Source organism: Loxodonta africana, chromosome 14 (assembly GCF_030014295.1).
Source record: "Loxodonta africana isolate mLoxAfr1 chromosome 14, mLoxAfr1.hap2, whole genome shotgun sequence".
NCBI lineage: Eukaryota > Metazoa > Chordata > Mammalia > Proboscidea > Elephantidae > Loxodonta > Loxodonta africana.
In genome coordinates this window covers 33,960,894-34,105,072 of record NC_087355.1, presented here as the reverse complement: position 1 = coordinate 34,105,072, position 144,179 = coordinate 33,960,894, and positions in this window count along the sequence as shown.

The window sequence follows — 144,179 nt, the reverse complement described above, 5'->3', positions numbered from 1 at the left end:
TATAACATTAGACAGAAAGATTAAATAGAGAAAATCAGTAAATGAGGATTTCTTTGAAAATCTTGCTCTAAGAACTTCTCTTTATCCCCATTCTGTGTTAAACTCCATCTAAGTGAGGCCTAGAGAGAACCACTCAATGGGATGAGCATGTGCCCTATTCTATGATATATGAAGTGGAAGATGCCAGATTTGGTGCCTGACACAAGACTGGCAAAAGATGAAAAACAGAAGGCAGATAACACAGCTGGTCATAACAGAGTTAAAGCGTGGAAGAGGCCTAAAAAAAAAAAAAAGATTACCAGAAACTGCATTTTTAGTTTCTGGTAATACAAAGATGCAAATGTATTCCCAAAGGCAGAAGGTACACCAAGTAAGGGTGTCAAGCATGAGGTATTTTCAGAAACTCTCCGCAAGAGACTTGCCTGTCAAAAGGAATGATTCTTATCAGAAAGTCTCTATGTGGTGTCCAGAGGATGCATGTGGAAAATTTAATGTTTGCTGTTAAGTTGCATTACTGGATAATTGATGCAATATTACAACACATTTAATACACAGTGCCACAATACGTAAATCTAACACTGATAGAAATGCAGAGATAGACAATTTAAAAATAATAGTTGAAGATTTCAATACTCCACTCTCCATGTAGACAGATAACTAGACAGAAGATCAGCAAGGCAATAGAAGGCTTGAATAATACTAAAAAACTTCTAGACTAACAGTCATATATAGAATACTCCACCCAACGACAATAGAATACATATTCTTCTCAAGTGCACATGAAACATTCTCCAGGGCAGATCATATGTTAGGTCATAAAACAAGCCTCAATAGATTTAAAAGAATAGAAATAATACAAAGTATGTTCTCTGACTTCATGGAATGAAATTAGGTATCAATACTCAGAAACATGTGTAAATTAAAAAGCGCATTCCAAAATAGCCAATGGGTCAGAGAAAAAAATGAAAAGGAAAATTTAAAAAATACATTAAGATGAAAGAAAATGAAAACACAACATATAAAGACTTATGGAAAGCAGCTAACGGGGCACTCAGTGAAAAATTTATAGTTGTGATTATTTAAATTAAGAAAAAAGAAAGATCTCAAATAAAAGACTTGAACGTCTACCATAAGGCATAAGAGAAAGAAGAGCAGACTAAACCTAAAGCAAGCAGAAGAAAAGAAATCAAGAAGAGTAAAACAGAAATTAACAAAATATAGAATAGAAAAATAATAAAGAAATTAATTAAATCGAAAACTGGTTACTGAGAAAAAACTAACAAAATTGACAAAATTTTAGCTAGATTGACCTGGAGAGGGAGAAAAAAAACTCAAATTATTAGAATCAGAAGTGAAAGAGGGGATATTACTACTGACCTTACAGAAATTTTATATATATATATAAAATAAAGGAACAGAAATAAAAAGGATTATGAAATGAACAATGTGTACATGAAAAAATTAGATGGTTTAAATGAAATGGAGAAGTTCTTAGAAAAATACGAACTACAAAAACTTAAGAACAAAACTGGAACAAACAAAGAGAGATTGAATTAGTAAAAGCCCAGACCCACTGAATTTTATCAAACATTTAAAGAAGAATTAACAAAAATTCTTCACAAACCCTCCAAAAACTACAAGATGGTGGGTATTACCAACTCATTCTGTAAGGCCAATATTATCCTGATATCAAAACCAAACAAAGATATCACAAAAAAGGAAAGAAAACGACAGATCAATATCCCTTATAAACTTGAAAATTCTCAGCAAAATACAAGCAACTCAAATTCACCAGCATATAAAAAGGATTATCCATCTTGATCAAGTAGTATTCATTCCAGAGTTGCAAGTTTGGTTCAACATACAAAAATCAATCAGTGTGACATAAACCTTTGTAATAAGCCAAAAAAAAAAAAAAAAAAACCCACTGCGGTTGAGTAATACACCACATTAATAAAATTAAAAAATAAAAACACATAACCATCTTAGTAGGCACAGAAAATGCATTTGACGAATTCCAACATCTTCTCATGATAAATGCACTCAACAAACTAGGAATAGAAGAGAATTTCCTCACTTAATGTTAAATTGCATTTTAAAAAACACAGCTAATTATTATAGGTAACAGTGAAAGACTCCAAGCTTTCCCTCTAAGATCAAGAATAAGACAAGAATTCCACTGTTGTCACTTCTGTCCAATATTATACTGAGGTTTTAGAAGTGTAACTAGGCAAGAAAAAGAAATAATGGCATCCAGATTAGAAAGGAAGAAATAAAAGTATCTGTATTTGATCTGTGAAACATTTCATAACATGGAAGAATCTGGGAGGCATTATGCTGAGTGAAATCAGACAGTTGCAAAAGGACAAATATTGTACAAGACCACTATTATAAGAACTCGAGAAATAGTTTAAACAGAGAAGAAAATATTCTTTGATGGTTATTAGAGGGGGATGGAGGGAGGGGGAGTGATATTCACTAATTAGATAGTAGATAAGAACTACTTTAGGTGACGGGAAAGACAACACACAATACAGGCGAGCTCAGCACAACTGGAGTAAACCAAAAGCAAAGAAGTCTCCTGAATAAACTGAATGCTTTGAAGGACAGCATAGCAGGGGTGGGAGTTTGGGGACCATGGTTTCAGGGGACATCTAAGTCAATTGGCATAATAAAATCTATCAAGAAAACATTCTGCATCCCACCTTGGAGAGGGGTCTGGGGTCTTAAATGCTAGCAAGCAGCCATCTAAGATGCATCAATTGATCTCAACCTACCTGGATCAAAGGAGAATGAAGAACACCAAGGACACAAGGTAATTATGAGCCCAAGAGACAGAAAGGGCCACATAAACCAGAGACTACATCATCCTGAAACCAGAAGAACTAAATGGTGTCTGGCTACAAGTAATGACTGCCCTGACAGGGAACACAACAGAGAACCCCTGAGGGAGCAGGAGAACAGTGGAATGCAGACCCCAAATTCTCATAAAAAGACCAGACTTAATGGTCTGAGACTAGAAGGACTCCGGTGGTCGTGGCCCCCAGACCTTCTGTTGGCCCAGGACAGGAACCATTCCCAAAGCCAACTCTTCAGACAGGGATTGGACTGGACAATGAGTTGGAGAGGGATGCTGGTGAGGAGTGCGCTTCTTGGATCAGGTGGACGCTTGAGACTATGTTGAAATCTCCTCCCTGGAGGGGAGATGAGAGGGTAGAGGGGGTTAGAAGCTGGGGAAATGGACACAAAAAAATAAAAAGTGGAGGGAGGGAGGGGGCTGTCTCATTCATTAGGGGGAGAGCAATTGGGAGTATGTAGCAAGGTGTATATAAGGTTTTGTGTGAGGGACTGACTTGATTTGTGAACTTTCACTTAAAGCACAACAAAAATTAAAAAATAAAAACTATCTGTATTTGCATATGATGTGTTCTTATACATAGAAAGCCCTAAAGAATGCACACACACACAGCTAAAAACAAGGTTGCAGGTGCAAGATCACCATATATAAATGAGTTGTATTTCTATATACCAGCAAAGAACCATACGAAAATGAAATTAAGAAAAACTATTTACAATAGTACCTAAAATATAAAATACTTATTTTATATGCTAAATGTTATTTTTCTATTTTTTCCATCTAAAGGGGAAGTTTCTTCTATGACTATGTGGAGATGGAAACCCTGGTGGTGCAGTGGTTAAGAGCTACGGCTGCTAACCAAAAGATCAGCAGTTCAAACCCACCAGGTGCTCCTTGAAAACCCTATTGGGTAGTTCTACTCTGTCCTATAGGGTCACTATCAGTTGGAATCAACTCGATGGCAATGGGTTTGGTTTGGTTTTTGTGTGGAGATAGCCTCTTGATCTCCTGACTTTTCTTCTTATTTAAATTGTATGCATTTAATAAGCTCTAAATTTGGAGGAATGGACAATGATTCTTATATTCAATTATCTGCAAGGGATAAGAAAAGAACTAGAAAAGGAATAGGAGTCAGAAAAACCATTATCTTATAGCTGTACACTTCTAGCTTCCTCCGTGAAATATTTGAGTTTCCTGAACCTGACATGAGTCTCACCAGATTGGAAGATTGTCCTGTGCAAAAGGAGGCAGAGTTTGAGTGGCCAATGGACGAAGGAGTGTAATTATCAAAGAGACTTATTAAAACTTCATCTTCCCCACATGGGAAGTTAAGACAAAGATAAATGTGGTTGGGCTGTTTCCTTTTGTCCCTTCCCTCTCCCTCCCCCACTTCCTTGCTGCTCCATATTATTTCCACAGAGTTCTTTTTCTTCATCTGGATCTCAGGGGCATTCTCCAAACTGAGATCACACACCAACATTTTCACTCAATTCTGAGGGCAGAGACTGAGATCTGTGTGTTAAACATAACATTTTCTTTTGAATTTATGAAGCTTGAAATACATCTCTTCAATATTCCATAGGTTGTGGTGTGAGATCTGGTACTTTCCTAAAACTTACACTAAGTCTTAATAATTTTGATTCATTAGATGCATATCACAGAGGAATAGTTTCTTAAATACACACTAATTTATCCATCTTTCCTAAATATATACTCCCCTAGAAATTAAAACATATGTTATCGGTTTAGTCACCATTCATTCACAAAATTGATCACCTTTGTGCCATTTTTAATTTTTTTTTTACAGTTGAAAAATAGAAGGAAAAAAGCAACTTACTTATACATGACTAAATTGAATTGTTTATACTTTGCAAATTCCCATTTCAAGATTTTTAAGACAACATTGGTGGATGGGAAACCCTAGTGGCATAGCAGTTAAGTGTTACAACTGCTAACCAAAGGGTCAGCAGTTCAAATCCACCAAGTGCTCCTTGGAAACCCTATGGGGCAGTTCTACTCTGTCTTATAGGGTTGCTGTGAGTAGGAATCGACTCGATGGCAACAGGTTCTTGGGATTGGTAGACGATCCTAAGAATTTATCTGCAAAATTAGTTGGTAGATAAGCAAATTCTCTGCCCACCCCAATAGTATACTTGGTTAGTAACAAATATAATCATCATATTCATTTATGAAATACATTAGCTATATTTCCAGCTGGATGCTTACAAATTCTTGGTATACTGGTTTCAAAATGATTCAAAATATAACAGATGTAGATGCATAGGTAATGAAGATTTTTACATTCTATTTTTTTTAAAGAGTAATAAAATATCTTCTAGGCTATCTTGGGAATAATTAAAGAAAAAAAAAGATAGCAGTTAATAAGATCTTCTAATTGGTACATGATTTCCTGAAGAAAAGTTAAACAAAACAAACTTTCAAATTTTCTTTCAGTTCTACGATATTTGGGAATTTTCTATTTTTTGCTAGCTATGCTCCAGAAGTCAGTACTGATATCAGATATGTCCAAGTTAGAAACACTGTTTTACTTTCACTTCTATTTAATGAGCTCACTCATAACTTTGCTTAGTCACAGAGTGATGACAGCATCTTGTCTTTCCTTCCCAGGTAGAACTCTCCATATGCCATGTTACTACTTAACACACATTAACACAAGGGGTCTACATGAGTCGGGATCAACTCGATGACAACTAACAACAACATTTAGGAGTTTAGGCCTAAATCAAACACCTAGGATTCACCTTTAAATATTAAGCATACTCACACTTCATTTTGAATAATTTTCTCCAAATCAGCACAATCATAAAATGTCTTTTTTTAGTAAATACATAATTGAATGAGACCAACATCGTTAATCCATATTCTGAAATCATTTACAGATTTTATATTAAAAAAATGATCAACTTGTCACATTGTCCATATATGTATACATATGACCTAGCAATAAAGCCATTCGTTAACAGTTCATACTTTCACACTCAAATTCTGCATATTAGATTACTTCAAGTGCAGTTTCATGTCAATGTGAGTACATGTGCACCAATTTTTTCCTCTGAGATAAGAACTCTGAGGAATATCAGAGCGCAATAAAATAAAGCACCAAATTTAATGTTTTACAATTTACTTAATCAACTTGGAATAATCACACCTTTCTAAATATTTGTCTAACTAATAATATAGATATAAGTGTGTATGTAGGAGTTGCAGGCATAATCATAATTCAGGGGCATAAGTAAGAAATGGAGACCCTCAATAGCACCCAAGCTCTGTTGCACTCTCATCACAAGCATTTTACCTGGCTACTTTTATTATGTATCACTGATATTCTATAAATAACATTTATTGGACATTTTCAACCAAGGTAAACAGAATTTATTCTGCCAAGTGCCTCATTGTTTGAAGGACATTAGCAATGCATAATTTGTCCTGGTCTTCATGATCCTGTTATAGAAGTTACTAGATATCCCATGTTAGTAATTTATAACCCCAAATCATGAACCTCATGCAACTGAGAGAAAAGACACTTATTCCTTTACACATAATATTATGGCAATTTCTGGGGAACTGAAGTGTGAATAAATACAATAACTTAAGTTTATGTACTTCCTATTATGACTTTGGAGAGTTAAAGGTAATGTGAGCTGCATAGCTCCCAGTATGTTTAACAAAGATTGAAGCAGGAGTTTAAATACACACACACACACACACACACACACTCGTACACACACATATAGCACTCAGGGCTAGAAATATGTGAGAAGGCTGAGGAATGTTTATGACTGGTTTTGTATACGAAATTTCCTCAAAAATAAATTCCTGTCTTGCTTCTAATTATTCAGTATCTTAAATTAATTTCTGAGTCTAGAATCTAAACCTAGATGTGAGGTGCAACAAGTCATCTATCACATTGTATATTTGATGTTAGGTCTTTTGGCTCAAAAATGCCTACATGATATGAAAACATTATGTTTATTTAATATTATATGACGTGTGAATTATTTAGAAGCATGATGGAATTACTAAATCATTTCTGACTGTTAGCTTAGCCATTGTAGCTCAAAAAACTCATCATAATTTGTAGTGATTATACAAATATTTTGCATCAGGGCAACGAATTATAGCATCTCTTTGAAATGAAAGAAAATTATTTTTATGATAATGAAAAAGTCTGAGTTTACACAATGACCCAATTTGTAGTATAAAGAATTGTATTGAAATATTGAATCCAGTGGTGAATTTAAAGCATAACCTCAAACTCTACCTGAGTAATATTTATACTTTCCAATGCAGTTAGGTGAATTTTCTGTTGTCCCTAATTAGAAATTATTTAGCGTGACTTTCTAGAAAATTAAAAGCCTAATTAGAGGCAAGGGGGCCTTAGGACATTTTCTATAAATGAGGAAATGGAAACTTGAGGTAATACATGACTTTACCAGAGCCACAAAAGCAGGCTATCATAGAGCTGGAGTTGTAATCTAGTTTTCTGGTAAGCCGATTGACAAAGTACTTATGAAAACAAGACCATGAACTTGACAGTCTTTTTTAAAATCCTAACTCCATATATTGCTGTCTTTTTTTTCTTTGGTTAAGTCACTTAATCACTCTCAGCCTTTGTTTTCCTATTAAAAAAAAGCAAACACAAAACAAAACAACAGTGATGGTAATATTGCATCATGAGGATTTGTAAAAACAATAAAGGATAAACAAGTTTAGGAACTTAATGGGTTAAGAACCTGATGCAGTGCTTTTCACATTATATTAGCTTTATAATAAGAGGGCTGTTTTACATTTATATATTAATTTACATATTAAATTATATTAATTTATATATTAAAGCATTAATGTTAACAAGCTGCCATAAATTTGTCAGTGAGCTTAACAACTGCGATGAAATGTACAAATTCTTTGAAACACAGAAGCAAACCAAAGACAATCCATGAGAATTAGGTAACCTAAATAAGCCTATATTTATTAAGGAAATTGAATTTGTAGTTTAAAACATTCACAGGAAGAAAATTTCAGGCTCAGGATATATACAGAATGCTCAAAATGCAACGATACAAAAACGCACAATCTAATTTTTAAAGAGCTAGAAGGTTTGAACATACACTTCACCAAAAAGCCGTTGAGTCAATTCCAACTCAAAGTGACCCTCCGGGCAGAGTAGAACTACCCCATAGGGTTTTCAAGGAGCAGCTGGTGGATTCAAACTGCCAACTTTTGGGTTTGCAGCCGTAGCTGCACTGAACCAGTGGGCTCCAAAGAAGATGTAAGAAGGTAAATAAGCACATAAAAAGTCATTCATTAGGGATACACAAACTAAATCTACATTGAAATGCTTATAAGAATGATTAAGAAGAGATGGACCATATCAAGTGTTGGCCAGGATCTAGAGGAATTGGAGCTCTTATGACCCAAAACCAAACTAAACCCAGTGCCATGAAGTCGATTCTGACTCATAGTGACCCTGTGGGACAGAGTAGGGCTGCCCCATAGGTTTCCAAGGAGCGCCTGGCAGGTTTGGACTGCTGACCATTTGGTTAGCAGCCACGGCACTTAATCACTATGCCACCAGGGATCTCTTATACACTGATAAAATCACTTTGGAAAATAGTTTGGAAGTTTATTAAAAAGCTAAACATATATCTACAGTATGACCCAATCATTCCATTCCTAGATATTTCCCCAAGAGAAATGAAAGTACATATCCATACAAAGACTTGTACGTAAATGTCTACAGCAGCTTCTTTTTAATACCAGAAACTGGAAATTTCCCAAAGGTTGATACATAAGTCCAAACAATTATGTTCAGAAAAACAGCAAGGTTGAGAATATAAAAAAAGATACACACAGTATGATTCCATTTATATAAAATTTTGACTATTCTATAATTACAGAAAACAATCAGTAGTTAACTGAGTAGTGAAGGGAATTGCAGAGGAATGACAGAGATTTAAAAACGAACCTGAGGAAGCTTCTTGAGGCGAGAGATACGTCCATTATCATGATTGTTGTGATGATTACATGGGTGTATACTTACGTCAAAATTTAGATAATGGTACACTTTAAATACATGCATTTTATTGTCTATGAAACGCACATCAATAATACTATTAAAAATAAGACATAGAAGCAAGATTTGAACCTATAGAACTTAAAAGACCAAATCGATGTCAAAGAAAACAGTGACAGATAAGCTTTGGTTCAGCTTTTTCACATAACAAGAAAACTGAAAGTAAGAAGTTGATAAAGTTGATTACACTATTCAAACAATACGTTTTTTTTTTTTTTGTCTATTTACCAGCATCCTTAGAAAGATTTTTCTTTCTTTTTTTTTTTTTTTAGCATACTGATTTTTTAAATCCCCTTGTTTATTCCATCGTGGTTGTAAAATTGCCACCACAGTTGGAGGCATCATGTTTATAATCAAGGCAGGATGACAGGGATTTTTGGCAGTACCATTTAGCCTGCCCCTTTTGTTAGGTCAGTAAAAGTTTTCCAGTATCATCCAGAAGAATGCCCCTTACGTTTCCTTGTACACAGCTGGCCCACACAGCCACTGTCTATAGCAAAGAAAGCTGAGAATATGTATCTCACATTCTGGCCTTAATAGTGGTAGGTGCAAAGGAACAGGGGATTGAGAATAATTATTGAGTTAGCCTGGGGAAAAGAAAAAAAAGGGTGTTGGGTCACCCAAAAGGTGTTTATCCATGCTATATATTCCCTTCCTAAAATACAATCTTCTTTTTTTTTTAATTTGTGAAATCTTTCTTGTTCTTAAGGATTAGGTTCTATTATAACCCACTTTCAATGAAGAATTAAAGTGCTGCTTGTTAGCTTATATAACACTTTTTTAGATCATGCACCTCATATTTCAATAATGTTTTTGTATAACTATAAACTCTATTGCAAAATTAGGATGAACCACACATAATTATCAGCCTCTATTCCTTAAAGCAACTATCCATCCAAAACAGGAACAAACATAAACTTGAAGGCATAGTAGCTATGTTTTTAAATTTACATAAATAAAAATAAAGTGAAATGATACAATAATATATTACATTTATAGTAATTTAACACAACTAAAAATAATAGGTTTACAGAATATAAGCTTTATATCAGTCCAGATTTCAGTGACTACATAGGTACCCTAGTGAATGAAACAAAAGTATGCTACAAAAACTACCTGAATACATACGCTAATCCCAATTGAAAGAAAGAAAACAGATTGAGAGGCAGGGGAATGGTTTAAAAACTGCTAAATTTAACCTGACTTTCTTATAAGAAAACATTTGTTAGAATTTTGATTATTGGTAGGATATCATTGATAAAGTTTTTATTTGAGAAATATAAACTTTAATTTTTATATCTCCATAACCACATTTTTATAACCACATTCTTATGGTATGAGTTTCCTGAAGCAACTCAAGATCATCCTATATCTCTATCTTGCTTTCATTTGGGACTTAAGGTCCTTTTACAGTCTATCTCTGTGCACAGCCTTTTTGAAATCAATGGAAATTCCCTGTTCAAATCAACAATATAAAGGTATGAGACTGAACGGAGAAAGTGACCCTTGAGATAGCATTACTCTTGAAATAGAAAAGTTATCTTGGTTATTATAGAACTCAATGTAACACATTTCCCATTTCAAGGGCAGTAAAGTTATGTGAAAAAAAAAAAAAAAAGCTTCTTAAACAGCCTTCCTATTGAGCCACACACTGGCATATTAAAACTGAATTGAGACTTCAGGAATGAACACAATGAAAAATATAAAATCAAATGAGTAGCTTTAAAGTTGGTTTATGAACTGATTCTTAAGTGTAATAATATTTATGAAAGTACTGAAATATAGGAAAGAAAAGAAAAAAAAGAAATTACCATTTCCCTTTTAGATAACTTAAAACTAACTTATTATAACAAATGAAGTAAACAAGGAATAGTTTTAATCTACATTAAACTCATACCATCAATTGCAGCATTTTGTTTTAGGTTTAGAATATTGCCATAAACAATAGAGTGAATTTTATGAAACATGTTTAGGGAATAATAACTAACTTGATATCATAGTCTGTAAGGAGCATGCTTGACTAACAGTATCTCATTGTATTCTCACAACACCTTGCCAAGGTATTATTATTCATATTTCACAGACGACAAAATAGAAATTAGAAAAAAAAAGATCCAAAATTACATAACTTATGAATAGAAAAACCAGAAATCAAACTCAGATCTCCTGAGTCTGTATCCCACACTTTCAACAATTCCCTACTGCTATAACTGAGATATTACTGTTCTGTAATGTGATTAACCTGTGAATGTAAAGCATGCGCAAATTTCAGAATCTGTAAAATTTTCAAAACTATTTCATCTTGATTACCAAGGGTCATGGATTGAGTTGTGTCCCCCCAAAATAAGTGCCAACTTGGTTAGGCCATGATTTCCAGTATTGTGCAGTTGTCCTCCCTTTTGTGATTTTCCTATCTGATATAAATCATAATCCCTGCCTGTGGTTAAAGAGGATTAGGGTGGGATGTAACACCCTTGCTCAGGTCACATCCCTGATCCAATGTAAAGGGAGTTTCCCTGGGGTGTGGCCTGCACCACCTTTTATCCTACAAGAGATAAAAGGAAAGGGAAGTAAGCAGAGAGTGGGGAACCTCATACCACCAAGAAAGCAGTGCCAGGAACAGTGCGTCCTTTGGACACAGGGTGCCTGTGTGGAGAAGCTCCTAGTCCACGGGAAAATTGATAAGAAGGCCGACAGAGAGAGAAAGTCTTCCCGTGGAGCTGATGCCCTGAACTTGGACTTTTAGCCTACTTTACTGTGAAGAAATAAATTTCTCTTCGTTAAAGCCATTTACTTGTGGTATTTCTGTTATGCCAGCACTAGATGACTAAGACACCAAGGTTACTATTGTTTTCAAATAAAGGAATGAACACTTTTCCACTGTTTTAAATAAAAGCAAACATCCCTGGGGACATGCTTTTATTTCTTTTGATAGGTGCTATTGTTTTTAAATTTCGGAAACATGATAAACATTCATATCTAAAAACAAAAACAAAATGACCAAAAAAAAAAATAGTTCCTGGATTTCAGTCAACCTGTAGAACACTTCACCAGCCTAAAAGCACGTAATTTATCTCCAAAGATTGTGTGTGTGTGTGTGTGCATTTACTAAGGGCAACATTATATGATGATCAGTCCCACTTACCCAAATAACAGCAACCTGAATGATTCAAAACCTGATTAATCCTCTGAACACCTGGAAAAAAAAGATATCTCTAAATTTTGACATTAAAGCCCTTTATGTTTGCAATCAGAGTTCCATGTAATTTGTAGAACGTAAGTTTTTGTTTATGACTCTAAAAATTTCAAGTAGAAAATTAGAAAGGAGTATGCAGAGAAGAGAAATTATTATCGAAATGATATCAAAAAGTGACAACTTACAGTGGTCAAAGGAATGAAAAAACTGAATGCTACAAAAAATGGTCATTCAGAGCCAACGTAATATAACAGGATATTAGTCTAGTATTACCTAATAAAGAAACTAGATGAATATATACTCTTGCTTTGAAATACAGTCATGCGTAGCTTAGCCTCCACAGTGTTAAGATGTTATTGTGATTTGGACGTTGTGGGAACACCGCATTATGTACAGGCAGTCCTCAGGTTAGAAGGGTAGCCCCACCCGCTGTTTCACCCACCTGCGGGGCAGAAGCAGACCTAGTCCAGCAGCCCCAGTCTGCACCTGCTCCCCGACCAAGCTAGAGTGCTGTATCCACTAGATACAGGAGGCTGGCCTTTCCTTGCGAGGAAAGGTGGACGCGAGGTAGGGCAGCAGCAGCTCACGGTGGTGGCCCTGGCTGCCACGCAACTGCTTCCTGATCTCGTGCAGCCACCACTGCTCCAGGGAGCCAGGAGCCCAGCCAGTGCCCATTTCAGGAGCTGCAGAAACGTGGCAGGCATTAACCAAAGATGTGGCAGGGATAAACCAAAACACCAAACCTGTTGCCATCCAGTGGATTCCAACTCATAGGGACCCTATAGGACAGAGTAAAACTGCCCTATAGGGATTTCAAGGAGCAAGCTGGTGGATTTCAGCTGCTGGCCTTTTGGTTAGTAGCCAAGCTCTTAACCACTGCACCACCAGGGCTCCATCTCCAGGGATAGATTTCTATTTTCCATACTCTCTTGCAGTGTTTCCATTTAGAATCCACAATGAAAAGCGCTTGTATAATATTTAAGGACAAAAGGAAAGGATAAACTATTTTTTTGTCTTCTGGAATAGATAGATACCTGGGTAGATGCAAAGTCCGCAACAGTTTCCAGGTGAACACCATGACAAATCTACCACCGAGATAATCTGCAGGCGCTTCCTGTGATTTGGGTGCTGTGATGCATTGGAAGCAAGGAGAGCTTCTGGTTCTTCTTTGTCCCTTGTTCCTATACTTCCTACAGCTTTTTAAACATCTAATTTCATGTGCCATATTGCTGCTGCTAAAATATGTAATTCCAGCCCTGGAGGCTAAAATACAATTACGCATCTCTTAAAACTAATGACTTAGATCTATATGCATTGACATGGAGAAAGATTTATGAAACATAATTGCATGAAAACAAAATCATGTTACAGAGTGACAAATGTTTTGTATATTTTGTGAAATTATATAACTGTTTCAATAAACTCCATTCTTATAAAATCTGTTTATATTATGAAGTATAAGTTTATATCAACATAGATATCGGAATAAAATGATTATGTGCCAAAAGAATATTACCTTTATTCATCTCTAAATTATTCAGCTTGATATAAACCACACTTTTTTTCAATACAATAACCTTAAAAGTGAAAGTAGTTTCATAATTGTTCAAATTGTTCAATAATTGATAAATCTATTTTGTAAGTTATAATTGCTTGTAAGGAGTAAATTGTTTTTAGTGCATCAGAGTATGTACAGTCTTTCAAGGTTCTGAAGATATTTGATCTTATGGTTGTCTGACATCTATTCGCCTTCCTCTTTGTTGTTTTGCCCTGATTTTCATTTCTACGCATACCACACAGACACAGCTCCTATACTCTAAGAGAAGCAAGTGCCAGCACTAAATTCAGGGGTAGATATTAGTTGGCTTGGGTTAGGATGAGGTAAAAACCCCACATCAAGCAAATGGAATACATAAAATGTATTTTGGTCTACAAAGAAGTAGTGTTTCTCACTCTTCAATTGTTTCTAGGAGACAATTTACCTTCCCTTGTAGTTTTTTTTGTGTGTGTGTGTTATGTGAAACTGGAGGCTTGTAGCGTCAGGAAATTTCTGGAAGCTGTTTTATGAGTTTGACATAAAAAAAAAAAGAAAGAAAGAAAAATTAGACCTCATACAAGCTGGGGAACGAAGAAGGAAAATAAATCTTTGATTCTAGGAAATCTTAGGCTTCTTGAACTTCATTCAACCTCTGGACTTTACAGTTTTGTAAGGAAGTGATTTTGCATATTTTAAAAGTCAGTATGAGTCTTGTATTCTTATACCTTCAAAGAATAGATTCCTAACTGCTACAAACTTGGTATCAGGAAGGTGGATATATAGGCAATGAATCTTAATTTATAGATTTGGCTAACTTAATGAGATACTCTGTTTCAGATTGGAAGGTAGAAATAGTTCTTTAATAGAAAAAAAATGTTAAATTGTTTCCTGTGGCAATGATTGACTCAGAATATTTGCCTCTTCAGGCTATAGAAGATGAGGAGAGAAAAATGCAAGATATTGGATCATACTGACTACTTTTTTTTTTAATCTCTCCATAATGTAATGTCAAATATTGGTGGAAATGTGAGAAAATAGAATTCATCATGTGTTATAGTAGGAAAGTCAGTGTGATGGTTAAAAATGTTATGTGTCAACATTGTTAGGCTATGATTCTCAGTAGTTTGGCAGACACTGTGTAATCACCTCCCATTTTTTGATCTGTAATCACCTCCCATTTTTTGATCTGATGTGAGCAGCCAATCAGTTGGAAGAGGAATTTCCTTGGGGGTGTAACCTACATCCATGATATAGACAGATGCTACGGCAAAGCTCACCCTCTTTCAATCCTTCCTTTTTCTCATCGCTTGACCTCCTGTTTTGGGGATGGAAGAAGCCTTCGCCCTGCCACCTAACTTGCAGATTTTGAATACGTTAATCCCTGGAACCTCGTGAGCCAGTAGGAGCCTTCGACCTGCTGCCTGACCCATGGATTTGGGACTTTCCAGCCCCCACAAATGCATGAGTCATCCCCTCAAAATCTTTAGAGCTATTTCTCTCTTTCTCTGTTTTTTGTGTGTTTCACTGGTTTTGCTCCTCTATAGAACCCATACTAGGACAGTCAGTTTATACAGCCACTCTTGGAGACCAATCTAACAGTACCTACCAATTCCTATCAAGTCAGTTTCAACTCATGGCCACATCACATGTGTCAGAGTAGAACTGTGCTTCATAGAATTTTCAATGACTGATTTTTTGGAAATAGATTGGCAGACTTTTCTTCCAAGTAGCCTCGAGGTAGCCCAGAATCTCCATCCTTTAAATTAGCAGTTGAGTGGATTAGCCAAATACATCACCCAGGGACAATCCCATAGTGTTTATAAATTAAATTTGCATATAAAATGTGTCTCAACCATAACCTCTGAGTTTATATTCTAGAGAAATTCCCATATGGGATCATGGAGCAAGTGTAAAGATGTTCATTATAACATCGATTATATCATATTGGATTAGATTATTTAGAAGCATCTGGATTTCCAATGGATAAATATAATGGAATAGATGTACACCATGGAAGAGAGTTAGAAACAACAGACTAGGTGTGCATAGCAGACTGTATAAGTCCTAAAAGTTAGTGGTGAGTGAAAACATTTGAAGACAAAATGAAATCAATAGGAAAACAACATTTGTGTAAATTAGCAATAAATATATATACAAAAATATGTGTTTATAATAGCTACATACACAGTTGCGTCTATATCAAGCAGCCTAGATCTATTTTCCTTAGATAGAGGGGATGAGAGTGGAGAAAAATGAGAAAACCAAAAGAAAATAAATTAATAAGAAAATAAAATGGAGTTTTGCATGCACTATTGATAATATTATGTCATGACATAAAAATTATGATCGATTTGTCCTGGCCCAAAGGAAAATAAAAAGTGTTATATAACAAAGATCAAGGATTTAAATTCAAGTAAATCTGACATAAAAATCTGTGCATGGTTTATTGTACCACATTACCCTTAAAACAAAATTAGCTTAATTCACTGAAATAAAATAATACAAAATAAAATATTACCATGATACCTATATTAATAAAAGGTCTTTTCACCAAATCACATAAAAGTAATGTAACATATTCTAAAGACTAGGATTCAAAGCTGACAATCATAGGGGTGATCTATCACAGTCAAAATGCTGAGAATTATTGGGTCGTAAGGTTAGCAATGAAAACATGCTTTGCAGAGATTTATTACAGGATTTCAGTTTAATTTCCCCTAGGCTATTAGTGATAACAAAGCTCTGTTTCCACATATCCAGGGGCTTTATGGTCAGCAATATATCATTATTTCTCTCACTTATATTTTATACCTTTTCAATTGATCTAGACCTCAGCAGGGTCAAAAAATCTTGCTCTGAATATCCGTGTCCTCTGTGAGTTACATTTTTGAATCAAAGAGATAAGCACATTTATCAGAATATTGTAAATATCAAGGAAAATCTGTTATAAATAATCTACAATTGCCTGATTACAGCTTAAACCTTTATTATACAAAGAATTTTGTTGACATCAGTTATTATCTTGACGAGGTCTAAGTCGAATGTTAGGATGTCTGTGAACTTGTACATGTGTTGCCCTGTTCATGTCACCTCCCCTTCTGACAATACATATTACCGTTCCCTCCTTTATCTGGATAACTCTTCCAAACTCTTTTTTTAACACTCAGTTAATGTTTAAGTATGTGCAAATGTTATTACTTGAAATGTTAGGCTGATATTTGAGTCCATCCTTTGAACAGCATGTACCTTACACTTAGTTCCAGTACTTACCACAATATAACTATTATTTATTGTTTTCTTTCTAACTAGACAATACTAAACGTGATTTTTTTATATTTCCATTTCTGAAAAGCTGTCTAAAGTATGCTTCTTGTCTGTTAAGATTTCTCTCCTGGCCTCACCTTTGTATTTCCATCTTCTGGATCTTGGCTGGGTGATATTTTACAACATTGTCACTTCCATGTATTCTAAATGCCATGGGTGGGAGGGCTTATGCAAAATACTTTTCTGGCATTACACAAAGTGAAAGTCTGTAATACGTTTGTCACTAATCAAACCTGAGATGCTGGTGTTATCCTATAGTCAATACCCTTTCAACCTGAAATCAGTTAGGTCTATTAAAAAATATATATGTGTGTGTGTGTGTGTGTGTGTGTGTGCCTGTGTGATTTCATTCTCTAAGTATTTGTTGAGAATCTACACAGTATGTTTAATTCATAGCATGGTAGAAACAAAAGACAGTTTCTTTTCCTTCTGTGTATATCAAATACACACTTATGTGTTTATGTCAAGAATATTTTCTATGCTGAAATAAAGCATCCATTTTTGAGATATCTAAAGTAGAAGTAATAACGTATTCATCAGACACACATAATCGTATTTACTCTTCGACCATGCATGGGACATAACTCAATCATGAAATTGGAGACTTCAAAAATAACTTATAAACAATTAGTAATAATAAGACTGTTAAGGGCAAGTCTAAAATTGTACAATATGTTCAAAATGTGGAGCTGTAAAGAGAGTAGACACTTGGCAGTTTTCCTGGTTTCTATCCAGGAGCAAAGTATGCCACTGCTCCATCTGGAGTATTCAGCAAAATGTATTCGAGTAAGCTGATAAACACGGCTTTGGGAGAGGAAAAAAATAGGACAAAATCATAAAGCAAAAGTAGCAAATGTCAAACTTACAGGGCTTTTATGTACCAAAAAGTCCAGAGAGGAAAAACATCTTGTCTTACTAAATCTTCTTCTTTCACTACATCATACATCTCCCTGAAGCATGCATTGCCAAGTTAGAGTAACGAGAGAACTCAGAACTCAACTCTAGCTGCACTAAGTAACTGAAATCAATCACTGAAAATAGATATTACTTGGATTAGAAAGACTGATAGGTGTGCTATTAAATGATCTACTGTAATTTTTTATCCTCAGCATGGGCTTTTGTGAAGTAGCTTGATAAAAGATGAACTTAGACCTAACTCTCACTTTCAACTAAAAAATCAGCTACTTGTACTTACTATGTGTGATGGTTAATGTTATGTGTCAATTTGGCTAGGCTATGGTTAGACATTGGACTGATTGCTCTTACATAATGTAATATAATGTTGTAATATAATGCAAATACCTTCATGATGTGATCTGATGTGCCTGTCCTATCAGTTGAAAGAGGATTTTCCTTGGAGAATAGTCTGCCTCTAGTGGATAAACGGATGTTCTGGCAAAGCTCATTCGCTCTCTGCACCAAGCATTCTTGTCACCTGACCTCTGGTTCTTGAGACATAAACCTGTAGAAGTCTTCAGCCTACCACCTGACCTGCAGATTTTGGGTTTGTCAGCCCGTGCAACCACATGAGCCAGCAGAAGTCTTCAGCATTCCACCTGACCCATGGATTTGGGACTTGCCAGACCCTATGATTGTGTGAACCATTGCTTTGAAGAAAATATCTATATATATTTATATATATACTTCACTGGTTTTGCTCTTCTAGAGAACCCAGGCTAAGACATTACATTATACGTATTATGTGTTAAGCTGCTCTGTCAGATTAGCAACATTATGTTGATTTTGAAAAATAAAATGCAATGTAATGAAATAACAGAACATTTGAAGTAGACCTTAAGAAGAAATTCTAAAGAACATTAATGAACATTAATGAAGTATGTCATACAAAGCAACTTCATCCATTATTTCTAATTTATAAAAATCAGAATAAACACTAATCTCATAGGTAAATTCAACGACATAAAATTTAGTCATATGTCTTGGGGACTCTGCAATCTTGAAAAGCCAGTCTTTCAGTTAGCATTATCCATATCTATCAAAAAGGGTGCCTGCAACCTTAGGGAGGCGTTTGGTTACATTGTTTCATTACTAACATTTTCAGTGCTATTAACTCTAAAATGTTACTTTAACATGTAACACTGAAATGAGCCAATATCAGAGTAAACAAAATAATTGGAAAAGACAGGGCACATTTTTTTGTACCACAAGTATTCAGAGTATTTTAATATTATTTTTCAATCAAACCAGCATATATCACTGATTATAATCCTAGGAAGATCTTTAGTTTTGGAGCTAAACTAATAATAAAAATAATAATGTGTTCACTAATATAGATACATCTATTTTGTTTAAGCAGTATAAAATAGACAAAAGAGCTTTGTATGACCTCAAAGGTTTTTGGGTTCATTATTGTTGTTGTTAATAAAACAGAGGACTTCCTTATTTTTTTGTAGATAAAAACTAAGAAAAAATCTCATTGTGTAAAAAAAAAGATGTGTACATGATTTTAGAGGAGAGACTTAATCTGCTTTCTAGTGTCATTCAGGAATTGTGTCAGCAGTGCCCATCAAGAGGTTAAGGTTCAACAAAACATCCCACTCTGAACCACTTCTGGCAATGAAATGATTTCCTGAAAAACAAAAGTGGTACAATTTAAGAATACCATGCTCATTCAAATCACAAAAACACTAGTTCACCTAGTTTCCTGCGCCCTCAGTTCTCATGAAAGGTTTTTGCCCTCATTCTTACTCTTTGAAAAATGCCAAGATATCTTTCCAAACACACACACCTCTCTACTCTTCTCAAGATTCTCCCTCAGTAGTCCCTTACACACTGACCAGATGATAAAATGAAATAGAAGCTATGAAACATGATCAATGATACTTCCAATATAAAAATAATTACATGTGTGTTTGCGGTAAGCAGGAAAATGACATCACATAGATCTCCATGTCCTAATCCCTGGGGACTACAAATATTTTACCCTACAAGGCAAAAGAGGCTTTGCAGATGTAGTTAAGGATCTTGAGATTAAGAGGTTAACCTGAATTATGTCCTTTGAATACTTGTTTCTTGGATAAACAGTGTAACAAAATAATTACACTAAAATTCAGAAATTGCACAAGCAAGAGATTGAATTTGATGTAATTTAGAAAATTTATTTGCACCACTTCTGCACACATCATCCTTCCTACCTATTTCCACTCTTTAGGTGTTTAATAGTGATATTGGCCGCCAGGGTGAATGTGGAGCCAAATTTACTAAATAAATCACTTATGTAGAATGACCAGCACTCATTCCATATTAGTATCTATAGAATTTTATGACAGTTAAATGAGTTAATATCATGCCTGACAGAGAGGACCTGCTAAGGAAATGTTCCTTATTAATAGTACTCTGTACTACACAAAACCTTTAGTACCATCTGTTCCTGATCATACACTACCTCTTGAAATGGTTGAATGTCGACTAATTCTTTTTTGTGTAATGACTCTGTGTATTCTTTCCATCTTCTATTGATGCTTCCCGCGTTGTTTAATATTTTCCCTATAGAATCCCTCACTATTGCAAATCGAGGCTTGATTTTTTATTTCAGTTCTTTCAGCTTGAGAAACACCAAGTATGATCTTCCCTTTTGGTTTTCTATCTCCAGCCCTTTGCACATGTCATTATAATACTTTGTCTTCGAGAGTCTCACTTTGAAATTTTCAGTTCAGTTCTTTTACTTCATCATTTCTTCCTTTTGCTTTAGCTGCTCAACGTTCAAGAGCAAGTTTCAGAGTCTCCTATGACATCTATCTTGGTCTTTTCTTTCTTTCCTGTCTTTTCGATGACCTTTTGCTTTCTTCATGTATGATGTACTTGATGTCATTCCACAACTCGTCTGGTCTTTGATCATTAATATTCAATGCATCAAATCTGTTCCTGAGATGGTCATTAAATGCAGGTGGGATATACTCAAGGTCATACTTTCGCTCTCATTGACTTGCTCTGATTTTCTTCAGTTCCAACGTGAACTTGCATATGAGCAATTGATGGTCTGTTCCACAGTTGGCTCCTGGCCTTGTTCTGACTGATGCTATTGAGCTTTTCCATCACCTCTTTCCACTGATGTAGTTGATTGGATTCCTGCATAATCCATCTGGTGAGGTCCATGTGTATATAAAAAAAAAAAAAATGTATAGTCACCTTTTATGTTGGTAAAAAAGGTATCTGCAATGAAGAAATTGTTGGTCTTGCAAAACCCTATCATTCGATCTCCGACATTGTTTCTGTCACCAAAGCCATGTTTTCCAACTACCGATCCTTTTTTGTTCCCAGCTTTCATATTCCAATCACCACTAATTATCAATGCATCTTGATTGCATGTTCGATCAATTTCAGACTGCAGAAGCTGATAAAAATCTTCAATTTCTTCATCTTTGGAACCATTTCAAGAGGTAGCAGATGATTAGGAACCAGTGGCACTGAAGGAAGAAGTCCAAGCTGCTCTGAAGGCATTGGCGAAAACCAAGCTCCAGGAATTGATGGAATAGCAATTGAGATATTTCAAAAAGGGATGCAGAGCTGGAAGTGCTCACTCATCTATGCCAATAAATTTGGAAGACAGCTATCTGGCCAACTGACTGGAGGAGATCCATATTTATGCCTATTCCCAAGAAAGTTGATCCAACCGAATGCAGAAATTATTAAACAATATCATTAATACCAGATGCAAGCAAAATTTTGCTGGAAATCATTCAAAAGCAATTGTAGCAGTGTATTAACAGGAAACTGCCAGAAATTCAGGCTGAATTCAGAAGAGGACATGGAACCAGGCATATCATTGCTACTGTCAGATGGATCCTGGCTGAAAGCAGAAAATACCAGAAGGATGTTTACCTGTGTTTTATTGGCTATGCAAAGGCATTTGACTGTGTGGATCATAACAAATTATGGATAACATTGCAAAGAATGGGAATTCCAGAACATGTAATTGTGCTCATGGGGAACCTGTACATAGATCAAGAGGCAGTTGTTTGAACAGAACAGGGGGCTACAGACTGGCTTAAAGTCAGGAAAGGTGTGTGTTAGGCTAGTATTCTTTCACTGTACCTATTCAGTCTGTATGCTGGGCAAATAATCCGAGAAGCTGGGCCCTATGAAGAAGAACGTGGTGTCAGGATTGGAGGAAAACTCATTAACAATGTGCGTTATGCAGATGACACAACTTTGCTTGCTGAAAGTGTAGAGAACTTGAAGGACTTACTGATAAAGATCAAAGACCACAGGCTCAGTATGGTTTACACCTCAACATAAAGAAAACAAAAATCCTCACAATGGGACCACTAAACCACATCACGATAAACGGAGAAAAGATTGAAGTTGTCAAGGATTTCATTTTACTTGGATCCACTATCAACACCCATGGAAGCAGTAGTCAAGAAGTCAAAAGACACATTGCATTGGGTAAATATGCTGCAAAGTGTTGAAAAACAAAGATGTCACCTTGAGGACTAAGGTGCACCTGACCCAAGCCATGGTGTTTTCAATTGCATTATGTGAGTGTGAAAGCTGGACGATGAATAAGGAAGACTGAAGATTTGAAGCCTTTGAATTGCGGTGTTGGCGAAGAATATTGAATATACCATGGACTTCCAAAAGAATGAATAAATCTGCCTTGGAAGAAATACAACCAGAATGCTCCTTAGAAGCAAGGATGGCAAGACTGTATCTTACATACTTTGAACATATTGTCAGGAGGGATCAGTCCCTAGAAAAGGACATCATGCTTGGTAAATTACAGGATCAGTAGAAAAGAGGAAGACCCACAAAGAGATGGACTGACACAGTGGCTGCAACAATGGGCTCAAGCATAACCATGATTGTAAGGATGTCACAGGTCCGGACTGTGTTTCCTTCTTTTGTACATAGGGTCACTCTGAGTCAGAACTCACTTGGCGGCACTTGACAACAGCAACAACACAAAACCTTGCATGGGAGGTTGTCATTTCTATGCAACTTTGCACTCATCTCTTATTTGGTTTAAAACCCAAACAATTATGTATCTATGATTACAGACAACTTTTCTTGATTTTGGTAAATCTGTATCTCCCCACTGCTTTTACCACTAACTCTATATTGAACTTTGCTATCTGTAACATCTACTAGCAATTAGGTAAAGCTGAACTCTATTTCCTATTAGTTTTAATACCAGTTTTGTCTTTCCTTCTGAAAATCTTTAAGATTAATCATGAGTTGAACCCACTTCTGGAATTTAACCTTCATTCCGTTACACGGGACAAGGAAGCTCAAGAGAGTTGCCTCTTAGTCCTTGAATAATTGGCATACACATATTTTGACTAAGCTGTTCCTATTCATTCAGTGCTGAGCAAAGGACAATTTTCTCCCCTCATTCTATCTGGTCTAACTCTAAAAGGTGAAGTTCGTAAAAAATTATTGTTTCCCACCCTCCACTTGACTTTAAATCCCAAGCACAAGAGTCCTTATTCCTGTGTCTAATTTGAATATTATAAGATCTTACTTTCATGCATGCTGGATCAAAAGAAAGGTTTTCATAAAATAGGCCTACTTAAAGCACTCTGTCCTATAGGATTCATCAGCTTATGTGACTAGAAAACTAATTATTTTATTAAGCACACAAATGCAAACAACTGTAACCACACCTAGCCCATCTATCTTTGTTTTTAAATTAATACATAGTATTATTTCAAACGAAAACAATGCCAGCAAACGTGACAGTCAAAAGTTTTTATCCATCTCACTTTTTCCTCTTTGAAGGTATTAGGAATGTACTTATAAAATTAAGTTAAAGAAGCAACTCTGAAAAAGTTACATACTGTATGATTCCAACCATATGACATTCTGGAAAAGAAAAAACTACAGAGACAGTAGAAAGATCAGTGGTTGCCAGGGGTGCAGGGGTAGGGGAGATAGGATGAACAGATGAAGCACAGGACATTTTAATGGCAGCGAAACTATTCCTCATGATATTATAACAGTGGCTACATGACATTATGCATTTCTTAAAACCCACAAAACTGTTCAACACAGAGTGAACACTTATGTAGATTATGGACTTAAGTTAGTAATAATGCATCCATATTGCTCCATCATTGTAATAAATGTATCACATGAATCCAAGAGGTTAATAATAGGAAAAACTATGTGCAAAGAAGGGAAGGGAAGGGGTATATGGGAACTCTCTGTAATTCTTACATGATTTCCTGTACACCTAAAACTGCTCAAAAAATTCAGTATATATATAAAAAAGATATATACATATATGACTTCATTGTTGTTGCTGTTCGGTATTTTTAAGCAGGCTCTCACTTATAGTGACCTTATGTATAACAGAATGAAATGTCATCTGATCCTGAGTCATCCTCATAATCACTGCTATGTTTGAGGCTACAGTTGCAGCCACTGTGTCAATTCATCTCATTGAGGGTGCCCTCTTTCTCACTGACCTTCTACTTTACCAAGCATGATGTCCTTCTCCAGTGGCTGATTCCTCCTAATGATGTATCCAAAGCAAGATGAAGTCTCACCATTTCTCACTTCTAAGAAGCATTCTGCTTGTATTCATTCTAGACCGTTTAGTTTGTTCTTCTGGCAGTCCATGGTATATCCGATATGCTTTACCAATGCCATAATTCAAATGAATCAGTTCTTCTTCAATCTTCCTTTTTACTGACCAGCTTTCACACGCATATTAAAACAAAAAAAAAAAAAAAAAAAAAAAAACCATGCATACTAAAAAAAAAAAAAATTTTAGGCAACTGAAAATACCATGACTTGGGTCAGGCTCACCTTAGTTATAATATTTATGTACATATGAGTTGCTGTGATGCCAGAAGCTATGCCACAAGTATTTCAAATACAAGCAGGGTCCCCCAAGGTGTATATGTTTAAGTGGAGCTTCCAGGCTAGGACAGATGAGGAAGAATGACTTGGCTGTCTACTTCTGAAAAAAAAAAAAAAATTGGCCAGTGAAAACCTTATTAATAGGAGTGGAACACTGTCTGATATAGTGCCAGAAGATGAGCCCCTCGGGTTGGAAGGCACTCAAAATATGACTGGGAAAGAGCTGTCTCTTCAAAGTAGAGTTGATCTTAATGATATGAATGGCATAAGGCTTTTGGGGTCTTCATTTGCTGAGGTGGCACAGCTCAAAATAAGAAGAAACAGCTGCACATATCCATTAATAATCAGAAGGTGGAATGTACAAAGTACAAATCAAGGAATACTGGAAGTCACCAAAAACGAAATGGACTGCACAAAGATTAATATCCTAGGCATTAGTGAGCTGAAATGGACTGGTATCAGTCATTCTGAATTGGACAATCTTATGGCCTACTATGCCAGAAATGACAAATTGAAGAGGAATGACATCAAATTCATGGCCAAAAGGAACATTTCAAGATTTATCCTGAAGTAGAATGCTGTCAGTGACAGGAGAATGCCCAGACACCTACCAGGAAAAACAGTTAATATGATTATTATTTGAATTTATGAACCAACCACTAATACCGAAGATGAGGAAATTTAAGATTTTTATCAACTTCTGCAGGCTGAAACATGCAATCAAGATGCATTGGTAATTACTAGAGATTGGATTGCAAAAGTTGGAAACAAAAAAGGATCAGTAGTTGGAAAACATGGCTTTAGTGATAGAAACAACGTGGGAGATCACATGACAGAATTTTGGAAGATGAATGAGTTCTTTCTTGCAAATATCTTTTTTCAACAAAATAAATCATGACTATATACAAGAACCTCACCAGATGGAATGAATACACAGGAATCAAATCAACTACATCTGTGGAAAAAGATAATGGAGAAGCTCAATATCATCAGTCAGAACAAGGCCAGGGGATGACCATAGAACAAACGATCAATTGCTCATATGCAAGTTCAATTTGAAGCTGAAGAAAATTAGAGCAAGCCCACAAGAGCTGAAGTAGGATCTTGAGTATATTCCACCTGAATTTAGAGACCATTTCAAGAATAGATTTGATGCATCGAACACTAATGACCAAAGACCAGACAAGTTGTGGAATGACATCAAAGACATCATACACGAAGAAAGAAAAAGGTCCTTAAAAAGACAGGAAAGAAAGAAAAAACCAAAATGGATGTCAGAAGAGACTCTGAAACTTGCTCTTGAACATCGAGTAGCTAAAGCAAATGTAAGAAATGATGAAGTAAAAGCGGTGAACAGAAGATTTCAAAAGGTGGCTCCAGAAGACAAAGCAAATAATTATAATGAAATGTGCAAAAAAAACTTGGAGTTAGAAAACCAAAAGGGAAGAACATGATCGGTATTTCTCGAGCTGAAAGAACTGAAGAAAAAATTCAAACCTGGAGTTGTAATACTGAAGGATTCTATGGGGACAATATTATACAATGCAATAAGCATCAAAAGAAGATGGTAGGAATGCACAGAGTCACTGTGCTAAAAAGAATTGGCTGACATTTAGTCATTTCAGGAGGTACCGTATGACTAAGAACTGATGGTAGTGAATGAAGAAGTCCAATATACACTGAAGGTAATGGAGAAAAACAAGGCTTCAGGAATTGATGGAATACCAATTGAGATGTTTCAATAAACAGATGCAGTGCTGGAGTTGCTCGCTCATCTATGTCATGAAATTTGGGAGACAGTACCTGGCCAACTGACTGGAAGAGAGATCCGTATTTGTACACATTCCAAAGAAGGGGGATCCAACCAAATGCGGGAATTATTGAACCATATCTTTTTTTTTTTTTTGTCGTTAACTTCATGCACAAGTAAAATTTTGCTGAAGATCATTCAAAGGCAGTTGCAGCAGTACGCCCACAGGGAACTGCCATAAATTCAAGCCGGATTCAGAAAAGGATGTGGAATGAGAGATAATTAATCATTGTTGATGTCAGATGTAACTTGGCTGAAAGCACAGAAAACTAGGAAGTTGTTTACCTGTGTCTTATTGACTATGCAAAGGCATTCAACTGTGTGGATCATAACAAATTATGGCTAACATTGCAAAGAATGGGAATTCCAGAACACTTAATTGTGTGCATGGGGAACCTGTACATAGACCAAGAGGCAGTCTATCGAAAAGAACAATGGGATGCTATGTGGTTTAAAAATCAGGACAGGTGTGTGACAGGTTTGTATCCTTTCACCATACTTATTCACTCTGTATGCTGAGAAAATAATCCAAGAGGCTGGACTACGTGAAGAAGAATGAGGCATCAGGATTGGAGAAAGACACATTAACAACCTGTGATATGCAGATAACACAACCTTACTTGCCAAAAGTGAAGAGGACTTGAAGCACTTACTGATGAAGACCAAAGGCCACAGCCTTCAGTGTGGATTGCCCTTCAACGTAAAGAAAACAAAAATCCTCACAACTGGACCAATAAGCAACATCATGATAAAAGGAGAAAATATTGAAGTTGTCAAGGGTTTCATTTTACTTGGATCCACAATCAATGCCCATGGAGACAGCAGTCAAGAAATCATATGATGTATTCTGTTGGGCAAATCTGTGGCAAAACACCTCTTTAAAATGTTGAAAAGCAAGGATGTTAGTTCAAGAACTTAAGTATGCCTAACCCAAGCCATGGTACTTTCAGTCACCTCATTTGCATGAGAAAGCTGGAGAATGAATAATGAAGACCGAAAAAGATTGAAGCCTTTCAGTTATGGTGTTGGCAAAGAATATACTGTAGACTTCCAGAAGAATGTACACATTTGTCTTGGAAGAGGTATAGGCAGAATGCTCCTTAGAAGTGAGGATGGCAAGACTTTGTCTCACATACTTTGGACATGTTATCAGGAGGGACCAATCTCTGGAAAAGGATATCATGCTTGGTAAAACGGAGCATCAGTGAAAAAGAGAAAGACCCTCAATGAGATGGATTGACACAATGGCTGCAACAATGGGCTCAAACATAGCAAAGATGATGACGATGGCACAGGACTGGGCAGTGTTTCATTCTGTTGTATGAGTTCAAGTCTATAGCACCTAACAACAACAGCAATATATATGAAGAGGACTTGAAGCACTTGATGAAAATCAAAGAGTACAGTCTTCAATATGAGCTACAAAGCATATTGAAAGAAAAATCCCCAAAACTGAACCAATAAGCAACATCATAAAAAATGGAGAAAGTGTGGAAGTTGTCAAGGATTGCATTTTACTTGGATCCTAATCAACACCAATGGAAGCAGCAGTCAAGAAATCAAATGATGTATTACATTGGACAAATCTGCTACAAAAGACCTCTTTAGAGTGTTGAAAAGTAAAAATGTCACTTTGAGAACTAAAGTTCACTTGCCCCAAATCTTGTTATTTTCAACTGCATTGTCCATATGAAAGCTGGACAATGAATAACGAAGGGCAAAGAAGAATTGTCACTTTTATGGTGTTGTCAAAGAATATTAAATATACTATGGACTCCCAGAAGAACAGACAAATAAGCCTTGGAAGAAGTACACTCAGAATGTTCCTTAGAAGCAAGGATGGCAAGATTTTGTCTGCGATACTTGGGCATATTACCAGGAAAGACCAGTCCCTAGAGATGGACATCATGCTTGGTAAAGTACTGGATCTGTGAAAAAGAGGAAGACCTCCACTGAGATGGACTGACACAGTGGCTACAACAATGGGCTCAAACATAAGAAGAGTTGTGAGGATGGCGCAGGACCAGGCAGTGGTGGTTCAGGGGTAGAATTCTCTCTCACTTCCGTGCTGGAGTCTCTGGTACAGTTAGCTACCAGTGCACATCAAGTACAGCCACCGCTTTTCTGTCAGTGGAGGCTTGGGTGTTGCTGTGATATTGAACAGGTTTCAGAAGACCTTCCAGATTAAGACAGGCTAGAAAGAAAATCCTGGTGATATAATTCCAAAATCAGCCAGTAAATACTCTATAGATCACAATGGTCTGATTCTATTGTGCATGGGGTTACCATGAATTAGGTCAACTAGACAGAAGATAACAACAATAACTCTACTTTTTGTTATTGTTAGTTGCCATCAAGTTGGCTCTGACTCATGGCTACCTCATGCATAACAGAATGAAACAATTCCCAACTGTTGACATTTAATGAGCACATATAATATACCAGAAACTTTTCTAAATGCACAGCATTAATTAACTCACTTATCACAAAATGTAATTATGCTTTCCCAAGGGAAAGGAGGTAAAAGGCATTCCAGAAAAGTAAATATCATGATTAAAGGACTGAAAGTAAAGAGTACATAAAGGATGAATCAAAAGTATGGGGCATGGCTAGAATATAGTAAGATAAATTTAATTTGGAATAACATTGTCCACAAAGTGGGTGGGATAGTCAGACAGATTTGATGATTTTTTGGTAAAGAGTCTTCAAAATAATTTATGTAATAGAGTTTACAAAGTTAAGCTATCTTTTATAAATAAAATGTTTTCAGCAGTGCAAAGGTTAAGCCCCATGGTGAGGGCAAAGACATTGGAGAAATAAAGGCTAGACAGGAATGGAGATTAAGTTAGAATTATAGAGTTATTCAATGGCATTGAATTTGAGGCTGAAAATTTTGAGAGTGAAATATCAATGGCACGTCTTGAAGAGAAAGCAGGAAGTAGAGATTTTATAATCTTAAAGGTAGAAATAATAGCTGAAGTCAGCGAGCAGATAGAACCAAAACAAACAAACAACAACAAAAAGATAAATGAAACAGTGAAGACAAATGATGGAGAAGAGTCATTCAAGCAAAAGAGACTGGGAAGAATGGTTAGAGAAATAGATTAGAAGAGTATTATTATGGAAAAGCATTCCAGGAGAAACTTTCCAATAAAGGAGTCCACAACGTGAAAAAGAGCAAATACTGATTGGAATAATTTCTGTTGGATTTTGGAAATGTCAGGTGACTAATGAGCTTAGAATAGCTGATGTGCAATGAGTACTCCTCTGAATCAAATTGAATTATCACTAAACTCTTAGAAGAGAATACACGTTTTAATTTAGTGACTGTATCAAATCTATACATTTCATATTCTTCTCAGGGGATTTCATAACACTTTCTTCAAAGTTAGGGAGCGTTGGAGACCTGACAAATATGACTAAATAAAATATTTTAAATTGTTTTCTATAAAACAATAACTATTTAGCATATAAATCCTATAGTTATTACCCAAACAGCAAATGTCCTCCAAATGTGCTCATCTTTTTGGGGGCATTTAATGAAACTCAGAATAAATGTAAAAAATTGCTAGCTTATTTGGTGCCTCTAACAATAAGACTCAAAATACTGCCTTAGGAGTAAAATGAAGGAATATAGCATTTCAAACATGTACCCTATGTATTTCAGGTGTTTATGATATATTTAAGGATCTCTGGTGGCAAAATGGTTAAGCGCTTGACTGTTAACTGAAAGGTTGGTGGTTCGAATCCACACAGCAGCTCTGTGGGAGAAAGACATGAACTTCTGCTTCTGTAAAGATTTCAGCCTAGGAAATCCTATAGGGCAGTTCTACTCTGTCGAATTGGGTTGCTATGGGTCGGAATCGACTCCACAGCACTTAGCAACAACAAATGGTATAACTTGTACAATAGTGATAAACTAATTTGAAGTATCTCAGTGGCTTATCAAGCATATTGCACCAGCTCTGGGCACGTGGCGCCACTGAGCAATTTCTATTACCTGGTACAGCCCAGCGTACTTCCTTGAGCATGGTAATGTGTTAATTAAAAGATTAAGGAGCTTGGCTTGCCTTTTTGAGCTGATATTCCAGTAAAGTTACCTAAAAGAGGTGTGCCAGATGTTTGGACAGGGCGCAATTTCAGTGCTTCCCATAGGCGCCATTTTTCCTGGATAAGCTGCTGGCCATACCGGGCTAATAGAAACTGCTCAGTGGTCATAGCTGCCATACCCTAGTTATGCCTCTGACTGTATCCATGTATCTGATAATATCTCTGTAATATAGTCTTTTAATTATGATTGATTTTATGCTAATATTTACCACTTTTAAAATTTAGTAAGTTTTAAAAATACTGTGGTAGTTGATCCTATATTTACCTAATGGATATGCCCATCGTGCCACAAGGGATTCCTTTTCAAAGAATATCATATTTTAAGGACATTTAAGGAAAAAAAAAAAATTAGGCCATTAAATACCAGATCCACCTGGAGTCACTGATATATATGAATGTATACTTCGTCCTTCACATCAGAATATTAAAATACTTTTTTATCACAAGTAGAGCCTGTGTACTGATTTTTTTCTATTCCCTTTTATTGTTCTTAAAATACATACATGCCAGGCGTCTTTAAAGGAGAAAACAGTATTAAGAGGAACAATTATTTAAGCTTAGTAAAATAAACCAACTGCTATCAAGTCAATTCCAACTCATCGCAATCCTACAGGACAGAGCAGAACTGGCCCATAGAGTCGCCAAGGCTGTAATCTCTATGGAAGCAGGCTCCCACATCTTTATCCTGCAGAGCAGCTGGTGGGTTCCAACCACACACCTTTCTGTTAGCTGCCAAGCGCTTTAACCCCTGCACCACGAAGGCTTTTTCTATTAAAATAAGATACCACATTTTCCAGCTATTCATATTATACTTAGAACTTATATATAACAAAATTGTGGCTTAGCAAGGATAAGCAATGTGCCAATTTATAGATAGTTCTCATATTATTTCAGGGTCAGTTCTCTTTTGCAGAAATAGCTTTTAATTTAATCACCCTCTAACCAGTGCACTCAAAAAATGATAGAATATTGAAAACATCATTTTCTTTCATGATCTTTCAGCAAGCTATAGGCCTTTTTAAAGCAACAATTGAAGGGGTCACTTTTTTCTTCCAGTCAAGGCTACCTCCGCTCAAATAGCATCTCACAGAGCCCAAGACCCAGAAAGACAGCCTGTATTTCCTATTCTCAGGTTGGACTGTAGAGTTTAATTCAGATTTTGCATGATACCAGCCTGCCTGGCTACAGTTTTCCTGTGGGTTTTATTGGTGCATGTTGTCTTTCCCGTCTAATTCAGCAAGTTTAATTGATATTTAACAAAACAAGGACAACATAAGCCTACTTAAGAAATAAAAGGCAGTGAACAAGCAATTATGGTTTTCTTATTATATTTTTCTGCCTACCCTTCCAAGTCGCCTCCCCTAGTGGAGAAATAAAACTAGTGGCAAATTTACCAACTGATGGAAGGCATTGACAGTCAGGTAAAAATCTGACAGCACCTCACATTGTGTTTCTTATCATTTCTAGGCATAGCTTTTCCTGGTTCCCAAACAAATCTATATAAAATTAGGAGTGTTTATGTGGAAAGAGACATAGGGACATGGAAGAGGAGGCACATTAGACAAAATGACAATGTATGACTTCTAATTTCATCCCATTTAAAATGAATCTATATAATGTTTTCTGAAAAAAATGTATTCTTCCATATTTCTTCTACTCCTTTCAGGCTCATTGCCTCAGTAACAGTCTTGTGACTTAAGTGGTGGCAGGATAGCAGGAGTGAAGTAGGTTTTCTAGGGAAAATATGCACATACTCTAGCAACTTCCAGAAGATACTACCTGTGGTGCTCACTTATCCCTCAATCTTAAACCCTTTGTAATACCCTAGAATCAAGATAGGATGTTTTTTAGGCTCTGAATATTTGGGTGGAAGTGAGAAGGATGTGCTTTAGCAGATATTCTCTCAAATATTTTATCAAAAAGACAGGAGAGCTCAACACACACATACACACACACACTCCATAGACGTAAGTGAATGCTGCATGCAAACATTTTCATGCAAAACTCAAGTGACTTTCGATTTGTCTCAGAGTAAATATCAAAGTCCTTAAAATGGTCTATAAGTATCTTCAGAATCTGGACCACCTTTCCCTTCCTTGACTTTATGTCTTATCAGGTTTTCTCCTTAGTGATTTTGCACTGACCATCTTCTTGGGTGCCTCTGCATACAGATATGTGACTAATTCACTTTCCTCATTCGCGTTTCTGCTCGAATGTCATCTTCACACTGATGCCTCACAAACCACCTCCTTGTGCAAACCTCGTCCTCACACCCTAGTCTATTTGTTCCTATTTTTTTTATATAATTCATTTATCTTGTTCAATATACAATTAGTTATTATGTTTTTTTTATTGCTCATTTTCTTGCCCTATAATATAAGCTCCAGAGAAGTAGAGGTTTGCTTTTTTGTTTTGTTCTCTGATAGAGGATGCCTAGAAGAACGCGTAGAATATCATGGATTCTCAATAAATATTTGTTTAGTGAAGGAATACAAGGAAAACGGGAGAACAGAGGAAGAGACAGAGGAAAAGAATAAAGAAGACTAAGAGGAATAAGTTAGAGGTGAGAAGAGACAGAGCTAGAAAAAGAAACAGGGTCTGCTCTCTTCGCACCGTTATCACACAATTTATGGTCGTGCAACCTCCATCCACAGGACGCTCACCTAGGATGTCAAAAACTCTAAAACTATTGAATTTAGACGTGTGGATTAGCACAGGCAGCTGTTGCTTTGGCTGTCGTCTTGGTACTTCTGTTAAAAAAAAAAAATCACACTGACACATCTATTTTAGGAATCCTTTTGCATCTCAAAAAATCTTCCATAAGTTATACTTTAATATAGACTGGTTAGAAGAAAGAGGTACTTGCCCTAAGGAATTAATTGCTACATCTAATGTTCCAGTTCCCTGAGTACCAGCATCACCTTCATACCAAAAAATAAATAGACACAGAGCTAATGCCTAAAAGGAAACAGGATTTAGATAATACCTGCATACATAGTCCTTTGGGGGTATTCGTCTCACAGGAAGCTGTCAGTACATCACAGTTAAAATTTTTGGAACTAAAAGTGAGACATTTAACAGCTTTTATTTTTAAAATATAAAAATACACACATGAATTTGTAAAAACAACAGATCAATTGTATGACAAATACCTTTCCCTTTTAATACAGTTTCACCTTATTTTATACATATATACAGGCAGTCTTCCACAGTACTAAAATATAATGTTTTATAAAATTCGATTTTATATGCATGCACATTACCATCTATTTGATAAAGTCAAATATAAACCCACACATATTTCTCAACTAATTATAATCTGACTCTGGGTTATAAAAGTATCATCTTTTGGTTTCCTTAGAATGCAAAAAATATTAACATAGTTAATAAAAAATTTTTTTGAAAGTGAACATAATATGAAAATGGGCATATTTATTTACAATATTTTTTTGTGAACCTAGTAATCTAATCTGAGGTCATTCATTAGAACTTAAATATATACTTTATTTTGTAAGCAAAGTGGAAAATGATTACCCTGGATTTTTTACCTCTAATGATACAAACTTAATTTTACAATTTCATTAATGATTTAAAAATATTATCTAAAAGTTTACCTTTCAGCTTCTTAATAAGAACAAAGACCCAAGGTCTTTATATACTATCTATATATTTAGACAGATATAGCTGTATGTATATATATATATATATACATAAACATATATAGATACACACATTATATATGTATAAAATAGCCTAAAAAAATTCAGTTTCTTCATCCCTAATTGGAAATGCACCTCCCAGATAATATGAATATATATATATATATATATTTTTAAATCTGTGATTACAGGCCCATCATTATTATTCTATGATTTTTGTTACATGTCTGGGTGTGTATGGGTTGGGAGACAGGCCTGCTTGGTACAATCAGTTAAGTGCTCAACTGCTAACCAAAGGTTGGCAGTTCATGCCCACCCAGAGGCAGCAGAGAAGAAAGGCTTAGGCAATCTTCTTCCAATAAGTGAGTCATCGAAAACTCTATGACGCATAGCTCTACTCTGATGCATACGGGGTCACCCCGAGTCAGAATCAACCTTACAATTTTTGTTGTTGTTACTTTTTATGGGGTGGGAAAAGGCAAGTGTAAGTTACATTCCTATAAGGGGGAAGGGAAGTTTCCAGCAAAGGTAATTAATGGCAAAAACAAACACAAAGAATAAATATCTGCTCTAGAAAGAATTCTTAATTTCCCCCCTCACTTTCTAGCTCTCTCAAAAGGCAGCTTCATCCTTTATGCGTCCTTTCTTTTCAAGCATTCGATTTTTCCCCAGAACCTTGGTGATACCAATTTTAAGTGTATCTGGAGTATATTTTAATCTCTTAAATTAAGGGGCTGGTGGTTGGTAAAAATAGAACACGTTTCTTACTTTCTCTCTTCCAAATGTAATTAACATAAATGGGGAAAGAAAGATTTCTTGGAAAGGTTCACTGCTTGACTACCATGACATTTGCTGTTGTTATTGATGTATAGAAAGTATCTATGAATCTTTTGATTAAAATATTTAATGAATATTGAGAGGATATTTTTGCTACTTAAAGAAAGGTATTGTTTCTTCCCAGAAACAGTTTGAATTGGAAGGTTAATCACTTTTCAAACTAGAAGAGGTAGAAAGGCAATTTCCACGGATAGTCTGCTTTACACATTGGCACAATATGAACAAACACAGCAAAAAAATAGAGTGAATCTCCAATTGCTTAAGTAAAGATGTTAGCTTTCCTTAAAGGAGACAAGTCCTTGATCTTCCGGATTAACGCAAACCATGCCCTTGACTATTGCAAATTTAGAAGCGTCAAGATCTCAACCAATTTTAAAGTTGATTTTGTCTTTGTTATACAAGTAGCATTATTTATAGGCTCCCCTCATTGTAGAAATGTTTTCAGGGTACAAAAATAAAGTACACTGTGGATTTTCTTATACCTAGTACTGCTGTCAAAGGTTTCCTGCACACTACGTAGATCTCTGTAACAATGTTTCACCAAAAAAAAAGCTCACATTATTTAATCCTCACAAAATTTCAGTACTTAAGTGGCCAGGTATCATCACTCCTAAAGTGCTTAAGAGCTCTGCTGCTAACCAAAAAGTTAGCAGTTCAAATCCACCAGCCACTCACTGGAAACCCTGTGGGGCAGTTCTGCTATGCCCCATAGGATGGCTATGAGTCAGAATCAATTCAATGGCAATGGGTATAATGGAGTACATTGTGTAATTGAGGGAATTTGCCCTGAGGTAAGCTAAATAACCTCTCAGTTCTCAGAAGCTTGGTATCAGCACTGAGCCCCAAATCCAGATGTTTTCATTCTTTCACCTTTAGACTAGTATTCTTTCCTTAATTTCAATTCACTAATGAATTATTAAGTGTGCATTTTATTAACCATTTTAAACATATGCCAGTTTATTAGATTATGGTTTTTTGAGCAGGTATCATTGTGTTTTGGTGAGAAGGAATTTTAGAAGATATATTTCCTTTAATTCTAATTTATTAGGATATCGTTTTGGGGAACGCACAAGATTAATTGAAGACTGCTACTACTGATAGAGGTGCTACATTTACCAGTATTTGGTAAAGTTAATGCACTTTTCCACTTGCTTAACGGTACCAAAGTATGGCTTAGATCTTTAAGACATCCTGATTAATTTCTTTAAAAACACGATTGTATCTTACAATTGAAATATAATTGCGAGATTTCTTGAGGGACTAGGAAAGATTTTGTAGACAATGGATTAAACTGTCTATTAGATGAGAGAAGCTCATACTGGGGTTACTGCAGAGAGCAGTTCTTACTTTCCATTGAATCAAACAATATTATTTGTTAATGATCTTGGTTGGTCTATCCCAATAAAAGCAGAATACAATCTCAAGAAATAAATCAGTATACATGCATGGCATACCATGGTAGAGACATTATTTTTATTGTTTTCATAATTAACTGCTCCTGAAACCTACAGCAATTTAATTAAGTTTACAGCACTTTCTCTCTAATCCAGTAAATAGAATAGAATTGCTATTTTCCAATGGTTTACTGTTTGACTACACTGATGGTTTATTATATATTTGGCAGAATGAGCAAGCCACAAATCAGCTTCTATCCCCTAGTGAGAAAAAAAAAAAAAATAGACCAGTTTCATAAAGCAACAAGGTGATTCTAGTCTGTCTATCCATAGGCAGACTTCGATAATACAAAAATTAATCCATCTCTTTTAGAAAGAAATATGGAGCCAGAATTATTTGTTTTAGTCAATCGATTCGCTTGATATTTGTGATAAATCGGCCAATTATACTATCTAGTCTCAAAGGAAAAATTAGGCAACTTTGTGTCTCATGTTATTTGAAATCAGATAATTTCTATTCGAAAACCTTCAACAGCCTGAGTGCAACATGGTGGCTATAGCCAATGTGTTTTTAGTGGATTTGGGGGTTGATGAAAAATAATAAAATAAATAATATGCAAGACAATTTGTGAGTTATTTGCTTAAACTAGTCAGTTTAAGATTCTATCGACCTATGACCTTTTCCAGGTAATTGTGACTCTCTCCTTTTGTTTAAAAATTACACACGTTAAAAAAAGTATTTAGCCCTTTGATTATTACAGATGGTGAAAAGGAAAATTTGGGTTAATTCTTACTTTCATCCATCTTCAAAACTTTTATTGAAGAAATTTGGTTTAACAGAGGTCAGGGTAGACTGTGTTGTCATATCAGAGACCATTATCCTTAAATCAATTTAAAATCCCAGGTACTCCATAGAAACATCTAGGCAATCCATCTGACCCATTTGTTTGGTGATCCCCGTAGACACAATGTAGATTAAAAATATACAAACACTCTGTACTACAAGTAGCAGGATAAGTATTCTGTGTTGTTGATGTTCATTGCAATCAAGTTGGCTTCGAGATATGGCAACACCACCTACAACAGAGCAAGACATTGCTCAGACTTGTGCCATATGCTCGAGTCCATTCTTGTACCTACTGCATATTTTGAGTGCCTTCCAACTTAGAGGGTTTATCCCCAATATTCTGTTGTGATTCACAGGCTTTTTATTGGCTAATTTTTTGAAGTAGATTGTCAGGCCTTTTTTCCTATTCTGGAAGCTCTGCTGAACTCTGTCCAACATGGGTGACTTGATGATATTTCAAATACCAGTATCATAACTTTCAGCATCATAATAACATGTAAGCCACCACAGTGTGACAATTTGTCATATGGGTGGTGAAAGTATTTTATAATGCTTCAATATTTACTCTACACAAAATCCCATAACGTAGAAAATATCATCCTCGTTTTATGGCATAGGAAATTGAATACCTAGTGTGTGAAATAACTTCAAAAAAGTCACAGAATTTACATAAGCGATCGAGTTGAGATTCCAGTCTGAGTCCTTCAGACAAGTATTTCTCAAATTGTGGCCCCTAAACCAGAATCATCAGCATCATCTGGGAAGTTTCCAGAAATACAAATTCTCAGGTCCTACCCAAGACCCAACAAATTAGATGCAGGAGCATTGTGGATAGGGTCCAGCAATCTGCATTTTAGCAAGTCCTCCAGGTGTTGCTTATACACACTAAAATTTTAGAACTGTTTCAGAATAGAAAACCCGTCCTTATTAAATTACTCCAGTGACTTTCTCCTGGCAAGATTCTGAAACTAAACACACATCTGCTTAATGAACATTAATAATAGGTTGCATAAGAAATGGAAAGGAAGAAGTTAAACTAATTATTAGTAGATAATGATTGTCTTCACAGATCATCCAAATTAATTCATTGACAGTGACAAAATTAATGCGAAAGTTCAGCAAAGTGGCAGCAAAGCTCTATCTATAACATATAATCAACAAATAAGGAGAAACATATTTTAAAATATAATACATGAAATTTAAATAAAACTTTAAATTATTGAATAAATTTAACAAAAGTTGCATGAAACCTATGCATTAAAACTTATAAAACTATAGTGAAGGACATTAAAGATTTAAATAATTAGTTTCATATTTAAGGTCCATGTATAAAAAATATATATAAACCCAACCCAGTGACGTTGAGTCGATTCCAACTCATAGCGACCCTATAGGACAGAGTAGAACTCCCCCATAGAGTTTCCTGGCGGATTCGAACTGCCAACCCTTTGGTTCGCAGCCGTAGCACTTAACAATAAATATATCATTCTCCCAAAGTTGATCTAGAAATCTAATGCTATTCTAAAGTTTTTGTGGCCTTGGCAAGTTGATTCTAAATTTTATATAGAAGACCAAAGGTAAAAGAATATCAAAACTCTTTGAAGAAAAGGAGACAATGTCACTATTAAATGTACCAAGATTTATTATAAATCCATAGTAAAATAGATTTGTGTTGATGTATGGAAAGGCGAATTGACTGAAGGTAAAGAATAAAAAGGTTTGAAACAGACCTAGACATAAATGAAACGTTGATATGTGGTAAATATAGCATACCAGATCACTGAGCATAGCATGGACTGGACAACAAGGTAGTTAGATTAAAAATTTATCAGCATGAAAGAAAAAAGGAAGGAAGAAAGGGAGGGAGGGAGGGAGGGAGGGAGGGAGGGAGGGAGGAAGGAAGGAAGGAAGGAAGGAAGGAAGGAAGGAAGGAAGGAAGGAAGGAAGGAAGGAAGGAAGGAAGGAAGGAAGGAAGGAAGGAAGGAAGGAAGGAAGAAAAGAGTGAGAGAGAGAAAGAAAAAAAGGAAAGGAAGGAGGAAAGTAGGGAGGGAGGAAGGGAGGAAGGAATGGAAGAAAAAAAATTATCCAAACTTGTCAGAAAAAAATATATGTAAACATTTTGCAATCTTGATGTTGTTGTTAGGTGTCATCCAGTTGGTTCTGACTCATAGTGACCCTATGCACAACAGAACAACACACTGCCCGATCCTGTGCCATCCTTACAATCATTGTTATGCTTGAGCTCACTGTTGCAGCCACTGTGTCAATCTACCTGGTTGAGAGTCTTCCTCTTTTCTGCTGACCCTGTACTTTGCCAAGCATGATGTCCTTCTCTGGGGACTGATCCCTCCTGACAACATGTCCAAAGTATGCAAGACGCAGTCTCACCATCCTTGCCTCTAAGGAGCATTCTGGCCACACTGCTTCCAAGACAGATTTGTTCACTTTTTTGGCAGTCCATGGTATATTCAATATTCTTCACCAAAACCACAATTCAAAGGCGTCAATTCTTCTTTGATCTTCCTTGTTCATTGTCCAGCTTTCACATGCTATGATGCAACTGAAAATACCATGGCTGGGTCAGGTGCACCTTAGTCTTCAAGGTGACACCTTTGCTTTTCAACGCTTTAGAGAGGTCCTTTGCAGCAGATTTGCCCAATGCAATGTTTCGTTTGATTTGACTGCTGCTTCCGTGGCTGTTGGTGTGGATCCAAGTAAAATGAAACCCTTGACAACTTCAATATTTTCTCCGTTTATCATGATGTTGCTCATTGGTCCAGTTGTGAGGATTTTTGTTTTCTTTATGTTGAGGTGTAATCCATACTGAAGGCAGTGGTCTTTGATCTTCATTAGTAAGTGCTTCAAGTCCTCTTCACTTTCAGCAAGCAAGGCTGTATCAACTGCATAACACAGGTTGTTAATGAGTCTTGTTCCAATCCCGATGCCTCGTTCTTCTTCATATAGTCCAGCTTCTCGGATTATTTGCTCACCATACAGACTGAATTAAAATAAATAAATAAATAAATAAACACCCGTTCCTGTCAAGTCGATTCCGTCTCATAATAACCCTGTAGGACAGAGTAAAACCACCCCATAGTGTTTCCAAGGAGTGCCTGGTGGATTCAAACTGCTGACATTTTGGTTAGCAGCCGTAGCACTTACCCACTATGCCACCAGGGTTTCCTTACCCAAAAACCAAAAGAGGTTTCCTTAGGTATGGTGAAAAAGATACAACCCTGACTCACACCTCTTCTGACTTTATACCAGCCAATATCCCCTTGTTCTGTCCAAACAGCTGCCTCTTGATCTATGTAAAGGTTTCTCACAACCACAATTAAGGGTTCTAGAATTCCCATTCTTCACAATGTTATCCATAATCAAATGCCTTCGCATAGTCAGTAAAACACAGGTTAACATCCTTCTGGATTCTCTGCTTTCAGCCAGGATCCATTTGACATCAGCAATGATATCCCTGTTTCCATGTTCTCTTTTGAAACCAGCCTGAATTTCTGGCAGTTCCCTGTTGATATACTGCTATAGCCATTTTTGAATGATCTTCAGCAAAATTTTGCTTGCTTGTGATATTAATGGTATTGTTCTATAATTTCTGCATTCGGTTAGATCACCTTTCTTGGGAAAAGGCATAAATATGGCTCTCTTCCAGTCAGTTGGCCAGGAAGCTGTCTTCCATATTTCTTAGCATAGACGAGTGAGCACCTCCAGTGCTGCATCCATTTGTTAAGACATCTCAATTGATATTCCATCAGTTCCTGGAGCCTTGTTTTTCACCAGTGCCTTCAGGGCAGCTTGGACTTCTTCGTTCAGTACCATCGGTTCCTGATCTTATGCTCCCTCTTGAAATGGTTGAACACTGACTAATTCTTTTTGGTATAATGACTCTGTGTGTTCCTTCCATCTTCTTTCGAGGCTTCCTGCATTGTTTAATATTTTCCCCATAGGATCCTTCACTACTGCAATTCGAGGCTTGAATTTTTTCCTCAGCTCTTTCAGCTTGAGAAATGCCAAGTGTGGTTTCTCCTTTTGGTTTTCTATCTCCAGCTCTTTGCACATGTCATTATAATACTTTACTTTGTCTTCTCGAGCAGCCCTTTGAAATATTCTGTTCAGTCCTTTTACTTTATCATTTCTTCCTTTTGCTTTAGCTGCTTGAAGTTCAAGAGCAAGTTTCAGAGTCTCCTCTGATATCCATCTTGGTCTTTTGTTTCTTTTCTGTCTTTTCAGTGACCTCTTGCTTTCTTCAGGATGATGTCCTTGATATCATTCCACAACTTGTCTGGTCTTCAGTCACTAGTGTTCAATGTGTCACATCTATTCTTGATATGTTCCGTAAATTCAGGTGGGATATACTCAAGGTCATATTTTGGCTCTCATGGGCTTGCTCTGATTTTCTTCAGTTTCAGCTTGAACTTGCATATGAGCAATTGATGGTCTGTTCCACAGTCGGCCCCTTGCCTTGTTCTGACTGACGATATTGAGCTTTTCCATTGTCTCTTTCCACAGATGTAGTCAATTTGATTCCTGTGTGTTCCATCTGGTGAGGTCTGTGTGTAGAGTCACTGTTTATGTTGGTGGAAGCAGGTATTTGCAATGAGGAAGTCGCTGGTCTTGCAAAATTCTGTCATTTGATCTCTGGCATTGTTTCTATCACCAAGACCATATTTTCCAACTACTGATCCTTCTTATTTGTTTCTAACTTTCAAATTCCAATCACCAGTGATTATCAATGCATACTGATTACATGTTCAGTTAATTTCAGACTGCAGCAGCTGATAAAAATTTTCTATTTCTTCATCTTTGGCCTTAGTGTTTGGTGCATCAATTTGAATAATAGTGATATTAACTGGTCTTCCTTGTAGGCATGTGGATATTATCCTACCACTGACAGCATTGTACTTCAGGATAGATCTTGAAATATTCTTTTTGACAATGAATGCAACACCATTCCTCTTCAAGTTGTCATTCCCAGCATAGTAGACTATATGACTGTCCGATTCAAAATGGCCAATACCAGTCCATTTCAGCTCACTAATGCCTAGGATATTGATGTTTATGTTCTCCATTTCATTTTTGATGATTTCCAATTTTCCTAGATTCATACTTTGTACATTCCAGGTTCCGATTATTAATGGATGTTTGCAGCTGTTTCTTCTCATCTTGAGTTATGCTACATCAGCAAATGAGGGTCCCAAAAGCTTTACTCCATCTATGTCATTAAGGTCGACTCTACTTTGAGGAGGCATCTCTTCCCCAGCCGTCTTTTGAGTGCCTTCCAACCTGGGGGGCTCATCTTCCAGCACTATATCAGGCAATATTTTGGTGCTATTCATAAGGTTTTCACTGTTGAATGATTTTCAGAAGTAGACTAACAGGTCCTTCTTCCTCGTCTATCTTAATCTAGAAGCTCAGCTGAAACCTGTCCTCCATGAGTGACCCTGTTGGTATCTGAATACCGGTAGCATAGCTTCCAGCTTCACAGCAACATGCAAGCCCCCACAGTACAACAAACCGACAGATAAATGGGGGAATCTTGATGTAGGGAAGGATTTTTACCACCCCTCCAAAAAAAATCAATATAATTTGATATAATAGTATATCATTTCATATAATATAATCAGTTATATATTATATATACATACATATATACAAATATAGCACATTACATATATATAGATATACATATATATGTATATACTGAGTGCTATCGAGTCAATTCTGACTCGTAGCAACCCTGTAGAGTTTCCAAGGCTGTAAATCTCTACAGAAGCAGACAGCCACATCTTTCTCCTTCAGAGCTCTTGGTGGTTTCGAACCACTGACCTTTTGGTTTCAATCACTTTAACCACGGCGCCACGAGGGCAATATATGTGTGTGCATATATATATGTATATATAACTGCTATGTGTGTGTGTGTATATGTATATATACACATATTCACCAAAGGATTAGTACTAAGACTATGTAATGAACTCCCACAAATTAATAAGGAAAATGGTACTATAGGAAAATGACAAAGGAAATGGTCAGGCAATTTACATAGAATAATATACATATAGCTTTATACTTACACACACACACACTTGCACACCTGCACAAAGAAAAGCTCAAATATACCAGTGATGAGAAAAAAAGTTAATTTAGAACAAAATGAGATATTCTGCCAATGTGGCTAGAAACAATTAAGAACTATCCCAGTAACCAAATGACAGAAAGAATATAAGGAATATGACTTAATTTTTTTCTGGATATTTCTGATGACCATGTAAATTGTTATTACTTTGGACAAATTGGCATTGTTTAATTTTTTAATTGGGGGTCCTTCTACATCTAGATAACATGCCTAGTCTATAATCACTTTATTTGCACAGTAAATTGACCAATTCCAGCAAGGTGCATACCAATCACAGGGCAGGCTGCAACCCAGGACCAAAAAAAAAGTATCAAACCATAAGGTGTTTACGGCTTACCCAGGAAATACCAATCAACCTGAATAAAAGCAACAAACCCTCTGCAGCAAAACATTTAGGCAAAGGTAACTAACTCCTCAGGACTTAGGGAAAAAATTTCTTAACATGTTTTTCTAAAGAACCAAGGCAAAAGGCCACAGAAAGGAACTCGTTTCATCACAATATCTTAATTGGAGATAAAGGTGAACAATTCTGCATGCAAAATGCCTCAGCAATAGATGAATAGTAGCAGATGATATTTGAATAAATGGCAATAGCCTCAGAATTCCCGCAAAACCTACAAACCCAGTAGTTTTGCATATTGGATATGTGTCAGCACCCACCTTGTCTGCCCTTCATCAATCTCTAACACAATTTCAGTATTGTAGAGGAGCCCTGGTGGCGCGGGGGTTACACGCTCAACTGCTAACCAAAAGGTCGATTCAAACCCAACAGATGCTCCACGGGAGAAAGATGTGGCAGTCTGCTTCTGTAAAGATGCATAGCCTTGGGAACCCAATGGGGCAGTTCTACTCTCTCCTAGAAAGTCACTATGAGTTGGAATTAATGGCAATGGGTTTTATGGTATAGTACAGTTATAGTGAAGGAATTCTCAAACTACAGCATGCATCAGAATATCCTGATTTCAAAAACACTGATTCCTGGATCTCACACTTTCTGATTCAGTACATCAGGAGCGGCACCTGAGCTTTTGTATCTCTTTCTATTATCTTCCTAAATGATGATGAAGTTGCTGGTCTGGGCACCACACTTTGAGAACCACAGGCATAGTATACTCAGGGAGCAGCACAGCCCTCTTTGATTGTCCCCTGGCTGTCTCAGCTCACTAAGTCTCTTTCAAGTACACTCCTAAATTTGGAGCTACAAAATAAAAAGAAGGATTTATAATCTAGACATCTGTACTCCATGCTAACAGGAGCTTAGACTACATATACAACCCATCTTTCAGAAACAATCTTATCTCTGAGGAATTCCTATATGCATTGTGGAAAATGTATACCTAAAAATTCATTAGAGTATAGATTTTTTTACTGTTAAGTAGCCCTGGTGATACAATATGTAAGCAATCAGCTGCTAATAATTGAAAGGTTGGCTGTTCAAATCTGCCCAGAGGTTCTGTGGGAGATAGACCTGGCTATCTGCTTCTGCAAAGATTGTTGCTGTTGTTAGGTGCCGTCAAGTTGGTTCTGACTCATACCGACGCTGTGTAAGACAGAAGGAATCACTACCCGGTCCTACGACATCCTTACAATCTTTGCTATGTTTGAGACCATTTTTGCAGCCACTATCAATCCATCTCAGTGAGGGTCCTCCTCTTTGTTTGATGACCCTCTACTTTACCAAGCATGATGCCTTTCTCCAGGGATTAGTCCCTTCTGGTAACATGTCCAAAATACGTGAGACAAACTCTGCCACCCTTGCTTCTAAGGAGCATTCTGGCTGTACTTCTTCAGAGCCAGGTTTGTTCTTCTGGCAGACCATGGTATATTCAATGTTCTTCACCAGCACCATAATTTAAAGGCATCAATTCTTCTTTGTTCTTCCTTATTCATTACCCAGCTTCCGCATGCATATGAGGTGATTGAAAATACCATGGCTTCAGTCAAGTGCACCTTAGTCCTCAAAGTGACATCTTTGCTTTTTAACACTCCAAAGAGGTCTTTTGCAGTGGATTTGCCCAATGCAATGCATTGTTTGATTTCTTTATCTTTCGTGTGTGTGTGTGTGCTTTAAGTGAAAGTTTACAAATCAAGTCAGTCTCTCATACAAAAATTTATATACACCTTGCCATATACTCTTAATTGCTCTCCCCCTAATGAGACAACACACTCCTTCCCTCCATTCTCTCCTTTAGTGTCCATTCGGCCAGCTTCTGACCCCCTCTGCCCTCTCATCTCCCTTCCAGACAGGAGATGTCAACAGTCTCATGCGTCTACTTGATCCAAGAACCTCGTTCTTCACCAGTATCATTTTCTATCTCATTGTCTAGTCCAATCACTCTCAGAAGAGTTGGCTTTAGAAATGGTTCCTGTCTTGGGCTAACAGAAGGTCTGGGGACCATGACCACCGGCGTGCTTCTAGTCACGTTCAGACCATTAAGTCTGCCCTTTTTATGAGAATTTGGGGTCTGCATCCCACTACTCTCTTGCTTCCTCAGGGATTCCCTGTTGTGTTCCCTGTCAGCACAGTCATCGGTTGTAGCTGGGCACTGTCTAGTTCTTCTGGCCTCAGACTGATGTAGTCTCTGGTTTATGTGCCCCTTTCTGTCTCTTGGGCTCATAATTATCTTGTGTCGTTGGTGTTCTTCATTCTCCTTTGATCCTGGTGGGTTGAGACCAATTGATGCATCTTAGATGGCTGCTTGCTGGCCTTTAAGACCCCAGACACCACTCTCCAAAGTGGGATGTAGAATGTTTTCTTATTAGGTTTTACTATGCCTATTGACCCAGATGTCCCCTGAAACTATGGTCCCCAAACCCGTGCCCCTACTACCTTGGCCTTAAAAGTGTTCAGTTTATTAAGAAAACGGCTTTGCTTTGGTTTAGTCCAGCCGTGCTGACCTCTCCTGTACTGTGTGTTGTCTTTCCCTTCACATAAAATAGTTCTTATCTACTATCTAATTAGTGAATACCCCTCTCCCTTGCCCCTCTAATAACTATCAAAGAATATTTTCTTCTGTTTAAACTATTTCTCGAGTTCGTACAGTAGTGGTCTTATACAGTATTTGTCCTTTTGCAACTGACTAATTTCGCTCGGCATAATGACTTCCAGGTTCCTCCATGTTATGAAATGTTTCACAGAGTCATTACTGTTCTTTATCAATGCATAGTATTCCATTGTGTGAATATACCATAATTTATTTATCCATTCATCCATTGATGGGCACCTTAGTTGCTTTCATCTTTTTGCTATTGTAAACAGTGCTGCAATGAACATGGGTGTGCATATATCTGTTCTTGTAAAGGCTCTTATTTCTCTAGGATATATTCCAAGGAGTAGGATTGCTGGATTCAATGGTAGTTCTATTTCTAGCTTTTGAAGGAAGTGCCAAATCGATTTCCAAAGTGGTTGTACCATTTTACATTCCCACAAGTAGTGTATAAGTGTTACAGTGTCTCCACAACCTCTCCAACATTTTTTATTTTGCGTTTTTTGGATTAATGCCAGCCCTGCTGGAGCGAGATGAAATCTCATTGTAGTTTTGATTTGCATTTCTCTAACGGCTAATGATCACGAGCATTTCCTCATGTATCTGTTAGCTACCTGAATGTCTTCTTTAGTGAAGTGCCTGTTCATATCTTTTGCCCATTTTTTAATTGGGTTATTTGCCTTTTTGTAGTTGAGTTTTTGCTGTATCATGTAGATTTTAGAGATCAGGCACTGATTGGAAATGTCATAGCTAAAAACTTTTTCCAAGTCTGTAGGTAGTCTTTTTACTCTTTTGGTGAAGTCTTTGGATGAGCATAGGTGTTCGATTTTTAGGAGCTCCAAGTTATCTAGTTTTTCTTCTGCACTGTTAGTAGTGTTTTGTATACTGTTTATGCCATGTATTAGGGCTCCTAACTTTGTCCTTATTTTTTCTTCCATGATCTTTATTGTTTTAGATTTTAAATTTAGGTCTTTGATCCATTTTAAGTTCGTTTTTGTGCATCGTGTGAGGTATGGGGCTTGTTTCATTTTTTTGCAGACGGATATTCAGTTATGTCAGCACTATTTGTTAAAACGGCTGTCTTTTCCCTATTTGACTGCTTTGGGGCCTTTGTCAAATATCAACTGCTCATATGTGGATGGATTTATGTCTGGATTCTCAATTCTGTTCCACTGGTCTATGTATGTTTTGTTGTACCAGTACCAGGCTGTTTTGACTACCATGGTGGTATAATAGGTTCTATGATCAGGTATATTGAGGCCTCCTACTTTTTTCTTCTTTTTCAATAATGCTTTAACTTATAGTGAGCTTTGTTCCCTTCCATATGAAGTTGGTGATTTGTTTCTCCATCTCATTAAAGATTGTCATTGGAATTTGGATTGGAATTGCATTATATCTATAGATAACTTTTGGTAGAATAGTCATTTTTACAATGTTAACTCTTCCTATTCACGAGCAAGGTATGTTTTTCCACTTTGGTATGTTTCTTTTGGTTTCTTGAAGTAGTGTCTTATAATTTTCTTTGTACAGATTTTTTACATCTATGGTAAGATTTATTCCTAAGTATTTTATCTTCTTGGGGACTACTGTAAATGGTATTGATTTGGTGATTTCCTCTTCAATGTTCTTTTTGTTGGTATAGTGGAATCCAACTGATTTCTGTATATTTTTCTTATGTCCTGATACTCTCCTGAACTCTTCTATTAGTTTCAGTAGTTTTCTCGAGGATTCCTTATGGTTTTCTGTGTATAAGGTCATGTCATCTGCAAAGAGAGATACTTTTACTTCTTCCTTGCCAATCTGGACGTGCTTCATTTCTTTATCTAGCCTAATTGCTCTGGCTAGGACCTCCAGCACAATGTTGAATAAGAGCGGTGATAAACAGCATCCTTGTCTGGTTCCCATTTTCAAGGGGATTGCTTTCAGACTCTCTCCATTTAGGATGATGTTGGCTATTATCTTTATATAGATGCCATTTATTATGTTGAGGAATTTTCTTTCTATTCCTATTTTGATGACAGTTTTCATCATGAATGGGTGTTGAACTTCGTTAAATGCCTTTTCTGCATCAGTTGATAAAATCATGTGATTCTTGTCTTTTGTTTTATTTATATGATGGATTACATTAATTGTTTTTCTAGTGTTGAAACATCCCTGCATACCTGGTATGAATCCCACTTGGTCATGGTGAATTTTTTTTTTTTTTTTTTTGGATATGTTGTTGAATTTTATTGGCTAGAATTTTGTTGAGAATTTCTACATCTAAGTTCATGAGGGATATAGGTCTGTAATTTTCTTTTTTTGTGGTGTCTTTACCTGGTTTTGGTATCAGGGATATGGTGGCTTTATAGAATGAGTTTGGAAGTATTCTGTCCTTTTCTATGCTCTGAAATACCTTTAGTAGTAGTTGCATTAACTCTTCTCTGAAAGTTTGGTGGAACTCTGCAGTGAAGCCGTCCTAGCCAGGGCTTTTTTTTGTTGTTGTTGGGAGTTTTTTGATTACCTTTTCAATCTCTTCTTTTGTTATTGGTCTATTTAGTCGTTCTACCTCTGTTTGTGTTAGTTTAGGTAGGTAGAGTGTTTCCAGGAATTCATCCATTTCTTCCAGGTTTTCAAATTTGTTAGAGTACAATTGTTTACAGTAATCTGATATTATTTTTTTAGTTTCAGTTGGGTCTATTGTAATATCACCCATCTCATTTCTTATATGGGTTGTTTGCTTCCTCTCCTGTTTTCCTTTTGTCAGTTTGGCCAATGGTTTATCAATTTTGTTGATTTTTTCAAAGAACTGGCTTTTGGTCTTGTTAATTCTTTCAATTGTTTTTTGTTTTGTATTTCATTTAATTTTCTCTAATTTTAATTATTTGCTTTCTTCTGGTTCCTGGGGGTTTCTTTTGTTGCTCTCTGTTTGTTCAAGTTGTAGGGATAATTCTTTTATTTTGACCCTTCCTTCTTTTTGTATGTGTGCATTTGTTGATATAAATTGGCCTCTGAACACTGCTTCTGCTGTGTCTCAAAGGTTCTGATAGGAAGTGTTTCCGTTCTCATTGGACTCTATGAATTTCTTTATTCCATCCTTGATGTCTCTATAACCCAGTCTTTTTTGAGCAACGTATTGTTCAGTTTCCAAGTGTTTGATTTCTTTTCCCTGATCTTTCTGTTATTGATTTGTACTTTTATGGCCTTATGGTAAGAGAAGATGCTTTGTAATATTTCTATGTTTTGGATTCTGCTAAGGCTTGCTTTATGACCTAATATGTGGTCTATTCTAGAGAATGTTCAATGTTCACTAGAAAAGAAAGTATACTTGACTGTTGTTGGGTAGAGTGTTCTGTATATGTCTATAAGATCAAGTTGGTTGATTGTGGCATTTATATCTTCCGTGTCTTTATTGAGCTTCTTTCTGGATGTCCCGTCCTTCACCAAAAGTGCTGTGTTGAAGTCTTCTACTATAATTGTGGAGCTCTCTATCTCTTTTCAACACTGTTAGAGTTTATGTATCTTGCAGCCCTGTTGTTGGGTGTAAAAATATTTAATATGGTTATATCCTCATGGTGTATTGGCTGTTTAATCTTTATATAGTATCCTTCCTTATCCTTTGTGATGAATTTAACTTTAAAGTCTATTTTGTCAGAAATTAATATTGCCACTCCTTTTTTTTGATTGTCGTTTGCTTGATATAATTTTTTTCCATCCTTTGAGTTCTAGTTTGTTTGTGTCTCTAAGTCTAATGTGTGTCTCTTGTAGGCAGCATATAGACAGACCATTTTTTTTAATCCATTCTGCTACTGTCTGTCTCTTTATTGGTGCATTTAGTCCATTTACATTCAGAGTAATTATGATAGGTAAGAATTTAATGCTGTCATTTTCATGTATTTTTTTTGTGTGTTGTTTACAGTTTCTTTTTCCCACTTAATTTTATGTGCTGAGTAGTTTATATTTCCTCTTTTCCTTTTCTTCGTTGTTTTTGATTTTGTTTCTGCTGAGTCTGTATTTTTTTCTTGTATTTTATTTTGATGTATAGGATAGTTTGTCTCCTTTGTGGACCTGAATATTTACTCCTATTTTTCTAAATTTAAACCTAACTTTTATTTATTTATATCACCTTGTCTTCCTCTCCATACGGAAGATCTATGACTACATTTCCTAGTCCCTCTTTATTGTTTTAATGTTGTCTTCTTTTATATAATAACGTTGCTGTCTCCATGTTTTGAGTGTTTTTTTATCTTGATTTATTTTTGTTATTTCCCTGTCTGTGTTGACATTTGATTGCTCTGTCCAGTGTTCTTGTCTTGAGCTGATTCTTGATATCATTGATTTTCTAACAAAAAACTCCCTTTAGTATTTCTTGTAGTTTTGGTTTGGTTTTTATGAGTTCTCTAAACTTCTGTTTATCTGGAAGTGTCCTCATTTGACCTTCATATTTGAGAGACAGTTTTGCTGGATATATGATTCTTGGTTGGCAATTTTTTCCTTCAATTTTTTAAGTATGTCATCCCATTGCCTTCTTGCCTTCGTGGTTTCTGCCGAGTAGCCAGAGCTTATTCTTATTGACTCTCCTTTGTAGATGACTTTTCATTTATCCCTGGCTGCCCTTAAAATTCTCTCTTTATCTTTGGTTTTGGGAAGTTTGGTTATGCCTTGGTTACTTTCTTTTAAAATCTACCTTATGTGGAGCTTGATGAGCATCTTAAATAGATACCTTCTCATCTTTCATGTTATCAGGAAAGTTTTTTGCCAACAAATATGCAATAATTCTCCCTGTATTTCTGTTATCCCTCCCTGTCCTGGTACTCTAATCACTCATAGGTTATTTCTCTTGATAGAGTCTCCCATGATTCTTAAGATTTCTTCTTTTTTTAAAAATTCTTTTACCTGATTTTTCTTCAAATATATTGGTACCAAGTACTTTATCATCAGGTTCACCAATTCTGCGTTCAACTTGCTCAATTCTGCTCCTCTGACTTTCTATTCAGTGTCTACTTCTGTAATTTTATTGTTAATCTTCTGAATTTCTGATTGCTACATGTCTATGGATTTTTCAGCTTATTAAATTTTTCATTATGTTCCTGAATAGCCTTTTTAATTTCTTCAGCTGCTTAATTTGTGTGTTTCTTGGCTTGTTCTGTGTATTGCCTCATTCCCTTCCTCATGTCTTGAAGTGTTATGTATATTAACCTTTTGTATTCTGCCTCTGGTAATTCCAGGAAGGCACTTTCATCTAGAAGATCACTTAATTCTTTGTTTTAAGAGCTTGTTGAAGTGATCATGGTCTTCTTTATGTGATTTGATATTGACTGTTGTCTCCAAGCCATCTATATGTTATTGTTTTACTTTATTTTATGTTTGCTTATTGTTTCCTAGCTTCTTTCTTTGTTTTGTTTTGATATGCACAGCTGGGTTGCTTGAGTGAGCTATCTTGATTATTTTCACTTTTGATGCTCTGACATCCTGTTACCAGATGGCTACAGCTGTTATCAGGTATATCAGTCTAGGAGTCCATTCACTTTTCTTGTATGTATTCAGGTCATGTGTCCAGGTATCTGCTCATCAAGTGTGAGGTACAGGCTCTGTCCTTCAGTCTTAGAGGGACAAGGGTGATTGGTGCAGGTACCAGTATCTGGTTGCAGGAGGGGGTCATGCTCTGAACAAGGCAGGGGCTGAGAATTGTCCCCCAAGTGTCTTTGAGGAACATGCATCCCTCTTCCCTAGAGAGTCCAGGTGGGTGGGCTCTGTAGACAGACCATGGGCACCCAAAGTTTTTGTTTGCAAGGACTGGGAGGTACCAGTTATCCATGGACTCCTGTCGCAGGTGGCTGGGTGACCTGAGTGGAGTCACCAGTCCTTAGGCCCCTGATGTGGGTAGGTGAGGACTCTGTTTAGTACAAAGTGGTGTCAAACATCATACACCCACCTCACCACCACACAGCTGAAACAGTTATAGTCTGCCAATAAGGGCCTATTCTCCTGAAATAGCCCCATACAGGTCCATGTGGGGGGAAAGGTACTCAAAGTCCATGGACTGTTTATGCCTGGACAGGAGCTGCTTCTGTCCTGAGTGCCCCAGGTTAGTGGAGCTGACAAATTATCTTTTCCCCCAGCTATGAATTTATTCCTTCCCCAAGGTTGGGAGGATGGCTCTAGGCACTCAACCGGGCCTATCTCAGGCCCAGGGAAATCAACAGCCACTGAAGCAGGCTTGGAGGCTGGGGGCACAGTAAAATATGCACAAGTACTTAGCTTTTGCTGAGAGCATGGTTCTTCTCTGGTTACAGAGGTGTGAATAGGCTGTGCGGCTAGCTGCTTCTCCCACAGGAAACTGTGGCCAAATGCTAGTACCAGCCCTCCACAGCCACTCCCAGGAATGGTGCCTGTAACATCCCGGAGATTTAGTTCCAGTAAGTCCTCTCTGCTTCTGAACCCTCTCTTCCTCCGCCTGTCTCTCAGTTCTTTTTTTTAACTTTGCCTTTGATGTTCAATGCTCCTAGCTTGTCATAAATATACTCATTTCACTTGTTTTTCCTGGTCTTTGTTGTAAGAAGGCTCACCGGAAGTGTCTGTCTATTCTGCCATCTTGGCACCACCCTCTGTTTGATTTCTTAACTGCTTCTTTCATGGTCGTTGATTATGGATCCAAGTAAAGTAAAATCCTTGATATTTCAGTGTTTCCTTAATTTGTCATAATGTTGCCTACTGGCCCAGTTGTGAAGATTTTCATTTTATGTTGAGGTGTAATCTATACTAAAGGCTGTAGTGTTTGATCTTCATCAGTAAATGCCTCAAGTTCCTTTCCCTTTCAGCAAAGGTTACAGTTTAGGAAACTTTTTTTTTTTATGGGGCAGTTCTACTCTGTCACATGGAGTCACTGTGAGTCACAATTTACTCCAAGGCACCTAACAACATCAACAACATAGTAAGTACTCTTACAGTACTCTGAAATGATTTTTACATTCCTCTCTCTTGGGTGCAATTTAAAGCCAGCATAAGGGTGATGCAAAAGCACTAGAAGGCAGGGATTTGGTAAGGTCTTCTCCATGTACATGTTAATGATTTTTCACTTAAAAACTCTCTCACTTTTAAAGATACTGCTTTTTCCATGGCATCACTTTCTGTGCCTTTTCTACAAAACCATTTTTCAGGTTCTTGCTTCATGGGCTTTTAGCTAGAATTTGTCTTTAGTGATCTTTACCTTGAAATTTCTCATTCATTTTTATCAGACATATCTCAACACTAGATAACATCCACGTGTACCTTCTTGTTTATTCAGCTTCAAACTTCTGAGAGTACCTGAGAAATTCATAACACTGCTGATAAAACATCTTACAAAATCATTCTATCTAGTCTTACTTAGGCTTTTAAAGTGGTTCAAAATTTATTATAATCATTTTGTTGATTTATCTCTTATCATATTCTCCAAGGTAACTTTTCTGAACATCTTTGATTTGACTCAAACATCTTCAGTTTTAATTGAAATGACTTCCATTTCTATTTGACTCATAATGTTGAGGGAATGGGCAATTTATTATCTAAGTTCCTCCTATTTTCTATTTCGTAACCCCAAAAGCTTATATTTTCATTGTCTTTCTTCCTCTCTCTCTCTCCTTATGAAATACATCTCATTAGTAATACTATGTTTCTCATTAGACCTTTAAAGCCACTTTATTTCATTGAATCCCTGACCCTGGTCTTGAAGTTTCATTCTTTCCCATTGTGCTACTTCTTTTCCTCTACCTGTGAAAATGCCCCCACATTAACCAATGAACTAACAGAGCAACAAAAAAACAAGCAGCGTCAGTAACAACAAAAAACATTCTATCATGCCCCAGTTTCCTGTCAGCTTCTTGTCAGCTTTGCCCTTCTATAACAATAAATATTTTCATGTTCACTCTACTTCCTTATAGTCGATAACTGTCTATTTTCTTCAACTACTTTTATTTTCTGAAAGACTAAATCAAAAACTATCTGGGCCTCCATAATTATGAAATTCAAGGAATCTCTTCTTGTCTCTCTTCCTTTTCTTACACCTTCTTATATTTGAAACTATCAACCACTCTGCATACTGTCATTTTTCTTGAGTCTTTGACATTTCATTTTATGATCCTTATATTTCCTTTTAAATTCACATCAAAGAGTTCTGCCCTAAATTTAAGCTCCAACCATGCTGGCTCTATTTGATGTACTCTAATAACTTTAAAATAAATAAAAATCTGAATAAAGTGAGGTGCTTACTCAAATGTATCTTAAAAATTAGTGTCAAAATGTACATATCAAGAGGCAGATACATGGGCCTCAGCACAGAACTTGAAAATTAGCACAGTGTCTTTCCCAAAGTAGATACTCACTGTCATGGATTGCATTGTGTCCCCCCAAAATATGTGTATTGATTTGGCTAGGCCATGATTCCCAGTACTGTGTGATTTTTCAGTTTTATCACCGATGTTATTTTCTGTGTTGTAAATTCTACCTCTATGATGTTAATGAGGTGGTATAGGTGGCAGTTATGCTAATGATGCAGGACTCAATCTATAAGATTGGATTGTGTTTCGAGCCAATCTCTTTTGAGATATAAAAAATAGAAGCTAGCAGAGAGACGGGGGACATCATACCACCAAGAAAGCAGCATCAGGAGTAGAGCTTCCAGGATTCTTGTGTGGAGAAGCTTCTAGAACAGGGGAAGATTGATGAGAAGGACCTTCCTCCAGAGCCAACAGAGAGAGAAAGCCTTCCCCTGAAGCTGATGTCCTGCATTTGGACTTCTAGCCTACCAGACTGTGAGAAAATAAATTTCTCTTTGTTAAAGCCATCCACTTGTGGTATTTCTGTTATAGCAGCACTAAATGACTGAGATATTCACTTTGAGTTGATTTAATAAAGCATATGAAAATCTTAATTTTTAAAGACTTTTTAAGTTTTATTTAAAAAATTTAAAGCTCATTTTTTCTGCTACTTTTTTTTTCCAACCTGGATTATCTCAGTCGTAGACATTTTGAGGATTTATTGAACTCTGATTCATTCTTTGAAAACCTGATCAAAAACTGCATTTCAAATCAGCAGATCTATAGTAATTTAAAAGTGTTCCAATCCATTATCCAAAGCCTATCACATTTGTGAGGTTTATTCAAACATATAGAATAACTTTTACCCTTGTGTTTTCTGGGAGAGATGCACTGAAGGATATGATTTATTAAGGCTCATCAAAGCAAATGCATAATTTTAAAATAATTTTGCTTTTTCATTTGTGTTTTGTCTTTTCCTTCTTAATATGTTATCTCTATACTTATTATCTATCATTTACTTTTGTAAATTAACTGCCAGTCTGTGATTTTTGTCAATTAGCCAGTGTCCTTAATCTTTATGAGGAGAGGTCAAATTGAAATTTTATTTGGATTAACAATCAACACCCATGGTAGCAGTGCTCAACAAATCAAATGACATTTTGCATTGTTCAGGTCTGCTGCAATAGACCTCTTTAAATTGTTAAAAAGCAAAGATGTCACCTTGAGGAGTAAGGTGCACCTGACCCAAGCCATAGTATTTTTGGTCACCTCGTATCCACCTGAAAGCTGGAAAACTAATCAGGAAGATCGAAGAAGAATTGATGCATTTGAATTATGGTATTGGTGAAGATATTGAATATACCATGGACTTCTGGAAGTACAAACAAATCTTTCTTGGAAGAAGTACAGCCAGAATGCTTCTTAGAAGTGAGGACAGTGACACCCCATGTCATGTGCTTTGGACATGTTATGAGGAGAGACCAGTCCCTGGAGAAGGACATCATGTTTGGTAAAGCTGAGGGTCAGTGAAAAATGGGAAGACTCTCAATGAGATGGATTGACACAGTAGCTGCAATAAAGGGCTCAAACATAGCAATGATTTTGAGGCTAGTGCAGAACCAGGCAGCATTTTGTTCTGTTGTACATAGAGGGTCGCTATGAGTTGGAGCCAACTTGACAACACGTAACACCAACAACATATTACCCAGATGCCTTAACCAGGTATCCCAGCTTTTAATGTGCGTCTTGAATGTAAGTTAGTGACTCTGTTCTACAGAAACTTCCTGTTCTGTGCTCTTCATCTGTTTTCTTTCTTTTTTTTTTTCTTCCTATCATTGGCTTATGGGCGTAGGGGTTAAGTGCTATGGCTCCTAACCAAAAGGTTGGCAGTTCAAATCTGCCAGGCGCTCCTTGGAAACTCTAAGGGGCAGTTCTACTCTGTCCTATAGCGTCACTATGAGTTGGAATTGACTCGATGGTAGTGGGTTTGGTTTGGTTTTGGTTTATTGGCTTATGAGGGTAAGTCAAAAAGTATTGCTACCAGGGTTCCAGCTCATACATGTGTGAGTTTATTCCAAAGACAACATGTTAAAATATGTCTCTGCAATCAATTAATGGCTGCAGAAAATTTCTCTCAGTAATACACTTGCCTTAGTCTCATTTTTTTTTTTTTTTTTTAGTCTCATTAGGGTACCTTAAAAAAAAATGATACTGTCCTGGATTATGTCTCCAAAAATATCTGTCAGGTTGGCTAAGCCATGATTCCCTGTAGTGTATGATTGTCTACCATTTTGTCATCTGATGTGATGTCCCTGTGTGTTCTAAATCCTATCACTATGATGTAATGAGATGGATTAGTGGAAGTTACATTGATGAGATCTACAAGAATAAGGAGTGTCTTAAGCCAATCTTTTTGAGATATAAAAGAGAGAGGTGAGCAGAGAGACATGGGAGCCTCAGAGCACCAAGAAAACAGTGCCCAGAGCAGAGCTTGTCCTTTGGACCTGAGGTTCCTGTAAAGAGAAGCTCCTAGATCAAAGGAAGATTCATGACAAGGACCTTCCTCTAGAGCTGCCAGAGAAGGCTTTCCCTGGAGCTGATGCCCTGAATTTGGACTTGTAGCCTAGTAAACTGTGAGAGAATAAATTTCTTTTCATTAAAGCCATCCACTTATGGTATTTCTGTTAGAGCAGCACTAGATGACTAAGACAGATACTTTTTGTGCTATGGAAAAAAAAAATTTTTTTTTGAGGTCAGGTTTAACATCAAATTAAAAAAAAGAAAAAAAAACTCAAGTAGACATCTTCCAAAATCACTGAAGCTTTGCAACAAGTTTATGGGAATTCTCCCCCACATAAAACAACATTTTTAGATGGATCAGATGTTTTAAGAAAGGTTGAGAAGACCTCAAAGAGGAGAGAAGAGAGGGAAGACTACTCAAAACTTATGGCAACTGTTTTTTTTGGGGGGGGGCGGGGGAGGGATTCCAAAGGGGTGACCTTGATAGATTTTCTAGAAGGACACAGGGTGATCATGGGGGCTTATTATGAAGTAGTTTTAAGAAAACTGAAAACTGCACTGGTGAGAAAAAGTCCAGAAAATTTTTTCCATCAAGACAACACAGGGGCTCATTCTTTGAGAGTAGCAAAGGCTGTCCTATGAGAATTTTTTTAAGAAACCTCACCCCATCTACCCTACATCCCTGATCTTCCCACTTCAGATTTCTTTTTAGTTCCCAAAGTTCAAAGAACTTTGAAAAAGAGCATAATTTGAGTCCCTCGAGGATGCCAAAACTGTCATTTTGATGTGTTGTAAATCGAAGAGCACAGAATTCTTCAGGGAAAGGTTAGAGAGGTGGAAATGCCACCTTCAGAAGTGTATAGACGTAGATGAAGGGTATGCCCAGAAACAATAGCTTCACATTTTAATATTTTTGTTTAATAAAGGTTTCTATGATTTTGTAGCAATATTTTTTGATGTACTCTGGTATTTACATTAGATAAATGCAGACTTGAATCATTTTTAAATTAAATTTTATATAGAAAAATTAAAAGTGACATTGGGCACTGTATTTTAAGTATATATGATCACTTGAAATATAAATAAGAATGCGTATTGTATAGAAAAGAGAAATATAGCAAACAAACAGGCACATATAACCTTATTCCCTATTTGTTTTGAGAAAATGGTGTTGTATTTTTTAACAACTTTTGCAGGAAACTAAAGATGAATTATAACAAAATAAAAATTTGGTTTCCTCATGAAAATAAATCTGCAACTTTTTGGAAATTTTGACATGGAAATATTCAATTCACACTGGAAATAACTTTATCCTAGCAGTAGATACTACTTTAGATTTTACCAAGATGCAATTTGGAAATATTGTTAAAAAATATTTCCTTTAAAGATAATATAATGATAGACTATATGAGCAGAGCATGACAATTTAGATGTCTTTAGTTTTCTCATTCATTCACCTAAGTATGTATTTTACCATATTCAAATTACTCAATTTCTTAGCTATGTAAACTTGGTTACATTTTAAAATTATCAAAGGACTGTAAAGATTAGACATAGAAGAAATTGCTTCATATTCATAATAAAAATAAACAGAGCTTTCTGATTTTCTGTTACTAGCTCTCTACTTTTGGCATATTATATGCACTTCTAAAATTCTAATTTATTTATCTGTACAAGTAGGGAAATGGAAGAATTTTAATGTTTAATAGTTGTAATAAGCAAAAGGTAAATGATGCCAGATCACTTTGCAAATCTTAAAGTAGAAACTGATGACTTTAAAATGCTAGATGCAGTGGACGATAGCTAGTATTAATGCATGAAACCACCTTACATTCTGTTCAGTAAATGGATTTTAAGAAATTTTAACATGTTAGCTATTGGAAGAATACAGCATTTATTCCTTTAAGGAGTTAATAATTTAAAGGAAAAAATGGATGAAATCACAAATATATAATATAATAAGTCATCTATGGGATACTATATTTAAACATTTCAAGGGGACTTGACTCATTTTTTTGGAAGCCAACAAAATGCTATCTGGAAATGCTATCATCTAGATTGATATACAAAGATAAATAGTAATTAGATGAAAATATAAAACTTCCAGAAAAAGAGAACAACATGTATAAAGGCCCAGAGGTCTAGCATATTTAGACAACTGCAAATACTTTGGCACGACTAGAAGATAGAGCATTAGTTAGGGGTGATAAGATATGAGGATTAAGATCTAGGAGGGGATAGATCAACGAGTGGTTATGTGTTAACCTAAAGACTTCTGATTTTATCCTGATGCTGAATGGGGAGTCATTGATGATTTTTAGTTAGTATAAGAACATTCTTATCTTAGTGATTTATAAAGATAACTCTAACTAGAGAATGAAAATAGACAAACCATTTAGTGGGCCATTATTGCTAATATGGGAGAAATGATGATTGTCTGAATTACTGTAGATGTAGTGGCTATGAAATCAGTAGACAAAGAACAAATTAGAAGGATAATTTGATATGTTAGAACCTTATAAGGGAGGTTGAAATAGTAGGCTTTTCAAACTTGGGCAAGCGAATAATGATTACCGAGGCAGATACTTAATTGCAATAAAAGGAGAGTAATGGCAAGTGTTTTAAGTACTGACAATTGCTTTTACAAAGGATGTCCATGAAATTTTATCTCAGGTAAAGAATTCTTATTTATCCTAACCAAAATTTCTGGAACTATTACCTTTTATGAGGTAGATCAACATTACCTATACATGAATGAGCAATGAAAAATGAACACATGATCTCCTTTCTTATATTAGTCTACTACTGTATTTGCTTACTGTTTGTGTCACACCATGAGAATTTGCATGACAATGCTTGAAAACATTGTTGACTATGCAATTCAGAACCTGAATTTTACATAAATCAATAGGAAAGTGCTTAGGTTGAAACTTTTCTTTGTATTCAGAAGGAATGGTTCTGAAATGTGCCATAATTACGCAAACAGAAGTGGTGGTTATGGATATATTAACTTTTCTTGTTTGCTTCCATTTGGGGATGCCTAAGAACCTTGTTTTACAATATCAGGTGAAACAAGTCAGATTCAGCATCAGACTGAATACTTGCTATTCTGGTTATTTTGAGCACATCTGACTGAAGACATGCATAGTAAGGTTTTCTCTGGATAGTGAGTTATTGAAAGGCTACGTGGTGGAAAGGCGAGGGAGATAAACATATTGTAGCATATAATAACGTTCCATCTGCCAACACTGACAGCTTTTGTCATCTGGGCCTTTTCCTCACGCAAGGTTTCTCAATAACTTTGATAACATTATTACTATTCTACCCTAGATACATTTTTCATAAGCAATTATTAACAGCTTTATTTTTAACAACAGAACCATGAGCATCACAGTTTTCTTGCATGCATCTGTCGGTGCATTTACATATGTGTGGCTTAATGACTTTGTAAGCCATACTGCTTTTTATCCTTGAAAGGTGTGATTAGAATTTATGCCTTTCATTTCCTAGAGCTCTTACTTCCACCGAAATAGGTAAGCAATCTTATAACTTTAACTTGTTCCTGATAAATTCATGCGTGCTAAATTAGTTTTCCAACTGAATTCGAGAATCACCCAATTGATAAGCGTGGGAAATTAATGCACAATGAAGCAGGTAGCCAACTACAGTTGTAGTCGTTTACTGAGATTTTTCTGTGCAAATATAAATGAGATCTTTGCAAATATAAATGGGGTTACTTTACCCATCTATCACTTTAAGTGCTAAGGCACTATACAGTAAGTGCTATATGTCATCTCTACACTGTGCACACTGGACGAATTTACTTGGTTACACATTCTGATAGTTTTTCTCTTTTCACCCTGAAGCAAATGTAATACACTCCTCCAAATGCCAGATGAAAAACTAATTATCCCTGAAACAAATACAGCTGGAGCGAAAGTGGTACTACCTTACAACTAGTATGTCTTAGTCTGGCCTGGAGGAGCATACCTAGAGACAGAAGCCAAGTGTAATATTTCCACGTCTAGTTTGTTGTCTGACTGCAAATAAGAAAGCTTATTTTAAGGAGGGCAAGAGGAGTTCTTTCCTAGTTAGTTTAGAGGGGAGAATTGAGGTTCAAATATTACGTCCAGGGTGAAAAATTGTAGTTCCCATGGTAGCTCTTATTTTAGTCTGTATTTGAACTTCAACTCTGTCCTATAGAGTCGCTATGAGTTGGAATTGACTCAGTGGCAACAAATTTGATTTCTGATTTTTATAGAGATTGAAATTTCCTATTTTTGGAGCCCTGGTGGCCCAATGGTTAAGAGCTTGGCTGCTAACCAAAAAGGCCAGAAGTTCAAATCTACCACCTGCTCCTTGAAAACTGTATGGGACAGTTCTACTCTGTCCTATAGGATCACTATGAGTCCTCGACATGGATTGAATTGTGTCTCTCAAAAGCATGTATTAACTTGGCTAGGTGATGATTCTCAGGATTGTGTGGTTAGCCACAATTTTTATATCTGATATGATTTTCCTATATGTTGTAAATTCTACCTCTATGATATTAATAGAGCAGGATTAGGGGTAGTCATGTTAATGAGGCAGGACTCAATCTACAAGATGAGGTTGTGTTTTAAGTCAACCACTTCTGAGATATGAAAGAGACAAGAGAGCAGAAAGACATGGGGACCTCATGCCACCGAGAACGAAGAACCAGGAGGGTAGCATGTCCTTTGGACCTGAGGTGCCTGCACTGAGAAGCTCCTAAACTAAGGAAGATTGATGACAAGGACCTTCCCCAAGAGGTGGCACAGAGAGAAAGCCTTCTCCGGGAGCTGGCAAGCTGAATTCATACTTCTAGCCTCCTAGACTGTGAGAGAATAAATTTCTCTTTGTTAAAGTCATCCACTTGTGGTATTTCTGGTATAGCAGCACTAGATAACTAACACAGTTGGTGCTGGTTAGAAGGCAAAGGGTTTTGTTTTTTCACTTTTTGGTTATCCTATTTTTGAAAAATTTAAAAAGTGGAATCTACTAAATATTAACAGGCTTTTGGTTAAAATTTGTACCTTAACTAGATAACTTTAAAAAATACAAATTTATCAATGTTTGCATTTATTCAATATACAGCTGTTGAGCACCTACTGTGTGCCAGACATTATTCTACTGGAGATTAATTAGTGAATAAAAGTTAAAAACAAATCTCTACAATATGGCTCTTCCTTAGAAAGCTAGAAATAGAAATACCATATGATCTAGCAATCCCACTCCTAGGAATATATCCTGGAGAAATAAGAGCCATCACACAAATAGACATATGCACACCCATGTTCATTGAAGCATTGTTCACAATAGCAAAAAGATGGAAAAAACCTAGATGCCCATCAACAGATGAATGGATAAACAAGCTATGGTACATACACACAGTGGAGTACTATGCAAAGATGAAAAACAATGATGAATCTGGGAAGCATCTCACAGCATGGATGAATCTGGAAGGCATTATGCTGAGTGAAATAATTCAATCACAAAAGGACAAATACTGTATGAGGCCACTACTATAAGAACCGATGAAAAGGTTTACACACAAAAAGAAATAAACTTTGATGCTTATGAGGGAGAGGAGGGGTGGGGATGGAAAAACACTAAAAAGACAATGGATAAGTGGCAACTTTGGTAAAGGGTAAGACAGTACACAATACTGAGGAATCCAGCACAACTTGTGTAAGGCAAGGTCATGGAGCCTCCATAAATGCATCCAAACTCCCTGAGGGACCAAATTGCTGGGCTGAGGAGTGTGGGGACCATGGTCTCAGGGAACATCTAGCTCAATTGCCATAATATAGTTCATACTTTGGTGAGTAGCATCTGGGTTCTTAAAAGCCTGTGTACAGCCATCTAAGATCCTCCACTGGTCTCAACCTGTCCAGAGCAAGGGAAAATGATGAAAAGCAAAGACACATGGAAAATATTCTTCCAGAGTACTGATGGACCACAACTACCTTGGCCTCCACTAGACAGAGTCCAGTACAACTAGATGGTGCCCATCTACCACCAATGACTGCTCTAACAGGGATCACAATAGATGGTCCCAGGTAGAGCTGGAGAAAAATGTAGAACAAAATTCTAACTCACAAAGAAAGACCAGGGGCGGAGCCAAGATGGCGGACTAGGCAGACGTTACCTCGGATCCCTCTTACAACAAAGACACGGAAAAACAAGTGAATCGATCACATACATAACAATCTACGAACCCTGAACAACAAACACAGATTTAGAGACGGAGAACGAACTAATACGGGGAAGCAGCGATAGTTTCCAGAGCCTGGAGCCAGAGTACCAGTCAGGTACGGCACAAGCACAGAGACCTGCTCCACCCCCCTGAACTAACCCCGGGAGGGGGACCAGCCGGTTCCACGGGCGGCGTGGGACGCAGCCGGTAGGAGAAGTCCCCGGGAGGCAGTGACTGATCTTGGAGCAGAAAGAGCAGCATCCGAGCCGGAGAACCGTCCCGCAGGGATTTGGACTGCAAGCAGGTACGCCATAAACACGGAGAGTTGCTCCACCCCCTGAACTAACCCCGGGAAGGGGACCAGCCGGGTCGCGCGGGCGGCGTGGGACGCAGCCGGTAGGAGAAGTCCCCGGGAGGCAGCGACAGGTATTGGAGTGGGGAGAACAGCGTTCCAGCCGGGACACTCGGTCGCGGCACAAGCACGGGGAGCTACTCCACCCATCTGAACTAACCCCGGGAGGGGGCCCACCTGGTTCACGGGGGCGGCACGGCCACACGGCTGGAGAGACGAGAAGTCCCCGGGAGGCAGCGACTGATTTTGGAGTTGAGAGTGCACCGTCCCAGTAGGGGAGCCTTGACGCTGGGCGTGGGGCTGGAAGCGGAGGATCTGACCGTGACTCCAGCGGGCCAGACCCCCTGGGGGCAATCTCCACACAGCCAGCACACATAGGCGACGCGCCCGCGGGAATCTCAGATATAACGGTCATTCCAAGCAAGACAAGCAACTCTGGCTATATTCTGAGGTGCTACTCTCCTATCTCTCTGTTCCCTCCCCCACCCTCCCCAGGCGGCTTCATTAACATCCGAATAGCCTGAGCCAGAGGGAGAACTCTGATAGGGATCTGACTGCAGTTTTTTTTTAGCGGATTTTCTGGAAAAACTAGTTTCCCAGCGATGGCTCGGAGACAACAATCCATATCAAACCACTTAAAGAAGCAGACCGTGACAGCTTCTCCAACCCCCCAAACAAAAGAATCAAAATCTTTCCCAAATGAAGATACAATTTTGGAATTATCAGATACAGAATATAAAAAACTAATTTACAGAATGCTTAATGATATCACAAATGAAATTAGGATATCTGCAGAAAAAGCCAAGGAACACACTGATAAAACTGTTGAAGAACTCAAAAAGATTATTCAAGAACATAGTGGAAAAATTAATAAGTTGCAAGAATCCATAGAGAGACAACATGTAGAAATCCAAAAGATTAACAATAAAATAACAGAATTGGACAACACACTAGGAAGTCAGAGGAGCAGACTCGAGCAATTAGAATGCAGACTGGGACATCTGGAGGACCAGGGAATCAACACCAACATAGCTAAAAAAAATCAGATAAAAGAATTAAAAAAAATGAAGAAACCCTAAGAATTATGTGGGACTCTATCAAGAAGGATAACCTGCGGGTGATTGGAGTCCCAGAACAGGGAGGGGGGACAGAAAACACAGAGAAAATAGTTGAAGAACTTCTGACAGAAAACTTCCCTGACATCATGAAAGACGAAAGGATATCTATCCAAGATGCTCATCGAACCCCATTTAAGATTGATACAAAAAGAAAAACACCAAGACATATTATCATCAAACTCACCAAAACCAAAGATAAACAGAAAATTTTAAAAGCAGCCAGGGAGAAAAGAAAGGTTTCCTTCAAGGGAGAATCAATAAGAATATGTTCTGACTACTCAGCAGAAACCATGCAGGCAAGAAGGGAATGGGACGACATATACAGAACACTGAAGGAGAAAAACTGCCAACCAAGGATCATATATCCAGCAAAACTCTCTCTGAAATATGAAGGCGAAATTAAGATATTTACAGACAAACACAAGTTTAGAGAATTTGCAAAAACCAAACCAAAGCTACAAGAAATACTAAAGGATATTGTTTGGTCACAGAACCAATAATATCAGATATCAGCACAACACAAGGTCACAAAACAGAACGTCCTGATATCAACTCAAATAGGGAAATCACAAAAACAAACAAATTAAGATTAATTAAAAAAAAAATACACATAACAGGGAATCATGGAAGTCAATAGGTAAAAGATCACAATAATCAAAAAGAGGGACTAAATACAGGAGGCATTGAACTGCCAGATGGAGAGTGATACAAGGCGATATAGAACGATACAAGTTAGGTTTTTACTTAGAAAAATAGGGGTAAATAATAAGGTAACCACAAAAAGGTATAACAACTCTATAACTCAAGATAAAAACCAAGAAAAACGTAACGACTCAACTAACATAAAGTCAAGCACTATGAAAATGAGGATCTCACAATTTACTAAGAAAAACGTCTCAGCACAAAAAAGTATGTGGAAAAATGAAATTGTCAACAACACACATAAAAAGGCATCAAAATGACAGCACTAAAAACTTATTTATCTATAATTACCCTGAATGTAAATGGACTAAATGCACCAATAAAGAGACAGAGAGTCACGGACTGGATAAAGAAACACGATCCATCTATATGCTGCCTACAAGAGACACACCTTAGACTTAGAGACACAAACAAACTAAAACTGAAAGGATGGAAAAAAGTATATCAAGCAAACAATAAGCAAAAAAGAAGAGGAGTAGCAATATTAATTTCTGACAAAATAGACTTTAGACTTAAATCCACCACAAAGGATAAAGAAGGACACTATATAATGATAAAAGGGACAATTGATCAGGAAGACATAACCATATTCAATATTTACGCACCCAATGACAGGGCTGCAAGATACATAAATCAAATTTTAACAGAACTGAAAAGCGAGATAGATACCTCCACAATTATAGTAGGAGACTTCAACACACCACTTTCGGAGAAGGACAGGACATCCAGTAAGAAGCTCAACAGAGACACGGAAGATCTAATTACAACAATCAACCAACTTGACCTCATTGACTTATACAGAACTCTCCACCCAACTGCTGCAAAATATACTTTTTTTTCTAGCGCACATGGAACATTCTCTAGAATAGACCACATATTAGGTCATAAAACAAACCTTGGCAGAGTCCAAAACATCGAAATATTACAAAGTATCTTCTCAGACCACAAGGCAATAAAACTAGAGATCAATAACAGAAAAACGAGGGAAAAGAAATCAAATACTTGGAAAATGAACAATACCCTCCTGAAAAAAGACTGGGTTATAGAAGACATCAAGGAGGGAATAAGGAAATTCATAGAAAGCAACGAGAATGACAATACTTCCTATCAAAACCTCTGGGACACAGCAAAAGCAGTGCTCAGAGGCCAATTTATATCAATAAATGCACACATACAAAAAGAAGAAAGAGCCAAAATCAGAGAACTGTCCCTACAACTTGAACAAATAGAAAGTGAGCAACAAAAGAATCCATCAGGCACCAGAAGAAAACAAATAATAAAAATTAGAGCTGAACTAAATGAATTAGAGAACAGAAAAACAATCGAAAGAATTAACAAAGCCAAAAGCTGGTTCTTTGAAAAAATTAACAAAATTGATAAACCATTGGCTAGACTGACTAAAGAAATACAGGAAAGGAAACAAATAACCCGAATAAGAAATGAGAAGGACCACATCACAACAGAACCAAATGAAATTAAAAGAATCATTTCAGATTATTATGAAAAATTGTACTCTAACAAATTTGAAAACCTAGAAGAAATGGATGAATTCCTGGAAAAACACTACCTACCTAAACTAACACATTCAGAAGTAGAACAACTAAATAGACCCATAACAAAAAAAGAGATTGAAACGGTAATCAAAAAACTCCCAACAAAAAAAAGTCCTGGCCCGGACGGCTTCACTGCAGAGTTCTACCAAATTTTCAGAGAAGAGTTAACACCACTACTACTAAAGGTATTCCAAAGCATAGAAAATGATGGAATACTACCCAACTCATTCTATGAAGCCACCATCTCCCTGATACCAAAACCAGGTAAAGACATTACAAAAAAAGAAAACTATAGACCTATATCCCTCATGAACATTGATGCAAAAATCCTCAACAAAATTCTAGCCAATAGAATCCAACGACACATCAAAAAAATAATTCACCCTGATCAAGTGGGATTTATACCAGGTATGCAAGGCTGGTTTAATATCAGAAAAACCATTAATGTAATCCATCACATAAATAAATCAAAAGACAAAAACCACATGATCTGATCAATTGATGCAGAAAAGGCATTTGACAAAGTCCAACACCCATTCATGATAAAAACTCTCGGCAAAGTAGGAATTGAAGGAAAATTCCTCAACATAATAAAGGGCATCTATGCAAAGCCAACAGCCAATATCACTCTAAATGGAGAGAACCTGAAAGCATTTCCCTTGAGAACGGGAACCAGACAAGGATGCCCTTTATCACCGCTCTTATTCAACATCGTGTTGGAAGTCTTAGCCAGGGCAATCAGGCTAGACAAAGAAATAAAAGGTATCCGGATTGGCAAGGAAGAAGTAAAGTTATCACTATTTGCAGATGACATGATTATATACACAGAAAACCCTAAGGAATCCTCCAGAAAACTACTGAAACTAATTGAAGAGTTTGGCAGAGTCTCAGGTTATAAAATAAACATACAAAAATCACTTGGATTCCTCTACATCAACAAAAAGAACACCGAAGAGGAAATTACCAAATCAATACCATTCACAATAGCCCCCAAGAAGATAAGATACTTAGGAATAAATCTTACCAAGGATGTAAAAGACCTATACAAAGAAAACTACAAAGCTCTACTACAAGAAATTCAAAAGGACATACTTAAGTGGAAAAACATACCTTGCTCATGGATAGGAAGACTTAACATAGTAAAAATGTCTATTCTACCAAAAGCCATCTAGACATATAACGCACTTCCGATCCAAATTCCAATGTCATATTTTAAGGGGATAGAGAAACAAATCACCAATTTCATATGGAAGGGAAAGAAGCCCCGGATAAGCAAAGCACTACTGAAAAAGAAGAAGAAAGTGGGAGGCCTCACCTTACCTGACTTCAGAACCTATTATACAGCCACAGTAGTCAAAACAGCCTGGTATTGGTACAACAACAGACACATAGACCAATGGAACAGAATTGAGAACCCAGACATAGATCCATCCACGTATGAGCAGCTGATATTTGACAAAGGACCAGTGTCAATTAACTGGGGAAAAGATAGCCTTTTTAACAAATGGTGCTGGCAAAACTGGATATCCATTTGCAAAAAAATGAAACAGGACCCATACCTCACACCATGCACAAAAACTAACTCCAAGTGGATCAAAGACCTAAACATAAAGACTAAAACGATAAAGATCATGGAAGAAAAAATTGGGACAACCCTAGGAGCCCTAATACAAGGTATAAACAGAATACAAAACATTACCAAAAATGATGAAGAGAAACCCAATAACTGGGAGCTCCTAAAAATCAAACACCTATGCTCATCTAAAGACTTCACCAAAAGAGTAAAAAGACCACCTACAGATTGGGAAAGAATTTTCAGCTATGACATCTCCGACCAGCGCCTGATCTCTAAAATCTACATGATTCTGTCAAAACTCAACCACAAAAAGACAAACAACCCAATCAAGAAGTGGGCAAAGGATATGAACACACATTTCTCTAAAGAAGATATTCAGGCAGCCAACAGATACATGAGAAAATGCTCTCGATCATTAGCCATTAGAGAAATGCAAATTAAAACTACGATGAGATTCCATCTCACACCAGCAAGGCTGGCATTAATCCAAAAAACACAAAATAATAAATGTTGGAGAGGCTGCGGAGAGATTGGAACTCTCATACACTGCTGGTGGGAATGCAAAATGGTACAACCACTTTGGAAATCCATCTGGCGTTATCTTAAACAGTTAGAAATAGAACTACCATACAAGCCAGAAATCCCACTCCTAGGAATATACCCTAGAGATACAAGAGCCTTCATACAAACAGATATATGCACACCCATGTTTATTGCAGCTCTGTTTACAATAGCAAAAAGTTGGAAGCAACCAAGGTGTCCATCAACGGATGAATGGGTAAATAAATTGTGGTATATTCACACAATGGAATACTACGCATCGATAAAGAACAGTGACGAATCTCTGAAACATTTCATAACATGGAGGAACCTGGAAGGCATTATGCTGAGCGAAATTAGTCAGAGGCAAAAGGACAAATATTGTATAAGACCACTATTATAAGATCTTGAGAAATAGTAAACCTGAGAAGAACACATACTTTTGGGGTTACGAGGGGGGGAGGGAGGGAGGGTGGGAGAGGGTTTTTTATTGATTAATCAGTAGATAAGAACTGCTTTAGGTGAAGGGAAAGACAACACTCAATACATGGAAGGTCAGCTCAATTGGACTGGACCAAAAGCAAAGAAGTTTCCGGGATAAAATGAATGCTTCAAAGGTCAGCGGAGCAAGCGCGGGGGTCTGGGGAACAGGGTTTGCGGGGACTTCTAAGTCAATTGGCAAAATAATTCTATTATGAAATCATTCTGCATCCTACTTTGAAATGTGGCGTCTGGGGTCTTAAATGCTAACAAGCAGCCATCTAAGATGCAGCAATTGGTCTCAACCCACCTGGAGCAAAGGAAAATGAAGAACACCAAGCCCACATGACAACTAAGAGCCCAAGAGACAGAAAGGGCCACATGAACCAGAGACCTACATCATCCTGAGACCAGAAGAACTAGTTGGTGCCCGGCCACAATCGATGACTGCCCTGACAGGGAGCTCAGCAGAGGACCCCTGAGGGAGCAGGAGATCAGTGGGATGCAGACCCCAAATTCTCATAAGAAGACCAAACTTAATGGTCTGACTGAGACTGGAGGAATCCCGGCGGCCATGCTCCCCAGACCTTCAGTTGACACAGGACAGGAACCATCCCCGAATACAACTCATCAGAAATGAAAGGGACTGGTTAGCGGGTGGGAGAGAGATGCTGATGAAGAGTGAGCTAATTATATCAGGTGGACACTTGAGATTGTGTTGGCAACTCTTGCCTGGAGGGGGGATGGGAGGATAGAGAGAGAGGGAAGCCGGCAAAATTGTCAAGAAAGGAGAGACTGAAAGGGCTGACTCAAGACGGGGAGAGTAAGTGGGAGTAGGGAGTGAGATGTATGTAAACTTATATGTGACAGACTGATTGGATTTGTAAACGTTCACTTGAAGCTTAATAAAAGTTATTATAAAAAAAAAAAAAAACAAAGAAAGACCAGACTTACTGGCCTGACAGAGACTGTTGAAACCCCAAGAGTACGGCTCCCGGATACACTTTTAGCTTAATAACGAAGTGACTCCTGAGATTCACCCTTCTGACAAAGATTAGACGGGCCCATAAAACAAAATGAGATTAAGGGGCACGCCAGCCCAGGGGCAAAGACTAAAATGCAGGAAGGGACAGGAAAGCTGGTAATAAGGAACCCAAGGTTGAGAAGGGAGAATGCTGACATGTCGTGGGGTTGTTAACCAATGTCATAAAACAATATGCATATTAACTTGTTTAATGAGAAACTAGTTTGTTCTGTAAACCTTCATCTAAAGTACAATAAAAAAAGAAAAAGAACTACCACTAAAAAATAAAACTAATCTCTGCCTTCCTGGAGTTTGCATTCCTATTGAAGGAGACGGATTATATATACAAACAAGTAAAATATAGACTATGTTAGATGGCAATGACTGGTATGGAGAAAAATCATCAAAGAATATTGAGTATCAGGGAGCAGGGATTGTAATTTTCAAGAGAAATTCAGGGAAGGCTTCATTAAGAAGATGGCATTTGTCTAAAGACCTGAAAGAAGTGAGAAGGTGAACCAAGGGAGTTATAGGCAGAGAAAATAGCAAATGAAATGTCCTTGAGTTATAAGTATTCCTGTAATGTTGCAGGAACAAAACAGAGGTCAATGTTATGGAACATGACAAATGGGAGGACAGGGGATGAAAAACAGGATATGAAGTTAGAGTTAACAAGGAACAAAATCATATTGGTATTATTGGCTAGAGTGATGATTCTGACTTTGAATGTGTTGGAAAGCCATTAGAGGGTTTTAAAAAGAATTATTGTGGTAAAATATATATAACAAAAATTGGCCATATTAACCATTTTTAAATATGTAATTAAAAGCCATTAATTATATTCACCATGGTGCACCAATCACCACTATTTATTTCCCAGATTTTGCATCACTGCAAACAGAAATGTAGTACTCTTTAAACAATAACTCCTCATTTCTTTCTCCCCGCAGCCTCTAGCAAACACTAATAAACTTTTATCTCTATTCGTTTTATTATTCATATATGTCATATAAGTGAGATCATGCAAGATTTGTCCTTTTGTATACAACTTATTTAACTTAGCATAATGCTTTCAAAGTTTATCTATGTTGTAGCATATATCTGAACTACATTTCTCATTATGGCTGAGCATTATTTCATTGTATATGCCACATTGTGCCCACCATTCATCTGTTGATGGGCACTTTCCATTTTTTGGCTATTGAGAATAACTCTGCAGTAAACTTTGGTATACATATATCTGTTTGAGTCCCTGTTTTCTAGGAGTAGAATTGCTAGGTCACACGGTAATTCTGTGTAACTTTTTGCGGAACCTCTAAACTGTCGTTCATTTTCATTTGTCTCTAAGTGTTTTCCAATTTCCCTTGTGATTTCTCCCTTCTGCCAGTTTCTACCTTTTGATTACAGAGTTTGATCCACTTACATTTAAAGTAATTATTAGTAAGGAAAGACTTAGTTTGTAATGTTTTCTGTGTGTCTTATACTATTTTTGTCCCTCCAATACCGCCTCCTTTTTTGTTTAGCTCATTTTTTTTTTTTTTTAGGTAAACCATTTTTATTCCCTTCTTATTTTGTGTATGTGTTTTTAGATATTTTCTTTGTGGTTACCATGGGGATTACATGTAACATTCTAAATTCATAACAATCTAGTTTAAATTGATAGCAACTTAACTTCTGTAACATACAAAACCTCTATTATAACGCCCCTCCCCCTTCATGTTCTTATTGTTGCAAGTTACATCTTTATATGGTATGGACCCAATTACATAAACTTATTATCATGCTTTTCCACTTTAAATCATGTAAAACATAACAACTAGAGTCACGAAACAAAAATACCATAAAACTGCTCATTATATTTGCCCCTGGAATGATCTTTAACCAATGATCTTTTTTGCCTTTGTACAGCTTCAAGTTACTGTCTGGTGTTTCAATCGTCCTGTCTATTTGTTCTGTTGTACATAAGGTTGCTATGAGTCGGAACCAATTCTATGGCACCTAACAAGAACAACAACATCTGTAAGTTCAGACATTCTTCCTCTGCCAGCTCAAATCTTCTATTGAACCCTTCTTGGAAATTTTCATTTCATTTGTACTTTTCAGTTCCAGTATTTCTGTCTAGTTCCTTTTTATAATTTTTATTTCTTTACTGATACTCTCATTTTGTCCATGTGTCATCTTCCTGAATTTTTAAATTCTTTGTGTTTTCCTTTAGCTTTTGAGCAAATTTCATAAAGTGTTAGTGTTTTGTCTAGTAAGTCTGTTATCTGGGCTTCCATGGGGACAATTTCTGTCACTTTATTTTTCCGTTTTTAGAATGGGCCATCCTTTCCCGTTTCTTTGTATGCCTTTTGACTTTTATTAATGGAAACTGGAGCATTTCAGTACTTTTATGTGGAAATTGGAGAAATCATATTCTTCCCCTTCTAAGGTTTGTTTTTTTTGTTTGTTCATTTTGTTTTAGAGCTGTAGTCATCTGCTTGCTAAGAGACTTTCTCTAACAATTTTTCCAAAGACTGCTTGCTTCCTGGACATATATGAACACTGAAATATGAACACTGAAGTGCCCATTTCATAGCTGGTGTTCATTTACTGTTTTAACGGAGATTTTGTTGAATGCCAAGAAAAAGAAAATTAAAAAAAGAAGAAAAAAAAAAAACCACTTCTCTCCGTCTTTGCAAATTGGCTCTGAACTTAAATATCGAAGGATTAGGCCTAGATCACAATGGATTAGCCATGCTGATTGTAGTTTCTGATGCTTCTTGAAAGTGAGAACTGGCCATCTGTTAAAACTGTGACATTGTCTGCACATTTTTCAGATTCCAGCGTGGTTGGATTAAGGTTCAGGGCAAAAATTTAAGAATTAAAAAAAATAGAAGAGTGTATTGATTATATCTCATTCAAAGTAAATTAATAATAATTATTTTACTAGGCATTTATAGCTTATAATTAATTACATTTTAGCACAATAATAACTTCACTTAGTATATTTAAATACACAATATTTATAGCATCAATTTTCTTAAGTCTATCATTAGAAATCTATGCTAGCATATTTAAGATTGTACTGGCTAAGGCTAGTAAATGTTGATATCATAGGACTGTTAGCAATATGGTAATAAAAAGATAATTTTTATTATATTACTCTAATAATGTTTTTATTATATTATAATGACAAAATGAGACTACAGATTATAATACAATATAATAATTATCTCTTTTCTTTTAATGAACAAGTATATGCCACATGAATTATGAAGAAGTTGCAATTTTGTAATTGTTTTAATCTTTCAGTAGGGAATGTTGTCTTAGCAGTAAAATTAAAATTTTTACATGTGTTTTAAATCAATGACTTGATTTGTAAAAAAATAAAAATTAAGATAATGGTGTTAACTAACCTCCCAGAAAATAAATAAAATCATATAAAAATATAAGTCTGTAATTATTAGATGTATTTTTGTATGTTTTTTATATATGTAAAGTTCCCAGTGTTATTTTGAATATTGTCTCACTGGGTAAATATTTCAACCTACCACTCCAACTCACCTGTTTTGTCAAGCTTGGTTATCAACTCTCAACTCCAGGCTTCATCAAAAAAGAAAAAGAGACTAATATACTTAGTTTTTTAAAGCAAGAGGGAAATTATTCCACTTACCTCTCCTTTCATGTCCTAACTCTGGTCCTAGACAAGATACCCTCAGAATAGTTGTGTTCTTTGTTTCAGGAAACTTACAAGTAGAACAAATGCAGTGCAAATAATTTCTTCTAGAACATGACTCAAGGGAGGTTCTATAGTTTGTATAAAAGCTTGATATAGTGTAAAGTAACATTGTGTAGGTAGGTAACGGTCAGACTCTACAGAACTCATAAAGAATCTTAAATATTTGGGTTACCGTATGCCTACTGAAAACCACTGAATATTTTAAAATATAAGTCTCGTGATAAGATTTGGAATTTCAAAGATTACCATGTGTACTCTGTGATAAAAGATTTAAAGGGAGCATGGCTTGTTGTTGGAAGATGGATGAGAAGCTATCCATTTTATACAGAAAAATAATGATGAAAATTTTAAATAAGATTATGTCAGAAGAAATGTGAAAAAGGGAATGGGTCAGAGGTAAAATGTTTAGAGATTAAAAATGGGTGGAGGTAAGTTTGTGGTATCAAAGGCAATGTCTTGCTCTCAGGCTTGCATGACAGTAAGGACCGTGTTTACATTCAAGGAGTTGGAAAATGCAAACGAAGACCCATGTTTGGGAAGAAATATCAATTTTTCTGGGGGTTCATTGACAGTGTCTTTAGGTCGTCCTATTCAAGATGTTACCAGAGGAGCTAGATGGAAAGTTCTGATACTTAGAGAAAAAAATCGGTCTACAAAAAAACACATAAAATGTCTTTTTATGACAGTAAAAGTAACATCAGATACATGAGCTGAAGTAGTGAAGGAGAAAATATAAGGTAAGAAAAAAGACCTAAAATTCAGACAATAATTCATACAAAAATAGAGAAAGATGATGCTGAAGAGAGCTTGAAAGTGAGCAGTGTTAGGCTAAAATCAGAAGGGCTAAGTCATGGAAACCAACGGAAAATAATGTTAAACATACTAAGTGGAAAGCAGTTTTGAATTGTTTTCAGAAGCCAAGTAAAATAAGCAATAAAAATTTCAGATTAACTTCCACAAAGGTCTATTGTGTCATTAGCAAGAATTGTTTAGACAGAGGGATGGAAGCTGTCGTCTGATTACAACGGCTTGAAGAAGTGGGAGATAAGAAAATAAAGACTGTAAATATATTTATCTATTTTAAACTGTTTCACTTAGTATGGGATCTAATATAAGAAAAATATGGATAAGAATAATAAAAGGGAAATATAAAAGAAATAGATAATTTAAGGTTGCTGAAAAGGCTGGAGGAGATGGAATCCAAAGTATTGGTAAAGATAGAAAGCACAGAGAAAACCACACTATTTTAAGTAAAATGGGTACAGATATAGTTAAATTTATACATTTGGTGCAGGATGTTGAGAAAATTCCCATTGCTTTGTCAAGTAGGAGGTTAATATATCTGCTCAGGCCTGGGGTGCAACTGCTAAGGAAAATTCGTAAGGAAGTTTAACAATATTAAGACCTAATTTTAAGTTGGTGGTTTTGAATCCACCACTCTGTCCGTTTGTTGTATTATGGTGGCTTGAGTGCTACTATGATGCTAGAAGCTATGTCATCAGTATTTCAAATACCAGCAAGATCACTCATGGTGGATAGGTTTTCAGAGCTTCCAGACTAAGACAGGCTAGGAAGAAAGGCTTGGTGATCTACTGCTGAAAATTAGCCAATGAAAACTCTATGACCTGCAAAATATTGTCTGAGGCTTCAACTCCCTTGCTTTGGACACATCATCAGGAAGGATTAATCACTGGAGAAGAACATCATGTTTGGTAAAGTGGAGAGCCAGCACCGGTGAGGGAAACCCTCAATGAGATAGACTGACATGATAACCACAACAAGGGATTCAAACATGCCAACTATTACGAAGATGGCAACTCCACAGCAACTAACGAAAACACCAATCTTGAATCAGTAGTGGATCCCATCTTCTGCAGTGGAGTGTGATAAGGTACTTGTGTATAATCATGAAGAATGAAAATACAGGGTTTACCTACGCTCCCATTTTACTAAAATGGAGAGATGAAATGGTAGAGGAACAAGGAATTTTATATAATGATGAGAGTGTAACTGAAATAATGGTATTTGCAAACCAGATAACGAGGTATGCAAATAAAGGAAAGGGCTAATTAATTGGAAAAAACAGGTACCATTCATGCACACTGACCTCAGCATTTTCCAGAATGAATGCAGGAATGGCATGAAACCTGAGAACAGTATGAAGGGATCTAAGAAAAAAAAAAAAAGGGTTTACTCAATTAGCAAGGGCCTCAAAACATTTTTTTTTCATCTAACTTACTAGAAATAAGAAATTAGAATCTTTAGTTGAGAGAAATGAGAACACAATACACAGACTCCACCTATTGCCCTGAAATTCATGGAGCAAGAGAGGGGAAAACAAAACAAAAAACAAAAATAACACAAAACAAAACCAAAAACACTTACTTGGCAGCGAGGAAGTAATGTCCTCAGGGAAGAGATAGATATAATTAAGGAAAAGATGTGAAGAATACACTGAGAGAAGAGCTGAAACTACAGGAAAGTGACTATCTTTTGAAAGAAAGGAGAGGATGGTTTCCTGAATCAGGGGCGAGGGGTCAGTGACATGAGTAATGGCTTGGTAAATATTTGGCCGGGCACTATATTTTAGGAGCAATTGAAAAGAAAGTGAATGAGAGGCTTCGTAATTACATTGAGCTCGTAGGCACAGAGCCATTTCTATTAAGTCTTGTGTGGTTCAGCCTGCCTGCTGGTGACACAAAATTTCAACAGCCAGGCGCTCTACTGCCTTGAAGATGGCTATGTCCACTGTGCCACCAGGGCTTCATGTTAACCTCTAGTTTAAAATTTTTATTTTTAATGACATAAAATAAAAAGGATTTTAAACACTAAACACCAAGTAATCTTCACCAAATCATGAAGACTATTATGGACAATTTGCTTGCTTAGTAATGATTTTTATTAAATGAAACATTCTGTTATACATGCATTTTCTATGAATGTAAAATATTTTACCAGGAACAAAATTCTTTAAACTTTTTATGTGATTATTAATAAGGGTTCTCCAAATATTAGTGAATAATTAACGTACCAAAACTGTTTACCTAATATCTGTGAAGATTCCTAATCTTGCTGTTAGAAGTGTACGTAAACAGTAACAGCTGTTGTTTTTCCAATATTATTAATGGTTTCCATCACGTTTCTTATTCCTGTAAAAATCAGTGCCAAAATGCCAACATAGATATTCTGGAAACGTTTATGTTGTGATGGACATCAAATTAAAAGAAAAATCTTAGTACTTTCTGAAAGTAAAATTCTATGGGTATGTGAGAATAAAAACAAAGTTAAAAGTGTTCCTCAAAATGTAGAAAAGTCCAAAATGCACATGTGTATGAATATTTAAATAATTACATATGTATTGAATAAGTTATCAGTAATGGTATCAAATCATTAATTAATAAACTAAGAACTAATAGTTCTTAGTTTATTTTCTTCTAAGAACTAATAGTAATTAAATTGCAAATTATGATAAGGATGATCAAATTCATGATTCCCAAGACAGATCAAGCTTAAGTTCTATGTCATTGCCATGAATTATGCGATATGATACTTTAATTTAAATGTACAGTATTTTTCAATTTCCATGGTTATATAGCCTTAAAATATTATTTCAAGGAGCAATTTCCATTTATTATTTTAAATGTATAGATCTCAAAGATCATCATTTGGCTATTTATATATTTATTAGGTATATATTTATTGAATACCTACTATGCACCAGGTAATTACTGGAAATTGGTTTTCAAATGGGAAATAAGTAATACTTTTATTTCTTATATTTTCTGTAGCTTCGTAGTAATGTTTTAATAGAGTGTCTTGAGTGGAAGAGAAAGGCTGTGTTTAATAATGGCAACTGTAGGAGGTAGATTCTATGAATTCAGCAAATGTCAATGTTATTTTCAACAAAGTTTTCATTCATAAGTATATGCTTTGTAGGTGCAATAGAATAGAAATCCTTGGTCAAATTAAAATATTGCCTGCAATGTCTCACATGTGACTAGTTAATTTTAAATTAATTAAAAGTAAATGGAATTAATGAAAATAGTTTCTCAATCACAATAGCCACATTTCAAGTGCCCAGTAGCCCGTGGAGAGCATGGACGTATAGTATTGCTGTCATAAGTGGAAGTTTTATTGGATAGTGCAGCTACAGAATAAAATTGGCCTGTCTTTATTTTTTACCATAGGCTAAACTCAGGGTTTTTTTTTAAACTCATTTTACATACCATAATTCCCCAGAATGTGGTGTAGCCATAGGTTTTTTTTTTTTTTTTTAATGGTAAATTCCAATGGTGTTTTTTTCAAACTGTCTCTTTTGTGCCCAGAAATACTACATAGTTTGGCATGGTGAGGTTCAGAGCAAAACATGAAGGGTTTGAGAATTTTAACTATAATTTTCTCATCTCAAAAATATGTTTTCAATTAAAGAATTTTTACAGAGAAATTTTGCAGTAAAAAGTATTCTACAAATATATTTGACAACAGTAAGCTTATTTTCAGGAGTTCCTAAGTGGTTCAAACAGTTATGCACTCGACAACTAACTGAAAATTTGGTGGTTCAAAACCATCCAGAAGTGCTTAGCTTAGGAAGAAAAGTGTGCAAAACCGTATGGAGTGCAGTTTCTACTTTGCAGACATGGGGTCGCCATGACTCAAGAATCAACTCAATTATAATTTTTTTAAAGCTCATTTTTCACATAACATCCAGTAACAATGTGTTATTCACGTATCTTGGAAAACACTAGTTAGGAAAATTCAGCAAGAGTTGTCTAATGAGACTGAAAAAGATAGGGAAAAGTTCCAGATCTGATGTTCAAATTGGTATATAATATAGAATTATGTTGAATACAATAAGCGTTGAGACCAATCAATTTGGAGGGCATTTCTGCAGATTCTTTGGCTTCCAAGTACCTTGGAGATTCCCAGAACAGCAAAGATTGTGGCAGCTATGCCATGTACATGGTGCAGTTTTCTTGCCATTAGGTTTTGGAAGGTAGACATTTTAGTTTAATAATGCGGCTATTACCAATGATTAGAAATGCTCTTAATCCAGCCAGCTTCCAAAGACATAGGCTTAAGAATTAAATCAAAGTCAACATCAATAGGATGTAAATGAATTGGTTCAGACTTAAAGCAACCCTGTGTACAACAAAATGAAACAATGCCCAGTCGTGTGCCATCATCACAATCCTTGCTATATTTGAGCCCTTTATTGCAGCCACTATGTCAATTCCTCTAATTGAGGGCCTTCCTCTTTTTCACTGACTCTCTACCAAGCATGATGTCCTTCTCCAGGGACTGATCCATCCTATCACATGTCCATAGTATGTGAGATGAGTTCTCACCATCCTCACTTCTAAGGAGTATTCTGGCTGTACTTCCAAGAAAGATTTGCTTTTTTTCTTCTGGCAGTCCATGGCGTATTTAATATTCTTCTCCAACACCATAATTCAAAGGCATCAATTCTTCTACTGTCTTCCTAATTAATTGTCCAGCTTTTGCATTCATACGAGGAATTAAAAATACCATGGCTTGGGATTTCTTGACCTGAGTCCTCATAGTGATGTCTTTGCTTTTGAACACTTTAAAGAGATCTTTTACAGCAGATTTTCCCAAAGCAATACATTGTTTGATTTTTTTTTTTATTTTACTGTACTTTAGGTGCAAGTTCACAGAGCAAATTCGTTTCTCGTTAAAAAGTTAACACACAAATTGTTTTGTGACATTTGTTGCCAACCCGTGATATGTCAGCACTCTTCCCTTCTCCACCCCAGATTCTCTGTTTCCATTCTTTCAGTTTTCCTATCCCTTCCTGCCTTCACATCTCTGCTTTGGGGTAGGTATGCCCATTTAGTCTAGTACACGTCTGAACTACATGTCTTATTCTTCATATGTGTTATTGTTTGTTTTATAGATCTGTCTAATCTTTGGGTGAAGGGTGAACTTTGGGGGTGACTTCAGTTCTGAGTCAAAAGTGTGTCTGGGGCCATAGTCTCGGGGTTTTTCTAGTCTCTGTCAGACCAGTAAGTCTGGTTTTGTTTTTTTGTGACTTTGAATTTTGTTCTACCTTTTTTCCCACTCTGTCCAGGATGCTGTATTGTGATGTCTGTCAGAATGGTTGGTCATGGTAGCCAGGCACCCTGTAGTTGTTCTGGACTCAGGCTGGTGGAGGCCGTGGCACTTGTGGTTCATTAGTCCTTTCGACTAATATTTCCCTTGTGTCTTTGGTTTTCTTCATTCTCCCTTTCTCTGGAAGGGATGGGACCAGTAGATGTATCTTAGATGGCTGCTTACAGGCTTTTCATACCCTAGATGCTACTCACCAAGGTAGGATGTAGAACATTTTCTTTATAAACTATGTTATACCAATTGAACTAGATGTCCCCAAGACTATGATCCCCAGCCCTTAGCCCAGTAACTTGGTCCCTCAGGGAGTTTGAATATGTCTATGAAGCTTCTATGATTTTGCTTTGGTCAAGTTGTACTGACTTCCCTGTATTGTGTACTGTCTTTCCCTTCACCAATTTTACCACTTATCCACTATCCAGTTAGTGTTTTTCCCTTCTCATCCACCCACTCCCTTGTAACCATTAAAGATTTTTTTTTTTTTTTTTCTGTGTGTAAACCTTTTCTTGGGTTTTTATATTAGTAATGTCATACAGTATTGTCCTTTTGTGATTGACTTATTTTACTCAGCATAATGCCCTCCAGATTCATCCATGTTATGAGATGTTTCATGGACTTATATTTGTTCTTTATTGTGTAGCATTCCGTTTTGTGTATGTATCATAATTTGTTTATCCATTCATCTGTTAATGGGTACTTAGGTTGTTTCCATCTTTTTTCTATTGTGAATAATGCTACAATGAACATGAGTGTGCATATGTCTATTGGTGTGACGGCTCTAGGGTATATTCCTAAGAGTGGGGTTACTAGATCCTATGGTATTTCTTTTTCTAGCTTTTTAAGGAAGCACTATACCATTTTCCAAGTGGCTGTACCATTTTACATTCCCACCAGCAGTGCATAAGAGTTCCAATCTCCCTACAACCTCTTCAAACATTTGTTATTTTCTGTTTTTTTGATTAGTGCCAGTAATGTCAGGGTGAGATGGTATCTCATTGCAGCTTTGATTTGCATTTCTCTAATGGCTAGTGATCGTATTTCCTTATACGTCTGTTAGCATACTGAATGTCTTCTTTGATGCAGCATCTGTCCATATCCTTTGCCCATTTCTAAAATGGATTATTTTTCTTTTTATTGTTAAGGTGTTGGGCTATCTTATAGATTTTAGTGATTAGACCTTTGTCAGAAATGTCATAGCCAAAATTTTTTCCCAGTCTGTAGGTTCTCTTTTAACACTTTTGGTGAACTCTTTTGATAAGTATAATCATTTGATTTCTTGACTGCTGCTACCATGGGCATTGATTGTGGATCCATGTAAAATGAAATCCTTGACAACATCAATCTTTTCTCCATTTATCATGATATTGCTTTTTGGTCCAGTTCTGAGGATTTTTGTTTTCTTTATGTTGAGGTGTAATCTCTACTGGAGGCTGTAGTCTTTGACCTTCATCAGTACGTACTTCAAATCCTCTTTGCTTTCGGCAACCAAGGTTGTCTTTTATTTATTCTTCAATTGCAATTTTTTTTTTTTCCAAGCCCCCTCATCCCCTTGAGCAGCAAAGCAGTCAAATCTACCTCCCAAAGCTCTGGCTAAAGAAAAACTGCCTAAAAGTATCTAAACAAATTCTTATCAAATAGACTGCAATGAAAGTAGTGGGAATGAATATTTTCAGTTTATTTTGCAAAATTTAATTTTTAAAGACCATCTGCAGTTAACTGAATTAAAACAAGAACAAACATTTCTCGGAATAAGTAATGGAGATTTTGGCTCTAGTTTCAATGAACAAAAGTGCTTCAGTCTATTGCAGAGAATTAGTTAAATTAGATGTTTTTGCCTCCTTTTATTCTCACTGCTTTGCAGATTATTTTGGGCTAAAACAATACAACATGCTTCTAATGTATTGGTATTATTCCAGTATTGGAATAATTTTGTATTCCAGCTTTGTGCATAAGATTTCTGATTTATAGAATTGGGCTAGAGTAGGGCCATTATTTTGAACTTGGTCAAAAACCAAAACATGAACTCTGCCTCAGTATTCCGGGACCATGAGTAGAAAGATGAAAAGCAGGAAGTTCACTTGCTTGGAATCACAGTTAACTTAACATTTCTAAGACTATGAGTGTATAGGTCAAGGGAATATCCTTGTGTGTGATTGTAGGTCTGTTTTGCCTTTTACATTCCTACTCTGAATAGGAAACCTGTCTGAAAACTAATTCTCCTTTTCTGTTTTCAAACTTGATTTTACAATATTCTTGCAAGTTCTTTTCTTGATGATTTTTTAAGGAGTTTGCCAAGCTATCACAATTTTGATTGTAACTTCACTAGAAATATTAATTAATTTTGAATGATATGTTAAAGACATTGGCTCTTCCTACCTGCATTTACTCCTGTTTTATTTTGTTCATCACATTGCCTAATTATGAATTTAAATTATTTAATTCTTGATAACGGAGTAAGCAGGTGGAGGAAATTTTCTAGAGCTAAGCTCACTTCTCAGGTCATATATAATTCCTCACCCAAACTTAACTGCACATCTCTCTATTATGTTGTGTCAGGTTAATAAAATGGCCCCCAAATTTTCTCTTTTTATATCCACACTAGCAATTTGGCTTAGTAGCTCCTCCCATCAAGAGATGGAGGCTTTTTTTCTTCTTTTTATCCTTCATATCCAGGTTGGCCTCATGCTTTACTTTGGCCAATGGGACAATAGCAAAAGTAATAAAAGTAATGAAAGTTGCTTGTACACTAGGACATATCTTCTTTTGCTGTTCTAATTTTGCCACCATACCTACAAGCCTGGCTAGTTTCCTGGATGATGAGCAGCCACACAGAGAGAGGTCTTGATCTTTAAAAAAAAAAAAAAAATACAAAAACATTGCCTTTGAATTGATCCCATTGCATAGCAACACTTTACAACACAGTAGAACTGGCCCAGAGGGTTTCTAAGGCTGTAAATCTTTACAGAAGATTGTCACATCTTACTCCCAAAGAGCAGCTGGTGGGTTCAAATTGCCAACCTTTCAGTTAGCAGCCAACCATTTAACCACTGCTTCATAATAAAAAAAAAAAAAAAATTTTTTTTCATAATCCAGCCAGTCCTAGCTACCAGCCACCAGCTGATTGCAAATGTATGAGCCAACCAGCCTAGACTAGTAGAATAGCACAGTTGAACCCAAATTGCTAACCTACAAATTGTAGGTAAATACATGATTTGGGTAGTTTGTTACACAGAAAAATCTAATACATTTGTGAATTCTTGTTACAGCAGATAGATTACTATTCCCCTGAAGCCACTGATTGTGTCGAAACTTTTCTTTTTGAAGAGTGTTGGAAATTCAGAAAATATACCTTAGTGTCATTCCCTTTCTTGTTAAGCCCAGCCTTTTTCCTCCATTCACTTTCTGAGCATAATGTGCACTGTTTCATCTCCTTGTTGCCAAAAATCAGGTATCTCATATTCAGAATCATTCTCACTTGCTCTTCCCTCATTTGATCGACCATTATTGATCAGGGTCTTCTCACTCCTATTCTTACTAGGAGGCAATGGAGTGTCCATACAGTGACCAGGCCCCATCCCACCTCTAACTCCAATTAACCCATCAACATACAGGCAAATTATTCATAATTCTATGGCCAGCATTTATACTGTCTTCAGCCCTTTAGCCTTTTCAAGACCCATGGGACAAACAATATCTCTCCTATTTTTATGGGTCTGGAGTTCTTTGGAAAGGGGTTAGCCAGATTTTGATGCATTTAGCCTCAAGGAGTGAGTCTTTTGAAATGTGTGAAACTCAAAAATCCTGAGTGGGAGCCTTATTTTTGTGTAGATTGAGCATTGTCTTAGCTGATGCCTCTTAAATGTGTGATTTTTAAAACTTTTGTCATGTTAGCCTTTTTTTTCTGTGAGATAAGCCTCCTGACTATGTTTCCCAGTTATTATGTTCTTATAAGAATGTACTTTTTGTGAGAATAATCTATTGCCATATTTCTTCACTCTGCCATAGTTGCCACTTTCCCCTTCATGCCATTCATTGTTTCCAAGTGTTACTGGGCCCCTTCTCATCTAGTTTCTGAACAGTAAATAATGCCTTTCCAATAAGGAATACTGCATTGCCCTAGTACCTTTTAAGAGACTGGAATTCCTATAAGTTATTCTTACCTTTCATTCAATCCTAAGGCCCAATCATTGCTTCCACATGCTGTTGTTGTGGTTAGGTGCCGTCGAGTCGTTTCCGACTCATAGTGATCCCTACGCACAGCAGAAAGAAACACTGCCCGGTCCTGAGCCATCCTCACAATCACTGTTACGCTTGAGCCCACTGTTACAGCCACTGTGTCAATCCATCTCCTTGAGTGTCCTCCTCTTTTCCGCTGACCCTGTACTCTGCCAAGCATGATGTCCTTCTCCAGAGACTGATCCTTCCTGACAACATGTCCAAAGTATGTAAGACACGGTCTCGCCATTCTTGCCTCTAAGGAGCATTCTGGCCCCACTTCTTCCAAGACAGATTTGTTTGTTCTTTTGGCAGTCCATGGTATATTCAATATTCTTCGCCAACACCACAATTCAAAGGCGTTAACTCTTTTTTGGTCTTCCTTATTTATTGTCCAGTTTTCACATGCATATGATGCGATTGAAAATACCATGGCTTGGGTCAGGTACAACCTTAGTCTTCAGGGTGACATCTTTGCTCTTCAACACTTTGAAGAGGTCCTTTGCAGCAGATTTACCCAATGCAATGTGTCTTTTGATTTCTTGACTGCTGCTTCCATGGCTGTTGATTGTGGATCCAAGTAAAAGGAAATCCTTGACAACTTCAGTCTTTTCTCCATTTATCATGATGTTGCTCATTCGTCCAATTGTATGGCAGGTAGAATACACCGCTGTGAGCAGTTCTGTGTATTCCGGGGCAGCTATTTCTGCTTCTTAGCTGTTAGTACTGCTTTTGTTATAAAGAAGAAAACACAGTAGTGGTAATTTTCCTGAGATTCAAATTCCTTTAGTTTTATTTACCTTGGCTTCTAAGTACTGCTTTTGCAGTAATGAAGAAAACATTGCAGTGGTAATTTTCCTGAGATTAAAAAAAAAAAACAAAAAACCTCTATTTATTTGGGCTGTAAGTACTGCTTTTGCAATAAGGAAGAATGCATCATACCATGTTTTGGAAAGATTCATGAAAAATAATAAAAAGTTGAGAAGGTGACTAGAATAAAATGTATGTGCAGTCATTGCCGGTGTCCTCATATTTTACCACATATTTTGCAAATTTGCAAAAAATAAAATTAAAAATGGGGGGGAAGGATTTAATCATTGACTTATATTGGCAGGATTTTCTCATCCAGGGGCTGCTGGGATAACTTTTATCCCAGATAGTGGGTATCAAAATCCATAACTCATAAGAAAAAATCTGAATTGGTCCTTTAATCAGAATGCCTTCATTAGTGAAAACACATAGTGTCAACAAAAAAATTCAAAGTAGAAAATAATTGGTTCTAAAAGGGTTAGTGGAAGGAAACACTGGGTACACAGGAAATAGACAGCGAACAGTAGCTCTTTTTAACAAAATTGTATGTCTTTACATCCTCAAGTAGGGAAGGATAGGGAGTGAGGGAGTATCAGGAACAGTACACCAAAACCAAACCTGTTGTCGTCGAGTCGGTTCCAACTCACAGCAACCCTATAGTACAAAGCAGAACTGCCCCATACAGTTTCCAAGGAGTAGCTGGTGGATTAGAACTGCTGACCTTTTAAGTAGCAGCCAAGCCCTTAACCACTGTGTGACCAGGGCTCCATCAGGAACAGTAGGAGGTTTACAAAAAGGGCTGCGCAGGCCATGAGCTATAGGTTATGTGTAAGAATCATTAAGCTGTAAAGCAAGGAGAACTAGAGCTTTGTGACCATAGGTGTTAGAAAACCAAATTTATTCTTTCTTGTTTTTATCAGCATATTTCTCTAATGAGTGAAAAATTTTAATATTCATGCTGATTATAGATACAGGGAGTTAAGAAGGTGAAACCAGAATAACTGAAATCTTTTTGGACTGTGTAAAAGTAATAATAATTGCTATCCTTTCCATGAACTGCTTATATATGGGTTATTAATTGTCAGGCAGTATAATAGCAATAGTGTGTATCATGAATTATGATTAAACAAATTCTTTGATTTGTTTACAACATCAAATTGTATACATATACGAGGTATGACTGTAAATCAATGAGTCATCATGCAAAGTATCCACAGCATTTCATAGTTACTTCTTACTTTTGTGTGTGTTCACAGATTTGCACAAATATTATGATAACACTTATGATACTAATGAAAAATTTAGGTAATTATTGTCCCACAGAAATTTAAGAAACAATGAGATGCTGGGTTAATTTTAAAAGTCTAATTATTTTACCTAAGTTACTACATTAGATTTGTCCTTTGGTTTTATCAATTTGTTCAATTAAAATAATGATGATTACAAGATACCAAAGTTAACTCCAACTTCAAATGAGCTTGAGAAAAATAAAAGACTGTATTAGAAAGACCCAAGGGATTCCAGGAAAAGCAGAAACAGGTTTTGGAATACAGCAGATGCAAAATAGATCCAAAATGTTGACACATATGTATAAAATAGTATGTGTATCTCATTTTGTGAAACATTCCCTAAAGCAGGATACAAAAAATAGTTTTTAATACTTCAATCTTCATTCATTAAACTATTATTTCAAAGCATCTTCCACTGTTCATGTCTAAGTCAATAATCAAAGAGGAGTATTGTTTAGGAAAATATTCCATATTACATCCAATTCACAATTAAATGATGGCAATCATAGCCTTACTCAAGTAATTACAGCCTCTTTGGGTCTCAGAAAGTGACAGGAAAAGAAATCTTGGTTGAAGAGTCATAGGATATGTCAACAGTTAGGTTATCTGGTAAACTATATCCTACTTCAAGCTGAACTCAGAGAAGGAAGCCTTTGCACACAGTTTTTACTCTGCTGCTTGATATACTTTTTTCAGACTTTCTTTCTGATTATCTCCCTTCATAACTGCATAATACATGGTTGGATTAGAGGTTTCCAAGTTTTCATTTCTGTAGTCCAGTCTGCCCAAGGATAAGCAGAGGCTAGATCATAAAATGCTTGGAATTTAGACTATTTTGCTAAAACAATGGAAAGATGATAAAAGATATTAAACAGTAAGGTACCATTATCAGGATTCTGTTTCAAGATGGATTTCATCTCTGATTTGTCTAGATATGTTAATGATAATAGGCTATAAATCTAGTGCCCTTTTGCTGATAACTTAGGCAGAACTTGATAGCTCGGGGAAGTCATGTAACATTCTAAATATCTCATGCATAATATTTTTGCAGAGCAGGCAAAGCAACAGGTTAAAGTGCTAATGAAAATAAGTATTTCAGAGGCAAAAATGAATATTTGTGTGAGAGCAAACTGCCCAAGGAAACCCTGGTGGTGTAGTGGTTAAGTACTATAGTTGCTAACCAAAAGGTTGGCAGTTCGAATCCACCAGGCACTCCTTGGAAACTTTACGGTTCAGTTCTACTCTGTCCTAAAGAATCGCTATGACTTGGAATCAACTCGACTGCAGTGGGTGGGTTTAAACTGCCCTAAAATTGTTTTCTTTTTTTAAATTAATGCTTATATAGTGCTTATATAAATGTTCCACATTCAAGTATAATAGATGAATATAAATATGATACATATAACAAAATTCTTATATGTATCTCTTCCTGAAATGATTGATGCATTAAATAACAGAACCAAAGAATAATTCTGCAAATTGGACTGACATATGCTATAACAATGTCTAAGTACTTTAAAATAATGAGTGGGAGGAAGAAGATACATTTATTTATAACAAAGGAAGTACTTACTGTCCATACCACACCTCTAAAATGAGGATAAAACATGTTATGTTTTCCTAGTTTTATTTAGTGAATTGGAGATTATAACTGGAAATGTTCCACATGCTCAATTTCACGTGAGATTCCATTGAAGAGTGTTATCCAAGTCAAAATTTGGAAGGATTTCTTTTTCCCATGAGATAACTTCAAAAATACCCTTCTTCTAAAAATAATGTCACTTGCCACAGCATTTGTAATTCTGACAGTGCCTATTTAAAGAGTACTATTTGATTTTCATGCCAATTAAGAAAAAAAAAAAAGGTACAGAATTCTAATGAGCATTACTAAACAAAAACAAGCAACACAAATACTTTTGAAATGTTAATCTGCCTTTGTAAAGTATTTTGAATTAGAGGTGTATTTTCAGAATACCACATATGTTGGGCCAAATTATTTTAACCACTTTTTGGTCGGACCAAAGGAATTAACAGTTTACCAACATTTTCTTATCAACAACATGTTTTTCTGGCCTAATATTATCATTTTCTAGAATCTGTTGTTATATATGTCTTTCAATATATCACAATTTACCCCTAACAATTTCCTTGATTATCCTTGGTTCTCTTACACTTACTTGATTATCTCTATATTTCATTCAACTGACCAGACGACACTTGAGATGATGCCCTCTTGAAGTGATCTTGTTTCTTTGGTTCAATGGAGATGCAAAGAGTAATTCTTCCCTTGAAAAAAGATGTCCTGCTATTCAGTAGAACATAGTTTCAATAAAACAGTAGTTATTCTGCTGCTGCAAAAGGCCTCTAAACCAAACCAGCCAAACCCATTACTATCGAGTCGATTCTGACTCATAGCAACCCTATAGGACAGAGTAGAATTGCCCCATAGACTTTCCAACTGGTGCCTGGTGGATTCAAACTGCCGACCTTTTGATTAGCAGCCATAGCACTTAACCACTATACCACGAGGGTTTCTCAAAAGACCTCTTTTAAGTGTAAAAAAGCAAAGATGTCACTTTGAGGACTAAGGTGTGCCTGACCCAAGCCATGGTAATTTCAGTCACCTCACATGCATGCGAAAAGTAGACAATGAATAAGAAAGACCAAAGAAGAACTGATGCCTTTGAATTATGGTGTTGGCGAAGAATATTGAATATATCAGGAATAGCCAGAAGAATGAACAAATCTGTCTCGGAAGAAGTACAGCCAGAATGCTTTTTAAAAGTGAGGATGGAAAGACTTCATTTCATGTACTTTGGACACTTTGTCAGGAGGGACTAGTCCCTGGAGAAAGACATCATGCTTGGTAAAGTAGACAGTCAGCGAAAAAGAGGAAGGTCCTCAATGAGATGGACTGACACAGTGCCTGCAACAATAGGCTCAAACATAGCAAGAAATGTGAGGATGGCCAAGACGAGGCACTATTTCATTCCGTTGTACACAGGGTCACTTTACTGAAACAGACTGGACAGCATCTAACAGCACAATTATTTTTAGCTGTCAGCATCATTATATAATTATACCAAAATCATTTATTTTAAGATAGGGATTTACTAAAAATGAGTAAGTAGAATTTTAGAAGTAATTTATTTTGGAACTAATTGGAAAGAAATAGACTTTAAAAGAGAATTCTAATGTTATGACTTGAAATAATTTAAACTGCATTTTCTTGCCTTGGGCCTCCCACCCTTGCTTAAGCACTTTTATGTATTTCTTTGGAATAATATATTTTGAAATAAGTATAGATTCACATGAAGTTGTAAAAATAGTATAGAGGTCCCGTGTAACCTTCACTGTTTCCCCAATATTTAAATCTAACAGTTGCACGGTATCAAAACCAGAAAATTGACATTAGTTCAATGTGTGCATTTAGCTCTATGTCAATTTATTACATGTGTAACTTTGTGTAACCACCACCGCGATCAAGATACAGAACTCCTCCATCACCACAAAGATAACCTCATGCTACATTTTTATTGTCACACCCATCGCTTGCCCACAACCATCCCTAGAACCACTAATTTCTTCTCCATCTCTATAATTTTTTTCATTTCAAGATTGTTATTTAAATGGAATCCTTCAATATGTGACCACTACAGATTATCATCTCTCACTCAGCACAATGTCCTTGACATCCATCCAAACTGCTCTGTGTATCAATAATTCAGTCCTTTTTGTTGAAATATATATATATATATATTATTATTATTGGTATATATGTATCACAATTTAACTTTTTGCCTATTATAGGCATTTTGATTGCCTCCAGTTTTGTTTTTTAGAAATAAAGCTGTTATGCATGATCACATATAGGCTTTTCTGTGGATATAAGATGAATGTCTAGAAGTGCAATTGCTGGGTCACATGGCAAGTGTACGTTTAATTTTTTTGTTGGTTTGGTTTGGTTTTCCTTTTAATAAACTGTTAAACTATTTTCCAGAGGGGCTGTATGTTTTACATTCCTACAAGCAATGAGATGTCCAGTTTCTTGGCATTCCCACCAGCATTTGGTAATGCCATTCCTTTTTTTTTTTTTAATTTTAGCTGTTCTGACTGGTGTGTAGGGATATCTTATTGCTGTCTAAATTTGCATTTCCCTGATGGCTACTGATGTTTAACACCTTTTCATGTGCTTACTTGCCATTGATGCAGTTGAGCTTCTTGGTTGAGCCATCTCTTTAAGTCTTTTGCCCATTTTCTAAATGCATTATTTTTACTGTTGAGTTTGAGAGCTCTTCTATACTCACCTCCTGACATTTTATAGATGGGAGGAGAGAGCTTTAAGATTGATTTCAAACATGAGATTGGGTCAGCTGCAAATGTTGGAGAAGTTGGCCTCCCAGCAAACAGAAGTCGGCTGCAAACGATGGTGCAAAGGCCACTCCACAGCTTCTGTATGAATGTGGGAGCCTGTGGATGCAACTTATTGACTCTAAGTAGGTGATATATGCTGATGGTGGTCCAGTCTTAGACGTGGCCTGAGCATGATGAGTTGTTAAGAGGCCAAGGGATCCTGGACCTTTCTCTTTGGCCAATTATTCGATCATGTTGGCAGAATGAGGGGCAGAAGCCAAGTGGATACTGTGTCTATAATCACCTGCAGCCCAACATGGGTGATTAACCAGAAAAGAATTTGAGGTAGGCCTTTGATACCAGGTATCTTGACATACAAGAGGACAGCTGATATGTTGACGACATGAAAATTGAGCTAGACATATAGTACATCGATAACTTTCAAAATTAAATAGTTTCCATATAAATGACATGCTAATTTCCAAATGCAATTACTTTGGCAGATACGCCAATAGCCACATCGACCTGAGTACCTCAGTGAGGTTAATGTAATACCTTAGTGTTCCTCCTTTAAAGTCCCTGTTAGTACCTCTTCCTTTCTTATGTATGCCTGAGTACCCAGGAAATTTTTACTGAATGCATGCCTGTATCTGCTTAAGGTCCCCTGAGTTTACTCTGCTCTACTGTAAAAAATCTGATTGTCTCCATAGCAATCGACGATAGTAATGATAGTTTTACCTTTTCTTTTTTTTGTATAATTGTTTTGCATGAACCAAAATAATACAAGTATTATATGAGGCAATTGATTTTATTTTAAAAAGTTGGACAATTAGAAAATATGCCATTGTTTTATATGTGGAAGTCATTTTCCTTAGGAGTTCTGAAGGCAGGAATAGTGGATCATTGGTAATCTAGTAATGTTCACCAGAAGAACTCCTGAATGATGCTGATTTTTACTGATACTATAAAATTCACAATAGCATCCAGGAAGAATTTGATTAAATTTGATTAGGGCAGTTAATATATCATCTTACAGATATTTCATCAAAAAAAAAAAAAAGCCTAATGTAGTTAACTAATGAAGTTTTTATTGGTGATTTTTTTTTTAAGTTGCTAATAACATGGTTCATAGACAGTTCTTGGCATCAATTAATTAATGAATTGAAAGTTGATAAAGTGGTTTGAGATCTGATATGGTGTCAAGGCTTCAGAGGGCTTATTGTATAAAAGTATGTTTTACAAATACAGGTGCTTAGAAGATATATGATATTAAAGCTGTTTTAAAAGCCTAATAATACATGAAAATATTTACCTTTCTGACAAATAAATCCAATTGTACAAAAAGACCCTATGTCATTAGGAACCACATTCTTGAGAACTATCAGCTATCATTTTATGCAAACCAGTAGCAAAAGGCACAGGTATTAAAAAATACATTAGAGATGATATCCTCATTTTTTTATTGTTTTTCGTAATATACACCATCTAAGGAAACCCATCCACATACCTGTGCAACAACCCAAAAAGGTAGATGTTGAAAGTAAGGATTAAAATATTAAAGGAACACAAAAATGATAGTAAAACTAGATGCCTGGCTACATCATACCTTGCCATCACTTCTTCTCATATGGTTATTCACATTAATCTGCCTGGTATGCACCCTTCAGTCAATGTTTCTATCCTTTCCAAGAGAACTACATTATCAAGATTTGCTGTGCATATCAGGGAAAACAGATTTTATATCTCGTACCATCTCATGACATTCCACATGCGTGGCAATAGAAATGAATACTCTTCCTATAGTTCAGGTGGGTAGTACGACAGGAATATATCATTGTTTCTTGGTTTGAAAAATGGAAGTCAGTTGTATGCCTATTAAATTAATTACATAGTGTGGGATCTTTTTTTTTTTTTTTTTTTTTGAGAACCAATATGGAGGTTTTTTTTTTTTTAATTTTGCTTTGTTTTGAATTTCCTTTCATGAATGCAAGAGAGGCAGTTAATGCTGAGTCCTCAAAGTTTTTCAGTTTATAATGTAGTCTTCTCTTGTTTTTTTTTCTTCTCTTGTGCTTATAATAATAATGCCCATTATTACAGAAAAAAAAGTCAAATAAATATACATCAAATTAAATGTGGAGTAAAACCTAAAATGTATAAGAGAAGGTAAACTTATGAAGTAGAAGAAAATAAACCAATAAAGCTAAAAATAAAAGTTAAAAAATCATTTTAAAAATGTAGAATAAAACCACACAAAAAATAAAAGATAATTATAATAAATTTTTAAATAATAATAAAACACTAAATAAAATTAATAAAATCTTTAAGTTAAAATGAACAGAAAAGTGCCACAAAACGATAAGGATAGTTTACGTGAATTGTCCCCCAAAATGCTAAAGATTAAAATAGTTCTATGAGACAGTAATGTAAGGATGAGAAAATAAATAATTTTTTTTTTTTTAGAAGATTTAATCAATGAGATGAATTGGCACAGTGGCTGTAACAATAGGCTTAAGATTAACAACTATGGTGAGGATGGTACAGGACCGGGCCGTGTTTCCTTCTGTTCAGTGTGAACTGACTCAACAGCACTCAACAACAAAAACAACAGGAGATTTAACAAACCAAGTAAGTAAAAAGAAACTTCTATTCGGGCAGTGTAGCATCCTATGACCTAGGATTGATATAACTTGGGTTCCTTGTGCAATGAACTAACCCCACCCTACAATAAAGCTAAGTAAGGGCATGCTAAGGAGCCCCAGTGGTACAATGGTTAAACGCCCAGCTACTAACAGGAAGACTGGCAGTTCATACCCACACAGCAGCTGCAAGAGAGAAAGACCTGGTGATCTGCTTCTCTAAAGATTTCAGCCAACAAAACCCTATGGGGCAGTTCTACTCTGTCACATGGGTCACCATGAGTTGGAATCAATTTGACGGCAACCAACAACAACAACAAGGGCATATTGAGAAAAAAAAACAGGGTAGTTTTCTATTACTATCTAACCCAGTCATCATAAACTGGTGGTTTAAGTTGTCTTTAGATTAAAGGGAAACCCTGGTGGGGTAGTGGTTAAGTGCTACAGCTGCTAACCAAAAGGTCGGCAGTTCAAATCTGCCAGGTGCTCCTTAGAAACTCTATGGGGCAGTTCTACTTGTCCTATCGGGTCACTCACTATGAGTCGGAATCAACTCGACAGCAGTGGGTTTAGTGGTTTGGGTTAGATCAAAGTACAGTTTATCAGTACTTACAGGTGTCAATCTACATTATGGATTAAGATTTAAAACCATCAATTCTTCACAACAGATCTGACAAAATATTCCTTAAAGCATGATTTTCTATTTAATTTCTGTTTCCTCACTGGAAAATCGTAACGTATTGTGAATCTTTTGTTAAACGTAGTGAAAATAAACTATTATGCTGCCTTTCAAACCAGGATAAACTGTTAAAGATAAATTAGAAGTGGCTAGAGAAAAAATACAAAAAGCTTTTGTGATAATGCTGATTGCAAGAGGAAAGATATCATTTAAATTAAATGCTGCAAACATTTTCCCTAGCCAGACTGAATTTAAAGACAGACAATTCCTGAACTCCTAGTTTATTGTTTCTCATTCTTAAATTAAGCAATAATTATAGAAACTTGAAAAATAAAAATGCAGTCACTTATTACTTTCAATTGTTTTATTTGTACCTGTCTTATTCATTCATTCATTCATCCATTCATCCATTTATATATTTACAGAAAATGTCTTTAAAAATCATGAGACTTTATAAAATTATAAGACTCAATGGAAAAAAGATTCTATATGTTCAGTGAAAAAATGTTTGCTCTGAGAAATCTACTTCTCTTTTAACTGTTTCTAATAAACCCTGGTGATGCAGTGGTTAAGAGATATGGCTGCTAACCAAAAGATCGGCAGTTCACATCCACCACTCGCTCCTTGGACAGTTCTACTCTGTTCTATAGGGTGGATATGAGTCGGAATCGACTCAACAGCAATGGGTTTGGTTTTTGCTTTTTTTTTTTTTTCAGTAAGCATTTAAAGCAAGGAAGTAGATCTCTAGCTTGGGATACGCCACCATACAGTGGCTAAGACAATTAAATCCTCAAAGCCAACATTTCTCTGAAAACTGTAACAACTGCAACAAAAGGAGGGAAGATGTAATAATTATTATTGGCATTAGCGTAAGTAATCTCAAAACATTTTTGTCAAAAAATAGTATTTTGTTCATCTTAAAGACGAAAAAAATTGAGCCTCAGAAAAGTTTACTATCTTGCTAAAGTTCTTAGTCTGTGATTTAAAAGTCAGTGTGAATTTGCAAAGTACAATGCCTAGCAGAAATGTCTTAATGCAAGTTTGTAATATGGCTTTTTCATTTGTACCTCTATTTTCTCATTGTATTTATTAAACTAATATTTATTTACCCCATTATTTATTGCATTTAGGTTATCAAATATAAAATATGTCCTTATGACAACTATTATTTTTCAAATATAACTACTTGAGTCAATCTCCAGATTCAATTTTTTTGTTTTAAAAAAAATTACAGAAACTTTTTTTTTTAATTCACCACCAGCTTGTCAGTTTTCTGTACTGTAGTGACTTGCATGCTGCTATAATGTTTGAAGTTATGTCACTGGTATTACAAGTACCAGCAGGGTTACCCGTGGTGGACAAGTTTCAGCAGAGCTTCCAGACTAAGACAGACTAGGAAGAAAAGTTTGGTGATCTATTTCTGAAAATTAGCCAATGAAAACCCAATGAATCACAACAGAATATTGTCCAACGTAGTGCCGCAAGATGAGCCCTCAAGGAAGTTACTTAAAATACACTGTGGCTCCAACAATGGACTCAAGCATAGCAACAATCATGAAGGTAGCACAGGACAGGGTGACATTTTGCTCTGTGGTACATTGGTCCCCAGGAATTGGAGCTGAGATGATGGACAACTAACAACAAGATAATTTTTAATGTTATTTTAAGAAGTTTTTTACAATATTTACTAATCCAGCAAATACTTCCAAATTTACCTGGTAGGAGTTGTTAAATAATACTTAAGTTCTAGAAATAAATCCAATATTTATATTAAAACGCAAATAATTTAGGTATACATACGTGTGTGTGTATAAACAAAATTATAGCAAGAGAAGAAATGAGAAAGAATAAAAAAGACAGTGAGAGAAATAGGAACATCCATGCAGGTATGTCCAAGTTATGGGTATTCAGGCCTCTAGAAATCAAATGAAATTTTGCAAAAACTTCTACACTAAAAATTACAAAATATTATCAAGAGAAAGTAAACAAATATGGAATATATCAGGACTGTGAATTAAAGAATCAAAAATCAATATTTTAAAGATCTATGAGTATGCTAACCATATAAGAAAGAATTAAGCATATGATCTGGGTAAGGTAAACCCACATCAAAATTTTAAAATATGTGTATATAAATTTCCTCAGTGCAGAAAGGAAAAGGAATCCTTTCTTTTTCTTAGAGCATTTACTTTAGAAACTTTGTATTTGTAAATTCTTTCTCTGGCTCTTTTAAAAGGTATAAAAATCCTTTTAAAAGGCAAAATCAATGCCTTGCCAGTTTTACAGCTCAGGAATATTTCCTTGAGGGACCTGGAAGCCATCTTTTTGAAATATAAACATCAACATAGCATGCCTAGCTCCCAGACTCTGTGGGAGGGTAGGAGCCTAACTTCTAAGGATACCTTGCTGCAAGTTACAAAACTATCTTCTGCATTAATGATATGAGAAGTTTATTTTTCTTCCGGAATAGAAGCAATTAACAACGTAGGTGACTACCCAATTGTTAGATAAATTTAGGATGAGTTATATGTAAGAAATAACCCATTGATATCGAGTTGATTCCAACTGATAGCTACCCTATAGGATAGGATAGAATAGAAATGCCCTGGGTTTCCAAGGCTGTAATCTTTGCAAAAGCAGATTGCCACGTCTTTCTTCCACAAAGCAGCTGATAAGTCGAACAACCTACCTTTCAGTTAGCAGTCAAGCACTTAACCTCTGAGCCACCGGGGCTCCTTATGTAAGAAATGGCTCTGTTAAATTCTCTTACTTGAGGACTAATTATTGCTTATCTTGGAATATGTATGAAATGAATTGCATCGACTTGGCTACAAAAGGAGTTAGATTCCTTTCCGTCTTTGCAGTCTCTGTAGTGCATTGTTTGTGACAGTTTGCATTCTGGCTTAATGCTTATTCAATACTAAAAGTGTTTCTTTTTTTTAACATTTTTGGAGAGATTTTCTGGATTGGGAACAGATTTTGTTTTTAATTATAATTTCACCAACATCTGCTGATCATATGAGATATACCATTAAGAGAACAAAAGGTCTACTCTCAGAACTGAGAAAAATATTTAAAATACATATATCTGCAAGTAAATTGATATAGAATATATTAACAACTCTTATGGATCAATGAAAAGGATAAAAGCTGATAAAACAGTGCAAAAACATGCAAAGAAACATGACAAATGAAAATATTCAAATTGCCAATAAAAATATGAACATCAGAATTCAAGAAAATGGGTATTAACACCACAATGCAGTATTAGTCAACATCTACAGCAGTGGATACATTTAAAAGGAGTTAAAATACAATTTGTTTACAGAATGTGGCGAAATTGGAACTCTCATCAATGCTATGATGGAATCTTAAATTGTTACAACCACCTTGAAAACTGGTTGGCATTATCTATGAAAGTTGAACACATAAATCCTTATGATCTACCAGTCCCACTCCTAGGTAAACACTCAATAAAATGAACAAGTGTTTTCATAGCAACAAAACTAATGTAAATGTTAAATTGGAAAAGAGTCCAAATGTTGCCTACAACAGAATTGACAAAAATTTATGGTCTATTCACACACTAAAAAAAAAAAAAAAATAGAATACCGTATATCAACGAGAACAACCACAATCTACAACTAGATGCAACAATATCAACACATTTCCTAAAAATCAAGAAAAAAAAATCACATAACAAATAATTATATATATTGTGATTCTTTTTATATAAACTTCAGTCTATGCTGTTAGAAAAAGGGGAAAGTTGTCACTCTTTATGGAGTGCATAGTACCTGGAACTGGTCAGAGTATGGGATCTTGGTTGTAGTAAGTTTCTGTATCTTGATCTAAGCCTGGGAAAATGAGTGTGATCAATTTGCCAAAACACACTGAAATGTAAATTTAAAATCCGCATAGCTTTCTGTATGATGGTTATATTTCAATAATAATTTTACACCAAGCATTTTAAAATCTTCTAGTGCTATCTTTAGTTTTCAAGCAAGAATTGGTTTCATTTTTCTAATATCAATTTGACATCTATGTTCATGATTTTTAAAAATATCTCAAATTATTTATGATCCATTAAAAAATTGACTTTAAGGTTAACAATCAAGGCCTCATTAATATAAATCCTATAATAATTTATAATTTATATTTCCATTTTATTATCAATGCTCAGATTATTAATCTTAAATGTGTTTCATATTGACTGATTTTATGTTTGTATAATTATGTTAGTATTTTCACATCAATATACATATTTAAGTAATAAAGAGGTGTCTTCTTTCTAATGTCTTAAAAAAGTATTAGGATCAAGAAGATGTAGATGCCTCATTGATTTGTATCTGACAATTTATCTAAGTAGCAAAATATGTACAATACAGAAACTAAGTGTTTCTTGAACATTTAAAAAAAAGTCATCCTAATGATTCTAAGTCACTGTTTTTTAGTCAATTTATTCACAGCTTTTCAAATTTATCTCATTTGTTTATATTATTCTCTTTCCCATGAATATTCATGCATTTTTACATATCTATGTCTTTTGCCTGTGAGTGTTCACTTTTCAGTAACAGTTAAAATATAAGAAAAATGTATTTTCTGATGTAACTCAAATATCCTTTCTTTTAGATATTCCAAAACAGCATATTATTTACTAATTAACATTTAAGCACTTTTTGTGTTGTACTAGAGTTAAACAAAGAGCACATTAGGAAGATGTTAAAGGGAAGGGGAAGAGAAAAAAATAGATGAAACCAATACGTAAAGTTGGAAAAAGGATCCAAACAAAGATAAATAAAAGATATAGGATTCTTCTGTAAGACTTATTTAAAAATACAGGTTCTTAGAACCCAGTCACAAAGATGTTAATATATTCATTCTGCGAGATTCTCCATAAATCTACATTTTTAATAAACTTCCTTAGATTATTCCAATGCATTTATTCCCTGGGCTATATTATGAGAAACATCTTTATCAAAGGATGAAAAGGACAACTGATCTAAGTAGTTTTAAAATTAATTGTAATATTTTTATGAAAATTTAATTGAAATATTCTTTGATTTTTATCTTTTATTATTTGCAAATCATGGAAGGATGACACCGTATTCAAGATTCTTAAATAGACTATATAAATATTGCCTACTGTGAGTTCTCTGAATGGAAATTTTATGTTATTATATTTTCATATTTCATGTTTAGTCCTATCTATAAAATTTGGTGTATCTTAGATATTTTTTACTCATTTGGAAAGAGTTAGGGGAGTTCAATAAAGGTAAAAAATAAATCCACAACTCCAAGAGGTTCCTCATGAGCGTTTTAATCCTTTCCTCCCACCCTTTCCTCTCTCAGGTAATCACTGATCTGCTCTTTGACTATAGGTTAATTTGCCTTTTCCAGAAATATAAATAAATGTAATTATACAGTGTACGCATTTGTTTTTTGGCTTCATTCACTCAGCATAAATATTTCAAGATTCTTGTTGCATTTCATAGTTCTTTCACTTTCATTACTGAATATCATTCCCTTGTAAGTATATACTATGATTGTTCATCCATTAGTCTATTGATGGATATGTGGGTGATCTCCAGATTTGAGCTAATACAAACAAAGCTGTTACGAGCATCTAGGCAGAAGTCTTTTTCTGGACATATGCTGTAATTTCTCTTGGGTAAGTAACTAGATGGAATGGCTGTGTCACATGGTAAGCCTATGTTCAACTTTGAAGTCTCTGCTAAATTGTTTTTCAAACCAATATTATATAAGATTTCCAGATATTTCCCCATCCTTGTCAACAATCTGTATCATGAGTATGCTTTAATTTTAGACATTCTAGAAAGCTAGTGGGTGAGAGAGGAGGCCTGGAGGTGCAGTGGTTAAGTGCGCAGCTGCTAGCCAAAAGGCCGCTGGTTCGAACCCACCAGGGACTTGGAGGGACAACGATGTGGCAGTCTGCTCCCATTGAGATTTCAGCCTTGGAAATCCTATGGGGTAGGTCTGTTCTGTCCTATAAGATTGCAAAGAGTTGAAATCCACTTAATGGCAGTGGGTTTGGTTTTTTTGGTTAATGGGTGAGAGAAGTAGTTTCTCACTTTGGTTGTAATTTCTAATCCCCTCGTGGAAGACCCTCAAGGAGATGGACTGACAGTGGCCGCAACAATGGGCTCAAACATAGCCAGGATTGTGAGGATGATACAGGACAGGGCAATGTTTCGTTCGGTTGTACCTAGGTTGCTATGAGTTGGAACCAGCTTGATGGCACCTAACAACAACAACAGCAAATAACTAACGATGATGACCATCTTTTCAAGTGTTTATTTGTCATATGTATATTGTCTTTGGTAAAACACCTGTTCAAATATTTATTGATTTATTCTTTTGTGACATTTTTTTTTTTTTAATAGAGTACTGGGACATTTGGAGTTGATTCCTTGATGGCCAGCCTCATGATTCCAAAAGATGAAAAAGACACTGGAAGCATATAAATTTGGAGTCAGGCTTTTCATGGATACCATATACATGTAGGCTGCGATATTAAATTTAGGGGCAGAGGACAAAATGGGTAGTTCAAAATATGTGTCAAACATAAATTAGTAAGCTTCCAAGTTAGATGCAAAGAAAGAAGAACCTCTTGTTTTGTTGCTCACATAGCACGAACAAGCCTTCCTACCTTCAGTAGTCAAGCAGAACAATACTTGTGTGCTCCCTCTATTAAGGTTTACAGATTTCAATGTTATTCTCCTCCAGTAAAAGGAACAAACTTCCTTGGCAGTTGGTGATTTAATGGCTAGGGCCAGAAAGACATTAATGGCTCTGAAAGGGTTTAATGTTGTAAGAAACTAAGGATCCCTGTATTAATCACGATCATATTTCTGCCTCTGACATCTACCATCCTGAATCACTTAAATGTTATATTTCTACAACAATTTAAAAATCTTTTTCTCCTTAACATGATCCTGAACTTTGAAATATCTCTAGTTAATTGTAGCAAAGGCATAAAAAACAAGTACTAATTATTATCTAATATTCACTTTCACAATTCTGATTGTATGCCAAGAAATCTGTCCTGGAAAACGAAGCATGTTGGAAGCCCTTATCAAATTAGTTAGGTGTGCACAAATCCTAAGTCCTCCCCTTGCTTGCTTTTTCAGGAAGTAAATTAATGTTGCCCATGTGTGGCTTTCATTTTAAAACAACCATGTGCAATGATCTAGCCCCTCAAAGGTTATACTAAGACCTTAGAGTAATTTATCTTTGGCTTTGACTTCTAAGGACCAAAGACAAACACTGCCTATAAAGGCACCATCTCATACTGAACAATCGTGCAGAAGCTTTTCTTGCCTAAGTTAATATGTGTTGCAAATATTTCTGCTCAGAAATTCAAAACCTTGTAGAAGAAAACTCCAATAATTGCATGCTGGTTCTCCTTTTGGGCAGCCACGATTTTCACCTTATGTCAGCCTGAAATAAAAATGAATGTTCCTATTTATCTTAAAAGAATTTTTAAGGAGAGCTATTCTCTCTCGTCTCTATCGACACCAGCCTCTGGTCAGTCCCTCCCTCCCTCTTCCCTTTCCAATCTTTTTCATTTTCTTCTTTCATTACAGTAAAAAAAAAACCTCCAGTTACCTGTGCCAAGCATCCTTTGAGGGTAGTGAGGAAATTACAAATAAAGAAATGAGAAAAAGTTTTCCTAAGAAATAATTTATACGAAAATTCTACCTAAGAGCTGGACAAGACATGAGTGACATACATTTACTTATTAATACATTTATTAATTCATAAAAAATGAAGAGCCATTGCCCACAGGTATAGAAGAATGTACTTGCTTTAAATTCCTCTAGATATATCAAAATTCTTTTAATTTTAACCATTTCCTCAAGAACTTATGTGAAGTTCTCTATTTTGTCTTTGAATTCAAACCCAGTAGCTCCTAAGGATACATTTCCAAAATATCAGATACTTCATCCAAATTTCTAACAACAAGTTTTCCATAACTACCACAGGTAAATCTTCTTTAAGAACTACTAAAACCTAGGATAGAATAGTTATCTTCTAGCTACTCTTAAGCATTGAAGTGGCTTATGTCTTTCACACGTAGTGTGTTAGCTTGGAAACCTTGGTGGCATAATAGTTAAGTGCTGTGGCTGCTAACCAAAAGGCTGGCAGTTCGTATCTACAGGTGCTCCTTGGAAATTCTATGGGGCAGTTCTACTCCGTCCTATAGGGTTCCTATAAGCTGGAATTGACTCGATGTCTAAAGGCTTTTTTTTTTTTTTTTACTCTGCTAATTTGGTAATAAAGATAATGCTTTTGAATTAATAAAATACCTCGACTCTGGTGGTCCATTAAGTGAGGAGTCAAGGGAGCATGAACTTCAGTGAAAGGTTGCAGCCCAGAGATGTCTCAAATTGCTTTCATTTCTTGGCAAGGGAAGTGTAGTAGCATCCGAAGTCATCTAACTTCACTAGTGGGGAGGGTAATCACCATCAGCTCCAAGCTGATTTCTATGAGGCGGAGGTCAGACATACCTCCACTGTTCAAACTTTTACCGATTCTGATACCATCTGTCCCTCCCACAGCATTCTCTACTTCTCTGCTGGGTTTGATAATTCACTGCCATGGCCACGCAGAACTCACATTGTTAGCTCCTTCCTAATAAACCTCATAATAGTCATGATTTTGGGGTTTATTAGGAAGGAGCCCTGGTGGCACAGTGGTTAAGAGTTCAGCTGCTCACCAAAAGGTTGACTTTTCAAATCCACCAGCTGCTTCTTGGAAACCCTATGTAGTAGTTCTACTCTGTCCTGTAGGGTTGCTATGAGTTGGAATCCACTCAATGGCAAAGGATTTGAATTTTTTTTTATATATACTGGTTATAATTCAAGATCAAGATCAACTTGGATATAACAGTAGCAACTCAGAAGACAGGATACAGTTTGTCAGTTAGGACAGCTTCCAGTCTCTCAGCTCTTTTCTCTACCTTGCCTGTAGGCAGACCAACTCTCAGCCTCTGCCACCAGCCTTACTCAGGCCTGCCCTCTGCCTTGCTTGGGTAGGTGTTATAGCTCTTTAGCACCACCACCAAGTGCCTGAAGGTACACCACTCCATCAGAAAACCTCCTGCATGAAGGCATTCATTTCTTTTGCTCCCATGGGTCTGTGAGCCCACTGGGTCTGTCTGCTGGTCCCATGCCACCTTCAGTGTCTCCTGAGTCTAAGAGGTTCTCAGTGCAGAGACTCCAGGTCCAACGGACACACTCTGCTCCCAGCTCCTCTTCTTGATGGTAGTAAGGTCCCTTCAGCCTCTTTGGGACTGGCTTTTTGAAGCCTAGTGAGATGGCAAAACTGACTAATCTACTTGGTAGTCACAGATATTTTAATTGCGTGGTCACTATCCTATTGTCAAATTTGTCAAATGCCTTTTCTGCATCAACTGATAAAATCATGTGATTCTTGTCTTTTCTTTTATTTATAGGATTGATTACATTAATTGTTTTTCTAAAGTTGAACCATCCCTGTATAATGAATCCCACTTGGTCATGGTGAATTATTTTTGGATATGTTGTTGAATTCTATTGGCTAGAATTTTGTTGAAAATTTTTGCATCTAAGTTTGTGAGGAATATAGGTCTGTAATTTTCCTTTTTTCGTGGTGTCTTTACCTGGTTTTGGTATCAGGAATATGCTGGCTTCATAGAATGCGTTTGGGAGTATTCCATCCTTTTCTAGGCTCTGAAATACCTTTAGTAGCAGTGGTGTTAATTCTTCTCTGAAAGTTTGGTAGAACCCTGCAGTGGAGTCATCCAGGCCAGGGAATTTTTTGATTATCTTTTCAATCTCTTCTTTTATTATGGATCTATTTAGTTGTTCTACCTCTGTTTGTGTTAGTTTAGATAGGTAGTGTGTTTCTAGGAATTTATCCATCTCTTCCAGGTTTTCAAATTTGTTAGAGTACAATTTTTCATAGTAATGTGATGTGATTCTTTTAATTTCACTTGGGTCTGTTGTAATACCACCCATCTCATTTCTTATTCAGGTTATTTGCTTCCTCTCCTGTTTTTCTTTTGTCAGTTTGGCCAATGGTTTATCAATATTGTTGATTTTTTCAACAAACCAGCATTTGGTCTTGTTAATTCTTTCAATTGTTTTTCTCTTTTCTATTTCATTTTGTTCTGCTCTAATTTGTATTATTTGTATTCTTCTGGTGCCTGAGGGTTTCTTTTGTTGCTCTCTTTCTATTTGTTGAAGCTGTAGGGACAGTTCTTTGATTTTGGCCCTTTCTTCTTTTTGTATGTGTGTATTTTCTTATTTATTGATACAAAATGACCTCTGAGCACTGCTTTTGCTGTGTCCCAAAGGTTCTGATAGGAAGTGTTTTCATTCCCATTGGATTCTCTGAATTTCTTTATTCCATCCTTAATGTCCTCTATAACCCAGTCTTTTTTGAGCAGGGTATTGTTCAGTTTCCAAGTGTTTGATTTCTTTTCCCTGCTTTTTCTGTTATTGATTTCTACTTTTACGGCCTCATGGTCAGAGAAGATGGTTTGTAATTTTTCAATGTTTTGGATTCTACTAACGCTTGCTTCATGACCTAATATGTGGTCTATTCTAGAGAATGTTCCATGTGCACTAGAAAAGAAAGTATACATGGTTCCTGTTGGGTGGAGTGTTCTGTATATGTCTATGAGGTCAAGTTGGTTGATTGTGGCATTTAGATCTTCCGTGTCTTTACTGAGCTTCTTACTGGACGTCCTATCCTTCACCAAAAGTGGTGTATTGAAGTCTCCTACAATTATTGTGGAGCTGTCTATCTCACTTTTCAATGCTGATAGTGTTTGTTTTATGTATCTTGCAGCCCTGTCATTGGGTGCATAAATATTTAATATGGTTATATCTTCTTGGTATATTGTCCCTTTAATTATTATATAGTGTCCTTCCATATCCTTTATGATAGATTTAACTTTAAATTCAATTTTGTCAGAAATTAATATGCCGCTCCTGTTCTTTTTTTTTTGATTGTTGTTTGCTTGATATATTTTTTCCATTCTTTGAGTTTTAATTTGTTTGTGTCTTTAAGTCTAAGGTGTGTCTCTCGTAGGCAGCATATAGATGGACCATGTTTTTTTGCCCATTCTGCCACTCTCTGTCTCTGTATTGGTGCAATTAGTCCATTTACATTCAGCGTAATTACGGATAGGTATGAATTTAGTGCTATCATTTTGATGTCTTTTTTGTATGTTGTTGACTGTTTCTTTTTCCCACTTAATTTTATGTGCTGAGTAGATTATCTTTATATATTGTCCTTTCCTCATATTCGTTTTTGTTGATTTTGTTTCTTCTGAGTCTATTTTTCTTGTATTTTATTTTGATATGTAGGATAGTTTCTCTCCTTTGTGGTTGCCCTATTATTTACCCCTATTTTTCTAATTTAAACCTAACTTTTATTTCTCTGTATTGCCTTATTTTTCTCTCCATATGGAAGATCTATGACTACATTTCTTAGTCCCTCTTTATTGTTTTAATGTTGTCTTCTTTTACTTAATAACATTGCTGTTACTCTGTTTTGAGAGTTTTTTTTACCTTGATTTATTTATAATTAACTTTTATTGAGCTTCAAGTGAACGTTTACAAATCAGGTCAGACTGTCACATATAAGTTTATTACCTTGATTTATTTTTGTGATTTCCCTGTCTCGATTGACTTCTGATTCCTCTGCTCAGTGTTCTAGTCTTGGGTTGATATCCGATATTATTGATTTTCTAACCAAAGAACTCCCTTTAGTATGTCTTGTAATTTTTGTTTGGTTTTTATGAATTCCCTAAACTTCTGTTTTTCTGTAAATGTCCTAATTTCACCTTCATATTTGTGGAACAGTTTTGCTGAATATATGATTCTTGGCTGGCAATTTTTTTCCTTCAATTTTTTAAGTATGTCATCCCATTGCCTTCTTGCCTGCATGGTTTCTGCTGAGTAGTCCGAGCTTATTCTTATTGGCTCTCCTTTGCAGGTGACTTTTTGTTTATCCCTAGCTGCTCTTAAAATTCTCTCTTTATCTTTGGTTTGGCAAGTTTGATTATAATATGTCTTGGTGACTTTCTTTTAATATCTACCTTACGTGGAGTTCAATGACCATCTTAAATAGATATCTTCTCATCTTTCATGATATCAGGGAAGTTTTCTGCCAACAAATCTTTAATAATTCTCTCTGTATTTTCTGTTATCCCTCCCTGTTCTGGTACTCCAATCACTCATAGGCTATTTCTCTTGATAGAGTCCCATATGATTCTTAAGATTTCTTCTTTTTTTTTTTAATTTTTTAATCTGATATTTTTTCAAATATATTAGTGCCAAGTCCTTTATCTTCAGGTTCAGAAATTCTGCCATCCATTTGCTCAAATCTGCTTCTCCGATTTTGTACTGAGTTGTCTACTTCTGTAATTTTATTGTTAATCTTCTGAATTTCTGATTGCTGTCTATGGATTTTTCCAGCTTATTAAATTTTTCTTTATGTTCCTGAATAATCTTTTTAATTTCTTCAATGGCTTTATCTGTGTATTCCTGTCTTTTTTTGCATATTGCCTCATTTCCTTCTGATGTCTTGAAGGGTTCTGTATACTAATCTTTTGTATTCTGCCTCTGGTAATTCCAGGAAGGCACTTTCATCTAGAAGACCACTGATTCTTTGTTTTGAGAGCTTGTTGAGGTGATCGTGGTCTGTTTCTTTATGTGACTTGTTATTAACTGTTGTCTCCAAGCCATCTATAAGTTATTGTATTAGTTTATTTTGTTTGCTTATTGTATTGTAGCTTCTTGCTTTGTTTTGTTTTGATATGCCCAAATGGGTTGCTTGAGTGAACTAGCTTGATTATTTTCTCCTTTGGAGCTCTGGTGTTCTGTCCCCAGATGGCTAGAGCTGTTACTAGGTGTATCAATCTAGGAGTCCCTTCACTTTTCTTATATGAATTCAGCTCAGGTTTCCAGGTAGCTGATCATCAAGTGTGTTGTACAGGCTCTGTCCTACAGTCTTGGAGGGCAGGAGTGATTAGTGTAGGTACCAGTATCTGGTTGCAGCAGGGGGTCACACTCTGAACAAGGCAGGGGGCTGAGAATTTTCCCCCACATGCCTCTGAAGAAAGCATGCCCCTGTTCCCTAGAATAAACAGGTAGGGGTGGGTTCTGCAGATGGACCATGCACACCCCCATGTTTTTGGTTGTAAGGACTGGGAGGTGCCAGTTATCCTTGGACCCCTATCACAGGTGGCTGGGTGACCTGAGTGGAGCTACCAGTCCTTAGGCCCCTGATGGGGGTAGGTGAGGACCTGGTTTAATAAGTAAAGTGATGTCAAACATCAAACACCCACCTCTTCGCTGCACAGCTGAAACGCTTGGTGTCTGCCAGCAAGGGCCTATTCTTCTGAAATAGGCCCATGCATGTCCATGCAGAGGGGAAAGGTACTCAAATACCAGGGATCATTTATGCCTGGACAGGAGCTGCTTCTGTCCTGAGCTCCCCCGGTTAGTGGAGTTGGCAAATTATTTTTTCCTCCAATTGCAAATTTTTTCCTTCTCCAGGGCTGGGAGGATGGCTCTAGGCACTCAACAGGGTCTGTCTCAGGCACAGGGAAGTCAGCCGCTGAAGCTGGCTTGGCGGGTGGGGGGGTGGTAAAATATATGGAAGTACTTATCTTTTGCCAAGAGCACCGTTCTTCTCTGGTTGCGGAGGTGTGAGTAGGCTGTGTGCCTGGCTGCTTCTCCCTGAGGAAACTGTGGCTGAACACTAGTACCAGTCCACTGCTGCTGCTCCAGGATTGGTGCCTGAGGGCTCCCCACTATTCAGGTCCGACAACTCCTCTCTGCTTCTGAACCATCTCTTCCTCCCCCTGGACTACCCACTTTGAATTGCACCTCCAGAGACCTAAATAAAATTTTTGTCTGATTTTCTTTCTCTGCACAAAGGTAATATAAGTATATATATTATGAATTAATTGTGATACTTAAATGGATTAATGCATCTAAAGAACATTATGTGAATATTAGCTATTATTCTTAAATTACGTCTGTAAATTTGGCAAATGCAGGTTTAACTCTACCATGAAGGGAGACAGAAGAAAAGGAAGCATGAAGGCAAAAAATTTAACAGACACTGTACTCTGTGGAACTTGACCTCACCAGCACCCTGATATGTAAATAATCACGTTTAAATCTCCCTAAGGCTCTGATGGCTTTAATTTGAAGCCAAGAGAAACTTCGGGGCAGCAGAATTTATTCTTTTGCCTTCAAATGCTGTTGAGTTTTCCTTGCAAAATCTGTATTTGAAAGTCAGAATAAATAAATGTAGATGAATGGAAAAAGCAAGAACAAGTAAGTGGATGATCTAGCTAGGAAATAGAATCATAGGTTCCATAAGTTTGCTTTCAATTTGCAATGATCAGTTTCTAAACTTGAAAAACTGGGGGTTCAGGCTGTTTGATCTAAGTTCATCCAAGCAGTCTGAATCATATACCTTAGCAAGATTCCTTGTTGAAAGGGATTAAATTTATCCATCTAAAATTCACCTTATTTTTTTTCACTTTTCATGTGAAGTTCATCTCATGCCTTGAATTCTTTTCTGTTTTTTTTTCAGAAATTCCCAGATGAAAAATATTTTTCTCCATATGTTTATGCTGGATTGGCTTTCTATTAGATATGTCTTTATATCTTAGTTTCCAGTTGATGAGAAAACTGAAACTTTTTGCAAAGTAAACCTTTATTTTTATCATCATAAGCAATACAGATTTAGAGAGCTTTGTTGTCTGCTGTTATTTGGATGTAAAACTATAATATTCAAGGGTTTTCAGTGAGACTTCAAATCTATGATATTGAAAATCACCTTGTCATTTTAGTGGTATAGCGTACAATTTAATTGACAGTTAACCAAGAATCTTTTCAAGGAATCAAATAATACAGAGGCACTGAAGCTTATTAACTATTACTAGTTATTATTGGCAGGTATTTAGTAAGGTACTAAATTTCTGCTTACATTTTAAAAGTTACTGCATTTTCTAATTCCAGTTGTTGCAGTTATGAGCAATTGCTTCTGTTCAACAATTTATTTCTGCAAAGTGATAGTTCATTTAAATAACTTGTTTTTTCCCCTTTAAGATTTTTGCAGGCTGCTTTTAAAGTTGATTTATTAGAATTTAATAGAAAAGAAAAAATGTATATCAGATTTAAACAAGTATCTAAAGCCTTGCTGTTTTCTGAATTAGGCCAATATAATACATTTGGAGTAATTCACAATTTTTTCCAAGCTTCAGGACATGTTCTACATTGCTTTGTAATGTAAAAAGAACAGAAAAACACATTTCTAAAGGTAATTAATTCTATAATAACAAAAATTTTGTTAGAAATCATAGAACTGTAACACAAAGAGCTAACCCTAATGTAAACTATGGATTCTGGTTATTAATACTGTATCAGTAATGGTTTATCAAATGTAACAAATGTACCCCGTGAGTGGAAGATGTTAATAGTAGGAGAAACTTGGATCATGGATCTAAATGTAAGACACAAAGGTGTACAACTTCTAGAAGTTAACATAGATCTTAGGTTCGATGATGACTTTTTTAGATACAACGCCAAAAGCACGAACCATTAAAAAAAAAGAAAAAGTCATAAGTTTGACTTTATTAAAATTGAAAAATTCTGCTCTGCAAAAGACACTATTAAGAGAATGAAAAGGCAAACCACATATTCAGAGAAAAGATTTGTAAAACACATCTCTAATAAAGGGCTTGTAACCAAAATATATAAAGAACCCTTTAAGCTCAACAATAAGAAAATATATAAAGAACTCTTTAAGCTCAACAATAAGAAAACAATTAACTCAATTACAAAATGGGCCAAACATGTGAACAGAAACCTCATCAAAGAATAAATGCAGATGAAAAATCAGCATACAAAAAGAACCTCAACATAACATGTCATTAGGGAAATGTATTTCAAAACAACAACGAGATACTGCTACACATCTATGTCAAACAAACCAAACCAAACCCGCTGCCGTCCAGTAGACGCTGACTCATAGCTACCCTATAGGACAGAGTAGAACTGCCCCTCAGGGTTTCCAAGGTGTGGAGCAACTGAAACTCTCATTCATTGCTGCTGGGAACGCAAAATGGTACAGTCATTTGGAAGACAATCTGACAGTTTCACACAAAGCTAAACAACAGGCTAGTGGCTTGCTATTCTACTCATTCAGTACTTAAACACTAATATTTGGTGATACAGACCCCTACTTATTTACTCTTGTTAGTCTCAGGTTTTATCTTTAGATTAGATTTATGATTTTTTTTCCCATAAACTTTAACTCCTGTGATTCAAACAATTAAGCCTAAACAAAACATAAAAGTTTTGAGAAAACACACGTAGTAGTGTTTTGAGAAAATGCTAACTTTATGCATTAACTCGGAGTTGTTATCTTTTTGATGTTAAATCCTATTCAAGAGCGTGGTATGGCTTTCCATTGCTTCTTTTATGATCTCAAAAATAATTAGATTATATTTTTAAATCACTAGTTAATGGTAGTGTATAAGATAATACAGAGGGAAGTGGTGATGGGAAATAAAACAATCCTGTCAAGGAAAGGCCCCGCCCTAGTAACACAGAAGAGCAAGAGTGCGTGTTAGCAGATTTACATGCATGCAGCTTAGCAAGTAAGCTACTGCGGAGCTAGGGAAAAAAATCTTACGCATTTTTTTTATTGTACTTTAGATGAAGGTTTACAGAACAAATTAGCTTCTCATTAAACAGTTAGTACACATATTGTTTTAGGACATTAGTTAACAACCCCATGACAAGTCAACACTCTCCTTTCTCGACCTTGGTTCCCATTTACCAGCTTTTCTGTCCTCTCCTGCCTTCTAGTCCTTGCCCCTGGCTTGTTGTGCCCCCTAAGTCTCGTTTTGTTTTACGAATCTGTCTGATCTTTTGCTGAAGGGTGAACCTTGGTAGGGACTTCACTACTGAGGTCCAGAAGCCATCCTCTCGGGGTTTCTCTAGTCTCTGTCAGGCCAGAAAGTCTGTTTTGTGTGTGTGTGTGTGTGTGTGTGTGTGTGTGTGTGAGTCAGAATTTTGTTCTACATTTTTTTTTCCAGCTCTGTCCGGGACCATCTATTGTGATCCCTGTCAGAAAAGTCAGTGGTAGTAGCCAGGCACCATCTCATTGTACTGGACTCAGTTTGGTGGAGGCCATGGTAGTTGTGGTCCATTAGTCCTTTGGGCTAATCTTTGCCTTGTGTCTCCAGTTTTCTTCATCCTCCTCGCTCCCGAAGGGGTGAAACCAGTGGAGTATCTTAGATAGCCACACACAGTCTTTTGAGACCCCAGATGCTACTCAGCAAAGTAGAATGTAGAACATTTTCTTTATAAACTATGTTATGCCAATTGAGCTAGATGTTCCAGAGACCGTGGTCCCCACAGCCCTCGGCCCAGTAACTTGGTCCCTCAGGGAGTTTGGATGTGTCTATGGAACCTCCATGACCTTGCCTTGTACGAGCTGTGCTGGCTTCCCCAGTATTGTGTACTGTCTTACCCTTTACCAAAGTTACCACTTACCTATTGTCTATTTAGTGTTTTCCCATCCCCACCCCTTCCCACCCTCATAACCATCAAAGATTGTTTCTTTTTGTGTGCAAACCTTTTCATTAGTTTTCACAGTAGTGGTCTTGTATAATATTTCTCCTTTAAAATCTTATACATTTTATACAGCAAAGCAGAAGAAAAAAAAATAACTTCTTATATCTCAAGAGACAAAAACTATGTCATGAAAGTTTCTCGTACATCTCATAAGAGACTCCTGAGCTAATTTGGAAGGTATGTGTTCACAAATCTAGAGGTTATTTGACCGGCAACCTTAAAGATATCTCTATCTTGCAAAAACTGGAGACTGAGCTTAATCATCGGAAAGGCTTATTTCTATTCTAAAAGTTAGAGTAAGGACTCAGATGCACTGAATCCAAGAAAACAGTTTAAAAAATGGCCTCTCTCCTCTTCATTAATTGAGAAAATTGTTTTCATTTGTCTTTACAATAGGGAGACCAATTAAGAAAGGAATTAGTGTTGTTTTGGGGTTCCAATGGGAGGTATGGTCCATTGTAAATCTTAAAAGTATCCCCCTCCATGCTGGAAAATCTTTTCTCTTGGATAATCCACAAAACTTTTAGATTGATATTTATTAAATGACTGCAGAAGAAAAGTTTTCCCATACAAGCTAGTGTGGCCAAATCAGCTCAAATAATCGATGATGAATACTTCAGTTATATTTCCTTCATGTCATTATTCAAATGTTAGCTTCTATTATTATGAATAATTTTAACAAAATTAATCCAACAAACAATTAGCTGAATGGTTGGGGCATATACATTTTTAAATCAGAGTGTTCTTTTCATTAATTAGTTTACATTGAAAAAAGTGTAAAAATTAAAGTTGCTAATGGATGATATTTACAACTTTTGCATCAGGATTTATATTAAAAAAATTACAAAGTATATGAATACAATCGTTGATGTTTGATTTTGAATTTTTAACAAGCTTATATATTTTCAGTGAAGAAGATTTACAAAGGAATTTGAAGATTAAGCAAGCATCCATCATATTGGATAGGAAGCTGTCAAGTGGGTTGGGTCTAAGAGTTTCTATTCATTTAGGCTTCAAGGGTAAAGTAGCAACAGATGAGATTATTACAAATACGATAGGCAATGTGCTAAAATGTGAATGCCAAGTATTTTTAAAAATTACTACAGTGTGGGGTTATAAGTAGATTTTTGAACAAAGTAAAAAAAATATATAAATAAAAATCAGGACTAAATAGCCTATTAAAAACAAAGAGGTTATTGTTTGCAAAGAGACAATTGGGTACAGTTTTGAAAATGAAATTAAAATTAAGAATGGTTGCACTGCCAATAGTTTTATTGGTGTGTGTGAAGAGGCAGGAAACAAATCAGATAATAAAGACTAGAATAGATAAAAATGAAACATAGAAAACCTGCCCAATAAAGTTGTTGAAAACTGTCTTTTGTTTCTTTCAAATGGATCAAGGAGATTCAAACAAAGCCAAAGAGCAATCTTCAAACTCTCCTACAATAGAAGGGGAGAAAAAGATAATTTGAAAACAAAAATGTTTACAGTTTGGAGTAAAAGGTAACTCTTAAAAAGTAAAAATAAAAATCTTTCTGGGATTAAAAAATTTTAAGGTCCATTTTTATTTATTTACACAGACTGTGACGCAGCGATTTTTAATGGCATATAAAGTTGTAAAAGTCATGAAAGCTGAGTACACAGTTTTTTTTTTAAACATGTTACTACACTGAGTTAGGCACATAATAAAACTAAACTAAAAATTGATTAATTATAAAGATGGAGGATTGGGTATACTGTCTCCTTCAAAAGATACGGAATAAGTATCTGCGTAATAAAGACAGGATTGATATACATACTGTATTGTTATGCAATTAATATGCGCCTTCTGTTTGCCAGTGGTGCCCTTCCCCGTGAGGTATTTTTATAAGCACCGTTATGCCAATTTTTTAAACATGTTGCCATAAAAATAAATTAGCAAATCTTACTTACAAATACACCTGAAGGCAGGAGGACGCTGTTGGTACACAAGCATAGAAGGTGCACATTACTTCCTAAAAATAAGGGTAAATAAGAATATAATGCTATAAAAAAGGAACAAATGGACTTTAAATACCTAAACCTTAAGATTTTTTAAATATAAGAGAGTTTAGGCTGACAAATAGGTAATTACTTGAGCAGTTATGGTTTTAGCTCACAGGCAAATATTTCAGACACTGCCAAGTGCTTTACATACATTTTCTCCTTTAATTTTCACAATAGGCCTATGAAATAGATTCTATTATTATACTCATTTTGGTTGAGGCAATGGGTTTTAGAGAATGAAGCAAACAGACTTAAGTCACACAGCAAGTTGTCAATCCGATAATGGCAGCGACTTTATGTTTCATATGTTGAATACTGAAAAAAACATCTTCAGTTTTGACCCAGCTCCTTTTCTTTTGTTCACTCTCCCCTTGAAGACCAGAATGATCTGTCCAGTTATCTAAAGTTTAGAATCTTAGTCAGAAGTCTTGAGGTAACCTCACCAAATACCCTTGACCTGCCTATCTCTTTAATAATCTTTCAAGTTTTAGTTCATGTGTCATTTCTATTACAAAGACTTCCCTGATCACTCTATCATTCTCTGAATGACCCTCACACACTGAGTCCACAACCTCCCTCTATCTTAAAACTTACTATATCACCTTGTTAACATTATAAGCATATCTGTGTCCTTCACACCCTATAACCACAATATAATTTTGTAAGACCTGTACACGTAACAGGCCTTGATGGTCTTGTTTTCCATGTCTGGCTCAATGCAGCTAAATTGAATCTAATAAATATTTGCCTTTTAGAATACACCACCACCAATCTGTCAGTTTGTCCTACTGCAGTGGCTGCCATGTTGCTATGATGCTGAAAGCTATGATAGCGATATTTCACACAACAGCAGGGTTACCCATGGTGGTCAGGTTTTAAAATTTAATAGGATGACAGATATTTTTCAGCCTTCATATTCTGTTTTAACAAAATACACGCCACGATTTAGACTTTTGAAAACATGACATGTAAAAATTAGTACATGTATCATTGTTGTTGTTGTTCTTAGGTGCCATCAAGTCGGTTCTGACTCATAGCGACCCCATGGCAACAGAATGAAACACTGCCCAGTCCTGAGCCATCCATACAATCGTTGTTATGCTTGAGCTCATTGTTGCAGCCACTGTGTCAATCCACCTCGTTGAGGGTCTTCCTCTTTTCTGCTGACCCTGTACTCTGCCAAGCATGATGTCCTTCTCCAGGGACTGATCCCTCCAGACAACATGTCCAAAGTATGTAAGACACAGTCTCACCATCCTGGCTTCTAAGGAGCATTGTGGCTGTGCTTCTTCTGAGACAGACTTGTTCGTTCTTTTGGCAGTCCATGGGATATTCAATATTCTTCACCAATACCACAATTCAAAGGCATCAATTCTTCTTTAGTCTTCCTTATTCATTGTCCAGCTTTCACACACATATGATGCGATTGGAAATACCATGGTATGGGTCAGGTACACCTTAGTGTTCAAGGTGACGTCTTTGCTCCCCAACACTTTAAAGAGGTCCTTTGCAGCAGATTTACCCAATGCAATGTGTCTTTTGATTTCTTGACTGCTGCTTTCATGGCTGTTGATTGTGGATCCAAGTAAAATGAAATTCTTGACAACTTCAGTCTTTCCTCCATTTGTCATGATGTTGTTCATTGGTCCAGTTGTGAGGATTTTTGTTTTCTTTATATTGAGGTGCCATCCATACTGAAGGCTGTGGTCTTTGATCCTCATTATTAAGTGCTTCAAGTCCTCCTCACTTTCAGCAGTCAAGGTTGTTTCATCTGCATAATGCAGGTTGTTAATGAGTCTTCCTCCAATCCTGATGCCCCATTCTTCTTCATATAGTACAGCTTCTCAGATTATTTGCTTAGCATACAGATTGAATAGGTTGGTGAAAGGATACTACCCTGATGCACACCTTTCCTGACTTTAAACCAATCCGTATCCCCTTGTTCTGCCTGAACAACTGCCTCTTGATCTATGTGAAGGTTCCTCATGAGCACAATTAAGTGTTCTGGAATTTCCATTCTTTGCAAAGTTATCCATAATTTGTTATGATCCACACAGTCAAATGCATTTTCATAGTCAATAAACATGTATCATTGCATATGCAAAAAAAAAAAAAAATGTGTAAGTGAGTAGAACAAAGCACAGAAAGAAAAGACAGCAGTATGTAAGATTTACTTCCAGGTGAATTCTCTGGTGTGGTCATGTAATTCCTTGTTTTTTCATATTGAGAGGAAAATATTATCCAGTTTATAATCTATAGTGAATACAATTTTATCTTAAAAGCCTAGAATTTGACATTAGTTTTGAATTTTACTTGAAAGTTTTATATTTTCATACTTTTCCTGATTCATATCAACAACTATAGTGATAAAAGCCCACATATATAAAAAAAGTTTGAAAATCTTCCGTTTTGAAAACTATTTGTAAATTAGCAATTTTTAAAATTTTTCCTATTCATCTTTCCCATGAAAAATTTAAAATGTTTAAAAGAACTCAAAGAAAATCAAGCCCAAACTTTATAGTATGATCTACCTATGAATGGAACATTTTTCTATTTTTCTTGAATCTTGAGTACAGAGTCTAGTCTTTTTCCATCCCCATGATAGGGATTCAATGTAGAAGCTTTTTTCTAAACTGAAATCCCTGGTTTAAAAAGAAAAATTAAGATTTCAGAAGCTATATGATTTAACTGAGGTAGAATATATCTGGAATCTAGTAACTGATAGAGTTGTAAATTATTCCAAGGCGTTTTAATCTCAAGAATTTTATTCACAGTCTTTGGCACAAAGACTGAATTGCAACTTATTGGCAAGCCATTGGAGAAAATACTCATTTTGCAGAATTAGTATATCTTTGAGATTCATAGCACAGTATCTCACCTAGTGATCTTATGTATACCTCATTATATCAGTTTCATCACCCATAAAATGGGCATTGTAACTGCACAGACCATAAAATTGTGGGGTGAATCAAATATACGCATACTTGCAAAGTCATAAGCATACTCCCTGGCAGGGTGTATATGTCCCATATAGGTTACCTGTTTCTATTTCTTAGTGTACTGCTTTTCTGGCACTTAAAAAGTCTATTGTGCATGTGTAAATCTTTGTCCAACAAATGAATTGTGGGAAATTTAACCCACATATTTGAAATCTCTAATGATAATATAGTAGTAACAATTTCTTGATGTTTGTACATGTTTTTCTTCCTCCTTAATGATTGTCCACCCTAATGTAATCACCTTTGGACTTGTTTGTTTAGATCAAAAGAAGGAAAAGAGGAAAAAAATAATTCAGTTAAGGTTCAGCAAATCTAAAGAAAAAGAAATAACCCATTGCCGTTGAGTCGATTCCAACTCATAGCAGGACAGGGTAGAACTAACCCCTAGGGTTTCCAAGGAGTGGCTAGTGAATTAGTGTCCAAAATTCTATCTATAGGGTTCTTACAACTGCAAGAGGGCCTGGTCTTTTGAGGACCTGGCCAATAAAAGGTATAATCGGCCCCAAGATCTCAGAGCACTAAACACACAAACTGAAAGGAAGGTAATAGAGGGTGAGAGTGCCAACATTAAGAACAGCAGCAGCAATAACATCAACTCCTACCACTAGATCACCAATGCACTCCTCAGCTCAGGCCTTCTTCTATTTCTGATATCAAGCAATATTGCTAGAGATCAGGAACTCTCTGATGCTCTGATGGCTTTGCCACAATAAAATATGTACGTGTGGAAACACTGAAGCTGTCATTGAAGTATTAACCTGGCAGTCCCCATGGCATACCTGGGATACATAGGAAAATGACACCATTCATGTCACATATGAGTATTTTGTTAGCAGGGATAATATACTCAGCAGACTCACAGTTGCATGGGTTGTGCTAAAGAGAATTAATATTAGAGTGGCTATACATATACACAATTTGGAGCCCTGGTGGCATAGTGGTTAAGTGCTGCCGTTGCTAAACAAAAGGTTGGCCGTTTGCATCCACCAGCACTCCTTGGAAACCCTATGGGGCAATTCTACTTTATATAACTTTATAAGACCTGTTCAAGTAACAAGCCTTGATGGTCTTGTTTTCCATGCCTGGCTCAATGAAGCTAAATTGAATCTAATAAATGTCACTATGAGTTGGAGTCGACTGGACGGCAAAGGTTTTTTTTTTTTTTTTTGTATATACATATATTCAGAAGTCCCTGGGTGGTATAAACTGTTAAGAATTTGACTACTAGCCCAAAGGTGGTCAGTACGAACCCACCCAGTGGTGTCTTGGAAGAAAGGTCTGGAGATCTGCTTCCAAAATGTCAGTCACAACCATAAAACCCTATGGAGCAGTTCTACTCTGAAAACATGTGGTCACTATTAGTCAGAATTCACTTGACAGCTACCAACAACAACAACAGAAATACATATATTCTCTTAAACAGTGGTTAAGACCACCTAATGAATGTCAAAAAATAAAATGGGTAGTAATGAAATCTAGAGAATGCTGGTTTTTGTTGTCTAGGAGAAATATCAGAACACACCCACACATATGAAAAGAGACTGGGAAGGAAGAGTCATAGAGGTGAAGGGGGCAAATCAAGTGAGTGTCAAGAAGTCAGAAGTCAAGAGTCAGGAAACAGTTTCACACAGGGGGTCTTGGAAAGTGACACAGGAAGATAAACATAAAGAAAAGAAATTGCTTTAACAATTGTTAGTTGCCATGGAATCAGCTCCAACTCATGTTGACCCTATGTGTCTTAATTATCTAGTGCTTCTATAACAGAAATACCACAAGTGGATGGATTTAACGAAGAGAAATTTATTTTCTCACAGTCTAGGAGGCCAGAAGTCCAAATTGAGGGTGCCAGCTCCAGGGAAAGCCTTTCTCTCTCTGTCAGCTCTAACGGAAGTTCCTTGTCATCAATCTTCCCCTAGTCTAGGAGCTTTTCAGTGCAGGTACCATGGTCCAAAGGACGTGCTCACCTACTGGTTCTTCATTGTTGGTGGCATGAGGTCCCTCAGTCTCTCTGCTTGCTTCTCTCTTTTATATCTCAAAAGAGACTGACTTGCGATACAACCTGATCTTGCAGATTGGCTCCTGTCTCATTAAATAACAGCCTCTAATCCTGAAAAAAAAAAAAAAAATTTTTTTTTTTTTTTAATCCTGACTCATTAATATCATAGAGGTAAGATTTACAACATATTGGAAAATCACATCAGATGACAAAATGGTGGACAATCACAGAATACTGGGAATCATAGCCTAGCCAAGTCCACACACATTTTTGGGAGACACAATTCAATTCATAACACTATGTATAACAGAACAAAACATTACCCAGTCCTGCACCATCTTCATGATCTTTGGTAATCAGACAATGTTCTGTTGTGATCCCTAAATTTTTTGTTGGCCAATTTTTGAAAGTCAGTCTCCAGGCCTTTTTTCCTAGTTGCAGTCTGGAAGCTCTGTTGAAACATGTCCATCATGGTTGATCCTGCTGGTACTAATATCCATGGCACAACTCCCAGCATCAAAGTAACATGCAAGCCACCACTGTAGAACAAACGTGCTGACAGATGAGTGATGGAATTTGACAATTAGAGCAGATAAAGTGGAGTAGCAAATGAATTGAAGAGTGGAGCAGAAAGAAAGTAGAATCTTCTTTCAAGTAGCAGGATTTTTTGATATATTAATAAGGAAAGCATAAACACAAAATGAAATTTGAATAACTTAAAAAAACAGTGTGAATATTACATGTTTAAAGAACATTTAAGATTGTGGGACCGAATTTAAGCCACAATTGGAATAAGTATATCCTTGTTAAGTATTTGATAGTTAAAATGTTTCATTAAGTTAAATACTTAAATATGATTAAGATTGAAACAAACTATATTAATTTTTATATTATACTATATAATATTATATCTATATATTAAATATAATATTACATAGTATAATAAAGTATACTATAATACCACTTTAAACATTATACAATTATATTATGTGTCCAGCTCATATGTCCTAATTATACGTTCAGATATATCAAGAATACCCTTTTGTTTGCTAGTTAACTCTTTTCAAAAATTTCAAAATTGCTGTAAGATTAAAGAAAAAGGAGCAGAAAAAATTCACAATAAGACAGAAGCAAAAAATTAAAATAGAAACCCTGTATTTTATGTGTCCATGATAGTTTTATGAAAACATGTTCTTCAATAATTAGAAGGATCAAATTGCCTAGAGTCCCACAAAGCCTCAGATTTGATTCATTTTATTTAAATTTTCTCAGAAATATGTTTTATATTATCGTGCTTCTCTTCCTGTAATAATTTAGCCTAAAGGGCATGCTAAACCCTTTCCAAATCTTCTATATAAAATGTACATTAATTCTAGGGTGCTGAATTTTTTACTCAGTGCCTTTTTATTTGCCTTATGGCTACATATTTATAATGCAAAATCCGTTCCGTCAAGGAGTACCTGTTTTATTCCTGTCATATTATTGCAACAGATCAGTGACTAAGTATTTCAACTGCAGAATTACTGAACATACAGCAGGATTATCCTCTCAGAGAATAAGTCCAAACCTGGAGGTCTTGATAAAGGGAATGAAGTGTGCTTCCCGTGAATAGCTCCAATCAAATGTCAAAACGGAAGTGGATAAATTTTGTTGCCAGAGGATTAAACATATTGTTGCTTGCTAGATTCTGTTCAGTGGATTTTTGTCTTCTTGTTCTGCATGTTCATCAAAGCCAGATTTCATTATGTTGGGTGACAGGTGAAGTAGGTTAAAAACCAAAGCTCATTATAATAAAGAAGTGCACCCAATCCCAGGTGTGCTAAATTCACTGTAGTTATGACTTGACGATAGCATGAAAGGGAAGACAGAGACCCTCCTGTGTGAAACAAATAATGGGTTTGTATTGGTTGGAGATGAAGCCTCCTGCTAGTTATCCCCTTGTTTAAAAACAATGGGCACTTCAGCGATACAGCTAAGACTGTGACCACCTTCTATGAAACATTGTTAGACTAAGAGAGAAACCTTGATTCCCTGAATGGCTGCTACAAACAAACCAGAAAGAGCTGTCAGAATTATCTACGCTATGTCAGCAAGTAAAGAGTTACTCAAAATCCAGTCTTATATCTGTTGAGAACACTTGGTTGAAGGACAGGGAAACTACATTGGAAAAAAAATGTAATGCAGTGTTTGAAAAATCTTGAGAATTATCAAGGAGTCAATTTGAAATCACTTCTGTGAAGACAGGAGTGACTTCCACTCTTTTGTGCCACCCTGCTGTATATTACAGAGTGCCTGGCCTTTTAAAGACCTCAGACCCCATATATTAAAAGGATTTATCTTTAATTCTGTTACCGGAGAATAGCCTTGGCTCTTGTCTTCACCGTAGGAAAGAATTCAAACACTGAGACAAAGAGTGTCAAGCAAGCAAGGGGTTTTATTAGTTAGCAGAGGGTTAATAGCAAAAGTACACTTGACCAGAGAACATCAAGCGGGCTGCTCAGGGGGAGAGTCTGAGAGCCCCAATAGTCATTTTCTTAGAGTTTTTATACCCTTTTTCCCTTATCTCTCCCTGTTAAGGTTTAACAGCCAAGTCAGGGACCCCTGTAGAGACTATTTCCTTGGCTTATCGATTAATTACCAAGTTAGGGACCCTATCAAATTAGGGACCCCTAGGGACCATTTCCTTAGCTTAACATTTAACTAAGTAGGGACCATCTTATTGAGGAATGTCACCACTCCCTGTCTCTTCCTCCTCCCAAGTGCAAGCTCTCCCCCTCCCCTTTACAATTCCATTATCAGAATCACTTGAAAACCGATGTGAAGCTGGTGAAAATCAAACAGGAAAATTAGATGAGAAGATATACTTCTCTGAATGAGTTGAATTTAAAAATAGAAAGGCTGATCTTAGTAACAAAAAAAAAAAAAGACTGTATATTTCACTAACTAGACTGAGATAGAGGCAGAAATAGGTAGATAAAAGCAAGAGCAAATGGATATGATAGGTGATGGGTTTGCAAGGTTTGGGGTAAATGTTAACTGGATTAATTAGAAACCTGGAGGAAAAAAAAATTTTGTCTGAGATTTACTAGCCTGTTACAACTTTGATCACATTAATCATTTCATTTACAAAAATGACAAGAAAAACAACAGTGATTTCTAATAGTCTTTGGCTCATTGAGAGGGCCTGGTATCGAGAAGTCTGCTGTTAGCAGAAATCCTTCATTTCCTTGTACGTAGGACTACTGCAGCACGTACAAAACGTGTTGTTACTACACAATAAAATGTCTGTGTTCCAACGACTGAAGTCTCCAGGGCAACCAATCAGCCTTACTCTTTTTGAAAACTTAGTGCATATTCCAGTGCCTGTTTACAGACAATTTCTACTCTACTTTATCCAACCTTCTCTAATCCATCAAAAGCATTTAATACATTCAATATTCTTGATACAAGGCAATGTAAAATTGAAATAGATGTCAAACATAGAATTAGCAATGAATGCCTGTTGCCCCATTTCCCACACCTGGTATATGACCACAATTTCACGAGTTAGAGCCGCCTGCCACAAACAGCCAATTCTTGAGACAGGGGTGAGGTGGCTGGCAAGAGCGTTATTAGATATACCGGTCTATGGAGACAGAGGGCAATGATCTCCTTCTAAAGTCATCTGTCTCCCCGACCTACTGGTCAGCGCTGGTTTTTAAGGGAAAAGAGGCCATAAGTTTTAGGGACTTGTGGAATGTGTGCTCTCTTTCTTCTGTTTGGTTTCGGTGGTTGTATCTCAAACATGTTGATCTTTTCCTGCCATTATCCCATCAGTTCAGGGGCTGGCTGGCGCTATCCTTGGTCTCATTTGACAGGTTTCCATCGATATCACTCGTTTTCCACAGTCCTAGAGGAAACATTGGTTAACACTTAACCTTTTGTGGGGAGCTAACACCAGGATCTTACTCAGAGACAGGGATGGGCTTGGGGAGGGAAAGAAGAGAAAGGAGAAAGAAAAAAAATTTTTTTCTCAGGTGCTATTCAAGATATGGCTGAGCAGCCTGTATCCATATCAGGGAAGCACAGGTAGTCCCCAGCTTACCACAAGCCTTACTTATGACTGACTATTTTTTGTTTTTGTTTGTGTTTTCTTTGTGTATCTTATGGTTAGCAATATGTACTACATATTATATTACAGCTCATAATTTGCTGATATTATCATTCTCATGCCAAACCCCAGAGACAAATAAAGATCAGATTTATAAAGATGCTGATAATAAAAGGCAAAAATAATACGAACTAAAAAAAATGAAGCATTCGACTTACCTCAGAACTTACACACAAGCAAGTAGTTGGAACAGAATGCTGTAGTAAGTCAGCGACAACCTGTATATGTTTTTAAGTGGGGTATTATTTCAGGGCACATGCAGCTGAAATGAGATGTTGTATCAATGACAGCTCTGTGCTTTTGACTAGCTTCTTTCCCTGCAAAAGCGTCTGTTTAGTTGGTAGAGTCAGAATCCTTTTCTCTTTGTTATTACTCTTTTATTTGAGTATAATTTAAAAATAGTAAAATTCACACATTTTTGTATACATCTCGATGAATTTACAGTTATCTAATCATCGCCACATAAAAACTTGCTGAAGAGCATCCAAAAGTGGTTGCCCCAGTACATTGACAGGGAACTGCCGGAAAATCAAGCCAGCTTCAGAAGAGGACATGGAATGAGGACTATCATTACTGATGTCAGAGGGTCCTGGCTGAAAGCAAAGAATACCAGAAAGATGTTGACCTGTGCTTTATTGACTATGCAAAAGCATTCGACTATGTGGATCATAAGAAATTATGGATAATATTGCAAAGAATGAAAACTCCAGAACACTTAATTGTGCTCGTGAGGCACCTCTACTTAGACCAGGAGGCAGTCGTTCCAACAGAACAAGGGGATGCTGCTTAGTTTAAAATCAGGAATGGTGTGTATCAAGGTTGTATTTTTTCACCATACTTATGCAATCTCTGTGCTGAGCAAATAATCTGAGAAGCTAGACTATGTGAAGAAGAAGGTGGCATCAGGATTGGTGGAAGACTCATTAATAACCTGTGTTATGCTGATGACACAACCTTGCTTGCTGAAAGTGAAGAGGACTTGAATTACCTACTGATGAAGATCAAAGACAGCCTTCAGTATGAATTACACCTCAATATAAAGAAAACAAAAATCATCACAACTGGACCAATAAGCAGCATCATGATAAATGAAAAAAAGATTGAAATTGTCAAGGATTTCATTTTACTTGTATCCACAATCAACACCCAAGGAAACAGCAGTCAAGAAATTAAATGACACATTGCATTGGGCAAATCTGCTAAAAAAGACCTCTTCAAAGTGTTCAAAAGTAAAGATGTCATTTTAAAGACTGAAGTGAGCCTGACCTAAGCCATGGTGTTTTCAATCACCTCATATGCATGTGAAAGCTGGACAATGAATAAGGAAGACTGAAAAAGAATTAATGCCTTTGAATTATGTTGTTGGCAAAGAATATCGAATATACCATAGGCTGCCAAAAGAACAGACAAATCTGTCTTGGTAGAAGTACAGCCAGAATGCTCCTTAGAAGTGAGGATGGCAAGACTTTGTCTCATGTACTTTAGGCATGTTATCAGGAGGAATCAGTCCCTGAAGAAGGACATCATGCTTTGTAAAGTAGAGGGGCAATGAAAAAGAGGAAGACCCTCTATGAGATGTATTGACATAGTGGCTGTAACAATGGGCTCAAGCATAACAATGATCCTAAGGATGCTGGAGGACAGGGCAGTGTTTTCGTTCTGTTGTACATAGGGCCACTATGAGCCGGAGCCAACTCAGGGGCACCTAGCAACAACAACAATTACCACCTCAATTAAGATATAAAACAATTCCAACTTTCCTCCAAACTCCCTCTTGTTTCTTTTTAGTCAAAACTTCCGAATACTGCCAGCCTCTGTTAATCACTGATATGGTTTTTATCCCTGTAGTTTACCTTTTCAAGAACATCATACAAATAGAATCATGCAACATAAAAAAAGGGAAGCTTTCTTTCACTTAGCATAGGCTTTTTTGATTACTTTGTGTTATTGTATGTAATTTGCTCTTTTTTATTGTTGTGTAGTATTCCATGTATGAACCAGCCACCATTTGTTTATTAATTTATCACTGAAAATAATAGGGTTCTTCCTTGTTGATCATGAATAAAGCTACTATAAACACTCACATAAAGGCTTTTGTTTGAAAACAAAATTTTACTTCTCTTCAGTAAATACCAGGAGCCTTGGTGGCACAGTGGTTAAGAGCTATGGATACTAATCAAAATGTCAGCAGTTCAAATCCACCGGCTGCTCCTTGGAAACTCTAAGGCACAGTTCTACTGTGTCCTATAGGGTTTCTATGAGTTGGAATTGACTCATTGACAATGGATTTTTTTTTTTTTTTTGAGTAAATACCTAGGCATATGTGATTTAACTTCATAAAACACAAACAGTTGTCCAAAGTGGCTATACTAGTTTGAATTATCACAAGCATGGAATGAAAGTTCCTTGTGCTTTTCATCCTTGCCAGCACTTGTGTTTTCTGTTTTGTTTTGTTTCATCTTGTTTTTGTGTGTTTGTTTGTCTTTAACCTTGTTACTAAGTACGCAGTGGTGTTTTGTTGTGGTTTTAAATTGAATTTCCCTGATGAAAAATAGTTTTGAGCACATTATCATGAGCTTATTTGCTATTTATATATTTTCCTTGGTGAAGTGTCTAGTTGAATATTTTACCCATTGTTTCTTGAGTTATTAATATTTTTATTAAAGTATTATTTCTTTGTATATTCTTGACAAAGTGCCTATATCAGATATCTGTTTTGCAAATATTTTCTCCTAGACTGTGGTATTTTTTTTCAAAAGTCAGTTAATTTTTATTTATATGAATGTAATTTATGATTTTGAGATATTTTTTAAATAAGGTGTGAAATAAAGTTCACTTTTTTGCACATATATATCCATTTGTTCCACTATCATTTGCAGAAAAGACCATACTTTATGCATCAAATTGCCTTTACCTTTGTCAAATATGAATGTATATGCAAACATTGTCTATAAAATATTAGCAAGTTAAATCAGGTAATATGTGAGTCCTCCAAATTTCTTCTGTGATGGATATTGTTCTAGTGTTTTCTTGAAATGTCTTTGGTTTCAATATCTGGGTAAAGCTGTGCCAATAAATTGAATTGAAAGGTGTTAACCTCTTATTTTGTATTCTATTTTCTATATCTGATAATCTATACAATATTTTATATTCCATTTCTCCATAAGACCCGTCAGAGAAGTAAGGTTATAATGGATACTGATGCAACTTTTTATTTTGCTATGAGTACACTTTTTTTTTTTAATAACTTTTATTAAGCTTCAAGTGAACGTTTACAAATCCAATCAGTCTGTCACATATAAGTTTACATACATCTCACTCCCTACTCCCACTTGCTCTCCCCCTCTTGAGTCAGCCCTTTCAGTCTCTCCTTTCTTGACAATTTTGCCAGCTTCCCTCTCTCTCTATCCTCCCATCCCCCCTCCAGACAAGAGTTGCCAACACAATCTCAAGTGTCCACCTGATATAATTAACTCACTCTTCATCAGCGTCTCTCTCCCACCCGCTGACCAGTCCCTTTCATTTCTGATGAGTTGTCTTCGGGGATGGTTCCTGTCCTGTGTCAACTGAAGGTCTGGGGAGCATGGCCACCGGGATTCCTCCAGTCTCAGTCAGACCATTAAGTTTGGTCTTTTTATGAGAATTTGGGGTCTGCATCCCACTGATCTCCTGTTCCCTCAGGGGTCCTCTGCTGTGCTCCCCGTCAGGGCAGTCATCGATTGTGGCCAGGCACCAACTAGTTCTTCTGGTCTCAGGATGATGTAGGTCTCTGGTTCATGTGGCCCTTTCTGTCTCTTGGGCTCTTAGTTGTCGTGTGGCCTTGGTGTTCTTCATTTTCCTTTGCTCCAGGTGGGTTGAGACCAATTGCTGCATCTTAGATGGCCGCTTGTTAGCATTTAAGACCCCAGACACCACATTTCAAAGTGGGATGCAGAATGATTTCATAATAGAATTATTTTGCCAATTGACTTAGAAGTCCCCGCAAACCATGTTCCCCAGACCCCAGCCCCTGCTCCGCTGACCTTTGAAGCATTCATTTTATCCCGGAAACTTCTATGCTTTTGGTCCAGTCCAATTGACCTGACCTTCCATGTATTGAGTGTTGTCTTTCCCTTCACCTAAAGCAGTTCTTATCTACTGATTAATCAATAAAAAACCCTCTCCCACCCTCCCTCCCTCCCCCCCTCGTAACCCCAAAAGTATGTGTTCTTCTCAGGTTTACTATTTCTCAAGATCTTATAATAGTGGTCTTATACAATATTTGTCCTTTTGCCTCTGACTAATTTCGCTCAGCATAATGCCTTCCAGGTTCCTCCATGTTATGAAATGTTTCAGAGATTCGTCACTGTTCTTTATCGATGCGTAGTATTCCATTGTGTGAATATACCACAATTTATTTACCCATTCATCCGTTGATGGACACCTTGGTTGCTTCCAACTTTTTGCTATTGTAAACAGAGCTGCAATAAACATGGGTGTGCATGTATCTGTTTGTATGAAGGCTCTTGTATCTCTAGGGTATATTCCCAGGAGTGGAATTTCTGGGTTGTATGGTAGTTCTATTTCTAACTGTTTAAGATAACGCCAGATAGATTTCCAAAGTGGTTGTACCATTTTACATTCCCACCAGCAGTGTATGAGAGTTCCAATCTCTCCGCAGCCTCTCCAACATTTATTCTTTTGTGTTTTTTGGATTAATGCCAGCCTTGCTGGTGTGAGATGGAATCTCATCGTAGTTTCAATTTGCATTTCTCTAATGGCTAATGATCGAGAGCATTTTCTCATGTATCTGTTGGCTGCCTGAACATCTTCTTTAGTGAAATGTGTGTTCATATCCTTTGCCCACTTCTTGATTGGGTTGTTTGTCTTTTTGTGGTTGAGTTTTGACAGAATCATGTAGATTTTAGAGATCAGGCGCTGGTCGGAGATGTCATAGCTGAAAATTCTTTCCCAGTCTGTAGGTGGTCTTTTTACTCTTTTGGTGAAGTCTTTAGAGGAGCATAGGTGTTTCATTTTTAGGAGCTCCCAGTTATCGGGTTTCTCTTCATCATTTTTGGTAATGTTTTGTATTCTGTTTATACCTTGTATTAGGGCTCCTAGGGTTGTCCCAATTTTTTCTTCCATGATCTTTATCGTTTTAGTCTTTATGTTTAGGTCTTTGATCCACTTGTGGTTAGTTTTTGTGCATGGTGTGAGGTGTGGGTCCTGTTTCATTTTTTTGCAAATGGATATCCAGTTATGCCAGCACCATTTGTTAAAAAGGCTATCTTTTCCCCAGTTAATTGACACTGGTCCTTTGTCAAATATCAGCTGCTCATACGTGGATGGATCTATGTCTGGGTTCTCAATTCTGTTCCATTGGTCTATGTGTCTGTTGTTGTACCAATACCAGGCTGTTTTGACTACTGTGGCTGTATAATAGGTTCTGAAGTCAGGTAAGGTGAGGCCTCCCACTTTCTTCTTCTTTTTCAGTAGTGCTTTGCTTATCCGGGGCTTCTTTCCCTTCCATATGAAATTGGTGATTTGTTTCTCTATCCCCTTAAAATATGACATTGGAATTTGGATCGGAAGTGCATTAAATGTATAGATGGCTTTTGGTAGAATAGACATTTTTACTATGTTAAGTCTTCCTATCCACGAGCAGGGTATGTTTTTCCACTTAAGTATGTCCTTTTGAATTTCTTGTAGCAGAGTTTTATAGTTTTCTTTGTATAGGTCTTTTACATCCTTGGTAAGATTTATTCCTAAGTATCTTATCTTCTTGGGGGCTACTGTGAATGGTATTGATTTGGTTATTTCCTCTTCGGTGTTCTTTTTGTTGATGTAGAGGAATCCAAGTGATTTTTGTATGTTTATTTTATAACCTGAGACTCTGCCAAACTCTTCTATTAGTTTCAGTAGTTTTCTGGAGGATTCCTTAGGGTTTTCTGTGTATATAATCATGTCATCTGAAAATAGTGATAACTTTACTTCTTCCTTGCCAATCCGGATACCTTTTATTTCTTTGTCTAGCCTAATTGCCCTGGCTAAGACTTCCAACACGATGTTGAATAAGAGCGGTGATAAAGGGCATCCTTGTCTGGTTCCCGTTCTCAAGGGAAATGCTTTCAGGTTCTCTCCATTTAAAGTGATATTGGCTGTTGGCTTTGCATAGATGCCCTTTATTATGTTGAGGAATTTTCCTTCAATTCCTATTTTGGTAAGAGTTTTTATCATAAATGGGTGTTGGACTTTGTCAAATGCCTTTTCTGCATCTATTGATCAGATCATGTGGTTTTTGTCTTTTGTTTTATTTATGTGATGGATTACATTAATGGTTTTTCTGATATTAAACCAGCCTTGCATACCTGGTATAAATACCACTTGATCAGGGTGAATTATTTTTTTGATGTGTTGTTGGATTCTATTGGCTAGAATTTTGTTGAGGATTTTTGCATCAATGTTCATGAGGGATATAGGTCTATAATTTTCTTTTTTTGTAATGTCTTTACCTGGTTTTGGTATCAGGGAGATGGTGGCTTCATAGAATGAGTTGGGTAGTATTCCGTCATTTTCTATGCTTTGGAATACCTTTAGTAGTAGTGGTGTTAACTCTTCTCTGAAAGTTTGGTAGAACTCTGCAGTGAAGCCGTCCGGGCCAGGGCTTTTTTTTGTTGGGAGTTTTTTGATTACCGTTTCAATCTCTTTTTGTTATGGGTCTATTTAGTTGTTCTACTTCTGAATGTGTTAGTTTAGGTAGGTAGTGTTTTTCCAGGAATTCATCCATTTCTTCTAGGTTTTCAAATTTGTTAGAGTACAATTTTTCATAATAATCTGAAATGATTCTTTTAATTTCATTTGGTTCTGTTGTGATGTGGTCCTTCTCATTTCTTATTCGGGTTATTTGTTTCCTTTCCTGTATTTCTTTAGTCAGTCTAGCCAATGGTTTATCAATTTTGTTAATTTTTTCAAAGAACCAGCTTTTGGCTTTGTTAATTCTTTCAATTGTTTTTCTGTTCTCTAATTCATTTAGTTCAGCTCTAATTTTTATTATTTGTTTTCTTCTGGTGCCTGATGGATTCTTTTGTTGCTCAGTTTCTATTTGTTCAAGTTGTAGGGACAGTTCTCTGCTTTTGGCTCTTTCTTCTTTTTGTATGTGTGCATTTATCGATATAAATTGGCCTCTGAGCACTGCTTTTGCTGTGTCCCAGAGGTTTTGATAGGAAGTATTTTCATTCTCGTTGCTTTCTATGAATTTCCTTATTCCCTCCTTGATGTCTTCTATAACCCAGTCTTTTTTCAGAAGGGTGTTGTTCATTTTCCAAGTATTTGATTTCTTTTCCCTAGTTTTTCTGTTATTGATCTCTAGTTTTATTGCCTTGTGGTCTGAGAAGATGCTTTGTAATATTTCGATGTTTTGGACTTTCGTTGCTTTCTATGAATTTCCTTATTCCCTCCTTGATGTCTTCTCTAACCCAGTCTTTTTTCAGGAGGGTGTTGTTCATTTTCCAAGTATTTGATTTCTTTTCCCTAGTTTTTCTGTTATTGATCTCTAGTTTTATTGCCTTGTGGTCTGAGAAGATGCTTTGTAATATTTCGATGTTTTGGACTCTGCAAAGGTTTGTTTTATGACCTAATATGTGGTCTATTCTAGAGAATGTTCCATGTGCGCTAGAAAAAAAAGTATATTTTGCAGCAATTGGGTGGAGAGTTCTGTATAAGTCAATGAGGTCAAGTTGGTTGATTGTCGTAATTAGATCTTCCGTGTCTCTATTGAGCTTCTTACTGGATGTCCTGTCCTTCTCCGAAAGTGGTGAGTGGAAGTCTCCTACTATAATTGTGGAGGTATCTATCTCGCTTTTCAATTCTGTTAAAATTTGATTTATGTATCTTGCAGCTCTGTCATTGGGTGCATAAATATTTAATATGGTTATGTCTTCCTGATCAATTGTCCCTTTTATCATTATATAGTGTCCTTCTTTATCCTTTGTGGCGGATTTAAGTCTAAAGTCTATTTTGTCAGAAATTAATATTGCTACTCCTCTTCTTTTTTGCTTATTGTTTGCTTGATATACTTTTTTCCATCCTTTGAGTTTTAGTTTGTTTGTGTCTCTAAGTCTAAGGTGTGTCTCTTGTAGGCAGCATATAGATGGATCGTGTTTCTTTATCCAGTCTGTGACTCTCTGTCTCTTTATTGGTGCATTTAGTCCATTTACATTCAGGGTAATTATAGATAAATAAGTTTTTAGTGCTGTCATTTTGATGCCTTTTCATGTGTGTTGTTGACAATTTCATTTTTCCACATACTTTTTTGTGCTGAGGCGTTTTTCTTAGTAAATTGTGAGATCCTCATTTTCATAGTGCTTGACTTTATGTTAGTTGAGTCGTTACGTTTTTCTTGGTTTTTATCTTGAGTTATAGAGTTGTTATACCTTTTTGTGGTTACCTTATTATTTACCCCTATTTTTCTAAGTAAAAACCTAACTTGTATTGTTCTATATCGCCTTGTATCACTCTCCATATGGCAGTTCAATGCCTCCTGTATTTATTCCCTCTTTTTGATTATTGTGATCTTTTACCGATTGACTTCCATGATTCCCTGTTATGTGTATTTTTTTTTAATTAATCTTAATTTGTTTGTTTTTGTGATTTCCCTATTTGAGTCGATATCAGGACGTTCTGTTTTGTGACCTTGTGTTGTGCTGATATCTGATATTATTGGTTCTCTGACCAAACAATATCCTTTAGTATTTCTTGTAGCTTTGGTTTGGTTTTTGCAAATTCTCTAAACTTGTGTCTGTCTGTAAATATCTTAATTTCGCCTTCATATTTCAGAGAGAGTTTTGCTGGATATATGATCCTTGGCTGGCAGTTTTTCTCCTTCAGTGTTCTGTATATGTCGTCCCATTCCCTTCTTGCCTGCACGGTTTCTGCTGAGTAGTCAGAACATATTCTTACTGATTCTCCCTTGAAGGAAACCGTTCTTTTCTCCCTGGCTGCTTTTAAAATTTTCTCTTTATCTTTGGTTTTGGTGAGTTTGATGATAATATGTCTTGGTGTTTTTCTTTTTGGATCAATCTTAAATGGGGTTCGATGAGCATCTTGGATAGCTATCCTTTCATCTTTCATGATGTCAGGGAAGTTTTGTGTCAGGAGTTCTTCAACTATTTTCTCTGTGTTTTCTGTCCCCCCTCCCTGTTCTGGGACTCCAATCACCCGCAGGTTATCCTTCTTGATAGAGTCCCACATAATTCTTAGGGTTTCTTCATTTTTTAAAATTCTTTTATCTGATTTTTTTTCAGCTATATTGGTGTCGATTCCCTGGTCCTCCAGATGTCCCAGTCTGCATTCTAATTGCTCGAGTCTGTTCCTCTGACTTCCTATTGCATTGTCTAATTCTGTAATTTTATTGTTAATCTTTTGGATTTCTACATGTTGTCTCTCTATGGATTCTTGCAACTTATTAATTTTTCCACTATGTTCTTGAATAATCTTTTTGAGTTCTTCAACAGTTTTATCAGTGTGTTCCTTGGCTTTTTCTGCAGTTAGCCTAATTTCATTTGTGATATCATTAAGCATTCTGTAAATTAGTTTTTTATATTCTGTATCTGATAATTCCAAGATCGTATCTTCATTTGGGAAAGATTTTGATTCTTTTGTTTGGGGGGTTGGAGAAGCTGTCACGGTCTGCTTCTTTAAGTGGTTTGATATGGATTGTTGTCTCCGAGCCATCACTGGGAAACTAGTTTTTCCAGAAAATCCGCTAAAAAAAAATGCAGTCAGATCCCTATCAGAGTGCTCCCTCTGGCTCAGGCTATTCAGATGTTAATGAAGCCGCCTGGGGAGGGTGGGGGAGGGTACAGAGAGATAGGAGAGTAGCACCTCAGAATATAGCCAGAGTTGCTTGTCTTGCTTGGAATGACTATTATATCTGAGATTCCCGCGAGGCGCGTCGCCTTTGTGTGCTGGCTGTGTGGAGATTGCCCCCAGGGGGTCTGGCCCGCTGGAGTCATGGTCAGATCCTCCGCTTCCAGCCCCACGCCCAGCGTCAAGGCTCCCCTACTGGGACGGTGCACTCTCGACTCCAAAATCAGTCACTGCCTTCCGGGGACTTCTTGTCCCTCCAGCCGCGTGGCCCTGCCGCCTCCGAGAACCAGTTGGGCCTCCTCCCGGGGTTAGTTCAGATGGGTGGAGCAGGTCCCCGTGCTTGTGCCGTGAGCGAGTGTCCCGGCTGGGACGCTGTTCTCCCCGCTCCAATACCAGTCGCTGCCTCCCAGGGACTTCTCCTACTGGCTGCGTCCCACGCCGCCCGCGCAACCCAGCTGGTCCCCTTCCCGGGGTTAGTTCAGGGGGGTCGAGCAACTCTCCGTGTTTATGCCGTACCTGCGTCCAGTCCAAATCCCTGTGGGATGGTTCCCCGGCTCGGACGCTGCTCTTTCTGCTCCAAGACCAGTCACTGCCTCCCGGGGACTTCTCCTACCAGCTGCGTTCCACGCCGCCCGTGGAACCGGCTGGTCCCCCTCCCGGGGTTAGTTCAGGGGGGTGGAGCAGGTCTCTGTGCTTGTGCCGTACCTGACTGGTGCGCTGGCTCCAGGCTCTGGAAACAATCGCTGCTTCCCCATATTAGTCCGTTCTCCGTCTCTAAATCTGTGTTTGTTGTTCAGGGTTCGTAGATTGTTATGTATGTGATCGATTCACTTGTTTTTCCGTGTCTTTGTTGTAAGAGGGATCCGAGGTAGCATCTGCCTAGTCCGCCATCTTGGCTCCGCCCCCTACCTCTGGGTACACTTTTAGGAATATGATTTTTCTGGGCAATATCTCAATGACTGGATCATGAGATCTTTAACTCCTTAAATAGTTAAATGTTAATACAATACCTGTCTAGTCTAACTAGTATTTTTGTTGTTAGATGCCATCAAGTCAGTTCCAACTCATAGTGACCCTAAGTACAACAGAATGAAACACTGCCCAGTCCTGCCCCATCCTCACAATTGTTACATTTGAGCCCATCGCTGTAGCCACTGCATCAACTCATCTTGTCCAGGGTTTTCCTCTTTTTCGCTGACCCTCCACTTTACCAAGCATGACTTCTTTCTCCAGGGGCTGGTCCCTCCTGATAACATGTCCAAAGTGCATGAAATGAAGCCTCGATCCTCACTTCCTAGGAGCACTCTGGCTATACTTCTTCCAAGACAAACTTGTTCTTTCTTCAGGCAGTCCATGGTATGTTCAATATTCTTTGCCAACACCATAATTCAAATCCATCAATTCTTCTTAAGTCTTCCTTGTTCATTGTCCAGTTTTCCCATGCATACAAGATGATTGAAAATATCCTGGCTTGTATCAGGCACACCTTAGTCTTTAGAGTGACATCTTTGCTTTTGAACATTTTGGAGAGGTCTTTTGCAGCAGATTTGCCCAATTCAATGTATGGTTTGATTCCTTGACTACAGTTTCCGTGAGTGTTGATTGTGGATCCAAGTAAAACAAAACTCTTGACAACTTCAGTATTTCCTCTATTTATCATGATGTTGCTTATTGGTCTGGTTGCGATCATTTTTGTCTTCTTTATGTTGAGGTGTAATCCATATTGGAGGCTGTAGGCATTACTCTTCATCAGTAAGTGCTTTAAGTCATCCTCACATCCAGCAAGCAAGTTTGTAGCCATTTGCATTAAAAAAAAAATGCAGGTGGTTAATGAGTCTTCCACTAATCCTGATGCCACATTCTTCTTCATATAGTCCAGCTTCTCAGATTATTTGCTCAGCATACAGATTGAATAAGTATAGTGAAAGGAAGCAACCCTGATGCACACCTTCCCTGATTTTAAACCACACACTAGCCCCTTGTTCTGTTGGAATGACTGCCTCCTAGCCTATGTAGAGGTTCCTCATGAGCACAATGAAGTGCTCTGGAGTTCCCATTGTTTGCAGAATTATCCATAATTAGATTGACTATGCCTTTGCACAGTCAATAAAACACAGATAAACACCTTTCTAGTATTCTCTGATTTCAGCCATGATCCATCTGACATCAACAATGATATCCCTCATCCCATGTCCTCTCCTGGGTCAGGCTTGAATTTCTGGCAGTTGCCTGTTGATGTGCTGCTTCAACAGCTTTTGAATGTTCCTCAGCAAAATTTTACTTGTGTGTGATATTAATAATATCGTTTGATAATTTCCACATGCTGTTGGATCTCCATTCCTTGGAATGGGCACAAATATGGATCTCTTCCAATCAGTTGACCAGGCAGCTGTCTTCCAAATTTTTGGCACAGAAGAGTGAGCACTTTTAGCGCTGCGTCCTTTTGTTGAAACATCTTCATTGGTGTTGTGTTAATCCTGGAGCCTTGTTTTTTGCTAATGCCTTCAGTGTAGCTTAGACTTCTTTCTTCAGTACCATTAGTTCCTGATCATATGCTACCTCCTGAAATGGTTGAATATGGACCAATTCTTTTTGATACAGTGACTCTGTATATTCCTTCCGTGTGCTTTAGATGCTTGCTGAATCGTTCAATATTTTGCCCATTGAATCCTTCAAATTACAACTCGAGGCTGGGATTTTTTCTTCTGTTCTTTCAGCTTGAGAAATGTCTACCCTGTTCTTCCCTTTTGGTTTTTTAACTCCAGCTCTTTGAACATTTCATTATGATATTTTTCTCTGTCTTCTTGAGGTGCCCTTTGAAATCTGTTCAGCCCTTTTATTTCATCATTTTTTCCATTCTCTTTAGTTACTCTATATTCAAGAACAAGTTTCAGAGTGTATTTTGCTTCCCATTATTTCAAAAGTACATTAAAATATTTTGTGTAATATTATTAAGTTGTTTTTTATAGTTTATTTTATAAACCTCTAAGATGATAATTATAAGTAGAAATGTCTTACAAAGTGACTCCTTTTAGGCAGCCAGTAAATGTTGGGTAAATTAGTACATACATCATATTCAGACAAATAAAGGAAAATGCTGAGGCATGCTCAAGAATGCCGTTACTACTCCCATAAACATTAAAACATGAATTTTAATTTAACTTTCTGAAAAATCCAAAGGACACATTAAAGTAACTTTTGATAATGTGTTTAGAATTTTAAAAAATAAAATAAAATAATTGGGGGAGCTTGGTCCACTCACTGGAACAGATGATTTTTAAAAGCATTGATAAAACTAAAACATTTAACTCTAATTTTGTTTGGAGAGCAGCATTTAGCTGCATTAATTGAATTTATTTTAAATCACAGTGATCAATTGACTTTGAATTTACCCAAGCTTCAATTAGAACCTATCATCATCAGATTTACCATTGATACAAATATGTGGTTGAGCATCAAATTTTTTAAAGCTTTCACAGGCTTAAACGGTTATTACCTCAACATAGTAAAATAGATTCTGATAGGAATAATGTCTGAGACCTACATAAAAAGAGTTTTAAAGAATGTGCCACCACCTGCCTATCAGGACATCATGCTTGGTAAACTCTGGAGGGTCAGCGAAAAAGAAAAAGACCCTCAAAGAGATGACTAGACACAGTGACTGCAACAATGGCCTGAAATATACCTACTAATGTGAGGACCTAGCAGGACTGGGCAACATTTTGTTCTGTTATCAAGAGGGTTACTACGAGTCAGAAATGACATGATAGCACCTTAAAAAACAACAAAGAATGTAATTCATATATCCAGGTAGGTAACAGTTTGGCTTATATTGACATAAAACTATTCTGCTTAACAATGATACTAACCTCTCCAAGCTTCCAAGTTTCTCACACTTATGAATTTTTTATATGTACTTAAAAGATCTGCTTTTTTTAGACCTTTCATTTTTATTTTATGTCTTTTTATTGTTTTGACATATATGATACAAAATTTTATATTGAATTTTTATTTTATAACGTTTATATTTTAATAAGTAAAACCTTACAAGGCACTTCTACTCTGTCCTACAGCGTTGCTATGAGTCAGAATCCACTCCACTGTAAAAGGTTTATTTTTTTGGTTTTAAGTAATATAGATATATATACACAAATATATGCATATACCTATATATATATATAATTTTATCAAACTACCTTCATTCACACTTTTAGGAGGTAACCAAAGGCTACCGTGAGTTATTTTTTCTTTCCTTCCTTACTTCATTCCTTCCTTCCTTTTTCCTTATCCCCTCCTTCCCTCCCTACTTTTCTTCTTTGCTTCCTTTTCTCTTTCCTACCTTTATTCTCAATGTCATTAAAAAATAATGGATATACTAACACACTCAAAGTAATTCTTTTTCACTTCATATATTATGAATAATCTTCTGGGTAGCTAAACCAAAAAACAAACAAACAAAAACCAAACGTGTTGCACTGGGTCAATTCTGACTCATAACACCCTATAGGACAGAGTAGGACTGCCCCATAGAGTTTCCAAGGAGTGTCTGGTGGATTCAAGCTGCTGACCTTTTGGTTAGTAGCCCTAGCACTTAACCAGTACACCACCAGGGTTTGTAGATATTAATTTTTTTTTCTTTTTTTAGTAGAAGCATAATACTCTATTGTGTGGTTGCTCAATGATTTACTTAACCACTGCCTCCTGATGAGCATTCAGGTTAACTCCAATTTTTGTTTCAAGAAGCAACGCGTTGTAACAAACATCTGTGTGTGTGTGTGTGTGCATGTGTTTCTTTCTTCCTTTTTTATTTTTTGGTACTGGTGCTTTTGTTTACTTCGGAAAAATCATATATACATACACATACATATGAACCTACACACATACAAGTATTAGAAATCATGAATTCACACCAATATCTCCCAGTATCTCTAATTTCCATCCATTCCTTATGTTTTCCCATTCCATATTCATATTTCCCTTTTAACAACTGGTCTCCAAACAGTGTCTTCAAATTGATTCATTGGGTTAGTCCTATAACACATCTCTCATAGTTTCAGAATTGCTTCAGGTGTATGTGTATTTTTTAATGTCCTTATTTATGGCCAAAGGATTGTTAACTATAAAAGTTATCTTTTGACTTCTCATTATCAAAGATGGGAATAGGACACTTACTTCTTCCACCTCACCTTCTTTTGTCTTTTTCACCTCCCGATTATGTTGGTTATATCATTTCTTTTTTATATATGCAAAGTTTCTTATGTTATCTGTTGAGGCCTGTAGATTACAACTGTGGGTCTGATTATTCATCTATGGAGCTGATAGGGAAGTTTCTTAGATGCCCTTTCCAATCTAATAATACAATTTCTGCTTTATGTGTTTTGTGTTTGCCTTTAAAGTAATTGATTCTTGTTTATTTTTTGATACATTATAGCATATTTCAAATGCATTTAGGATACTATAGCCCAGATAACATTGTTGGAGATAGAGGGAGAACAAAACAGAATATCTCTCTAATTTAGATACATGTGTATAGAAAAATCTGTCAAAGAAACACTCTATTACTGGGAACAACTAGACTCAAAAGAGACACTAACCTTATTTTATAACTTCAACACAAGCTAATTTTATAGATCATAATCACTGCGGTTTTAAGCGCAACTTTATAAACATAGACACTTTGATATATTTTGATGCTCATGAAGCTATTATTTTCATTTTTTACATGATTCTAATTTCGTCTCCTCCTGACAGCCAGAAAGGATTTTTCTTACTACTTATATTCTCTCTTACTTCTAAATAAAATGAATTATTTTATTTGGAGCTACTTTGACATTTTGTTATTTGCGAGAGCTGACGTTTGTAGCAAAATATGTTCACATTTTTTATTATTATATAAATATTAAAGAAACCTACTTCAAGACATGAAATATTAACAATCTTTGATTTCAGGAAAAATGTAGCAAAAGAAAGAAAAAGAAAACTAGGCTATTATGGTAATTTTGCCACCATTTATCTGGTTTACATCTTTCAAAATTTTGTAATGGAAAATAAAATACGTATGTATAAGGAAGCTATCGTTTTATAGTAAAATTAACATTGGGATTTTAATTAAGAGATCTGACCATGGGTTCAGTTCTGTGTTTATTAGCAATGAAAATGTGGGCAACATATTAAACTGGATTTAAATCTGTTTTCTGATTCTGCCACTTGTTCTTATTTCTATACCATACAAGGTTGTTGTATGTATTTAACTGAAAGAATATATACGGAACGCTTAAACGTTTTAAAATGAACATGTTAGAAACACACAAAGGAAGACACATACACATGAACCCAAAATGACCTTCTCATTATTCTAATGCTACGTTAACATAAGGAATGAACTTTGATTTGCAACTGCAGTTAATACCTGTATTGCGCTTGTTTGTCTACCACTGTATGCAAACCAAAAATTTGAGATCAGATCAGAATGGTATGGCCAAAGCAATATTTCAGTTTTAGGTGTTTCGCTCATTCAAAAAGAGATGTGTCTGACAAATGTGACCTCTGACTTCACGAAAGGAGAGCTAACTAAGGTTTGGAAGAAGACAATACAGGTAAGTGTGTATATAAAAGGAAGAGATACTTGCAAAATTATGAAGATTAATAAAGTTGAAGACAAATACACTGGGACTTCATACTTGTCTTTTGGGTAAGATGAAACAATGGCATAAATGCAATTAATAATGGCACCCAATCAACCTGTTAGATTACATCTGTGTTTCTTGACAGCTCATGCCCTAAGAAAATATTCTTGTAGATTTAAATTTTATCTGTTTTCTTCATTTTCTATTTTTATAATAATTTTTTTAAAAAATTAGTGGAGAACCAGCCAAATTATCCTGTTATAATCAATGATCGGCATGAGATTTTACTAGCTGAGTTTTATTTATGAGAGAAGTTATTCAAATTATGCTGCTGTTTAAGCATAATTTGATTGAAAAAACTAAGCAAGAATTACATTAAAAAATAGTGGAAAATGAGGCTCAAATGTCAAGTGAATGATCATAAGGACCTCTGTACAAGCTGCGCCACAGCCTAGAAATCAGGCCACGAAACCCTACCCACATTTGCGAGGAGGATACTGGGAGTAGAATGATTCCTTTTTAAATCCAATACTCCTCACATGCTCTGGCTCTATCACTGAGTAACCATGTCACCTCTGGCAGGGACAGATTACCCAGTAAGCAAGGTATGCGTGGGCTTACTTGTTCTTACTTACTGTTCTGTAGTGCAGAGTTTCATCTGTTTTTTACCAAAACAAAGATGTTGTGAAACCCATGGGAAATTGTGCACTACAGATTAGTAAGTAAACAAAAAGAAGTCTGTGAGTACCTCGCTTACTGGGTAATCCTGTCCCTGACCTCAGGCAAGTTACTTAACCTCTAACGTTTATTTTTCTCGTACAGTGTTTGTGAAGATTAAGTGATATTAATAGAGTGCCTCATACAAAACATTCAGTAACAGTGCATATTGCTATTACATTTAGTGATATCCTCAGAAGAAAGAACTTCTAGTAACCTATTTTATCCTCTCTCATTACCCTGACCCCATGCCACACCCCGTTTTATTGTCTAGAATCATATTCAAGGATTAAAACAAAACAAACAAACAAAGCTTACTTCCATATATTTTCAACCTTGTAACCAAGAGATGCATCTAAGTACTTGTCTTAAAAAGATTCTAACTCTTAGAGAAAAAAGCTGCTCATTCTATCATATCAGACATGGAAATGAGATCAGCCTCCTTTTGCCCTTCTATGTCAATTCAAGACAACTTGATTTGCACATATACACATAAGAGCTCTGAAAACTCTGTATTTTCTTTCATTTACTAAATTATTTGCCATTGCCACATATTTATTAAGCGTTTAGCACTAACATGAGAGTTGCTGACTTCACCTCTTTCAAAATTTTGCTATTTTATTGATTTACAGAATAATGCCCTTAAAGCACTTAATTATGCTCATGAGAAAGCTGTACGTAGACCAAGAGGCAGGCATTGGAACAGAACAAGGGAATAATGAGTGATTTAAAGTCAAGAAAGTTGTGTGTCAGGGTTGTATCCTTTTACCATATTTATTCAATCTGTTCGCTGAGCAAATAATCTGAGAAGCTAGACTATATGAAGAAAAAAAAAAAAAACCTATTGCTGTTGAGTAGCGACCCTGTAGGACAGAGTAGAACTGCCACATAGGGTTTCCAAGGAGCACCTGGTGGATTCGAACTGCTGACATTTTGGTTAGCAGCCATAGCTCTTAACCACTACACCAGCAGAATTTCCTATCAAGAAGAACACATTAGGATTCGAGGAAGACTCATTAACAACCTTCCATAGGCAGACGACACAACCTTGCTTGCTCAAACTGAAGAGAACTTGAAGCACTTATTGATGAAGATCAAAGACCACACCCTTCAGTACGGATTACACCCCCACATAAAGAAAACAAAAATTCTCATAACTGGACCAGTAAACTGAGCCCTGGTAGTACGGAGATTAAGTTTGGGGCTGCTCACCAAAAGTTTGGCAGTTCGAATCCACAAGGCACTCCTTGGAAGTCCTGTAGGGTAGTTCTACTCTGTCCTATGGGTCACTATGAGTTCAAATCAACTCAACAGCAATGTTTTTTGTTTGTTTTTTGCACCAATAAGCAACATCATGATAGATGGAGAAAACATTGATGTTGTCAAAGATTTCATTTCACTCAGATCCACAATAAATGCCATGGAAATCAGCAGTCAGGAAATCAAACAATGTATTGCACTGGGCAAATCTGCTGCAAAAGATTTCTTTAAAGTGTTGAAAAGCAAAGATGTCATTTTAATGACTAAAGTGCGCCTGAGACAAAGAATGGTGTTTTCAACTGCCTCATATGCATACGAAAGCTTGACAATGTATAAGCAAGACAGAAGAAAAACTGATGCATTTGAATTATGGTGAGGGAGAAAAATATTAAATATACCATGGACTGCCAGAAGAATGAACAAATCTGTCTTGGAAGAAGTAGAGCCAGAATGCTCATTAGAAGTGAGGATGGTGAGACTTGGTCTCACATACTTTGGACATGTTATCAGGACAGACCAGTTCCTGGAGAAGGACATCATGCTTGGTAAAGTAGAGGGTCAGTGAAAACAAAGAAGACCCTCAACAAGATGATTGACACAGTGGCTGAAATAATGGACTCAAGCATAACAACGATTGTGAGGATGGTGCAGGACCAGGCAGTGTTTTGTCCTGCTGTACTTAGTGTTGCTATGAGCCCGAACTGACTCACTGGCACCTAAACACAGCAACACCCTTTAATGGATTCATCAACAACTTGGTGGAGCTATTCCTTATCTCCAGTAGCTATAATCTTGCTCTCTTTCTCTGTCTCTCTCCCAGTCTCTCTGACCACACACACACATCCACACACACTCACACTCACACATCCTTTCCTAACCCAATTACTACCACTAGAATTCTTTCTTTCACTTCACAGCCAGTCTTCTTGAATGAATCGTCTACTGGCTCACATAATTTCCTTACGTCTCATTTGCTCCTTAATCAGATTACCCTATTTTGGTTTTTGCCTGGTAAATACACTGTTCTGCCAAAAAAAATGTAGTGAACGTATTTTTGGTTATTATTCTTTATTTTATGTTATCTCTGAGCAGTTTTTGATGCTGTCATAACTTCCTTTTGCTTTCATCTCTGTAGTAAACACATTTACTCTCCAGTCACTCCCCTTTAATATCCTTTGTGAGATTTAATGTCCTCTAAACTTTTTCCTCAAGTCTTTTCTTCTCAATCTACACAATTTCCTTAGGGGATTTTATCCATTTCTCCGGTGTCAGTTACCATCTAGATTTTTGTGATTCCCCTCTCCATATTTCAGTTAATCCATTTACATTAAGCTACACAACCACATACTCGAATTTCACTTCTTTATCTACAGGCAACTAAAACTCAAAAACTCAAATTTTTTTTTTTCAAATTCTTCTATCCTTTTAGGATTCTGATCCTTGGTAAATAGCAGTGTATCCAGCATGTTACTAACAGTAAAAATCTGAGTTTCACCAGGTTTTCACATTCTAAGACATAAACCCTCTCTCTTCCCACATTCTATGTATGGTACCACTGCTATAGTCACTGTAACTTTCATGTTGTTGTTGTTAGGTGCCCTCCAGTCAGTTCTGACTCGTAGCAACCCTGCGTACCACAGAACAAAACACTGCCCAGCCCTGCGCTATCCTTACAGTGGCTGTTAGGCTTGAGCCTGGGTCAATCCATCTCGTTGAGTGTCTTCCTCTTTTCTGCTGACTGTGTGCTTTACCAAGCATGATGTCCTTCTCCAGGGACTGATCCTTCCTGACAATATGTCCAAAGCATGTAAGACACAGTCTTGCCATCCTTGCTTCTAAGGGGCATTCTGGTTGTACCTCTTCCAAGATAGATTTGTTCATTCTTTTGGCAGTCCATGGTACATTCAATATTATTTGCCAAGACCACAATTCAAAGACATCAATTCTTCTTTGGTCTTCCTTATTCATTGTCCAGCTTTCACACACCTGTGTTGAGATTGAAAATACCATGGCTCGGGTCAGGCGCATCTTAGTCTTCAAGGTGACACCTTTGCTTTTCAACACTTTA